The sequence below is a fragment of the Amphibalanus amphitrite genome, unplaced genomic scaffold (assembly GCF_019059575.1).
Source record: "Amphibalanus amphitrite isolate SeventyFive unplaced genomic scaffold, NRLGWU_Aamphi_draft 000736F_arrow, whole genome shotgun sequence".
Classification (NCBI taxonomy): domain Eukaryota; kingdom Metazoa; phylum Arthropoda; class Thecostraca; order Balanomorpha; family Balanidae; genus Amphibalanus; species Amphibalanus amphitrite.
The window spans coordinates 95,018-217,809 of record NW_024882230.1 but is presented as its reverse complement, the minus strand read 5'-3'; the positions used below and the strand labels follow the sequence as shown (position 1 = coordinate 217,809).

Genomic DNA, 122,792 nt, shown 5'->3' with positions numbered 1-122,792 from the left:
TATTACAGTACAAACCTAGTAGGTATTAAAAACGATAAAATATATTTTTATCATTTAACCCTCGCCCATGTAGGGTTGGTGCAACCCCCCCCCCCTGAGGTTTTTCGGAAATAGTGCAAAAACGGCGGCGCGCAGCGCCGCCAAATTTTGGGTACCTTATGGGGCAAGCCTTGCGCATCTTTTGATGAAAAAAATTTGACCGGGTCATGTCAGGTCACGGAGTTATGACGTCACAAAGGGAACAGCCTCCGGCCGGATTTTCACAAGCTGAGTGCCAACGCCCGAGGTTTCCTGCCGGTGGTACGGACATCGGTTGATGGATCGTGATGAAACTTCCCATGCATGTTGGGGCAAGTATTGGCTATCATATGGTATAAGAAACTTGACCGGGTCAGGTCAGGTCACGGAGCTATGACGTCACAAGAGGAACAGCGTCCGGTACTATTTTTGAAAAGCGCCCGAACCACTATTTTGCTAATTCTTGTCACCTCAATGGGAATATGCAGCAATATTAGCTTCTATAGGGAGCAAATGGACATCCCAAATCCAAAAATACAATCAGATTTCAAAAAATTAAATTTTGATTTTTCGAATTTCTGCCGCCGACTGTGACCTTGCCGACTTCCGGCGCTCCAAACGCGCCATTTTTAGAGCTAGGGAAACGAAATACATACCAAACGATAGAGAATTGATCAAGGAACACGATAGTGAAGATTTCAAGTCGATATCTCCCACCGTTTTGCCGCAATCGCCGCGGAAAATTTGAAAAAGTCTATTTTTCCGAAAATTTGACCTTTGACCGGTCAAAAGTAGGTCAAATGTTGACCTAGGACCAAAAAATATACCACCAATCGCGAGATCTCGGCGAGAGCAATCTGTTGGTCTTTTCCGCTAAGCTCTACGACGCTCCGTTTTCAAACGCGAAGGGGGGGGGGTCGCACCAACCCCCCCCTGCATGGGCGAAGGTGGCAGATCGCCGTTTACGGGCGAGGGTTAATAAAAGCAGGAAACTCATGCTTATAAAAATTCCTCGGATCCGACCTCCACCCCTGTTATCTCGAGAACCAATGGTCGTATCGAGCCCCGCGAGGCGGCGTTCGAAAGGTCTCTACGAGACTTTCCCAAATCACCCTTAAGATTTTAAGATTGATGTCAACTTTCGGGTCCAGGCCAGGTCAAAGGTCAAATTCTGGGGTTTTGCATGATGAGGCTTACGGACAGCGGAATCGATGGCACCTGCTCGAAACTCACCAAAAATGACCTCAAAGGCACAGTGAAGATACCATGTGCGTACAAGGGTCATACTAAGCACGGGTCAAGGTCAGGTCAGGTCACGAAAGGTCACGGTTTTCACTTTCTGCTACATGGGCGTGCGACACATGTTTTATGGCTTATTTTTCACGCCAAATCCGTTATCCGAATCCGTTAGCCGAATCCGAATTGACAGGTCTGTATGTACCTTAGAAACCGCTGGGGCAATTAACCTGAGATAATTTTAGTTGGGTAGCTGCATCTTTTCTACCAAGCATCGGATACTTTCAATGCATGCGCGTAGCTCCCAGTGCACATGCAAAATTCAAAATGAAGATGTGTCAAGTTTGTTCCCGCCCATTACATACAATAACTCGGCATTGTTTCACAGGTTGCACAATAGTAGGATCCACTCGGATCATTCACCCTTGTTTGTGGTTTATCGTTAGATCTTAGGAGATCATAGATCCAGGATAGGTAGGTATATATTTCCATGCTCAGGCATCGTTGGTGAATGTACCTATTTAACCCTCGCCGGCACAAGGGGGTTGATGCAACCCCTCAAGTTTTGTGCAGTCTTTTTGTGGTTTCAAGCGTTCAAACATGTGATATGATAATGGTCCCATGCATTAAGCTGGTCGTCAAGGTCACCTGAAGGTCAGGTCAGGCCATTGACCTTTGATGACCACGATTCACTTCTTCGAATTTTACACGTTTCTGGCTAGTTTTTTTAGCTGAATTTGAATTTAGCAACCATTTGAACATTTACGAAGTAGTTTTGGTGCCTTTATAACACATTACGAAGCTGTCAGAGCCGGTTGCCATCCACTACGAATACCGGCAGGACGCCTACTGGTTGACCTGACCTGACCTGACCCGACCTGGTCTAAATGCATGTAGACATCATCTGTGATCAAAACTAACATGATATTCGTGATCAGCACCCCGAAATAAAAAACCATAGCAGCCACACTTAACGACGTTCTAACAGGTCCCGATTTTCCCGACTTTTGGGTTATTGACCTGACCTCAGAGGTCACTATTTGACCTATGACTTTAAAACCGGGTACCGTTGGCTATGTCTCGTGATGACCTACACAGTGCACGATGTTTTTTTTCGCGAGGCTCTAGATCAATCAGGGGCCAAACGCGAGACTGAGAGGGGGTCTTACCCCCCCCGTGCCGTCGAAGGACGCAAAATGGCCTGTGCCGGCGAGGATTAACCTTCCAGGCGGTGGGGGGGGGCATTTTTTGCCCCCCCCCCCCTCTTTAGTTTTTTTCGATATATCTCGAGAACCGCTGCGCCGATCGTCACCAAACTTTCGGTACCCTCCCGGGAGCAGCTAGCGCACATGGTGACCAAAAATTTTTTCCAAAGGCTATGATAGGTTGGCCGCTAATGACGTCAGAGTGACGTCATTTTTGCCGTTTTCGACCCAAAAAAAGGTTTCGCGGGAAGAGCTGTCAGGCCTACAGCTATAGAGATATAGAAAAAAGTTTTGACATAAAAGGTGTAGAATCAAAAGGGCTACAAAACTGCTATTTCGGTTTTTCGAATTTTTTGGATTTTGACCCCCAAAAATCAAAAAATAGATTTTTTGAATATAATAGCCAAAAAATCCAAAAAGTTTTTTGAATTTCGAAAAAAACGGAATATATGTGATAGCCCCTACCGCCTTCTACCTACATACCAAATTTGAGATCGATACCTCTTTTTTGGCCAAGTTTTAGCGAAAAAACTGTTCAAAATTGATGACGTCAAATTTTCAAACTCAATTTTTAGCAATTCTAGACCTCGTAGCGCAAAACAAAGACCACCATTAGACTCCCCGTGACGAGCTGCATCGAATCGATACCCATTTTATGCAAAAATATCAACTTTGAACTTTGAACTTTTTTGACCTGACCTTGACCTGACCTCCAACAGAAAGTGACCTAAACCGTACCTGATGGTTTTATAACCAACACCATTGAGTTGGAAATGAAAAACTGGTCATAAAACATGCATCGCATAACCTTAGTAAAGTTGGGCTCATGTGGTGACCCTTGGTGACCTTTGGTGACCTGACCTGTGACCTGACCTGGTATGACCAGTGACCTCTAATAGCAACATATGTACTAGACAACTGACGCCTTATCGCTGATTTTCGACAAAATGCGTTTTACTCGGTGTTATAGCGCTTTCCCTAGAAGCCCCGTGAACGGTGAAACATTTTATCTTTGACCTGACCTGTGACGTCATCGGTGACCCTGAGGTCAATGAAATTTGGTTTCCTTCAACAAATTTGACAGGGCTATCGAACTCCGTTTGAATTTTCCGGATCCGTCCAGTAGTTTCGGAGATACGGGGGGGGGCAAAAAAGTGCCCCCCCCCCACCACGCGGAAGGTGGCTGGTAGGCCCACCGCCTGCCGGGTTAAAATTGGGTATCATCGGCTTCCTCTCGTCACGGACAACACGCTCGTTTTTTTCAGCTAAGCTTTAGCTCGATCAGAAGCCGAACGGCAGGGGGGTCCAACCGACCCCCCCCCCCCCAGTGGTTGCAGTGGTAAAGACCACTGCAGGCCTACCTACGAAGTATTCGTCATTACATGGAAATAGATACCATTTTGTAGGCTAATTTTTATTTGCCCGAGTTTTGAAATGGCACGTGAGGGAAAATTGAGTTGCATCAATTATATTGCCCGGTCGGTATAAAAAATGTCCGACTGGTGTTTATACCTACCGAAGTATTTATACTGCTGGCTGGCGTTTTCACGACGGGCTATCCGGCCAATGCACCTAATTTGACCAAATCTGCACATAATCTCTTTTACAGCAAATATCTTCATTTTATGAATTCATTTCAGTGTTTTAATCGATGATAGGGGAGAGTGGGGAAAGATGCCCAGGGTTTTGCAATGTCATATATTATTCGAAAATGACAATCGGAAAGCAAAAAACTTGGAGTTTCAACGGAAGCCGACATCATTTTTTCTCCAAAAAATATCACACTTTCGTGCCTGAATTATGATAACTTTTTTGCTATCAAGTATTTTCCTGAAGAAGAGAAAGGGGGCATCTTACCCCAGAGGGTGGAAAAGACGCCCCCTGGCGTTGGGGAAGATGCCCCTGCACTATAAGTGACATAAATGGGCACGTGAACGGTGAATTGCCTGAAGGAATCAGTAGTCCCTTCGAGCCTGCGGTAGACACTAAACGCTATCATAAGCATAGGCGCGGGAGCCGGGGGGGCAGTGGGGGCAGCTTGCCCCCCCAACTCTGGGGCCGTGGGGGCGGTGCCCCCACAGCTTTGAGACGGAATACCACACTTTTTTTTTGCAAATGTTTTCTTTTTTGTTGAAAAAGCCGAGGGGTGAAAAATAAGTGGCATAAAACCGGTGAGAAAACTAGATTTGGGGGTACCCTAGGTTGATCTCTATTATGGTGTGCCCCCCCAGTCGGAAAGGAGTTCCCGCGCCCCTGATCATAAGGGCCCTAAAAAGTCGTCGTGAGGGGCTTCAGAGGTCATCGTTAGGGTCATCATGTCCAGTGCGGCCAAACGAGCCTCCGTGGTGGCGTTCGGAGACCGTCGTGGGGCCCTTTTAGGTCTTCATGATGCTTGAGGGCCCTCAAGCCCATCGTGGGGAACTGGGGACCTCAGATGCTAGCGCGGCCCGTAGAGCCCGTAGAGCAGAATAAGCTAATCTAAAGGTGGTAAATTTGTTTGCAATAGCCTAATACATAATCCTACATGTGCTTGCTAAATTTTGCACGCAAATTGTTACATTTAAGACTTGGACTGGGTATACGATGCAAAATAATCCAAGCATTGGTGCAAGAGGATTTTGGTGCAAGAGGCCTCTGATGGGATGGCTCTTTCGCATGTCTCCTCGTTGATCTCGTGAACAGCTGTGGTGATTGCCAAAAGCCAGCCATACCATGGAGATTTTCAACTTCCTTTATTCCTAAATCTATCAGCTTGCCGATATATTTTGCCACTTGAAGGAGTCTTGGGTCTACTTAAAGTGACGCATCAAATTACGTTGCGTTTCAATAACCAGCTAAGAAGCGAAAAAATCAATGGTATTGGTTTTATGCTATCTATCGAAAAGCATGATGACTGCAAGTGAGTTAAATGACATGGATGAAAATAAAAATTCATGGGCTTTAAGTTCGTGTGCTTGAAAACATTTTTTGTTGAGTTGTTCGGTACCTAGATACATTTAAAAAGTGTCAGATGTATAGGGGTCACTCTGTATCAGCGGCGAATCAGTCGTTAAGCGCCGAAGATAAGCGGAAACACGCTCCCGGGAAATTGTCCCTGAAGCATAGGGCGTAGGCAGATCCAGAAAGGCGGTCTCGGACGTTACGAATGGCGCATGCCACAACAGTTTCTTCAAATAAAGAAATCATCGGATTTCGATTTCTCATGCATTACTGTTCCCTTTAAATCGAGCTTTGTTTAATAACAGTTATTCATTTTCTCTCTTTTGAAATAAACGGCAAATTTTATTTAGTTCGGCGCTGTGGCTGCGGGGAGGGCGATGACATAAGCCTTCAAATGCCCTCATATCCACCCCATGGATTCGCCAGCTATTCGGACACGGCTCAGCCCAATGAAGGATCTAAAAATTTTGACACAATATCTCCAGGAACCAGGGCCCAAATGAATGTTCAGAAAAAGGCACAATACGCGTATTGTGCCTTTTACTGAACAACGTGATATCCGTGGATATCACGTTCCTTGACCGTTTTCCTTTTTACAGAACTGACAAGGGGTTAATCGGTTCCCAAACATTAATAGCTCATCGACGCGTGATAAGATGTGTCTGTCAGTGAGTGGAAAAAGGATCAGTTTTCTCAGGAACTTATATGCAAGTTGCTGTTTCATAATTGTCTTCTCGGATAGGCAAGTGATTATAAAGGAAATGCCCTACTACATTTTACGTGCATACGGATGCGTCGTTTACCATGATAAATAGGAATGCCCTGCAATGGATCGAGCCTGCTGGAAGAGTAGGTAAATTGATTTAGTAAATGAACCCGGTAGTTAAAGGAAAAGGGCCACCTTTAACATGGGGATTGAAACTGAGATAGCCATCTTGTAGCCCGTGTCCGAAAACCTATCTGTCTACCTCCTTACGGCCGATTTCGGCCTCCATTCGTAGTTATCGGCAATTTTAAAAGAAAATACGCCAGGAATGCGTCCTTATCCCAGGAATGCGTTCTTATCCGACAATACAGCCACCCGCGGCGAGGCTTTGGTTTTTTACCAATCAGCTCCAACCAGCTCAGCTTTAACCAATCAGCCTATCTGACACAATCCGACGAGTCTGTCTTCTGAACGCTGATTGGCTTGAGTGTGACGTCATCGCTATGCCATCATACAGTAGGTGCCGTAGAGAGCATCAACATAGTACCAATATGTTAAATAGTTTTAAATACTTTTTCGCGAATTGTGCACTTCTGGCACCAGTTTTAAAAAGAAAATGAAAAATAATAGTGTCAAAATGAAAAACAACGATATCTTCATATTTCACGAAGGTGGCCCTTTTCCTTTAATGCCTATTCTATTTTACACCGTAATCAGACATGATGGATGGGACAAAATACTAAAAAAGTTAACTAGACTTGCGGAAAAGCCGCTGGACTAAAGTCGTTCAGTGGACCATTTACTAAAAATGCATCGATCGGGAAAGGTTCGTGCCGTTTCGGGCAACACCACAACCCAGAACAGGGGGCACTTCTGAACAGCCCGGAAGCAGGCGTCACCTCTTGACAAATTCCAAGCGAGAAAACTGTGCCTGAATCATATAAGACGGATCCCGAAAGGTGGTCTCGGACGTAGAAAAGGGGGCATACCATATATACTCTCCAAATTGAGGAAAATGCTTGCATTTTGACCTGGTATTCACTGATGTGCAGTGCACAGTAGCAAAGCTTTACCTAGTAAAAGTTGTTTGCCAGTCAGGGCTGCGGAGTCGATGGATTTTAGGGCGACTCCGACTCCGACTCCGACTCCGGCTTCAAAAATCGACTCCGACTCCGACTCCAACTCCGACTCCGACTCCGGACTTTTCTATTAACCCGCGGACCGACGGGGGGGGGGGGGCGGATATCCGCCCCCTTAGGTTTTTCGTAGATAGCGGGAAAACCGTGGCGCGTGGCGCCGCGAAATTTGACACGACTATTCTCTCATCCATTTTACACATGGTGTGCAAGTTTGAACCTCCTAACTTTTAAGGTCAGGTCACCAGGTCAATTTGAATGACTCAGCCTCAAGTCACTTTTTTGCAAATTTGACACCGTGCCACAGCTACAGTAGATGTCGGAGGCCTTTGAAAGTCGCAGGATGTTATAAGGTCATAAGTAGCTACAATTTGTGTATCTCGGAATTTTGATATCGATGACCTAAGGTCAGGTCAATTTCTCGACCTCCCCATTAATAAGTCAATGGGGAAAAAGCAACTCCCTGTTTTTACCACTAAGGGTCGGAATGGCCCCATAACCATACATGGCTTCATATACGACCAACCTTCACTACCTTGAGGTCTGTTTTGCTGTTGGGCAGCTGTAAGGTCATGTGACGTCATCAAAGGTCACCAAAGGTTTTTTTTACCAATAACTCCGTACAGGAACAAGATACAGCCGTGCGGATGGTCTCATTGAGTTCAGCTTGTCAAGGCGCATCGAATAATATACATGATGACCTCGAGGTCACGTGACCTGAGGTCAATCTTTGACCTTGACCTTTCGAGGTGAACATATATATCATTCGATGCGGATTGACGAGAGGATCACGATGATGCCCTTAGTTTGTTCCGATCTTGACTAGTTCGAAAGTTATTCGAGAAAAACTCTCCATATCTAGCGCCGCCATTTTGATTTTTTTTACCCCTGTGACGTCATCTTTGACCTGACCTGAAAATGACCTTGGTAAAAATTGTAGACCTTGCCCGTGCGTATCCCATGCCGTTTACCGCTTGTCGCTATCTTGCTTCGTTCTCGAGATCTCAGGGAGGGGGTGGTCATCCACCCCCCCCCCCGTCGGTACGAAGTTGGCGCATGTATTTTAACCCGCGTCGGTGCGCGGGTTAAAATACATATTATTTAAGTTCATAATGGAGATGTTTTTATCTTGCCTGAAACGATCTCTTGTGCTTTCCAAGGCGTTTCGTTGCAAATTTGCATTAAAAATAACATGCAGAATTAAAAAGCAGGCTCTGGGGAATTCACCGTCTTCTGCTTCCTTCGCTGAAATCGTTTGTCCAAAACAGCATGTGACCCCAGGAAGACCGCCGAGACCGGCCGGCCGCGAGGACGCCGGCCGCCCGGGCCCGGCCTGACCGGGCCGCGCCGCCTGACCCTTCCGCCGCCGCGCAGCCTGGGAGGGCCGAGACCGGCCCCCTGTTTTGACGGCGGCGTCTGGAATGTGTATTGTCCACGCCGGCGTCCCCGTCCCAGGTATGCGCGCGGACCGGCCAGGTGCGGCTATTTTTGTGCGCGGCGGCTCCCCCTCCCCTCCGTCCGAGCTCCGCAAGGCCCTATATACCAGGTAGGGTCGTCCGGCGATTCTACCTTTTCGTGACGTCAGCTCGTGACGTCATTTGGAGTCAAGTCTCGAAGCCCCGTTCAATCCCCATGTAAATGAGCGATTTTCGAAGCACTGTAGAATGAAGTCTGCACAAGATATATCAAACCTAAGTATCTTATCTGAAAGAGCAGACAATTTTCTGCAAGTTATCTATTACGTGTTTTTCGCTAAATCTTTTGCTTTTTTCACAAAAGCGTAAAATGTCCCCCATGTCTCCGCAGCCTCCCTGCCGCCGGCCGCCGCGCGGTCGCGGTAGTGTAGTGGTTAGCGTGCCCGCGCAGTATTCCAAAGGTCCCGAGTTCGAATCTATGCGGTGCGGAACTTTAATTGCAATTCCAAGCTGAATATACGCACATCCATAATAAATTATTATTCGTATAGCTAAAATGTCACCAAGCTATCCATATAAATTGACTTCACCCAAAATATCGGCAAGATTCTATTAAAATATAAATTCAAATATGGCGGCTTGGACTGCCGCGTGCGTTAGGCTCCGCCCATAGCTCCGCCCACATGCGTGACGTCATTCGTGTTAGTGGACACGCAGAGAGATAGGGGACGACATGGGCCTGGAGCTCCGTTGCCGCGCTCCGGCGTGGCCGTCCCGGCCGGCCGCAGAGAGAGTACCGAGTTAGCTGTGGCTGTGACACTCCCTCCTATTGGCCAGCGCTTCGCCCGCCTCCGCCCAGCTCCAGCCTTGCGCCAGCCAATGAAAGTGCAGCACTTTGTAGAACTTTTGTCGACTAGGTCCTCCGTCGAATCGCACTTTCTTCGTTGATGCACTTTTGGATTTGTAGCACCTGCGTGCGTGTCGTAAATTTGAACTGTCGCACATATGAATGTCCCTCGTGCAGCCAAGGTGACGTGCAGCGACAAATCAAAACGAAAAGTACGTGGAGCACCAGCGACGTAATGGCATTGTATTTTTTAGCTATTGCTGTTCCTGCTGTCAAAATCATGTCCTGTTTTCCCGTATGTCCCCGGTCTCTCCAAAACTCCATCCTGATTGGGCAATCGCTGCAGGAGCAGCGTAGCTGGAAATGGCGAACAGACCCCTAGTTTGTTTCCCGCCAGGACTAAATATATGACCACTAAATAGTATTTGCTAACCAGCCACGCCCGTTTACGTTTACTGACTTCTGGAGAAAAAGTTTTTTTTCGGGCAATCGATCACTGGTTGATTCAAATGCCGTAAAATCTTAGCTAAAATCACAAGGAAATGTTCCCTGCAACATACCATATCTGCATACACATCATTAACCTACACAGTACATTCATGTGTGTTGGTGTATGATCTGCAGATGTAACAATGGGTTTATATAGCCTTGTAACAGTGTAAGTTTGTAACACATATTTTTACGTTGACCTTACCACACTACTAGATCCAGACTACCTTACACTAGCCTAGGTATAATAGCCTCGAAATTGAAATACTAGTGCATGGAAGGTATCAAAATCGAGACATAAACTTTTTAATGTCTCGGTGTACCCTATATACGGCCTTGGGTGTACCCGTGAGCGTGACACTGGCGTCCAAGACAAGACAATAGAGAGACGGCGTTCCAAGAAAGACGGAGGGATATGCCACAGGCTGGCTATCACCCCGTCCACTAAATAAGCACCAAACAAACGTTGGTGAGAGCAAGATCATGACTTATCTGCCTACCACCCTCTTCGGTTGAGCGGCAGCCGGCAGGGGGGGGGGGGGACTACGCCAACGGAACATTGCTCAGCTGCCACTGTGCCGTATCTACTAACGTAGGTGCACCGCACATTGCGCAATGTCTACGCCATATCATATTATTTCATAGCCTTGCAGTTGCAGTGACCCTTTTCATTCCGAAACATCTTGTTCCTAACCAAACAAACAATATATGCATGCCCCGTAGGTACAATTACGATAGTGTTCACACATAGCCAGTAGGTACCCCAAATGCAGCCCTGGGCCCGCATAGATTTGCAGGCGCCGAGTGCTCCACTGAAGCACGTTTGTCTCGTCTTTCACAATTGTGAAGCTATTATCGCCTCAGCTCGATGCTTTCTTCGTCGTGGTTGATGTAAGATTTTATCTCCACTCTAGCTTCCCGATCTTTGGGCAAAGGGATAGTTTGATAAGAAGACAATAGACATGCACCGCACATGCCGCTGTCTGGGCTGAACATCATTCTCCTGCCCCGAATTCGAATTGCAGCTACCAGCACAAACCTTCAAAAAAAAAAAAAAAAAAACAAAAAAACATGGACCTACCCTAATATCAACTTACATTATTTATGACGGCCGATGAGGGCTATAACGCTCACGACCTACGCCCATATAATAAATAAATCACCTGCGAACTGAGAGCTCTATAAATGATACCCATGATTATCGTTGTGTTGTTTCAAATCCTTCAACACTTAACTGCAAAATATTTATGAAAACGGATTGAAGTGCCCTCTAGACTGCAGCAATACCATTAGGTATGGCAAACATTCGCGCTGTTTATTATGAGAAAATTATGTAAAAATACAAATCAATGCTTCCATGCCGATACATTCGCACACAACAACCGAAACGGCAACAGGGCACTAGGCGTCAGTGCTGAAAACTCCCGAGAACAAGAGAACAATGAGCTATAGTCCTTAGGCCGCCGACCACAGCTCTGCTGCAGGTTTTATTCGCGGCTGACCACTGCTTTTGCCTAGGTGCCGTTTTCACTTTCATTCCTCCTCCAGCGGGTTGTCGGTCGGGTACAGCCGCCCTCCGTACTCGCTCACTCTAATGAGCTCCTGCTGCTGCTCCAGCGGCATATGCATCCGGATCAGCTGGCGCAGCCGCGGCTCCGTGGTGGCCGTCCCGCTGCGCCGCAGCACAGCCAGAATGTCGCTGGTGGTCGGCGCCCGGTCCGGGCCCGTCACCTCGCGCAGCCAGCGCATCACCATGCGCTCGTACTTGGCCATCGCCACGTCCACCTCGTTGAGCGCCTCATGAGTCACGCGCAGGCCCACGGCGTTGCGCTTGAACCAGCGGCGAGTGCCATGCGAACCGAACAGCGAGTTCCGCTTGCGCTGTGGGCCACTGCTCGACCTGTGGCGCCGCTTTGCCGCGGCCTCTTCGCGACGGGACTTTTGATCGCTCTCAAAACTAGGAAACAGTCTTGCAAACGCTTCCTTTGCGCTCAGCTTGCTGCCAGGCGCAGGCCGCCTGGGATCCGGTTTGGTTTTCGGCCGTGACGATGATGAGCCCGCGGCAGCGGCCGCCGGCTGCGCCTGTATCGGGGTCGTGCCGCCAGCGAGCGATGTCCTCAGTGAGCGACTACGAGCGGGTGAGCCGGCCGGGGCGGCACTGCGGTCCGCCGCCGGAGACCGCGATGGTGCTTCAGCCGCGGAAGACGTTTCACCAGCACTCGCTTCTCTTGCAGAGGGCCCCGATGATGCCAGCGCGCCGGTCGGCCGCATCGAGAGCCGGGTGCTCTCGGCGCTGGGGACGAATGGAGTGCCGGCGGCCCGCGAGCCAACCGACATTCGCGAGATCCGGCCGCTGCCGGGCGAACGGAGCTGCGGCGAGCCGCCGGCGGCAGCGGCCGGGTCCAACTGGAACTCGCCGCCGGCGGCAGCGGCCGGCTCCAAGGGGAACTCGCCACCGGCGGCAGCGGCCGGCTCCACTTGAAACTCGCCCGAGGCGTCCGAGTGCTCGTCGGGATCGTCGATTAGACCGCTGGTGAACGGTCGCTTTTCTGGCTGCTTTTCTTCCTCATCAGCAGCCAGCGACAGGCGGCGCGGACTCTTAGCGGCCACGAAAAGCGATCGGGAGTGGGCGCTGAAGCGGGCGCTACCAACCGTGCGCCGCGGCGGCTCAGACATCGGTGTCGATGTTTGCCTCTGCCTGTCACCAGTGAAGAACCTTTCGAACGCCGAGACGGCCTTTTTACGCGCGGAGCCCCCACTCGGCGTGACTTTCGTGGCTTGTGTGACCGGCGCCGAGCGGCGACGCCCGCTGGAGCTCGACGACACAGCAGGTTTTCGCAGCGGCGCCACCGGCGTGGCTAAGGCCGGGCTCTGTTCGTCGCTATGTTCGTCGTTGCTTTGGGCCTTATCTCCGGCTGCTTGAGTATCCTCGGCAGGGGACTCGGCAGACGAAGCGGCCTGGGTCCTAAAGGTCCCGGAAAGTCGGCTGCGACGTCGCAGGACGATCGAGGGTGACCGGTCCGGCCGATCCACGGACGAGGCGGGACCACCACTCCGAGGCACAGAGCCGGGCGAGCGGCTGAGGGAGGTCCTCCGCGGAGTGGCACTTCGCAGCGGTGTATTCGAGGCAGGCGTGCTCTTTGCTGGCGTCCGCTTCGCCGGCGTGCTCGCTGCACTGCCAGTCGTGGCGGTAGGTGGCTGCACTGTCGATGGCGTCTCGTGGAGAGATTCTCCAGTGTCTCTAGTTGGTGACCCAGCGAAGAATCGGAACCGAGACAATCTGCTCCGCCTTCTGGACGACGGGGTTGTTCCGCCACCAGCTCCCGACTGCTCCCCCGCGGCCCCGGGGGAAGGCGTACGGTGAATCGGAGCGCGAGGTGTCAGTGCTAAAGATCTGTTTACACTGGCGCTGGACGCTTCTACATGGCCACTGGAACGCCGCCGTCGGCTTTTGTTGATGCTACTGCTTGTAGGCTCCCTTACAACTGTCGCATCACTCTCAATATCCTCTGTAGCAGGGGGTGGTTCATCCTCTCCATCAATCTCCATACCCGTGGGCAGCTCTGCGTCTCTCCCGCCTGCCGTACCGGCCGCCTGCTCGTCATCTGATCCGACCTCCACGCCAGCGCCTTCATCGTACACTTCTTCTTCCGCACGGTCGGCGGCCGTTTCCCCGGCCGTGCTGCCCTCGTCGCCGACGGATGGCTGGCGATCCGGCTCATCGGCGGCCGGCCCCGGCGACGGAGTGGGTGTCGGCGTCTCTTCCTCCTCCTCCATCGAGGCCGTCATGGTGCCCTCGAACTCCTCCAGGCCGTCGTCCACCAGCCCCAGCAGTGCCTGCATCCCGTCATCGCCGAGCGCGGCCAGCTGGCGCTGCGGTACGCCCACCGACACGCGGCGCTCGCCGGAGCGCAGGTCACGCAGCAGGGCGGCCAGCTCGTCACCAGACAGCGAGCGGCGCTGGTGTGCCAGGAACGAGCGCGCGCGCGTCGTCGGCGAGCCACTCATATTCAGGTCGACAGAGCTGGTGGATGCGTCGAACGCCAGCTCCTGGTCGCGCACGAACTGCTCCATGTCGTTTTTGGCCGGCGAGCGGCGGCGTCCGGCGGCGGCGCGGCGCAACAGCGCGTTGCGCACCACCAGCGTGTCGCGGCGCCGGTCGGGCCGCCGCTGCCGCCGGTCCTCCGACGGCGGACCGCTCGCAGGTGAGGCCGTCGTACCCGCGCGGCGGAGCAGGCTGCTGATCGAGGCATCGGCCACGTCCAGGTCCATGTTGGCATCAGTGGCAATGACCTGCCAAAGCAGCATACAAATAAGCAACATCAATATCACTTAACCCGCGCACCGACGAAGGTCCGCGCCAACTTTGCACCCACGAGGGGGGGGGGGGCGGATACCTGCCCCCATGATATCTCGAGAACGAAGCAAGCTGGCGACAAGCGGCAAACGGCATGGGATACAGGCAGACATGGTCTACAATTTTACTGAGGTCATTTTCAGGTCAGGCCAAAAATGACGTCAGAGGGTAAAAAAAAGTCAAAATGGCGGCGCTAGAAATGAAGTTTTTCTCAGATAACTTTCGAAGTAGCTAAGCTAGAAACTAACTAATGGCACCATCGTGATCCTCTTGTCAATCCACATTGAATCATTCATGTGTTGAACTCGAAAGGTCACGGTCAAAGGCTGGCCTCAAGGTCAGATCATGTATATCATTCAATATGCCTTGATGAGCTGAACACAGTGAGACCATCTGGTGATCTGCGTGGCTGTATCTTGTTCCTATAAGGATTTATCGCAAAAAACCTTTGATGACCCTTTATGACGTTACTGGCCACGTGACCTTACAGCTGCCCAAGAGCAAAAAAGGCCTCAAGGTAGTCAAGGTTGATTGTATATGAAGTTATTCATGGTATATTGGGCCATTCCGATGCGCTTTAGTGGAAAAAACAGTAAGTTGAATTTACCCCATTGACTTATAATGGGGAGGTGAAGAAATTGATCTGACCTTAGCAGTGTGCTAGAAATAGAAATTTCAGATGCGAAACTACACCCAGTCACTATTAATGACTTTCAAGGTGATACAAGCCACAGTTTTCCCACTATTCACAAAAAATTGTCCCTGTCAGTGTGCGGGTTAAAATAGAAGCATCTGAAAATGATTGGGCATGCCATTAGTAGAGCAGACGTCACACGAGGGTTTTCCAACCAAGGAGAGGCGCTATGCCTTGATGTACTTCTTTCTAACAAAACCTAAACAAACCTAACCTAACCTGACCTACAACCTACAAACCTACAGCGCCTCTCCTTGGTTGGAAAACCTTCGTGCGACGTCTGCTCTACTAATGCCAAAGATTGAATTGATCAAAACCAAAACATAATTTTGATGGAAAAATAATATGTTCAGTTTAAGACGCCATTTTATCCATATGCAGTGGTTTACTTATTGAAGTTAGTTTTGCCAGTAATAAATAAATATTGAAAACGTTTGCTATGTCATAAGCAAAATAACTTCAAGACGTATAAATCCGCTGCAACTGGATAAAATGACCTTTTGACTTTTATTGTTACTTAAAGGGACCCTCCCACCTTCAAAAAAGTCAATGAATTGGCATGAAAGTGGTGTCGCTCGGTTCAGAAAGAGCGAAAACCAATATCTACCAAATTTCATCGAAAAATATTCACCGGTTTTCAAGATATTAGACTTTTACTTTTGTTTACTTTTTTGGGATCTCCGCTGTTTCTAGCGACTTTGTTTTAGAAGTGCGGCGTTTGCGGCAGATGTTGCGCGCAAATAGCATATACCACCGCGTGCTACAAAACATTTTAGTCAAACATTTAAAAATCGTTAGATATTTGCGCTGACGTCACACATTCAGAGGGGTATTCCTAAGCATTAACCCCTCTGAATCAAAATGCTGCAATTTTGAAATTCAATATTTCCGATTTAAGGCATTTCTCGATGTTGTGAGTGCCGAAACCGGTAATTGTGAGCCAGGGACCCCATTTTGGCTATCTCAACTCAAATCTAATGTTAAGGTGGGAGGGTCCCTTTAACAATGGCCTAACAATGGACTTTAACTTGTTTACTTTTTAAGACCTCTGCGCCTCCTGTTCGCATGACTTCATTTGGAAGCAATAATTAATTAGGCATTAATTAGGCAGGAAGTGGGGTAGATCTCCTGGTATTAGTATATATTACCTTGCTACTTGTACTGTGGCTAGATAACTCAGGGTATAACTACCTTCAGGACGAAAAACTGTCACACAAAAAAAAAACTTGAGAAAAGCCCATAGAGAAAAGCTATTCAATATATGCCGCGCATTCAAAACCGCAGCTGACGCCAAATCTAACGCATTTCTGACAATCAAGGATAACACACTCAGCTGTCGTCAATTGATGATGTAAAATACCATTATTATAACTTTTATGCTCAAAATAAAACTGAAAATGGAAGTGTTAACAAAATATTATATTTAAAAATAATTTCTACTTATTTTTTATTCATTGTCATTAGTTAACTGCAGTAAAAATTTCTTTTGATGACGATGTCATAAGAAATTTTTGGTTCCTATAAATGCTTATCTTTCGGCCCTGTTCAAGGGACAACACTATTCGACCGCCACCCTTGCAGCCATTCTATAACTCAGGAACTACTGGACCGATCGGAACGAACGAAACACCATTCGAATCAGGAGGTACGATTTTATCAGCCGTTTCGAAGCTCGTGACCTCAGGTGACCTCGGTGACCTCAAGAGGTCAACTCGGCATTGACGCCTATTGCAGCCATTCTATAACTCAGGAACTACTAGGCCGATCGCGACGAAAACACCACCAGTCGAATCAGCGTATGCAATTTCATCAGCCGTTTTGAATATAGTGACCTCAAGTGACCTCGGTGACCTCAAAAGGTCAACTTTACGTTTTCGCCTATTGCAGCCATTCTATAACTCAGGAACTACTGGGCCGATCGTGACGAAAACACCACCAGTCGATTCAGCGTATGCGATTTCATCAGCCGTTTCGAATATGGTGACCTCAGGTGACCTCGGTGACCTTGGGAGGTCACATGACCAATGTGGCCTATTGCAGCCATTCTATAACTCAGGAACTACTGGGCCGATCGTGACGAAAACACCACCAGTCGAATCAGCGTATGCGATTTCATCAGTTGTTTCGAATATGGTGACCTCAGGTGACCTCGGTGACCTCAAAAGGTCAACTTTACGTTTTCGCCTACTGCAGCCATTCTATAACTCAGGAACTACTGGGCCCATCGTGACGAAAACACCACCAGTCGATTCAGCGTATGCGATTTCATCAGCCGTTTTGAATATGGTGACCTCAGGTGACCTCGGTGACCTTGGGAGGTCACATGACCAATGTGGCCTATGGCAGCCATTCTATAACTTAGGAACTACTGGGCTGATCGTGACGAAAACACCACCAGTCGAATCAGCGTATGCGATTTCATCAGCTGTTTTGAATATGGTGACCTCAGGTGACCTCGGTGACCTCAAAAGGTCAGCTTTACGTTTTCGCCCAGTAAACATGCCGACGTCGGCCCGATGTCGGCCGACGTCGGGGTGACGTCGGCAACTCGGCATCGGCATGCCGACGTCGGCCCGACGTCGGTCCAACCTCGGCACGACGTCGGCTGGATGTCGGATATGCCCGCATGTTCCGACGTCCAGCCGAGGTCCAGCCGACGTCGGGCCGACGTCGGACCGAGATCAATTGCTGAGGTCCAGCCGACGTCGGGCCGACGTCGGGGCGACGTCGGACCGACATCGGCCGCTGTTTTGACCGTTAAAATAATATAAAATACATGTTTCATGTTTCATAAAGAGCTTCTGTATCCAAAATATCCTCAGGAAACTCAAATCTTCCTCCACGCCGCAACCCCCTGATCCGGACTGGACGGGAAACTTTATCCCATTTGGGATTGCCCGTAAGCCGAGCTCGCCCGTAGCCGGGTGCGGTGAGTGCTTGGGGGCTGCTCGGCATATCCTTTGGTCAGGCTCAGCCCCGGCAAGTCACCAGGGCCGGGCCCAGTTCATATAGAAAGGCCAGTCGGCAAGTGTCACTTTGCCAAAGTGCCACTTATCAAAGGGACACTTTGGGAAACGTTGGTGCAGGTGTGTAAGAGTGGCTATATGAATCCATTGTGGGGCCGCCCTTTCCAATAAGTGTCACGTAACAGCAATGGGACCAGGGACTCTATATGAACTGGACCCAGGGTGCTCGCAAAGAAGACCAATGTCTCCATCCTATCATCCTTCCGGCTCTGAAATGGTCTTGTCAGACCGAAAGGGCATAACCCAACAAAACAAACCACTTTGGTTAGCTGGCTGCGTGGTGGGTAGTGGTTAGCGCACTAACCTCGCGATCGAATGACACGGGGTTCGAGTCCCATCGCCGGCTGATGCTTTTGGCGTGTTGTCCCAGTAAACATGCCGACGTCGGCGACTGGGGGGCTCGAATCCCGCTGCCGGTTGATATTTTTGGCGCGTTGGCAATAAACATGCCGACGTCGGCCCCGTCGGTCCAACGACAAACGATCTCGTCAACCTCGGCAAACGATCTCGGCCCGACGTCGGCTCGACGTCGGCTGGACTTCGGCTGGACGTCGGAACATGCGGGCATATCCGACGTCCAGCCGATGTCGGGCCGAGGTTGAACCGACGTTGGGCCGACGTCGGGCCGAGCCTCGGCCCGACGTCGGGCCGACGTCGTCATGTTTACTGGGCGCCTATCGCAGCCATTCTATAACTCAGGAACTACTGGGCCGATCGTGACGAAAACACCACCAGCCGATTCAGCGTATGCGATTTCATCAGCCGTTTCGAATATGGTGACCTCAGGTGACCTCGGTGACCTTGGGAGGTCACATGACCAATGTGGCCTATTGCAGCCATTCTATAACTCAGGAACTACTGGGCCGATCGTGACGAACGAAACACCATTCGAATCAGCGTATGCGATTTCATCAGCTGTTTCGAATATGGTGACCTCAGGTGACCTCGGTGACCTTGGGAGGTCACATGACCAATGTGGCCTATTGCAGCCATTCAATAACTCAGGAACTACTGGGCCGATCGTGACGAAAACACCACCAGTCGAATCAGCGTATGCGATTTCATCAGCCGTTTCGAATATGGTGACCTCAGGTGACCTCAGTTCCTGAGTTATAGAATGGCTGCCATAGGCCACAACGGTCATGTGACCTCCCAAGGTCACCCAGGTCACCATATTCGAAACGGCTGATGAAATCGCATACGCTGAATCGACTGGTGGTGTTTTCGTCGCGATCAGCCCAGTAGTTCCTGAGTTATAGAATGGCTGCAATAGGCCCCCAGTAAACATGCCGACGTCGGCCCGACGTCGGCCGACGTCGGGGTGACGTCGGCAACTCGGCATCGGCATGCCGACGTCGGCCAGACGTTGGTCCAACCTCGGCACGACGTCGGCTGGATGTCGGATATGCCCGCATGTACCGACGTCCAGCCGAGGTCCAGCCGACGTCGGGCCGACGTCGGACCGAGATCAATTGCTGAGGTCCAGCCGACGTCGGGCCGACGTCGGGGCGACGTCGGACCGACATCGGCCGCTGTTTTGACCGTTAAAATAATATAAAATACATGTTCCATGTTTCATAAAGAGCTTCTGTATTCAAAATATCCTCAGGAAACTCAAATCTTCCTCCACGCCGCAACCCCCTGATCCGGACTGGACGGGAAACTTTATCCCATTTGGGATTGCCCGTAAGCCGAGCTCGCCCGTAGCCGGGTGCGGTGAGTGCTTGGGGGCTGCTCGGCCTATCCTTTGGTCAGGCTCAGCCCCGGCAACTCACCAGGGCCGGGCCCAGTTCATATAGAAAGGCCAGTCGGCAAGCGTCACTTTGCCAAAGTGCCACTTATCAAAGGGACACTTTGGGAAACGTTGGTGCAGGTGTGTAAGTGTGGCTATATGAATCCATTGTGGGGTCGCCCTTTCCAATGCCTAAGTGTCACGTAACAGCAATGGGACCAGGGACTCTATATGAACTGGACCCAGGGTGCTCGCCAAGAAGATCAATGTCTCCATCCTATCATCCTTCCGGCTCTGAAATGGTCTTGTCAGACCGAAAGGGCATAACCCAACAAAACAAACTAAATTCGTTATCTGGCTGCGTGGTGTAATGGTTAGCGCACTATCCTCGCGTTCAAATGACACGGGGTTCGAATCCCATCGCCGGCTGATGCTTTTGGCGTGTTGTCCCAGTAAACATGCCGACGTCGGCGACTGGGAGGCTCGAATCCCGCCGCCGGTTGATATTTTTGGCGCGTTGTCCCAATAAACATGCCGACGTCGGCCCCGTCGGTCCAGCGACAAACGATCTCGTCACCCTCGGCAAACGACCTCGGCCCGACTTCGGCTCGACGTCGGCTGGACTTCGGCTGGACGTCGGAACATGCGGGCATATCCGACGTCCAGCCAATGTCGGGCCGAGGTTGAGCCGACGTTGGGCCGACGTCGGGCCGAGCCTCGGCCCGACGTCGGGCCGACGTCGGCATGTTTACTGGGCCACATTGGTCATGTGACCTTCCAAGGTCACCGAGGTCACCTGAGGTCACCATATTAAAAACGGCTGATGAAATCGCATACGCTTAATCGACTGGTGGTGTTTTCGTCACGATCGGCCCAGTAGTTCCTGAGTTAGGGTAGCCTGGGGCAAGACGCCCCAGATAATTTATTTTGCTACATAAATTTTGTCCCACATCACCTGAAAGGCCAAATTTGTGCTCAATGCGTTCTTTGGACATTTTACTTTAAATTGCACCCCTCAAATTGATTCACTTATGATCGGACTCCAAGCTAGGAAGTGATTTGTGAAGCAACTGCAAATGGGGCATTTTGCCCCAACCCCAGGGCAAAACGCCCCACGGCCTGGGGCAAGTAGCCCCATACCTTAGATTAAAGATTTAACATGGTAGTTGGCTAAATCTTATGTGAGAGGTCCGTTAGACCTCTGGAGGCACGGCACTGAAGTTAGCACATTCCATCCTGTCAGGTGCTCAGCATATGACACTGTTGTATGAGCAGGTTTTTCACCTACCTCATAAGACCAAATAATAAATTATTGCAATGCAAATGTTAACAAAATACTTCCTTTGCCATCCAGTTGCTGAGAAAAATACACATAAAGGCACAGAAACTTACTGTTCGCCAGCTACCGAACATTAGAAAGTGGGTAGCCCCAACAACACAAGAGGTAAAACGCCCCAGGGGCTTTTTGCCCCGCGACCTACTGGGGCGTTTTACCCCATCACGTAGTTCGGTCAGAGAACAACGCCTTGCACTCCAGTAAGACATAATTTAACACGAACCAACCCGGCATGATAAGCGTTAGACAATAGTTGTTCAAAATACATAAAAGTCGTTAACCTAATGTGGACCATAAAAGAACGCCATGATTCATAATCTGACAACAAAACATAAAAATCACTCAAAAAACACATTTTTGGCTATATCTCCCGAAAGAGTCATCACAATTTCTTTCCAGTCTGCTCATATAATGATCATATAGTGCACGTTTTATAGAAGAGATGATGTTTCCCCAGAACCCTGCCAGTTCCGAGAAACATCGGTGAGGCGTTTTACCTCGGCGGGGCGACTTGCCCCGGTCTACCCTATAGAATGGCTGCCATAGGCCACATTGGTCATGTGACCTCCCAAGGTCACCGAGGTCACCTGAAGTCACCATATTCGAAACGGCTGATAAAATCGCATACACTGAATCGACTGGTGGTGTTTTCGTCACGATCGGCCCAATAGTTCCTGAGTTATAGAATGGCTGCAATAGGCCACATTGGTCATGTGACCTCCCAAGGTCACCGAGGTCACTTGAGGTCACCATATTAAAAACGGCTGATGAAATCGCATACGCTGAATCGACTGGTGGTGTTTTCGTCACGATCGGCCCAGTAGTTCCTGAGTTATAGAATGGCTGCCATAGGCCACATTGGTCATGTGACATCCCAAGGTCACCGAGGTCACCTGAGGTCACCATATTCAAAACGGCTGATGAAATCGCATACGCTGATTCGATTGGTGGTGTTTTCGTCACGATCGGCCCAGTAGTTCCTGAGTTATAGAATGGCTGCAATAGGCCACATTGGTCATGTGACCTCTCAAGGTCACCGAGGTCACCTGAGGTCACCATATTCGAAACGGCTGGTGAAATCGCATACGCTGAATCGACTGGTGGTGTTTTCGTCACGATCGGCCCAGTAGTTCCTGAGTTATAGAATGGCTGCAATAGGCGAAAACGTTAAGTTGACCTTTTGAGGTCACCGAGGTCACCTGAGGTCACCATATTCGAAACGGCTCATGAAATCGCATACGCTGATTCGACTGGTGGTGTTTTCGTCGCGATCGGCCCAGTAGTTCCTGAGTTATAAAATGGCTGCCATAGGCCATAACGGTCATGTGACCTCCCAAGGTCACTGAGGTCACCTGAGGTCACCATATTCGAAACAGCTGATGAAATCGCATACGCTGATTCGACCGGTGGTTTTTTCGTCGCGATCGGCCCAGTAGTTCCTGAGTTATAGAATGGCTGCCATAGGCCACAACGGTCATGTGACCTCCCAAGGTCACTGAGGTCACCTGAGGTCACCATATTCGAAACGGCTGATGAAATCGCATACGCTGAATCGACCGGTGGTGTTTTCGTCACGATCGGCCCAGTAGTTCCTGAGTTATAGAATGGCTGCAATAGGCGAAAACGTTAAGTTGACCTTTTGAGGTCACCGAGGTGCTCTGCGGCCGCCGCGGCTCCCGCGGCCGGGAGGCAGAGCCTAATTTCGGATAGGTTGAACCAAAAAGGTTGAACACCCTCGCGGCTGCGGCCGCTGCAGCCGGCGACGAGAATGGCACAGTTATTTTGGAGGGAGATGCTGATCAAAATTGTGTGTGTGATGGCTATATAATGGCTTTATCACTTCAATTAGTACCTTTTTGAAGCAATTATTCCTTAACCCTATTCCTGGCGGGGGGGCCTCAGGAGCCCCCCCCCCCTGAGGTTTTTTGGTTATTTCTCCCAAACGCGTTGAGCTAGGAAGCTCAAATTTTCTGACTTTTCCTAAAAGGCTTCTACGCAACATGTCTGAAAATTTTGAGTTGATCTGACCTCAGGTCAGGTCACCAGAGGCGGTTTGGTGACCCTACCTCAGAAAAGTTTGCAATCACGCCAGAGCTAGAGTTTTTGACCGATCAATTTCTTCTCTTCAGGCTTTAGTTAGGGTACCAGTATGTGCAATTTGTATATCTCTGAATTTTGATATCGGTGACCTAAGGTCAGGTCAGTTTCGCGACCTCCCCATTATAAGTCAATGGGGGAAAAATCAACTCCCTGTTTTTACCACTAAAACGGGTCGGAATGGCCCCATATACCATACATGACTTCATATACGATCAACCTTCACTACCTTGAGGTCTGTTTTGCTGTTGGGCAGCTGTGAGGTCATGTGACGTCATCAAAGGTCACCAAAGGTTTTTGGCCAATAACTCCGTACAGGAACAAGATACAGACGTGTGGATGGTCTCATTGTGTTCAGCTCGTCAAGACGCATCGAATGATATACATGATGACCTCGAGGTCACGTGACCTGAGGTCAACCTTTGACCTTGACCTTTCGAGGTCAACATATATATCATTCGATGCGGATTGACGAGAGGATCACGATGATGCCCTTAGTTTGTTCCTATCTTGACGAATTCAAAAGTTATTCGAGAAAAACTCTCTCCATATCTAGCGCCGCCATTTTGACTTTTTCGACCCCTGTGACGTCATCTTTGACCTGACCTGAAAATGACCTTAGTAAAAATTGTAGATCTTGACCGTGCGTATCCGATGCCGTTTACCGTTTGTCGCTGCGATGTGTAGTTTTTGAGATCTGAAGGGGGGGCCGAATCGCCCCCCCCCCCCGCCAGTTTCTTGTCCCGGCGGAGCCCGCCAGGAATAGGGTTAAAGGGACCCTCCCACCTTCAAAAAAGTTAATGAATTGGCACGAAAGTGATGTCGCTCTGTTCAGAAAGAGCGAAAACGAATATCTACCAAATTTCATCGAAAAATATTCACCGGTTTTCAAGATATTAGACTTTTACTTTTGTTTACTTTTTGGGATCTCCGCTGTTCCTAGCGACTTTATTTGAAAGTGCGGCATTTGTTGCGCGCAAAGCAGCATATACCGCCGCGTGCTACCAAACGTTTTAGTAAAAGATTTAAAAATCGTTAGATCTCCGCTGACGTCACAAATTCTAAGGGGGCATACCAATGCACTAGCCCCTTAGAATCCGAAAACTGCAAGTTTGAAATTCCATATCTCCGAATTAAAGCATTTGTCGATGTTGTGAGTGCCCAAACCGGTATTTGCAGGCCATGGCCACCAATTTGGCTATCTCAACTCAAAACTAATGTTAAGGTGGGAGTGTCCCTTTAACCCGCGCCCCACTGGGGTCTGTGTATAACACGCCCTACTGGGGGGGGGGCTATTCATAGCCCCCCTCCTAACTCCGAAACTACTGGGCCGATCGTCAAAATTCAAACGGCGTCTGATAGCCCCGGAAAAACTGTCGAGCGAAACCTAATTTCATTGACCTCGAGGTCACCGATGACGTCACAGGTCAGGTCAAAGTAAAAATTATTAGCATTTTGGCTTCTTCACGTTTTGGGCTCTGGTCGCCGTCTTACAAGTCAGATCAGGCTCATTTTTGGTTCACACACTCGTGAACAGATGCTCTAGATACTCTGAGGGTACCAAACTTGTACTTTGATTTTCAGGTCAAGGTCAGGTCATCACAGGTCACGAAAATATTATATCATGCGTCAGTCACGTGACACATGTTTTATGGTCCATTTAGGCCAAACATTTCGAATTTGATGTCGTCTGTGTCATTCGAGGTCATTTTGAGTCAAATTTAGCCTAGGTTAGGTCACTTTCAGGTCAAAAAAGGTCAAATTTTGAAGTTAAAAATTTTCAACAAAAAAGGTGCCTATTGGATGCAGTTGGAGCTCAGGAACACGATGGTGCTATTTATATTGGCGTACGATGTCAAATTCAGGCTGAAAAATTGATTTGAAAAATTAATAATTGTAAAGTTTTTGCAATAATGCGTATAACTTGGCCATTTTTGAAGATATTTAGCTCAAAATTGCTAGAGTTAGTCATAATAATGCGTTCTATCACATATATTCCGGTTTTTTTCGAAAAGTCAAAAAGTTTTTGAAGAAAATGAAAAAATGAAAATTTTGAATTTTGTTATATAAAATTTTCGAAATTTTCAAAATTTTGAAAATCCGAGATAGCAGTTTGATAGCGCAGTCTATTCTGAGTCCTCTCATGCAAAGAAATTGGATCTAGCTTAAACACTGAGCTCTTGGGAGCGATTGCCGTGGTTCAATGTTTTGCGTCGAAATCGGCCGAACATGACATCACTCTGACGTCATTTCCGGCCGACCTATGGTAGGTACGAAGTTCAAATTTTGACACAAGGTGTCAAATTGATGCAGCCGAAGGTACTGAAAGTTTGGCGTCGATACGTCAAGCGGTTTGGAAGTTATTACAGAAAAACGGGAGGGGGGGGGGGCTATAAATAGCCCCCCCCCAGTGGGGCGCGGGTTAAAGAAGAGACGCCAGCCAACATTACTCGGGGGGGGGGGGGACAACATCACTTTTATTTTGAGGACGCCACCCCATTGTAAGGGGCGGCACTGTAACTTTAAGGACGCCGCGGATACTTTAAGGGGCGGCTCCATCATATGGAGGGGCGCTACAGATCGTTAATGGGCGCCTGGGCGGAAATAGGTATGATATTTAGGGACTCCGATACTTCGAAGGGCGCCACCGTTCACCGCGGCAGCCGCAGACACTTGAACAGGGCTGTTTCAGTGTGTGGTAAGTTCTCTATGGGAAGAACGGTAAGAACTAAGAACAAAGTTCGCTACGGTAAGAACAGACCCATACCGTGCGGTAAGCCTTGTGAACGCTTGAAACCACGAAAAGACTGCAAACGCGCGGCTAATGCGAGCCGAGATACGTCGAATCGCGATTCCGGCCAAACATGGTCTCGAAAAGTAGGTCACAGGTCAAAGGTCATTTGGGTCAGGGTCATGAAATTTTCAGGGTAGGTGGAAAATTGATAAACGCGAGGGTACTGAAAGTTTCGTCGCGATCGGCCTTTTTTACGCGAGTTATTCGCGAAAAACCATGGGGGGGGGGGGTCCGTTCGACCCCCCCCCCATACGGGCGAGGGTTAAGTACTGGACCTAATTCACTAAACTATATAATGCCTAATTACACTCGACCGGTGTAAAATCAAAGATATATAATATAAAATACAATGTAGCATTTATCGACATTTTGCGGTATCAATTTAGCTATTTTCCATCTAGGTATCAGGAAAATCAAGGCGATTGTTTCACTTTTCGATCGGAATCTATTTGGCAGTGCTTTCCGCGATAACTTAAAAGGGCCACCTTTAACATGGGGATTGAAACTGAGATAGCCATCTTGTAGCCCGTGTCCGAAAACCTACCTGTCTACCTACCTCCTTACGGCCGATTTCGGCCTCCATTCGTAGTTATCGGCAATTTTAAAAGAAAATACGCCAGGAATGCGTCCTTATCCCAGGAATGCGTTCTTATCCGACAATACAGCCACCCGCGGCGAGGCTTTGGTTTTTTACCAATCAGCTCCAACCAGCTCAGCTTTAACCAATCAGCTTATCTGACACAATCCGACGAGTCTGTCTTCTGAACGCTGATTGGCTTGAGTGTGACGTCATCGCTATGAAATCATACAGTAGGTGCCGTAGAGAATATCAACATAGTACCAATATGTTAAATAGTTTTAAATACTTTTTCGCGAATTGTGCACTTCTGGCACCAGTTTTAAAAAGAAAATGAAAAATAATAATGTCAAAATGAAAAACAACGATATCTTCATATTTCACGAAGGTGACCCTTTTCCTTTAATTTTCGGACCTGCGATAACGATAAAACGATAAGAAAGGTTTGCGATAACGATAAACGATAAACCATAAATTTTAAAAAAAAAAACAGCAATAGCGATGAAACGATAATGATAATTGTTTTTAACTAAACGATACAACGATAGCGATAATTGTTTTTTTTTTTTACAGCGATAACAAAATGGATAAGAAATACAGCTTAACCCGCGCACCGACGGGGGGGGGGGCGGATATATCCGCCCCCCTGAGGTTTTTCGCGGATAGCGGGAAAGCGCCGCGAAATTTGGTACGACTATTCTCTCATCAATTTTACACATGGTGTGCAAGTTTGAACCTCCTAACTTTAAGGTCAGGTCACCAGGTCACTTTGAATGACCCAACCTCAAGTCACTTTTTTGCAACTTTGTCACCGTGCCAGAGCTACAGTAGATGTCGGAGGCCTTTGAAAGTCGCAGGATGTTATTAGGTCATTAGTAGCTACAATTTGTATATCTCGGAATTTTGATGTCGGTGACCTAAGGTCAGGTCAATTTCTCGACCTCCCCATTATAAGTCAATGGGGGAAAAAGCAACTCCCTGTTTTTACCACTAAAACGGGTCGGAATGGCCCCATATACCATACATGACTTCATATACGATCAACCTTCACTACCTTGAGGTCTGGTTTGCTGTTGGGCAGCTGTAAGGTCATGTGACGTCATCAAAGGTCACCAAAGGTTTTTTGCCAATAACTCCGTACAGGAACAAGATACAGCCGCGCGGATGGTCTCATTGTGTTCAGCTCGTCAAGACGCATCGAATGATATACATGATGACCTCGAGGTCACGTGACCTGAGGTCAACCTTTGACCTTGACCTTTCGAGGTCAACATATATATCATTCGATGCGGATTGACGAGAGGATCACGATGATGCCCTTAGTTTGTTCCTATCTTGACTAATTCGAAAGTTATTCGAGAAAAAATCTCTCCATATCTAGCGCCGCCATTTTGACTTTTTCGACCCCTGTGACGTCATCTTTGACCTGACCTGAAAATGACCTTTGTAAAAATTGTAGACCTTGACCGTGCGTATCCGATGCTGTTTACCGCTTGTCGCTATCATGCTTCGTTCTCGAGATCTCAGGGGGGGGGGCGGTCATCCGCCCCCCCCCCCCGTCGGTGCGAAGTTGGCGCAGACCCCCGTCGCACATTGGGCGATCCGGCCGGTGTAGCCTCGCGAAACCTATCGGCATTCATAACATCCATGTTTTTGAAGCTAGAACCACAATATTTAGGTGCAACCTTCTTGAATATCCAATGAGCATATGTTTTAAATAAGGACTATCTCTTATAGGATTTGTGCTCTGTCGCCAGCTTGCAATTTGCCTAATTGCTGCTCGAATAACGCATGAATACCTACTTTTGAGGGTAGGTCGAAAATTATGACGATATGAGCTGGGTAGGACATTGAAATGTTGTGTACCTCCATAGAAAATTGCTTTCAAACCAATGTTTTATTCAAACGATTATGCCCTACCAATTTATACATATCATGAAACAGCGTAAATCTCGCCCGGCAAGGCCCCATTTCATAACGTGACCCAAGCAGCGGGTTTGGTTTTTGGTAAATAACTTCGCAAAAAATGGCCGCAGAACCACGATTTTGACATCGTCGTGTTCGCCTTGCTCAGGCGCGTCGAATGGTATACTTTTGTTTAGGTGAGGCCACCGTAAGGTCAACCTGACCTTGACCTCGTGTCAAGGTCAGGTCAGAGGTCTTCAAATCACGAAGTTGGTCGAAGGAGGTCATATCGCATATCATTCGATTCGGCAGGTCTTCCGGAGTCCATTGGTGACCTTGTCGACTCTCTAGCTCAATTTGATTGGGAGTTATTGACGAAAAACTCGTATGACCCTAGTGACGTCATAAATGACGTCATGCAAGGTCAACAATGCAAAAATGCAGCATCAGATCTTGCAAGGAGTGCATGAAGTAACGATTCCATGTATTTGAGACAATTGAATATCGTTCCTGGCGCCAAAATAACAGTTTTCATTTTTCCCCATTGACTTATAGGTAAGGTCACGTGACCAACCTGACTTTATGTTACATTTAGGAAAAATCTGAGATATACAAGTTGTAAGACCTCTGAAGGACAATAAGTTCTGCAAGTCTCACCTCCCTGTGAAAGTTACTCTGGCACTGAGAGCGTTGTAAGGTTGCGACATCTGAGGATCGTGCAGAGGTTCATTTATGACGTCATAGGTCAGTGACCTGACCTGACTTGAAAGTGCTGTTGGTGTCACAAGATCCAGCGTGCATCAAAGGTCAGGTATGGCAGGTTGTAGCTCTCTATTGCCTGGGTGTTTTGAGCTATCGCGAAAACACCCTTTGGGGCATTTACCACTTATGCTCAAGTGCACCAAGCCACGGCCAACCCTTAGAAGAAAAAAGTGTCTGGATGCCAGGGCTGCAAGTGGCTGCAAATTTTCACTGGCTCCCCTAATAGATAGTGTCTTAGTGCATGCGATACAGCATTATTTTCAGTTCATCCTCGTAAAACTTTTTTTGCTGGGCTTGGTTAATTCAGTGAACGTAATGTTCAGTGGAAGAAAAAAATATAAAAAGTTAACCTAATTATAAGACATTTTGAACTGATTTTGTCTACTTGCTTTCTATGGCGGAATCGTCTAAACACCTAAATTTCACTTTCCATGCAAAATGGATGCTCAACACCTAGCAATTTCATCGTTCCGCAAAATATTCAAAGAGCGTAAAAATCGGCTGTGATTATCCCCCTTATGAAGTGTTACGGAACGCTGTCTTTAACGATACTTTCGTCTACGAAAAAATGTCTCCTGAGCCATGCAAATGCACTAATCGTAATCTTCAATGAATTTTCTGTCGACTAGTATGCGTTGTTTACCAATTTTCGGAAAAAAAAAGTGTCTTTAAGGTTTCGCGAGGCTAGACCGGCCCGATCGCCTACCGTGCGTCGGTGCGCGGGTTAAGTAAGTGTACTTAGTTTATTTGCAGATCTATACACTTAGCAGATGGCAACAGGTTGCGCACACATTACACATACTGTCGCGCGGCATACCTACACTGTCGATCGTCTTCCATTTTTCCATCATCCCGTTTTACATTTTATCGTTTATCGTTCATAATTTTTGTAGCTTGCGATAACTGTGGATGAGCGATAATTTTGAACATTTAGCGATAAATGATAACGATAGCAGATTTACTTAACGGCGATAATTATCGTTTATCGTTTATCGCTCATCCTATCGCATGCCGAAACCACTGCTATTTGGCATCTGCATCAGGGAATGGGAGTTTTGGTGCTTGTTGGGACGTAATCTTGGGTGGGACTATCGGTGCAAACCTATACCGATAGTCTAATAATACGGCTTCACTGACGGATCCAGGAGGGGAAGGTGGGGCAGCTCGACGAGAATTTGCGGTTTTCGACAATAAAATAAAAAAAACAAACAACCATAGGTGGCAGAACGGAGAGGGCACTGGGGCACCGTCCCCCTTTGATTTTGGCATTTTAACATTAGCCCTATGGGCGTTGCATGGAAAGAATGGGACCAAAAGTCTGCAGTGCAGTGCCCCCCCCCCTTCCGCCGCTACTGCAAACAACGATTAAGTGGAAAAGCTTGCTTTAAACTGCACAACAGTCGCAGGGCGTATTTTAAGGGATTTTCACTGGGTCGGCAATCACATTTAGGGGCGGCATTTTGCACTCATAGGGGCGGCACTTGGCATCTGAGGGGGCGGCATACCTACTGATATTTAATGACAAAAAAGACACGTTCGACGGTTCTTTTATAACTCTTTGTAAGTAATTATTTCATATTCAACCTACCTAAGCTCAGCGGTATTACGTCTATTTTTCCGGGATATGGTATTTCTCTTGTCATAATGCGACAAATGAACTATACAGGGTGGCGCCGATAAATGAAGACAATATGTGCTCCACACAAAACATTAATTTTTTGGCAAAAGTCAGTACATTGGATGGAAGCTTTGAACTGGGGTGACTGATGGCGACCTGTCGAACACACTTCACTCGATGAATCCCCCTCCGCGTCGATGACGGCCTCGATGCGCGGCCTGAACCGGGCTCAGGCCTTGGTCAGCATGGTCTTGTCCATCTTGACCATCATCTGCTTGATGGCTGACTTCAGAGAGTCAATATTGTTGTGTGGGTGTTTGTTAGTGTCCCTCTCGACTACGCCCCACACGTTTTAGTCGAGCGGGTTCAGGTCCGGGAAGTTTGGCGGCCAGAACTCGGGCGTGATGTGACTGTGCACGTTGCCGCTCATCCACTCCTGCGTCACCCTGGCCTTGCGGGCGGTTACAGAGTCTTGTTGGAACACATAGGGCCTTCCTCAGCCACTCGGTCGATCTAGGGTTTAACGACGTCACCGTCATCGACGGTGACGTCGACGTCGTGTCATCGTCGACGATGTGCTCGACTTTGGCAATGAAATCGTCGTCTCCGACGGCATCAGATCGTCGGGGATGTTTCTTCCGCTTTGCCACAGACGGGACGTCGCACACAGACTCATCCAAGCTCCGCTTGACTTTATAATCATGGCTTCTGTCGACCTTGAGGAAGTTGGCGACCTCGGGAGCCTCGCTGCCGGCGTGAAGCGCCACAATGACCGCGTGTCTTTTCATCTCTTCCGTTATCATCTTCAGCTGCAACGTTCCCTTTTGCTATGGACAACAATTTACATAAAGCATGGAACATGAATGCAAAAAATTATTGCTCTGCACAAAACAGTTTCCTCGTAACACAGGTTTGAAATTTGTGGTTATTTACCGGCGCCACCCTGTAATTTGACTTTACAAAAATTAATTTAAAAATTTTACCTGAGGTCAAGTTCATGACCTCACCATAAATAAAACATGTTGCATACCAGTCGATCCGTATCGTCAAGCTTAAAACATTCACGGTGTTTTATGGCTCTAGGACAGTGGTCGGCAGGTCGCACGAGTGGTGCCCACTTTATGGGCGCTGGACGGGGCCATTACCCCCACTTGTCATACCCCATTGCAAGCCCCATTGCTTACACAGCAAGGGTCGCTGATATTCGGCCATATCCTTTGACGCCTCTATTTTTCTGCATCTAAATAAAATGCAGCACAATTAACTCTCTTTTTATGGAGAGGGAGAGCGGGTGGAGTAAGGATGAAGTCATACATTTTTTATTCATTAGTTACTCGCGTAATGAACAGCGTATTGTATTTGTAACGATACGTTCATCTCCCCCCCCCCCAAGTTAATGAATGGTATACCTACCTACTCAAATATTTTCGTGACCCCAGTGACATTTTCATTGAGTTTTTGAAATTTGAATGACCTTCACTCGGTAACTTTCTGTCCGGATCGGCCGGCGGACAAAACGCAAGCGAAGACAATGCGGGGAGTCCGGTGCTCTACCAACTGAGCTACGGAACAGGCAAATGCTCACCATAGATACACCGACTGAACGATCCCTTTATAACTTCAGCGATTGATAAGACAAACAGTGTGTAACTGTATATATATAATATGTAAGTCTCGAAATTGTTATGTCTTTGACCAAAGGTAAGGACTATTTTGCGACCCTTCCATTAGGTACCTATAAGGAAATGGGAGAAAATCAGGGCATGCATGACTCTTTTTTATAGGTAGACAAATGTCAAAGTTAACGAATTTAAACATCATAAAACAATTAGAAATGACACACTTAATCGGAAAATTGCCACCCACGACCCCTCGTTATGTCCTTGAGGTCATGTCAGGTCATGGAAGGCCTCCAGCAGTTTTTTCAATAACTTCTGATAGAGACATGCGACATGCCTGAGCGATGAAAACACCTTAGATGATTTCAGTTTGACGATACAAATCGACTGATATGCAACGTGACCTTTACCAGTCAGGTCATGACCTGGACCTGAGCTCAAATTTCCCAAATGACATTTGAATGTCAAATTATAGTTCATTCGACGCATCTCGACGAGAGGAGCATAGTACTGAAAAAACAATGTCATAACTTTCGTGAGTCAATAATTGCTACAGTAAAAAGGTTCTTCATTAAAACAGCTCAGTAGAGGGGCGGAGGGGGGTCCACTGTCCACTCCAACCCTCCCCGGCCCGGCACGGGTTAAACTAGTTGTGCTCTGGAGGTTAAGCCGTTGATGTTAGGCCAAGTCTGAGGACTTTAGGTATAGGAACGTTTAAGAGCAATCGAATGCGCTTTTTTTCGCGGTGCTGTAGTTCTATTCTTCCCCGAGTTATGCGCCAGTTTGTCAATAAATGTTGAAACAGACAACATTTCACCCACATTTCACCTTTGATGACCTCTGCTCACCTGATCTTTGACATTTGACTTGACCTAACCAAAGTACGGTTAACCAACTAACCCAAGTAGTTTTTGACACTCTTTCGAATGCCGCTTACCGCGTGTCGCTACGTGGCCCAGCAGCCAAGTTATAGGGGTCGGGAGGGGTGTTCAAACCTCAGCCCGGCGCCGGTTAAGGGAAAGCACTATCATTTTGGAGGCGCTGCAGATATGCTAAGGGACGACAACATCATTTTGAGGCGCGCCACCAACTTTTTTAGGGCACTTAAACCACTTTGAGGGGCACCACTGACACTGTGAGAAGCGCAATTATCTCTTTGAGCGTTGGGGGTGGCACCATTACATTGAAGGGCGCCATGTGCGCAGTGATGTGGGGCAAAATGACAATGAGGAGCGCCTCCGATACTTAACCCTATTCCTGGCGGGGGGGCCTCAGGAGCCCCCCCCTGAGGTTTTTTGGTTATTTCTCCCAAACGCGTTGAGCTAGGAAGCTCAAATTTTCTGACTTTTCCTAAAAGGCTTCTACGCAACATGTCTGAAAATTTTGAGTTGATCTGACCTCAGGTCAGGTCACCAGAGGCGGTTTGGTGACCCTACCTCAGAAAAGTTTGCAATCACGCCAGAGCTAGAGTTTTTGACCGATCAATTTCTTCTCTTCAGGCTTTAGTTAGGGTACCAGTATGTGCAATTTGTATATCTCTGAATTTTGATATCGGTGACCTAAGGTCAGGTCAGTTTCGCGACCTCCCCATTATAAGTCAATGGGGGAAAAATCAACTCCCTGTTTTTACCACTAAAACGGGTCGGAATGGCCCCATATACCATACATGACTTCATATACGATCAACCTTCACTACCTTGAGGTCTGTTTTGCTGTTGGGCAGCTGTGAGGTCATGTGACGTCATCAAAGGTCACCAAAGGTTTTTGGCCAATAACTCCGTACAGGAACAAGATACAGACGTGTGGATGGTCTCATTGTGTTCAGCTCGTCAAGACGCATCGAATGATATACATGATGACCTCGAGGTCACGTGACCTGAGGTCAACCTTTGACCTTGACCTTTCGAGGTCAACATATATATCATTCGATGCGGATTGACGAGAGGATCACGATGATGCCCTTAGTTTGTTCCTATCTTGACTAATTCAAAAGTTATTCGAGAAAAACTCTCTCCATATCTAGCGCCGCCATTTTGACTTTTTCGACCCCTGTGACGTCATCTTTGACCTGACCTGAAAATGACCTTAGTAAAAATTGTAGATCTTGACCGTGCGTATCCGATGCCGTTTACCGTTTGTCGCTGCGATGTGTAGTTTTTGAGATCTGAAGGGGGGGCCGAATCGGCCCCCCCCGCCAGTTTCTTGTCCCGGCGGAGCCCGCCAGGAATAGGGTTTAACCCGCGCCCTGGTGGGGTCTGTTTATAACGCGACCTGGTGGGGGGGGGGGGGGCTATTTTTTGCCCCCCCCTCGTATCTCCGAAACTACTTGACGGATCCTCAAAATTCAAACGGCGTTCGAAAGGCCTGTCAAATTTGTCGAGGGAAACCAAATTTCATTGACCTCGGGGTCACCGATGACGTCACAGGTCAGGTCAAAGATGACATGTTTCACCGTTCACGGGTCATCTAGGGAATGCGCTATAACACCGAAGAAAACGCATTTTGTCGAGAATCAGCGATAGGGCGTCAGTTGCCTAGTACATATGTTGCTATAAGAGGTCACTGACAATACCAGGTCAGGTCACAGGTCAGGTCACCAAGGGTCAGAGTCCAGAGGTCAGGTCACATGAACCTAACATTAGGTACTTAGGTTGTGCGATGCATGTTTTATGGCCAATTTTTCATTTCCAACTCAATGGTGTTGGTTATAAGACTATCAGGTACGGCTTAGGTCACTTTCTGGTGAAGGTCAGGTCAAGGTCAGGTCAAGAAAGATCAAATTTTAAAGTTGATAGTTTTGCATAAAATGGGTATTGATTCGATGCAGCTCGTCACGGGGAGTCTAATGGTGGTCTTTGTTTTGCGCTACGGGGTCTAGAATTGCTAAAAATTGAGTTTGAAAATTTGACGTCATCAATTTTGAACAGTTTTTTCGCTATAACTTCGCCAAAAAATGAGGTATCAATCTCAAATTTGGTATGTGGATAGAAGGCGGTAAGGACTATCATATATATTCCGGTTTTTGCGAAACTTCAAAAACTTTTTGGATTTTTCGGTTATTATATTCAAAAAATCTATTTTTTGATTTTTGGGGGTCAAAATCCAAAAATTTCAAAAATCCGAGATAGCAGTTTTGTAGCCCTGTCAATTTTACATCTTTTATGTGTTAATCGTTTTTCTGTATTTGCAAAGCTATAGGCCTGACAGCTCTTCCCGCGAAACCCTTTTTTTGGTCGAAAACGGCAGAACATGACGTCACTCTGACGTCATTTCCAGCCAACCTATCATAGCCTTTGGAAAAATTTTTGGTCACGATGTGTAAAATTGATGTCCGAGAGGGTACTGAAAGTTTGGTGGCGATCGGCGCAGCGGTTCTGGAGATATATCGAAAAGTCTGGAGGGGGGGCAAAAAATAGCCCCCCCCCCACCAGGGCGCGGGTTAAGAAGAGACGCCAGCCAACATTACTCGGGGGGGGGGGGCAACATCACTTTTATTTTGAGGACGCCACCCCATTGTAAGGGGCGGCACTGTAATTTTAAGGACCGCCGCGGATACTTTAAGGGGCGGCTCCATCATATGGAGGGGCGCTACAGATCGTTAATGGGCGCCTGGGCGGAAATAGGTATGATATTTAGGGACTCCGATACTTCGAAGGGCGCCACCGTTTGTTTGAGGGTGACATCATCACTTTGAGGGGCACCACCGATACTGTTCGGGGCACCACCGACACTATAAGGGGCGCCACCGACACTGCCAGGAGCACAGTCATCACTTTGACCGGCGCTTCTATGACATTTAAGGGCGCCGTGAGCACATTGGGGGGGGGGGGGGCGGCACCATGACGTTGAGGGGCGTTACGGAAGGTTTGAGGGGCGGCAACATGACATTGAGGAGCGCCTTCGACACTTCGAGGGACACCAGCATTTCTTTGAGAGGCGGCACCTTGACTTTTGAGGAGACACCACCGACACTGTAAGGGGCGGCACCATCACTTTGAGGGGCGCCACGGATGGTTTGAGAAGCGGCACCATTATGTATATGGAGGGACGCTACAGAAAAATAGAGGGCGGCAACATTGTATTGATGAGTTCCTCCAAAACTTTGAAGGGCGCCACTGACACTGTAAGGGGCGGCACCAGCACTTTTAGGGGCGGCAGCATCATTTTGAAGGCCGCCACCGACTCGTTGACAGGAGACACCATCACATTTAGGGGCGTCACTGGCACTTTAAGGGAGGCACCATCACATTGAGGGGCGCCACCGAAACTGAAAGGGGCGGCATCATCTTCTTGAGGGGCGGCATCATCTGCTTGAGGGGCAGCTCCATCACAATGAGGGGCTATGTGGATACCTAGAGGGGCGGCACCATTATATTGGTGGGTTCCTCTGACACTCCGAAGAGCGTCACTGACACTATGAGGGGCGGCACTAACACTTTAAGGGGCGGCAGCATCATTTTTAGGGGCGCCACCGACTCGTTGGCGGGCAGCACCATCACATTCATGGGCGGCATCATCTTCTTGAGGGGCGGCATCGTCTGCTTGAGGGGCGGCTCCATCACAATGAGGGGCTATGTGGATACCTAGAGGGGCGGCACCATTATATTGGTGGGTTCCTCCGACACTTCGAAGGGCGTCACTGACACTATAAGGGGCGGCGCCAACACTTTAAGGGGCGGCAGCATCATTTTGAGGGGCGCCACCGACTCGTTGGCGGGCAGCACCATCACATTCAGAGGCGCCACCGGCACTTAGAGGGCGGCACCATCACATTGAGGGGCGCCACCGATACTGAAAGGGGCGGCATCATCTTCTTGAGGGGCGGTATCATCACATTGCGGGGCTCCACAGATGCTTAGAAGGGCGGCAACATTAGGTACATTGAGTGGGGCTACTAACAGATTTAGGGGCGGCACTGTCACATTGAGTTGCGGGATCATCACTTTCTATAGACGGCTGCTTCACTTTAAGAGGCGGCATTACCATTTCGGAGGGCAGCAGCCTCACTATGAATGACGGCACCTGGCCTGCATGTGCGTGCTGCATCCTAGAGGGGGCGGCAACTGGGTCGGCAAACGTCTGTCACTGGGTCGGCATTCTCCGTGACTGGGTCGGCAATTGCCGACCCAGTTAACATGTTAAAATACGCCCTGCTGAACAGTGCGTAAGAAATCGAAATCCATTGAATTTTTATATTTGGAGAAACATTTATGGGGGCATGTCCCCCACAGCGTCCGAGACCGCCTTTCTGGATCTGCCTCCTTCATATGATATGATATGTTAGCATAGCTATACACCGTGGCCTAGGTATCTAAATGGCAGGGACTTTGCCGGCCCCTTTAGATTTTGTGATAGTGCTAGCAAATGTGTTGCTAGTTATGGCTAAGGCTCTGGCCATGCACGGCCTAGCTAGGTTAAAACGACACTCATATGGGCAGTGTTTTGCGCGGGTAACGAGCGAACGCTGTCTCAAGCCAGACAACTCGCACCACTAAAAGGATTTCTGGGGACTCGGCAGACGAGGCAGGTGGAGAAATAAATCTCAAACCGGACAGTCTGGTCACTGAGGGGATTAGCCGGGCAGTGGCGCGCGCAGACGAGCGTCGGACGCAGCAGTCGGGCGGCGCGCCAGAGCCACATCGCCACCGCGGAGAACCAGAGAGGAGAGCTTTTCGCGCACGCCATCCCCGCAGAGCGCAGGACTTTTGGCTTCATGTTGGGGTAAGTGAAGGATGTACCCATCTTAGGTACGTAACCTCATTGCTACATTTTGCAACATAAACATAACGTCATATCAGAAATGGCAATTAATCGATCTTAACCCGCGCACCGACGGGGGGGGGGCGGATATCCGGCCCCCCTGAGGTTTTTCGCGAATAGCGGGAAAACCGCGGCGCGTAGCGCCGCGAAATTTGGTATGACTATAACCTCATCAATTTTACACATGGTGTGCAAGTTTGAACCTCCTACCTTTTAAGGTCAGGTCACCAGGTCACTTTGAATGAGCCAACCTCAAGTCACTTTTTTGCAACTTTGTCACCGTGCCAGAGCTACAGTAGATGTCGGAGGCCTTTGAAAGTCGCAGGATATTATTAGGTCATTAGTAGCTACAATTTGTATATCTCGGAATTTTGATATCGGTGACCTAAGGTCAGGTCAATTTCGCGACCTCCCCATTATAAGTCAATGGGGGAAAAATCAACTCCCTGTTTTTACCACTAAAACGGGTCGGAATGGCCCCATATACCATACATGACTTCATATACGATCAACCTTCACTACCTTGAGGTCTGTTTTGCTGTTGGGCAGCTGTGAGGTCATGTGACGTCATCAAAGGTCACCAAAGGTTTTTGACCAATAACTCCGTACAGGAACAAGATACAGACGCGTGGATGGTCTCATTGTGTTCAGCTCGTCAAGACGCATCGAATGATATACATGATGACCTTGAGGTCACGTGACCTGAGGTCAACCTTTGACCTTGACCTTTCGAGGTCAACATATATATCATTCGATGCGGATTGACGAGAGGATCACGATGATGCCCTTAGTTTGTTCCTATCTTGACTAATTCGAAAGTTATTCGAGAAAAACTCTCCATATTCAGCGCCGCCATTTTGACTTTTTCGACCCCTGTGACGTCATCTTTGACCTGACCTGAAAATGACCTTAGTAAAAATTGTAGATCTTGGCCGTGCGTATCCGATGCCGTTTACCGCTTGTCGCTATCTTGCTTCGTTCTCGAGATCTCAGGGGGGGGGGGCGGTCATCCGCCCCCCCCCCCCCGTCGGTGCGAAGTTGGCGCAGACCCCCGTCGGTGCGCGGGTTAACCCGCGCCGTAGACAGTGTTTACAATTGCTTCACGTGCAAAGAGAGAAAATTATCAGATGTCGTTTAACCCGGCAGGCGGTGGGCCTCCCGGCCACCTTCCGCGCGGTGGGGGGGGGGGGCATTTTTTTGCCCCCCCCCCGTATCTCCAAAACTACTGGACGGATCCCGAAAGTTCAAACGGCGTTCGATAGCCCTGTCAAATTTGTGGAGGGAAATCAAATTTCATTGACCTCGGGGTCACCGTCGATGACGTCACAGGTCAGGTCAAAGATAAAATGTTTCACCGTTCACGGGGCTTCTAGGGAAAGCGCTATAACACCGAGTAAAACGCATTTTGTCGAAAGTCAGCGATAAAGCGTCAGTTGTCTAGTACATATGTTGCTATTAGAGGTCACTGGTCATACCAGGTCAGGTCACAGGTCAGGTCACCAAAGGTCACCACATGAACCCAGCTTTACTAAGGTTGTGCGATGCATCGTGTCAGACATTGTGATATTTATTCACTTTCGATGATAACAACACAAAAGCAAATATTCTAAATAGCCAGACGTTTCGGCCTCAGGGTGCCTTCGTCAGTGACAATACCGAGATACTAATACATTAATAAATTAATCAATATAATCTTTTACACTTTCAAAATACACATGACCTGGACATTTTTCAACCATTCAACCAATGTCCAGGTCATGTGTATTTTGAAAGCAGAATGGTTGAAAAATGTCCAGGTCATGTGTATTTTGAAAGTGTAAAAGATTATATTGATTAATTTATTAATGTATTAGTATCTCGGTATTGTCACTGACGAAGGCACCCTGAGGCCGAAACGTCTGGCTATTTAGAATATTTGCTTTTGTGTTATCATCGAAAGTGAATAAATATTACGTTGTGCGATGCATGTTTTATGGCCAGTTTTTTATTTCCAACTCAATGGTGTTGGTTATAAGACAATCAGGTACGGTTTAGGTCACTTTCTGGTGGAGGTCAGGTCAAGGTCAGGTCAAAAAAGGTCAAATTTCAAAGTTGATATCTTTGCATAAAATGGGCATTGATTCGATGCAGCTCGTCACGGAGAGTCTAATGATGGTCTTTGTTTTGCGCTACAAGGTCTAGAATTGCTAAAAATTGAGTTTGAAAATTTGACGTCATCAATTTTGAACAGTTTTTTCGCTATAAATTGGCCAAAAAAAGAGGTATCGATGTCAAATTTGGTAGGTATTGAGATAGAAAGTGGTAGGGACTATCACATATATTCCGGTTTTTCGAAATTCAAAAAACTTTTTGGATTTTTCGGCCAATATATTCAAAAAATCTATTTTTTGATTTTTGGGGGTCAAAATCCAAAAAAATCGAAACACCGAAATAGCAGTTTTGTAGCCCTCTTGATTCCACACCTTTTATGTCTGAAGCATTTTTATGTATCTTTAAAGCTGTAGGCCTGACAGCTCTTCCCGCGAAACCTTTTTTGGGGTCGAACATGGCAGAAATGACGTCACTCTGACGTCATTAGCGGCCAACCTATCGTAGCCTTTGGAAAAAATTTTGGTCACCATGTGCGCTAGCTACTCCCGAGAGGGTAATGCAAGTTTGGTGACGATCGGCGCAGCGGTTCTCGAGATATATCGAAAAAACTAAAGGGGGGGGGGGGCAAAAAATGCCCCTCCCCCACCGCCTGGAAAGTTAACTGAATTGTGAAACGTCTAAAAGTTTAACAACCTGTTAAACGTCTAGTCGACATTCCGTCTGGTCTGATTTTTTATTATTATATAAAATGTATTTTCTACCTAGTTAACCCGCGCCCCGTTTGGCTCTGCCGAGCAACGCGCCCTGTTGGGGGGCCATTTTGGCCCCCCCCCCCTAAGATCTCGAGAACCACGCAACCTAGCGACAAGCGGCAAACGGTATTGGATAGCCCTATCAGGGAACTACCTTGTGACCCAATTTTATTGACCTAGGTCAAACCGATGACGTCACAGGTCAGGTCAAAGGTCCAATTTTCACCGTTTACAGGCATTTCAAGAAATGCGTTGTAAAATGGAGTAAAATGCATTTCATTGAAAATCATCGATGGGGAAATGTTCTTCAAACACATATTTTGCTATTTGAGGTCACTGATACCAGGTCAGGTCACAGAGGTCAGGTCACGGGGGGGGGGTCACAATATGAAAGTGTCGTGTGATACATGTTTTATGGTCCATTTTACATGACATACCTATGCAATTATGTGGGTCAGGCAGCCTTTGGGGCCAGCTTAGGTCACGTTTTGGTCAAAGTCAGGTCAAGGTCAGGTCAAGTTAGGTCAAATTTCAAAGTTGATATTTTTGCATAAAATGGGTATCGAATCGATGCAGCTCGTCACGGGGAGTCTAATGATGGTCTTTGTTTTGCGCTACGAGGTCTAGAATTGCTAAAAATTGAGTTTGAAAATTTGACGTCATCAATTTTGAACAGTTTTTTCGCTATAACTTGGCCAAAAAAAGAGGTATCGATCTCAAATTTGGTATGTAGATAGAAGACGGTAAGGACTATCACATATTTTTTGTTTTTTTCGAAATTCAAAAAACTTTTTGGATTTTTCGGCTATTATTTTCAAAAAATCTATTTTTATTTTTTGGATCAAAATTCAAAAAATTCAAAAATCCGAGATAGCAGTTTTGTAGCCCTTTAAACTCTACACCTTCTATGTCTGACACATTTTTCTGCATCTCTAAAGCTGTAGGCCTGACAGCTCTTCTCGCGAAACCTTTTTTGGGTCGAAAATGGCAGAAATGACGACACTCTGACGTCATTAGCGTCCAACCTATCATAGCCTTTGGAGTCACAATGTGCAATAGCTATTCAAGGGAGGGTACTGAAAGTTTGGTGACGATCGGCGCAGCGGTTCTCGAGATATATCGAAAAACTAAAAGGGGGGGGGGGCAAAAAATGTCCCCCCCCCACCACCGCCTGGAAGGTTAAAATATATATTAGGTGCTTCTCCTAGGGCTAACTTTATGTCATTCATTATTGATCACCCTGTAGCAAGGGATTGTCCAATGTTATTGTTGTTCAAAGCATACTGCCTTTGTCCAACCAAATTCCAAATTGAACATTGGACAAATAGGAATTCCGAAGGTTCAAGTTACGATTAGTACCACTAATAGCTAAAGGATGATAGGGCGTAGACGTTGGCCTGTGTGGACCACCGAGGGTGCGTCGCATGAGCGACATAAACCGTCCCGGTCGTGCGGTGGGCTTGAAGACAACCCGCCCTCAGGCGCTCAAACGGTCATCCCCGAGAGCGGGTAGATCAAACCAAGAGGTAGAAGTAAAGCAATCAATTGGAACAAAGGGTGGTGTTCCCCTCACCACTAGGGTTGTCTGGTGAGGGTGACCGCTAACCCAGAAAAGGAAGCGTGAGGAGGGCGTGAGGAGGGATGCTGATGGATTTAATCTGAAGAGGGCAATGCTGGATTGATAGTAGGCCTCTCGCCAGAGGCCACGATGTTCTTACGCGGTACTCCCTTTCATAAATCGGCTCCTGGACCACGCGTCTATGAACGTACGCACAAGAGAAAAAACGACGCCCGAAAAAATAAGCATATCATCAGATTTCACCGAAAGTCAACGGTTTGATTTCCAATGAAATGCCGATGACATCAAAACTAACTTAAAAAAAAAATGTTTCGTTCTGTCACCTATCACTCTTGGATTGAATAGTGGCATTACAATGTCTCATAATCGTGCCGTTATCGTCGAGACGCGTCGACTTCTTAGGCATAGCTTCAATATGTCTGAAAAGTTCAACCGATTTTTTTTCGTAGATGCAAGGTCATGACCGGAGCGGGAAAAGGCAATCACAGGCCGGATTGTGACCGTCTGACCGTCTGATGACGGTCGCAGTAGGTACCTTGCACAAATTTGAAACGTGCTTTTGAATTCTGACAGCAAAACCAAAAGGATAAATTTTACAATTTGATGCATGCCTACAGGTCAGCACATTGCACCTGTCCAACTGAACGATCCACAATACCACAACGTGTAGTTGGACTGTCGCCCTTAGTCGTGCGTCTTACGCCTCACTCTCTAGCAAGGCCTTCTCGGAGTGAAATTCAACCGCACAGCTCTACCCAACTCGCGAAGAATGCAGGGACAAACTTAAATTAGCCTCTCCTTGGCTTGGTCTGTGATAAAAACGAGACTACGCTGCTGGAGAGGCAAGTTTTTCGTTTGCCCCATCTTCTGTGTCCATCATCTACTTATATGAAGCGAAGCACATGGAATTGCGAAGCAGTAAACGAGAAGACCTGAAGTCACCGAAAACGGCTCGCAGGCTCCTAGGTGCACAGATGCCGCAAGACAGGCGTGCTATGATATACCTAGGCTTATAAAAGGTATGTCGCTCGACTTTGCCAACTGATGTCGCCCTGGGCCCCGGCCCTTCTCAACAGTCAACAATTTTCTGAAATCATCAAAATTAGTTGCGTTTATGAATACCGCGTCCATTATTTCGACTGTCTTCGCTCATTTATAGGTGGTGACAATGGTCTGCATGCATTGTGTTTAGGAAAGCCAGTGGATACTTCATCATCATATAGGCGGCGGAACGGGGAGGGCACCGGGGCACCGTGCCCCCTTTGATTTTGGCATTTTAACATTAGCCCATATGGGCGTTGCATGGAAAGAATAGGACCAAAAGTCAGCAGTCCCCCCCCTAATTGAAGGTGTTCCGCCACTACTGTTCATCATTGCTGTAAACATAACGGTATTGTCATACATCAGTTGTATAATACTTGCGATCAGAATCGCTTCGTTCTCGGTTAACCTTTTTTGCCGCAGACGAGGTCGCAGATGACGGCAGGTTGACAAAAACGGACTAATTGCGACAAGAGTTCAAACTAGAAGTTTCAGGGGGCTGGTAGTGTGTGAGCGGTGTTTCAGCGGAGCCGGCCCTATCTCCCTGTGCGGGATGACACCAGTGTCGGAGCCGGTCGTGTCTCGCTCGCCGGAGATGATACCGGCCGGACCGGTCCGACCGCTCCCCGACACGACCGGACCGGACCGGGAGGAGGCGGGCCGGCTCCGGGCTCACCCAGCCGACCGGTTCCAGCCGCAGCACATACCTCGGCCAGCCGCTTTCCCAGCTTACCAAGCTCAGGCGGATCCCGACAACCAACTGTGGTGACGTCAATCATTCGCAGGCTGCTCGCTCATTGGTCCCAATGGCGGATCCTGGGGGGGGGGGGGGCATTTACAGTGCCCGAAATCGATGAGAATCTGTCGTTTCTTCTGGAATAGAAAGAAAACTAAACAACACTAAACAACTTTTATGTAAGTTTGCTTTCGCTAGCCGAGGGCGGGGGTGGTACTCCCTTTTTTCGCGATAGCTCGGAACATCGGAACATGCCGATGGTAAAGAGCTGAAACTTGGCATACATGGCCTTTGATTCAAGCCGGATATTCTGACACTAACCGCATTTTCAGGTCAGGTCAGGTCACTGAGCTATGACGTCATAAAAACCCATTGCACTGTCCTCAAATGTTGAAACTTCGCAACGCCCACAGTGTCAGAGGAGCTTTCACAAAAAAGATGAAACTTACATCACCCAGCATACTTCAGAGGTCTCACAACTTGCATATCTTAGATTTTCTTCAGGTCACCTGAGGTCAAGTCGATCACGTGACCTCACCATTATAAGTCAATGGGGGAAATATGGAAACTGTTATTTTTGTAATTTGAAAGTTGTCCCTTTGTATATGCTGCATTGCTGTCTTATCGCTAGATATGTCTAGGGGATTGTGTCCTTCACTATATTAATCTATGTGTTGTCTAGGGATATTAACTACTGCACTGAAAACAAGATCGATGTATGTGTGTGTTTCCTCTTCTTCTAACACTATCCATTCCACCAGCACACAGACATGAACAAAAAGTAGATATATTGAAATGAGCCAAAAGATGAGGTCGAAACCAAAATGTAAAAAGGAAGCGATCGAGTCATTAAACGAGACAAGGCCGAAAATCAGTCCTGCACGAATAGCCGTTGCATTAGCACAGGCTGATATCGAAGAAGACGGAAGAGTGTCGAAAGAAGACCGAAAATCAATCCCACTCGAGTTGCTATCGCACTCGAGTATGCCGATATTGGAGAGGCCGGAAGAGTGCCGAAAGAACAGCCTGCTGCCGCCAAGCCGAGCCAATCGGCTCCCTGGTCAGCGTCATGATGGCGGGTAGGCTGAAACACAAACAGCGCAGTGAGACCGGACAACGGCGGTCAACGGTCACCAAAAAAAGGGCGAAAGAGATAACCGAATGGGTAGCCGAAAGACAAAACAAACAGTTCAACCATATACCGAATAGTTCGGCAAGTTAAACGGACTTCCTAGAAGACGTCACGTCACCTTGTCCCCACAGCACAGCTCCAAGAGAGCTGGCTGGGGCAGACCGTCCGGTCTGAGTCATTCTTACGTAGGTACTTACTTGTGCATGTTGAGTGGAGTGTTGGAGAGTGGATGTTGTTGAGTGTGGTGTGGACTGTGTGAGTGAGTCGCTGCTGCGTCTGGCGCCCGTTTTATACCTCTCCGACAGTCGTTTGCCCTTGGTGTGTCGTCAACCCATTTTTCACGATCTAACCCTCGCCGAGTGTTTTTGGTGTGGGCGAACGGTGGAGGTCAGCGAGATAGGAGCCGAGCGAGCCGCCGCCGGTTGGGCGGCCTTGGCCTCCGGGCCGACTGACGGGGCGCTTCCCGTCGCTGGAAATAATGAGTGTCGCCGATTAGCCGCTCAGAGCAGATGGAAACGATATTTCTCACATCCCTCCCATTTTTATGGCGAACGAAGAACTGTAACCTTAGGGGGTGAACGGGTATACGTACGTAATAATAGACTTACAGTCTGACTGGGTCAAACCGAGTTTGACTTGTAGACAATGGCAAATGCGGCGTCTTTAACTGTTTTAACTGTTTTGTGCCTTTCGACAAATATGACAATAGTGCAAAATACATAATCACTTAATAGCTTGATAGATAAGATCACACGACTTTAGCTTCAGCTTTAGCATTGCACCGTGGTAGTGCTGCTGGATACAAAATCTTGGAGAAAGGCAATCACTGCACCTTTACATTTATATTATTCTGGGAACCACATCTCCTTGCTACTGACCTGTGGACTGTTTCTGGGATGGGAATTTCGTGGTTTACCGGAAACGATTTACAAAGGAGCATGTCGTCATTCGTGCAATGTAAAGGGTACGCTTGTTAACGATTCCCAATACGGGCTTCGACTTTAAAAACTCACGAGTGATAACGTGATGGGTCCATCCGTCTGCTTTATGGCCGCCACACCTGGAGGAGATAAGTTACAACCGACGGGCAAGTGATCGTTTGCCTCCGTTAGAACAGAAGGATGCGTTTCCGACTTCTGGCAGCACTCAGCATCGAGATGTTGGTCCTAAGGGCTCGGGTGAGGTGTTGAGGCTGAAGTCAATCTGACATGCCGAGAGATTGGTGGTGCTTGTAGACCTTTTGGTATCTCAGATACCTGTGTAGGACGCACTCTGCTGCTGGCTCCAATGACCTGAGGACATTGGGAGGGACCAGACGATGCGAGCATCGCAGCACACGAGCAGTTTGTCCTATTGTCTATGCCGGTTCTATGCCCGCGCATCTTTTGGTCTGCACAGATCCATGTCGCTGGATCTAGTTTCAAGGCAATGCACAAGATTGTTGCTTCACCACAACTTATACCTCGAGCACCAACTGACCCTTATCACGACCTTCATGCATACGCTGAAGCAGATTGTAGCAAACTCGTCTGCTTGACTTTAACAAGTGAGCACATGCCCGTTGGCTGTGATCTTTTGATCTCAAGGGTTGTTCTTACTTTTGTTCGTGACCCGACATCACCGTCGCTGGTCACTCACGAGACGGTGGCGCTCCATGCAGGGTTGGATAAATCCATCAGGACCTCCACTCGGCAGCGCGGTGTCTGTTGCAGACAATACAACGAAAGTCAACCACAGTAACTGGTACACCTTCCATTCAATATGACGTTGACCCTTCGTTCAGCTTTGGGATTGCCAAATGATTCACATGAGTGCTGAACGAGTTCACATAGGATTGCAGGTTCTAACTACATAGGCTTTCGGGTTCATATTTAAATCGTTCCACAGGAAAAGGTGTGGTCAGTTTGCACAGTTGATGCTACTCCAGAATCTTGCTATAAAACATTAACGTAAGTGTTACTCGAAAGTCGAGACAACGAAATCAATCCAATATTTCGTAAATTTTGCATTGTCCCTTACCGTTGCGGTTCTGCTCGGTTTAGCTTTACCGGCAAGACCTTCCCTCGGGACGTCTCGTGCCTCGTACCTGCGCTGAAATCGAAACCTTTCGGCTTCAGTCAGCTCACTTGGTAACTGCTGACGGCCGAATTACTATTTTTCTTTGCCTTGTTATCTCAACTGCAAGACCCACGCAGTAATTCACGATGAAGCAGGACATGAAGCATTTATGTCTATCTTCCTACTCTGGAGATGAGCCACGGGATGGACTCCTGAAGAGTTTTGCACTTGCTATGACTTGCAAAGTGCAGCTAAGCAAGGATTCGAGTCGTACTACCTCCTGCCATGGAATGGAGATAAAACGAGACGAAAACCACTTTCCGTCTTAAACACTATCTTTCCCTCTGCAGTCACCTGAAGTCTACTCACATTTCAACTGTTTGTCGGGTTTGCTGTTTTTGCAACATCTGTGCAACGAAGCACAGCAACCAAGTCACCTTTCTTATCGACGCTGCGGTCATCTTCTGAAACAAGTTAACGTCGATCGGTTTCGCTGCTTCTGCAACACCTGTGCAAACGAAGCAAAGCAACCGAGTCATCTTCCTAAGACACCTGTCTTATCGACACTGTGGTCAATTATCCGACACTGGTCAATTCCTGAAGTACCATTCCTAAAGTAATTATGGTGTTGGTCGGGTTTGCTGCTTCTGCAACACCTGTGCAATAAAACAAGCAGCCAATTAATCATCTAACCATCTAACCTTGAATGTGAATCATACCTTTTCGATCGACTGCTGCGACTACCTTCCAAAGTCATTAAGCTGTAAGTCGGGTTGCTGCTCCAGCAACTCCTGAGCAGTGCCAAACAAGTCAACCGAGTCATCCTATCTCGGATATAAAACAACCCACCTTCCTTATCGATGCTGCGGTCACCTCCTGAAGCAAGTAAATTGTTGGTCGGGTCCGCTGCTGGCCTCATCTCTCCTGTAGTCGCCGGAGTGTTCGACTCTTTATACTCCGGTAGCAGTGTATTTGCGGTGGGGTTTGCCGCCTTACACGCTCAAATGGTTCCGTTTTTCACATGCCAGGAACACCTCCTCAGCATGGATTGTCGCCTGTGCCAGTGACCTGCTGCTCCCGTCACTGCACGCCCAGCCCTTATGCCTAGAGCGTAAGCTGACCGAGAATTCCACCCATACCCGGCCGGTGTATGTTCGGTGGGCATGGACCCCCAGAGGACCACCCTCTGCCATGCTACTCACTCTGGTAGATAGGTGGGGCAGGCCCTATCACCAGTTCTCCTCAGCTCCTACGCGTCCGGGCCGCGACTGCCGTCCTGCTCCCCGCGAGCAGACGGTCCGGTGACGTCCTCCTCCAAGAGACGTCTGTAGGCTGCACGTCCTACCTAGCACTCGCCCTTCTCTCAGGGACGTAGGCAGACGGCACGACCTACTCAATAAACGGAAACCACATTTCTGGCCCAGCACATCACCCGCCAAATAACAAATGCGTTTATCATTCTGTCAAATACTTCCCAACTGGACGGGAGTATCACCAATGTTGACTGGGATTATCTTCACAAATCACAACCCTCAACTGACTGATGAGATGACTGTCTGTTTGAACCGAAGCAAAGTTAAAAGTATATTGCCGTCCAATGTTAACCAAAATAATGACTAATTAATACAAAATTTACCTATCAACTAGGGCAAAGGGTCTAACACAGAGAGAATTACTTCACCTGAATTCGACTTACCGGAAACCTGCCACATGCTCTGAAATATTGAAATTCCTGTGTAAGAACTGAATAGATGTAAACGACGTTGTACTCTCACAAATAAATGACATCTCAAACTGTGAAACATTGAACCGATCTTGTACACTGAACCTTGTCAACAACTCAGCCATAATGCAACTCTACCAGTGACCAACCAGTTAAAAACCCAAAAGAATAACTAATCATGTCAGCGAGGCATCAATCCACTCAGTCACAATGACACTTCGGACTGTGTCAGGGCCATGTAAGGTTATGTCAACGGACCTCTGACAACGAACCTCTGAACTCCGGAACCTTGATCATGGGATACTTCCGCGATCTTGAAAGCTGATCGAATGGTATATCCGGTTTGGCGATCAGATGATCGAACTCGCGTTGTTTTTATCTGTGGATAGTTATTGCCCCGAACCAGCTAGCTGACCACTGCGCTGCAATGCACCTGGTCACTGCAGACATCCTATGGCAACTACCCCAGAGTTCAATGACACCAAGTCGGTGTCATCAGAACGTCCAATGACAACGAAGTCAGAGTTAGCTACCTAATGCCAAGTCAGTAACGTCTGAGCGTAAAAATTCATGAAAAAATAAGAACACAAAGCCGATGTTATCAGATCAAACAGATGGACCAGCTCAATAACACCAAGTCGGCATTATATGAGCGCCTTACGGGCAACTTCTTGATAAAGTTCAATTATACCAAGTAAGTATCATCCGAACACATATTCAAGTCAAAGGAATCGAATGGATGTAATCCATAGAGCATATCTGGACATTCTTTTATACCATGAGTTAAATAGCCATTTGCTGTCATGCCAACGATGCGAACGAATTGATTTGCGAGGTATACGACCGAGTAGCGTATCGCCAGAAGGCAAAGTAAGTAGACCCACAGAAGTAAGCAAGACTAACCTGAATCAATTGAACTTCAAGAGATGGTGACCTCGACGGTGCGTCCGATGTAGGTTGCCCATGCAGCATGCGGACCAACAATTGGCCTGGCGAACCTAGTAGAGTCTGGAACTCGAGCCATTCGCCATCAAATAAAGGTAACTGGAACTGGAAATACACAAATTTGACCAGTCAATTCATGTTTCACGAACACGGTGAAACGGAAAGTTTACGAACCACGAGCAGCAAGCTACACCAACGAAGATCCACGAATCATTCTGGAACAACAAAGAACCTGAAAACTTTACAAGCAAGAACATGCAATGAATCAACGGCATATACAATCAGGGTCCTGTTCGAGCAGAACAGAGTTTGATATCCCGGCTGAGCCCCCAATGTAATTTGAAAGTTGTCCCTTTGTATATGCTGCATTGCTGTCTTATCGCTAGATATGTCTAGGGGATTGTGTCCTTCACTATATTAATCTATGTGTTGTCTAGGGATATTAACTACTGCACTGAAAACAAGATCGATGTATGTGTGTGTTTCCTCTTCTTCTAACACTATCCATTCCACCAGCACACAGACATGAACAAAAAGTAGATATATTGAAATGAGCCAAAAGATGAGGTCGAAACCAAAATGTAAAAAGGAAGCGATCGAGTCATTAAACGAGACAAGGCCGAAAATCAGTCCTGCACGAATAGCCGTTGCATTAGCACAGGCTGATATCGAAGAAGACGGAAGAGTGTCGAAAGAAGACCGAAAATCAATCCCACTCGAGTTGCTATCGCACTCGAGTATGCCGATATTGGAGAGGCCGGAAGAGTGCCGAAAGAACAGCCTGCTGCCGCCAAGCCGAGCCAATCGGCTCCCTGGTCAGCGTCATGATGGCGGGTAGGCTGAAACACAAACAGCGCAGTGAGACCGGACAACGGCGGTCAACGGTCACCAAAAAAAGGGCGAAAGAGATAACCGAATGGGTAGCCGAAAGACAAAACAAACAGTTCAACCATATACCGAATAGTTCGGCAAGTTAAACGGACTTCCTAGAAGACGTCACGTCACCTTGTCCCCACAGCACAGCTCCAAGAGAGCTGGCTGGGGCAGACCGTCCGGTCTGAGTCATTCTTACGTAGGTACTTACTTGTGCATGTTGAGTGGAGTGTTGGAGAGTGGATGTTGTTGAGTGTGGTGTGGACTGTGTGAGTGAGTCGCTGCTGCGTCTGGCGCCCGTTTTATACCTCTCCGACAGTCGTTTGCCCTTGGTGTGTCGTCAACCCATTTTTCACGATCTAACCCTCGCCGAGTGTTTTTGGTGTGGGCGAACGGTGGAGGTCAGCGAGATAGGAGCCGAGCGAGCCGCCGCCGGTTGGGCGGCCTTGGCCTCCGGGCCGACTGACGGGGCGCTTCCCGTCGCTGGAAATAATGAGTGTCGCCGATTAGCCGCTCAGAGCAGATGGAAACGATATTTCTCACATTTTGACATCGGGAATGATCTAAAACAGCACAAGGAATCGCGATTTCATGCACTCCCTTCAAGATCGGATGCTTAACCTTTGCATTATAAACCTTGCCTGACGTCATTTATGACGTCACTAAGTTCATGCGAGTTTTTCGTCAATAAATCCCTATAAAATTGAGCTAGCGAGTCGGGAAAGCCACTAATGGACCACTAAGGCCACACACTTAACGCCTGCCGAATCGAATGACCCGCGATATGACCTCTTTCAACCAGCTTGGTGACCTGAGAGGCTCTGACCTGACCTTGACCGAAGGTCAACACCTTCAGTTGAACTCCCCGAACAAAAAGTATACCATTCGACGCGCCCGGGCTAGACAAACACGATGATGTAAAAATCGCGGGTCTACGATTATTTCTTGCGAAGTTATCTACCAAAAACTGAACCCTTGCTCTACGCCACTTGACTTGTCCTCAGAGGTCACTATAAAAAAGTTCGTTTTTTTCAAAAGGGTTCTAGCTCCAAGTTTATTATTGAAGCTCTCACGTGAGTTTTGGCAGCTTCAGCCAAAAATTTCTTACCGAAAAAAAAAATCGATTTAAAATTATGCACGATTAGTAGGTACCCGGAAATTGTGTCTTAAAAAAATAGCATACCACAATGACGTCACTGGTGGCAGTAGGCAGCCAATGTCCGTGCGTTGGGACAAAGTGTCAACTCACTGTTGCACTTGCGGAGGTTATAATCGAGTAAGCGGTTCCGTCCATGACAGTTATACGTTACATTGCAATACAAGTTCGACAGCATGACGTCACCACTCTTCTCATATCTGGTTCCAAAACGCACGTATGGAAATTTATCGGGAATAATTGACATGTTAAAACCAGTAAAACACCTTTTGGGCGAAGAACGAGCGAGCGAGATAGTGAGCCCTGCACGTGCGGAAGGGCGAGAGGGTACTTCCAACGGGCTTGTGCAAAGCACCCTTCTAACCGGTCGCTAGCGGTGTGCAAAATTTGAACGCGATCGGCCCAGCCGTTCCTGAGATCTGGAAGCGGCATTCTGCACGTGCGCACGTGCAAACGGGGTCCAAACTGACTTTTGCACGGCACCCTACTAACTGGTCCCCAACCGTGTACCAAATTAGAGCGCAATCGGCCCAGCCGTTCTAGAGATCTGGAAGCGCCCCCTGCACGTGCGCACGTGCAGTAGCACCCTAGCCGCAACACACACATTGCCTGGTGGGTGCCTACCTGTATGCCAAATTTCAGCGAAATCGCCCCAGTAATTACCGAGTTATTGAAATGGGAACAAATTTGGCACCTCTTCTTTTTGTATTTTGCACGTGCAGTGGGGGTCACTCGACACTCACATAGATCAAGAGCAGGGATGCGGAGCCGTGGAAATTTCAGACGGCTCCGGCTCCGGAGAAAAAAAACGGCTCCGGCTCCGGCTCCGGCTCCGGGTGAAATGTTATGGCGGCTCCGGCTCCGGCTCCGAGTAAAATGGTCCGGCTCCGGCGGCTCCGGCTCCGGCGGTTCCGGCTCCGACTCAGTACATCCCCTATGCAATCAATTAAATACGGGTGGAAGAAAAATTGGATTGGTTATACGCGCTACTCTTTGCCATGACGGGCTCATGACCGCGTCCCCGCGCAAACGCACCTCGGAGAGAACTGGCAGAACAAAGGACTAGGAAGCGATGGCATTGGAAACGCAGTCGCCGCGAATCGGAGTTCACTGAACCATCGTAAGCTGACACCCGTCTCGGCAGAGACGGTGCTGGGAGTCGCAGTCCACTGCACTGGCTTGAAAACAATGGCCGTCACCTGATGACCGGTCCTCATTAGGGGTACCCATTTTTGGGTCAATTTTTCAAATTTTAGGTGGGGGTGGATTTTCCCATTATTTGGTCTATTCTGATTCCATCTGTGCCAAAAATACCGAAATCAAACCATTTCTAGGGGTCGCGAATTCAAATTGAAAATGCCAATTTTAGCGAAAAATCGGCCAAATTAATACTATTTAATTTTGGAACAAGGTTACCATGCCAACAAGTTGGGGTCAATTTTCCCATTATTTGGTCTATTCTGATTCCATCTGTGCCGAAAATAACGAAGGCAAACGATTTTTGGGGGTCACGAATTCAAAATGAACATGTCAATTTTATCAGAAAATCGACCAAATTACCATTATTTATGTTGGGACAAGGTTACCATGCCAACAGGTCGGGGTCGATTTTATCATTATTTGCTCTGTTCTGGATCTATAGCAGTGACAGAAGTAACGATATTAGATCACTTTTATGGGTCGCAAGCTTGCATTGGAGTTTTAATTTTAGTGGAAAAATGACTTCATTTCAACGACTATAAATATGCAAAGCCAACGTGTTCCAGTGGTATTAATGGCTGTTAGACACCGTGCAACATTGCTTTAGTTGTAGCCTGTAGGTATATTCGACGTGCAGCGGTAAAAGAGAGCACCAAAAATATCATTTTGGTCAATGAACAGCATATGCTCATTTACACTCACTCTGGCTTAGACCGTCATTACCACCTACACAAGACCGCAACTCTTAGAACGAATGGCTATGTAGTCAGGGGGCTAAAATCAGCGATCGAGGCTTTCTCATTGGAACCACCTAATTTTCAATGAGTCGTCTCATTCAGCAAAGGGAATGACCAATCCCCAGGACATGAACATTGACCTATCGATACAATTTGGGTGGAAGGGGCATTAAAAACCGTTACGGTATAACCATATAACTCGCATGCCGTATTTTAACGGAAATATGGCATGAAGTAGATAAAGAAGTTATCAATTGCTTCTGTATATCTATACCGAGATAAAAACAGCACTAAGCTATGCCGGTATGCATGAATGATGACCTTTGCCAATTTGCTAGCCGACCTCCCCGAGTCCCGGAGTTGCAGAGACGGATGAGGGAGGGGCGCAAGCTTTACACCACCGTCGGGTGGTTGCTGTATGAGTTTAGCTTTGTCCCTCCCCCACAAACACCCAAACCCGCACACAGCATGTGCGTTTGAGCATATGGAAAGGAAGCTGGCCAAGAGGCAAGAACATCACAGGACAGTAACACCGAAACTCCATCCTCAACCCATTATGAAAGAAATATGTTTGCAATTTTGCTTATGACGGACAGCACTGGCCTGGCCGAACGCGTGCACGACTGCTCGTGACTCCAATTCTGGGCATGTGTCACTTCTATACCAGCTGATGACTTGAGACGGGTGCAGATAGCTTGTCATGGAACCAGTGCCTGGTGACGGCCGCTGCCAGCAGTATCCTTTCAAGATAACGGACCTTACACTGCACACTGCACTCTATACAGGCTCAGTCCAAACCCTCAGCTGATGTTGAACTGAAGTCGACGAATGCCATCTGTCTCCCTCATCCGTCAACCGTCTCTGCAACTCCGGGACTCGGGGAGGTCGGCTAGCAAATTGGCAAAGGTCATCATTCATGCATACCGGCATAGCTTAGTGCTGTTTTATCTCGGTATAGATATACAGAAGCAAAACGAAGATGAAGACGAAGATGAAGATGTCATTGCCTAAAGCTGGAAATTAGGAAGGTGCCAAAGTCTAGACGGCTCAGCCAACTCCGAGGTAGAACCGTTTACTGACTCCTGGCATTGCCTGGGGGCCGACACAGTGGGTGGGCCATTGACCTTAGGTGGCGGACCTGGTTCTCCTCGTCTTCAGTCTCTGCACGCACACTCCCTCATATGATGCGTCCTGGTACCACCATACGGCCCATGCAGGATGAAAATCTCCTGCTACATTAGTTTCTTCAAACTCAGACGCCAACTAGGTACCTGAGATCACAAGTGATCTGTGCAAGAAGCTGTGAAAGGTCTTTGTCACATATCAACCATGCACGTATCAGCGCATGGCTAGTCGCCTGTGGTCGAATATGAACTCGTAAATGATCTGCAGTTGTATCGGAAACTCTTACACAAGAACGGTGTGTATCTGTCCCCACTGAAGAAATGGAATAGTACATGATTGGTGGGCATGGAAAGAATCGACGCTTTCGAGTTTGTTTTCGGATTAGAAGTTGATATTTTTGGGTAGAACACCCAGATTCATCCTACCCTGTCTCATAGGTGTATTACATCGTAGCCGTGAGCGATCAGGACGGAGTTTCTTGTGGAAGCATACGGTCAAAATGGTTCGATCGTTTTTTAATTACATGATTTGAAATCCATTCGAAGCCATGATCTGTGAGATGTATCCTGAGCTCATTTGCACAAACTTTAATTGTATGGACACAAAGAGCCTGTCATGAACAGAGACGTGGCAACTGAAGGTCACATTTTAATTTGACCTCACAGGTCATCAAAGGTCACCATTACAACTCATGACCTTCAAGAGGCAGAAGATTTCAAAAATGATTACACGCTGACCAGAACGATACCAAGAACAGGGGCAAAACATCCCGGGCCGGGATGTTTTGCTCCTGTTGTTGGTCGCCGGGATTCCCGGCGTTTTCACCAAATGTTACAATATCGACATCGTAATGATCGCTAGTAAAGCATTTAACCGGAACCACGTGATGGAGCACATCGATCTGGATGAGGAAATGAGCGATCAATGACCCCTCTACCCGACTTTCAAAACAAAAACTTTGCCTTTAGTGCGATTTATTATCAGCGTCAAATAGGCATAATTCTAGGTAAATACGCAAATTTCAATCTCAATTCGCGACCCCTAAACCACCTTTGATTTTAATATTTTTGGCATCATTGGAATCACAAGCCGCGAAATAATGGGAAAAACCACCCCCACCCACAAATTTCCAAAATCGGGAAAAATGGGTACCCCTAGTCCTCATGTTCTGGGGATGCAGTAGACGTGGGGGGAGGGGGGGAGGAGCAGACAGGAAGTTGATTGCGTACTGTGGGATACTGGGGATATTTGGCTTTTTTCATTCACTTGATGGCCCATGACGTAAGTACATACCATATGTTTCACTGCCTTGTACTGTCAAACCGAACTAGGTCAATTATTTTTTTCCTCTTCAAAAACTAAAAAGGAGCCGGAGTCGCCCCCTTTTTTGGCGGCTCCGGCTGCGGCTCCGGCTCCGGTCTATATTGTTTCACGGCTCCGGCTCCGGCTCCGGGCAAAATACGCCGGCTCCGGCGGCTCCGGCGCTCCGACTCCGGCTCCGCATCCCTGATCAAGAGTATCCGACCTTTGGTAGAAGGGATGCAGCTACCCTACAAAAATTACCGCGAGACAATCGCCCAAGCGGCTGCTGAGATATGAGCCTCTCAAAATCACTACTTTTGCAAAACAGTCTGAACACCCTTGACTTTTCACGTGGCACGTGCCACGACGGTCACTGAGTTGTATCAAAAATAGACAATTACGGGGTAGAAGGCAGAGGCGGATCCGGCTCAGAGTTTTTTTTTTTCGGGGGGGGGGGGGGGCAAACCATAACAATTTATCGATTCTTTCCATGCCTCGTCGATAGGCGTTATGCTAAAATTATGCCGTTTGGGGGGGGGGGGGCAATTGGCAGTGGCGCGGGAACTTCTTCCAGACTAGGGGGGCTGAACCATCATAGAGATCAACCTAGGGTACCCCCAAATCTAGTTTTCTCATCGGATTTAGGCCACTTATTTTTCAGACCTTGGCCTTTTCAACGAAAAAAAAAAAAGAAAATATTTGCAAAAAAGTGAGATATTCCGTCTCAGCTGAGTGAAGAAACTACCGTTTTGGCAACCTGGAATGAAGGCTTTAAGCTGCCAAATGAGTTGCCGAGTCAGTAAAATAGGTAGATTTTTCACTCACATGCTTTCTTCCTTTGTGACTCACAACCCCTAATTTGGGGAGGACAAGCTGCCCCAACGGTTCCTGGCCTCATGAAAAGTTGTGAGGCACCGCCCCCACGGCCCCAGAGTTGTGAGGGCAAGCTTCCCCCACTGCCCTCTCCCCCGGTTCCCGCGCCTATGTATGAATCTATGAAATTGTGTTGGTAGATTTCCGATTTTGATTCCTCCAGCTGGGGGGGGGGGGGGGGGGGGCTCAAATACATTACGAGCCCCCCCAGCCGAAAAGTTGGAGGGGCTCAGCCCCCCTAGCCCCCCCCGGTTCCCGCGCCACTGGCAATTGGCAAATGCCCATTTTGCACCCCCCCCTGGATCTGCCACTGGTAGAAGGGATGGGGCTACCCAGCAAAAAAGACCGCAGGCCAAACGGTCCAGCGGTTGCTGAGATATAAACCTCTCAAAAGTGTTACAGACCGGGCCGGGCCGGGCCGGGCCGCTCATACTGAGATTTTTCCGTTATATTGAAAAGACTTCGCTTCGCTCGCTGCGCTCGCTCGCTCGTAATAAGCAAGTAATAAGGCGACGTTCGAGTTTCTCAGGCTCAGTTTTTGCTCGTTTTTTTTTTTTGCTCGTTTTGCTTGCTAAAACGCGTGCTTATTCGAAAGACATACTTTGAGCCAGAGTCCTTTTGAAAAAAAAAAACGAACTATAGTTGACCTGAGGCCTAAAATTTGGAGCAAATCACTGTGTCTCGCAACAGCGCATACGGTCGTTTTTTCCGTGATGCTCTATCTCCATTAGGAACGGAGTTGAACCCTACTTGCCGTTTCGAAACGAAAACATTCAAACATCGGATTCGGGATGCTGCCGCCGGTATTAGGTAAACATGACATACCTACTGGATCGGAGAATTGCACCAGCCGGCTGTGATTATGCCCTTGAGGTCATCTCAGCTCATAACACATCCCTTTTTTCAATGAACTTATATACCTACAGTACCTCCAACAGTACAATATTGAGGCAGCATTTTATATACCTACCTTGATAGAAGCATGGATGAAGTATTAGAGGAGGAATACCTAATCCAAGGCGATACCAAATACATGGAGTCATGGACCATGGATGTGGTCGACTACCGAAACATGCTTGAACCAAAATTCTTACAGGTCGAGCGCTGATTCTTACACAGGCTAGAACGCTGAAACTAAGGACAAGATGTGTTATAATGGTTGTTAGTTGGTTTGGGTTAAGCACATGCGTTATAATGGAAAGCAGTAAGCAGGAAGCACGCTTGTTGTTGCTGGATTAGCGCGTTGGATTAGCGGATTCGATAATTAACAAGCATGAAGCACGCTTGTTGTTGGATTGAAGGGCGCATACCCGCGACTCGCGAGCCCCAAACGTCCAACCTTTAGCGCCTCTTTTGGACGAATAATGTTCAAAACCCTCTCAAACTTCGGTTCATAGCTAAACATGACGCACTGAATCGGAAAAATGCACCTGTGGCTGTGACCCCTCTGTGTGCCCCTGATGTCATCTCAGGTCATGAACGGTCACCAACAGTTTTTTGGCTATAACTTTTGATAAAGACATGCTAGCGCGATGAAAACACGTCAGATGTATTCAGCTCGGCGATACGGATCGACTGATGTGCAACATGACCATTTCCGGTCAGGTCATGACCTTGACCTGAGGTCATATTTTCAAAATGACCTTTCAGGTCAACAAATAGTTCATTCGACGCGTCTCGACGAGAGAAACACGATGCTGCCAAAAGTAATGTCGTGGCTCTCCTGAGTCAAAAGTATTTGACCAAAAACCATTTTCGAGAAAACTGCTACCTATTTTTAGTTTTTGCCCTCTGCTGGAGGCTAAACCGTTGACCTGAGGTCAAATCTGAGAACATTACCCAGAAAGGTCTGTAAAAGGGCTATCAAATGCGCTTTTCCGCGGCGCTGTAGCTCTATTGGTTCCGGAGTTAGCCGTTGGCAGTTTCCAAAATTGCTGAAATGGACTACATTTGACCTTTGATGACCTCGGAGTCTGGCGACCTGACCTTTGACCTTACCCAAAAAATGACCGTAGTGTTTCCGTCATTATTTTTGACGCTCTTTCGAATGCCGCTTACCGCGTGTCGCTATGTGGCCCAGAAGCCGAGTTAGACGGGGGGGGGGGAGTGTTCAGACCCCCCCCCCGGCCCGGTGCGGAAGTCGCGGAGCACCGGCCAGGCGCGGGTTAAAATTGAAGCATCCGAAAATGATCGATATTGATCGAAAACATGATTTTGATGAATGAGAGGTTATTTTATCCAGATGCGGTAACGGGCATATATTGGACGACGGTGAAAACAGGGCGCCTGGGGCGATTTGATCAAGGTTCGTGAAATTCACACGTGACGTTTTGCATGTAGAAGGCCCCATGGAGGGGGAGAAGCTCCAAATGTAACTTGGCTAATATGCCCTCCGGCGCCCTGTTTTCACCGGCGTCCCTTCTAAATGCTAAACGTCAAGTGTGTATTTCACGAGCCTTGATCAAATCGCCCCAGCACCCAGGCGCCCTCTGTTTTCACCTTCGTTCCATATATTAAAGCTGACATTTTCGGCTTTCCCCATCCCAAGCTCGATTAGAAACGTTCTCCCTCCCCACCCGATTGCTGATGTCAATTCATATAGGGCCTTGATTAAAGCTGGCTTCCACGGTATATAGAGAACTCTGGCTTCTTCTTGCACCAGGTGGGAGCACTTCTTTTCCACAGTGCTTATCTTTCCAAATTCGTGATTTCCTCGCTGAGGAGTGAAATCGGCTTCATCGTTGTCAAAAATAGCAGAATCGTTGTCATTTTTAGCACGTGTGACAAAAATAGCATGTGCTAAGAATCCAGTCTGCAAAACGTGGCAGGGTTCGACGAGATCTCGTCGGGGCAGACACAGTGGGGCGGGGGCAGATATCGGGGCAGCTTTTGAGAAATCGGGGCAGAGTTCGGCAATTCCGGGGCAGACCGTTTGTAGTCGGGGCGGACCGGGGCGGGGTGCACGCTACCGGTGGAATATAATAAAGAAGCAGAGTATTGTTGAAACGCGCGAGAAAAAGTGAGCTGCGCCACAAACGTCGCTGAAGCGCAGAAATTGTCATTTGTAAATGCTACCATATTCGAGTTTTCCCTTCATCGGGGCTATGAATGTTTTACGCGCCGTGTTTCGTATTAGCAACCAAGGAAAGGCGCTACCCGGAGATACTCCTTTCTAGCCTCATCAAACCAAACCGAACCAGACCAAACCTGACCTAATCGAACACTCGTAAATGTGCTGTATAGCCCTCACGATGATTGCCGTCCGGCCAAATGATATCCACATTTCCACTTAGAAACGAACGCGTGCTAAACCGGCTGCGAACCCGCGACCTACAGATTAAGAGACGAGCATACTCTGCACACTTAAAACTAAGCCAACAACTAGCTGATCATTGCCGAGACGAGGTGTAATATCAGTTTTTCAATGATGGGGCATTGTCCGAGTAGCGCCTCTCTTTGGTTGCAAAAACGAAATGCGCCCCTCGCTGCCGATTGATTCGACGTTGCCATGGCAACATGAGGCAGTTTTGCACCCCAACTGCGTCATCATCACATTTTAACCGGAACACTACACTAGCCGCTCTATATAATATAACCTTGACCAATGATCAGATCCTTTCGTTAAAAAATTGTCGAGTCTCATTACCGCGACCGCGACCGACTTAAATTTGCTCGGGTGGGTGATGTATTGATATGTAGTTTTTATGCTATATATAGTACATTTAGGGCCTAATCTAACCTGCCCCAATTAGATGCCCCACTTGGGGCAGAAATTCGACTGCCCGGGAGGCTAACTGCCCCATTTGGGGCAGGATTCCGGCTGCCCCAAACACCTCGTCGAGCTGGCTGCCACGTTTTGCAGACTGGCTAAGAATGACATCGATTGACCAAACCTCCGTCGAATGGAATGATTCGGACGCGGGACGGGCTCAGCTCAGCCCCGGCCACTCTCTAGGGTGTCTGCTCAGGACCAATGACTCCCCCTAAATCCCCTTCCAGCTCTTTTTTTTTATAAATTTAGCTCGAATGTTTGAATGGACGGATTGACAGAGCCGGAGCCCACACTAAGCAGAGCTTGTTGCGTAGACACCGACCCCTACCGTCCGATCGCGCAATTCCGGGTAACGGGCGAATTTAGATGCCAAAGTTTAACGTGCCCTTCAAAGCCGGACACGGCCTGTCCCACTCAACTGACTTCAACTGGCTGCGGCTGCTCCCACCAACCGCAGACCATCCCCGTCAGGAGTCTCAAATATCGAGCGCCGGAGCGTCTCGAACCCGGGCTCTCACTACCGGGAGTCCGATGCTCTACCAACTGAGCTACGGGACAGACAAGCTCTGATGGTCTACTTGAAACGAAAGGGCCTAACCCAACAAAACAAAAACAGAAACAAAAACAAACGATGCAACACGGCACGCGACCTTCGCCGTTTCAATGTTTGCGGCGGAAACGTATGAGGTGCGGCAGAGTTACAACTTGTTTACAGCAACCAAAACACTGCAAATTTTATGAGACGATAAGGTTTATAAATTTAAAGGGACCATCCCACCTTAACATAAGTTTTGAGTTGAGATAGCCAAGTTTGCGGCCAGGCTCAGAAACCACCATTTATCCTGGTCGCAACCCCCGCAGCTTTATGGTGTTCAAGAAATTTCTTCCCTTTACTTGCAGGGTGGGACCAGCTTAGTCCCTATCTCTTAACCATTAGCGGTTTGTTGATGACGTCAGCAGTCATTTCAACGCCCGCCATTCCTTGAACCCGAGTTTTGCTGACCTTGAGCTCCCTTTTTTATCAACGTGAAATCCGTCGTCGGCGCTGAGAAAGCCTATTGCTTTTCATTTTAATTTGAATATTAGAAGATACCCACCACTGGAACTTGGACTGATATTATACCAAGGCCGAAGATGATCAAGCTGCCTGCTATATCTGGAGCTTGGTGTTCAACTTCAACATGGAATGAAAAACAAAATATCAAAGCAAACTGGATATGGTACTGCAAGTGAAAGTCCAAAGAAATTTGAAGAGCTGACAATTGACATTAATTCTTTTCCTGTAAGGTTTCCATATGGAAATCACACCATGAAGAAATATGTTTGATGTTAACAGTTGAAAGGGGATTGATCTTCCAGTTTTGACGAAAGACGCTGCTGACTGTCTTTGGAAAAGGATGTCGGCATGAGGTGCAATTGTGCTTGTGAAGTGGTTATAACTGGTCTTTTCACAGTATTAAATTAAATGTGCCATTGCAGCCAAGTGTGTTATCATATAAGGTAAAATCAAAACTACAATGTTGGTTTTACGAGCATTGAGAAGGCTGGTAGGTAACACCTGCCTGTGCTCGTAAATCACATGCTGCCAAAGTATTCTAAATTAATTTTATCATACACTTTTGTTGTCCAGAATGGTTGCACTATTGTTTGGTATCATATTATTCCATGTAAATATGGTAGTGTAAAGTCCGACCAACATGTTACCAGATTTGAAGCTGTTACGTTACCTAAGTACCTGTTTTTTACTGGCGTGGTGAATGTCACCTGGATTTTGTTTTGAGGTGCAGACCTTGTAACTCTGACTACATGGGTTTGAAACTATTATCTATTCTGTTTTTACTGGCCTGGTGAATGGCGACTGATGTTCGTGGATGGCACTGAAACAAATTTTGAGTGTCATGTACAGTGTTTTAATACAATGCTGAGGGCTGAAAGTTGTCTTGTTTAGAGTGGTGAACGTTCAGGATATGCCAGCCACCATGGTGGGTCAGAGTTAATGTGTTGCAACTTGCAGTCAGTTCGGCTTCGGCAAGCACATGGATGGGCATACGCATCAAGACCTGCTCTGCCATACTTTCAGCCAATTTTACCTAGGTAAGTCTTTTCTTTTTTTCTGCCAAAAGCTATGACATTGTGAATTTCAGTGCTGTGGCCTGTGTGTAGCTTTCAGGAAAGCAATTCTTAATAAAGCTCTGATAAAGTGCAAAATCAGCAATGCAGCCCTCTATTACATTTTCTACAACATCTTACTTGTTCCTTGCATGGAGAGAAAAATGCAATGTTATGAATTCGTTTATTCACATAATTTGACAAGCATGCAGTTACCTGCTACTATCACTGCACAAAACAGAGCAGAAAACATAAGTTGATCAAACACAAGACACAACAGAAGTTTACAACATAGGGCTGCCGAACCTGCTTCCTCCCACCACAGTTGATGCCATTTCCTAGCCTGGCTTGATGTGAGCACTGAATAGCTGCTCTGTCTAATTACAGCTCACTACCATTCAACTTAAACTACTATCTTTAAAGTAAGAGTGAGAGCGTTCAGTGTTCATAGCAGCTCGACAGACGACAGACAACAAACATCTTGACAAACCAACCAGTATTTGATTTGGCTAATGATTTATGTGCTTGTTGTATCATGGCCAAACTACTTTAACAGCAATAATCCCTGTTTCATCTTGATCTTGCTTTTATTTCCATTTGAACTCAGATCTTGAAACAATCATCTGAAGTGATATCATCTACTGGCTTCTGTTTCTCTTGAAAGAAAGTTTAAACAACAATGATAAACTAAGGCAGGAGATGTGAGTTGTGGCAGTAGATTTTTGATTCAACATATGTCAACCTTATATTGCTTGAGACCTCTGTGACAGACAAACAAATATTTATAGTTTTTTGATAGTTTGGATTCTTGGCTTGATTTAGCAGATCAGCTGTGAACCTTGACTTTGAAATCACATAAATGTCATGGTACCCGAACGAATCCTCGCATGACATTTCTTCGTAGCACAATTTTTCGTCCGCATTTCTTCGTCTACAAATCTTCGTCGGTGCATTTATTTGTCCCTCAATGCTTACTTTTGCATATAGGTATTTGCGTTGAAGAAGAAATGCGAGCCGATTTTCATATACCCTGATGCGAGACAAAGTAATGGGATACGAATAAATGCCCTGACGAAGATTTGCAGACGAAGAATTGCGATACGAAGAAATGCCATAAGAAGATTGTCCTGGAATCCTTTATTGGCCATCATATATTGACCTTGATAAGATAAACGCATCATTCGCGCAATATTTGTCGCACTTTGATACCAAACTATTGCTTCCAAATGCCGACGTAAAGAAAACCTTTACGTGACGTCATAGAAACAGCGGAGTTCCCAAAAAGTAAACAAAAATAAAAGTCTTATATCTCGAAAACGGGTGAACATTTTCCGGTAAAATTTGGTAGATGTTCATTTTCGCTCTTTGTGATTCACGCTACATCACTTTTATGCCAGTTCATTAACTTTTTTGAAGGTGGGAGGGTCCCTTTAAGCCTAATGAAGAGAAAAGATGTTTTTATGCGGCGTAACTTGCCTATTGACCTAAAAACTTTGAAAACAAACCTAATTACCTAAAATCTAATCATTTACAACTTTCAGCCTACTGAAATGCATCCTACCAACCTACAACTGTATATCTATATTTTGCTCTGCTTTAGTGTAGTTTCAAGTCTGATGCATAACTAGCTCACGGCCAGGCCCATGTCGTCCCCTATCTCTCTGCGTGTCCACTAACACGAATGACGTCACGCATGTGGGCGGAGCTATGGGCGGAGCCTAACGCACGCGGCAGTCCAAGCCGCCATATTTGAATTTATATTTTAATAGAATCTTGCCGATATTTTGGGTGAAGTCAATTTATATGGATAGCTTGGTGACAGTTTAGCTATACGAATAATAATTTATTATGGATTTGCGTATATTCAGCTTGGAATTGCAATTAAAGTTCCGCACCGCATAGATTCGAACTCGGGACCTTCGGAATACTGCGCGGGCACGCTAACCACTACACTACCGCGACCGCGCGGCGGCCGGCGGCAGGGAGGCTGCGGAGACATGGGGGGACATTTTACGCTTTTGTGAAAAAAGCAAAAGATTTAGCGAAAAACAGGTAATAGATAACTTGCAGAAAATTGTCTGCTCTTTCAGATAAGATACTTAGGTTTGATATATCTTGTGCAGACTTCATTCTACAGTGCTTCGAAAATCGCTCATTTACATGGAGATTGAACGGGGCTTCGAGACTTGACTCCAAATGACGTCACGAGCTGACGTCACGAAAAGGTAGAATCGCCGGACGACCCTACCTGGTATATAGGGCCTTGCTCACGGCGGTGTCAGTGTTAGAGCACGGTGTTAGTTGCTGTGGATTTTGTTTTTTATCGTTTTTATAGCATATTTATGCAAGCATTTTCACTATTTTCCCATGTTATTGTGAATTTAATTTGTTCACCTTATTCTTACCTTACCTTACCTTACCTTCAAGGTGTTCGGGTTAAAGAAGGCCACTTGGCCTGAGGATCCCGCTCTCATCGAGCTCGTGAGGATGTACATACTGGACTCTTAGGGAAAGGGGATGTCATACATCTTGTTCTTCCAGTGTTTGTCCAGTCACGCCTTGAATTGGTTTACCGACGTCGCTGACACCACGGAGTCTGGGAGAGCGTTCCAGTCGTTGACTTTTCTAGTGCTGAAGGTGTTTCTGCGCCAGTCGGGCACACTGTGGTATTTCCGATCCATTTATGGAAACGTTTCCATTTTTGGAACAATGTTCCAAAAATGGATACGCCGTTTCCAAAAATAGAAACGATCTGTTCCATAAATGGAGACGCTGTGTGCATCGATACCTTTAAAGCAAACTGGGCATTAATTGGTGCAATTTGGCATGCGCAGGATGCCACCAATCGACAGCCAGCATTCTAGTTTATGTTCCTGTTCTCCGACTTTCCGATCAGAAAACCGAAAGTTGACGAACGAGGCGATGCTTATAACATGTTGATGTGATAAAAAAATCACACGTTTTTCTAATCGAAAATAATAACATTTATGAATGTTTTGAACAAAAAATAACGTTTTTAACAGACTACTGAAAGACTGACCCATTGATTGGAACAACCACATCACCGGGAACTTCAGTTTTTCATTCATTTTCACGCTGCGTTTACTGTATGCCTGGCCTATTCAAATACATTAGCCAGAGGGGTGTGGTAATAACTGGTGTAAGCAAATTGACCACGGTCAAAAATGCATTACCAGAATGCACTAAAGCCAACATTTTGGGATGGTCTCGTTCCTAAGTCGGCTAAGAGCTTCGGTCCAGAAAATAAATTTATCGTTGGCATACAGTAAAATACATACCAAACTCGGCCGGTGATAAATTTTCAAGACCTCAGTCCTTACTGATTTTTGAACTCGGCCTTCGGCCTCGTTCAAAAATCCAGTAAGGACCTCGGTCTTGAAAATTTATTTACACCGGCCTCGTTCAGTATTATATATTTCCGGTGTACCAGCGGCCTGGTGGTCGTCAATCTTTGATTAAATCGCATGAAAGTTGTTGCAAAGCCCTATTTGGAGACTTAAGTGGGCATTTTATGATATTTCAAATGTGCTGAATATGATCGTAGGCTCGGATCAACGTAAATCTCCGTGCAAATACGTAAAAAGCAGGATGGAAATAAGGTCTGCACCGTCGTCAGTGGTCACACCAAATACCGTTGTATTCTTACGATGAATTTATTCATTCTAGCTCATGTGTAACATTGATATTAATTTTATATATTGAAATGATATCTACGCTTTATGTTTTGCCCACTTTGGACCACATCTGTCCAGTAGTTTCTGGGAAATCTTAGTTTTAGTTGACTTTTGAATGTGCTCAAGCTGCGGCGCGTAAGGTATTATTATCGAACCCGACGTCCAAGGTAACTGCCGAGAGCCGAGATGCTAAACCAGTCCCAAAACATCAAATTTTTAGTTGCATGTGAATTTTAAAAACACATTTAAGCTAAGTTTGCACACATTTGAAATTCAGCGTTTCTATTTTTGGAACATCGGCGTTTCCATTTTTGGAAACTAAGTCTCCATAAATGGATACGATTCAGGAGCATTTTAAAGACGTCAATTTTTATGCATACGACAGCTTTTCATGCAAGAAGACAAGTGCTTTTGGTGTATCTGAGCTTGTTTTACGCGAAACAGTTGTTATACCTCGAATCCAGCCACCCTTGGCAAGAAAATATGTGCGGAGATGTTAGCGTTTCTATTTATGGAACGAGCGTTTCCATTTTTGGAACAGAAGAGTAGTCAAATTTGGAAACGTTTCCAATAATAGAAACGTCTCCATAAATGAATCGGAGATACCACAGTGCGCCCGACTGGCGCACGAGTTTTCTAGCTTGTGGTTTGTCCAGTTTCCAGCGGTGTCCTCTTGTCCGGTCAGACTCGTTCCGTGTCAGAAACTCCTCCGGTGTCAGCGCCATGCCTCCGTGCAGCAGCTTCTTGATTTTGTCGGGAAAAAAAAACCTACCACACAGTTAAAGGGACCCTCCCACCTTCAAAAAAGTTAATGAATTGGCACGAAAGTGATGTCGCTCGGTTCAGAAAGAGCGAAAACGAATATCTACCAAATTTCATCGAAAAATATTCACCGGTTTTCAAGATATTAGACTTTTACTTTTGTTTACTTTTTGGGATCTCCGCTGTTCCTAGCGACTTTATTTGAAAGTGCGGCATTTGTTGCGCGCAAAGCAGCATATACCACCGCGTGCTACAAAACGTTTTAGTAAAATATTTAAAAATCGTTAGATCTCCGCTGACGTCACAAATTCTAAGGGGGCATACCAATGCACTAGCCCCTTAGAATCCGAAAACTGCAAGTTTGAAATTCCATATCTCCGAATAAAAGCATTTGTCGATGTTGTGAGTGCCCAAACCGGTATTTGCAGGCCATGGCCACCAATTTGGCTATCTCAACTCAAAACTAATGTTAAGGTGGGAGTGTCCCTTTAACAGAGGGCTGTAGGTGCCTAATGTGCAGTTTCAGGCATGGGTATGTTCTGCTTGGCTTTTTCCTTTCTATGTTTTTATTTTTGAATGTCCTGAATCTGAACGTAGGTAATGCTCTTAACTTAAGTGCAGCGAGTCAGTCGGGGTCCGGGGAAGCTCAAGGTTAAGCTACACTTAGCGTGACTGTCCAGGAAATAACGTGGATGATCTGCGGATTCGTGATTGCAAGTCTCCCTTGGTGTCGGTTTCTGCGATTTTACAGAATGTCCATGAAATATTGTATGTTGACGTATTAATAACAACTAATGAATGGTTTTGCAACAAATTCACAATTTGCAACTTTCTATATTATTATTTTATGTACAAAATTAATTGTTTAATAAAACATCACCCAGTAAACATGCCGACATCGGTCCGACCTCGGCACGACGTCGGCTGGATGTCGGGTATGCCCGCATGTACCGACGTCCAGCCGAGGTCCAGCCGACGTCGGACCGAGATCAATTGCTGAGGTCCGGCCGACGTCGGACCCACATTGGCCGCTGTTTTGACCGTTAAAATAATATTAAATGCATGTTTCATGTTTCATAAAGAGCTTCTGTATCCAAAATATCCTCAGGAAACTCAAATCTTCCTCCACGCCGCAATCCCCTGATCCGGACTGGACGGGAAACTTTATCCCATTTGGGATTGCCCGTAAGCCGAGCTCGCCCGTAGCCGGGTGCGGTGAGTGCTTGGGGGCTGCTCGGCCTATCGTTTGAGTTTGGTCAGGCTCAGCCGGCAGCCCCGGCAACTCACCAGGGCCGGGCCCAGTTCATATAGAAAGGTCAGTCGGCAAGTGTCACTTTACTTAAGTGCCACTTATCAAAGGGACACTTTGGGAAACGTTGGTGCAGGTGTGTAAGGGTGGCTATATGAATCCATTTGTGGGCTCGCCCTTTCCAGTAAGCGTCACGTAACAGCAATGGGACTCTATATGAACTGGACCCAGGGTGCTCGCCAAGACAAATGTCTTCCCTTAATTCCTATCATCCTTCCGGCTCTGAAATGGTCTTGCCAGACCGAAAGGGAATAACCCAACAAGACAAACGGGGTACGCCATCTGGCTGCGTGGTGTAGTGGTTAGCGCACAAACCTCGCGTTCAAATGACACGGGGTTCGAGTCCCATCGCCGGTTGATGCTTTTGGCGCGTTGTCCCAGTAAACATGCCGACGTCGGCGACTGGGGGGCTCGAATCCCGCCGCCGGTTGATATTTTTGGCGCGTTGTCCCAATAAACATGCCGACGTCGGCCCCGTCGGTCCAACGACAAACGATCTCGTCAACCTCGGCAGACGACCTCGGCCCGACGTCGGCTCGACGTCGGCTGGACTTCGGCTGGACGTCGGTACATGCGGGCGTACCCGACGTCCAGCCGATGTCGGGCCGAGGTTGAACCGACTTCGGGCCGACGTCGGCATGTTTACTGGGGAATAACACAGAACATTAAAGAAACAATGAATTATCAATTACATCACTTGGATTCATATGGTGCGCCACCAAGTGCACCAGGGCAACAACTGTCTCATTCCACACAATCTCGCAGATTCTGCAAAAAAAAGTTTGTAGCTCTGAACTTTATATCGGTACGGAACATCCTGACCGTCCTGAGTCTGACTATCCGGCATTTCCTGTACTGAACGTCCGGGATTTCCTTGACTGAATCTGCGTGACCCCATTGTAGCCGACCCCTGTGTATTTCCTATCAGCTGAACTTGACCTGCGTACCGAATACGATTTCCCGCAAAACCCGACAAGACGCAGATCACAGACGTAGGATCCCGCATAGTGTATCTTAACCTTATGAGGCGAATTTCCCAAAATTGAGTGATCAATAGACAATAAATGGATTTTGTCTGACTATAAATGGGCATAAATGCAGGCGTCACTATTACTGGTAATAACTGGGGCCATGGGCCCATGCTTGCTAAATGCTATATCGCCTCCACCCATCGGAGAGAGAAAAAAAGGTTCAATTTTCCATTGGAAATGAAGGCTTTGAGTGAATACTTAGCAAAACTCGGCGTTACAACTTTACAAGGCACTTTTGCCCAAGACGGCGACATTGAATAGGAGGACGCCCGTGAGGAGGACGCCAGTGGGTAGAAAGGTGACGTGACGATCAACAAGGGGTACCAATAGGTAGGAGGGCCCCGCCCCGACCAACATTCAACTGGAAGGTGCCAGTAGGTAGGAGGGCACCCAAACAACAGGAGGGTGCCAATGGTCAGGAGCCAGGAGGCCGGTGATCAACAAGAGGGCAACAATAGGTAGGGGGATGGCGATCAACAGTAGGTCGTCAATGGGTTAAAGAGCAGAGATCGACAGGAAGGCGCCAAAAGGTAGGATGGCGGCAATTACTAGGAGGTCGCCAATGGGTAGAAGGGCGACGACCTACAGGAGGGCGCCTTTGGGTAAGAGTTAAAGGGGGCGCCGATTTATAGGAGTGCACCAATAGGTAGAAGCATGCGAATCAAAATGAGGGCGTCAGTGCAGTGGGAAGGAGGGTAGCGATCAACAGTCTTAGATTGGCGACTACCGTTACGATCAGAGTGCTATATTCTACAAAAACAGTTGTAGGGCGCCCGAGGGCGCTCTCCAACCACATTGTCCATGTTAACACATGAGGGATTGGAGGGCGGCTTCGGCGCCCAAGGGGGCGGGGGTCATGGCCCAGTGGCCCCTGCCCCCTGTATTTACCCCTGCTTGTAACCCTGTGCTATATGCTACAAAAATAAAATCTTAGGCTAGCCATTCTGTAAGTATCTGCATTTTTTGTTTCTGCAGATTTTTAGTTTGTGTAACAAAGCTTATCTCATAGACATAGTGGAAGTAAGCATGTTGTGAGTTTACTGTCTGGGTCTGGCTGCTGGCAGCTCAAGAAGAAATCATGTGATAATTTTTGATCGAAATGAATGGGAAGGATTCTGAATGAGCTTGTTTTTTCCTAAAAGTTCTTGTGTTAGTGATAGATATAAAGATATAATTGTGGTGAACCACTCATTTCAGATCTGTGGTTTGCATGATAATGTTCTTACAAGGAAGAAGTGCAAGAAATTTTGCTGGGGCTCTAAAAAGTTGGCAACTTAGTGGACCTCTTGTGGCACGTCTGTTCTCAACGTCTTCGTGCCTTAATGAGTTCAAGCATGAAGAGGCCTCTTTTGTCCACGAGAACTCTAGCTCTTTCACCCAGCCACCATACCAGCTTACCAACACCTACCGTGGAGACCCAACGCTCGTCAAATACCTGCGCCGACTGCTTCCACCTGAGGTACGCCTGGCGATGGCCGGCTGAGCAGTTCATAAAGAATTCAGGCAGCTGTGGACTTGTGACTGTGAGGCAATGATCTCATCCGTTCATCACTACTGTTCATCTATTCATCACTTGACACCTATCTGTGACATAATGTTTTCACAGTAAACTACAGTTAGATGTTTTTGCATGTGTCTCAAAAAGAAAGAAATATTGTATAATCAATTGCTAAAATGTTAAATGCGTTTAAAAAAGTTACTACTATTAAGATGCTTTTTAACTATTTCAGGTATTCAACATTGTGAACCCTGACTTGGAGCGCTTTGGCGGTCGCTGCTCGACTGACATCTACAAACTTGGAGAAGACTGTGAACTCAACCCACCAAAACTCGATGTTTTTAATGCGTGGGGCGAGCGCATCGATAGCCTGGGTATGAATGTGCTTATCAACACTTACCTACACAATACACATACACAATTTAGATAACTGTAAATATGTGGATGCCTGTTTCTCACCTGGACAGGCCACCTGAGGTCATGTCGGTCACATGACCTCACCTCACCATCATAATTTATCAATAATATTGGAACAATCGAAGCTGTTGTTTTTGCACCGGAATTGATTTAGGACTACCTACCTCAAGCACATGGAATCGTGATGTCATTCACTCCTTGCAAATCCTGATATTCGATGCAAAGTCCGATGCCTGTCATATTTTGGTTTCTGAATGCTATTAAGTGGTGCTAACTTGAAAGTGTCGTTTTCTCATCAGTGACCTGTCATGCTTGGAAGAAGATGAAGGATATTTCTGCGGAAGAGCAGCTGATAAATTTGGCCTACCGCCGAAGGTACGCCGAGCACAGTCGCGTCTACCAGATGGCCAAGGTGTATCTGTTCAGTCCCTCGTCAGGTCTCTTCGCCTGCCCGCTAGCCATGACGGACGGAGCGGCCAAGACACTCGAGGTGGGTCCGACCACCGTGTGTTTGCCCAACGAGCAAAATAATATACCGATTGCAGTTTGTATGCCTGTGGTTTTGAGGGGAGGATGTTCCAACGTTCTTTTGTAACGAGTTTTCTAAACATCATTTAAATCTGGTGATACGTTTTTTTTTCTCGTAACCATTGGAGACATCAATTTGTTAGATATTCCCTATGTTGAATATGTATATACCTTAAATAGGATGTTTTTTGCCTCATTTCTCCCATTTGTGACTCCAGTGTTAGCGTGGAATGTGCGTTTTATTATGTAGGCACTTGAACGTTTACAATGTTTTAATCGTGTACTTTGTGATTTGTCAACAACTCAATTACTTAATGCACAGAAACCAACCATTCACCTATCTTCCCTTGACAGGGCCTCCGCTCTCCTGAATTGGCCACGTCTTTCGAACGCCTGAGCTCGGCTAGCCCTGATAAGTTCTGGACGTCCGGTCAGTGGATGACAGAGAAACGAGGTACGTGCTATTTGAATCAATCGAATACAATATTATTCATTGTCATAAACCCGGTTCACGGTTGCGTTTTATGCAGCATCTGGGGCCGGGGAAGCCGACCTGCGTCTTTCCCTTGCCTAGAGCGTCAGCTTAAAATTGCAAGAGGTTCAGACGCTTTTATCCGTATTCGAGGACTGTAGGCGCACTCTAAATCAGGCTAATCGCTATCTTACCAGCAGAGAGATGGTAATGAGGCTAATCACCGGTGATTACATGCAGTTGTGTTGCTGTGAATCTAAGACCGGAGATTTTGATGTCTTTGATTTTTTGGTTGCATCGCTCAGCCGCTTACCTGGCGGCTGGAAGTCTTCTCCAAGCCTGAATACAATATCTGTTAGCTGTTACTTGGTTCCGAACGTGCGAAGCTGGGTCTATGTGAGGTTTTCTTGAGCAGAAAACCCTACCTATATCATTTATTTACTGTCGGAGGTATTCACGCTGTTGTCCTGTCATTGGCGCCCGCTCATTACCAGGTGGCTCGGACGTCGGGGGCGGGACTGAGACTGTAGCCGTCCCCGCCCCGGAAGGCTCCTACCGCCTCTACGGCTACAAGTGGTTCTCGTCCGCCAGTGACTCGGACGTCAGTCTGAGTCTGGCACGCAGTCTCGACGAGCAGGGCCAGCCAATACCGGTGAGATAGATTCTATATTATTGGATTTTATGTCAGAGTTAAATGTCACGTAAGGCATGCCAAGCTAGAGTCGTGACTTGTTTATTGGTTCGGTAAAGCTCTGCACTAAAAAATACACGTGTTTTTTTCATCTTAATCATCATTGTTTTATACTCTTCCGCTTGTCAAGCACCGATGTCTGAATTTTAATGATTTTGCTTGTTCGATCTTTCGGCCTTTAGCTTCCTTCGAAGGCAGGCTGAAGGGCTCCCGCTATTAGGCTATCATTTGCCCCATTGGAATGATGTCTTATGGTCTTCCTGCTTTGAAAAATTAATAACAGTAGACCCTACCACTTGTGTTACTGTCCTCTGAAAATGCTATCGACGTTGCTTCAAGTCGCTGAACTTCATTACGTACATATCTAAATATCTACCTACCAAATGTTTGTTTCAGCATGGATGCTCATTTATAGAAGTGCAATAATTAAAACCGATGGGCATGGTTAAATAATGGTGAAAAAGTCATGGAGCATTATGAAATACATCTGTTTAATATATGAGCGCACATACACTCTTAGTCAGTCGGTATGGTGCGAGTCAGTCTCTTGACATTGCCAAGTCACGGATGGACACTGACTTCGCTCAGTATTCGCTAGCGTTAAGGCGTCATATAATTCAGTCGGATAATTTTAGGACTGCCAACGTTATGACTCTAACAACTATAAATGACTCGGTAACAAAGCACTCAACCATTCACCACGCGTTTCGCTTCCATACCACACATGAGGAAATTATTTACGGCCGGTTTGTTCGAATCTTTAGTGTACCCAAAGAAGGGCAGTCCCAGTTGTTTTGAGCGGCGAACCAGCTCGTGTAATACCATGATCTGCAGACCGCGGCCGCGGAAGGCAGGCTCCGTGTAGCCGAAGCCCGTGGCACCGTACGCGTTCACCAGCGACCACGCGACCGGCTCATCGAGTGGAGTATCTGGGTGCGCTTCGTCACGTTCCTTTAGAAACACTCCTACGGCCAGGCCGGCCCGCTGACCGGCCTCCATCATCGCCGACACGTCCCAGATCAGATCACGGCTGTATCCCCAGCGGTTCTCCACCAGGGCGAGGTGGCGCTGCTCCAGCGAGCGGACCTCCAGACCGGGCCGGTGGACCGGCGGCGGGACGGACAGATGGTCCGGTCGAACGAACAACCGAAACGTTTCGTTCATATCCATGATCCATCGGAGGCTGTAGCTCTCGGCGACCGAGCGGAGAACGTCAGTCAGGCCCTCCGCGATGAACTCGACTCTGACGGGCCGCCGCCAGAGCTCCGCCAGCTCGGGCGCCCGCAGCAGGCTGTCGAGCCGCCGCCGACCGGCCGCGCTCTCCGGGCCGTAGACGTCCAGCACGGCGCGGCCGGGCGTCATCTCCATGGCCGTCACCGTCACCAGGTCGGCGCCCTCGGTGCCGGCAGCGAACAGTCGGAACGGCGCCGGGTTGATGCGCGCGCGCAGCAGGCGGAGCACGGTGCGCGTCTGCAGACTGAGGGCTCCATAGGTAGCCAGCCGGGACACCAGCGAGGGAATGTGCTCGGCAGAGAGCCGCACCACGCCGCCACTCGCCATAGTGCCGACGGGCGAACTGAGAAGGCCAGGCGGCTTTGTATAAACAGAGCGTGCGGTCGGAGGCCTGACGAGGGGCGTGAGTGGTCGAACCGCTATTACCAGGGAAACAATAGAAGATACGTGCTCAACTTTTAACACCTGAACAGAATGTAAATCAGCATACAAACATGCTTCCCAAATGAGCGAATTCATGCATATACAGGTACCGAACGAGCTTGCCAACGCATCAAGAGAGACCGAGGCCGACACCATCTACAGGGTCCGGCAAATGTTTTGAAGTTGATTTTTACCTCTTACATCACATTACACCACATCACATCATATCACAACACAAGCCATCAAAAATGTTTAGTGTTGGGTGTTTTGTCCACTTGCTTGTAAATATTGGTGGGCGCGGTCGCACAGACTAGAAGCGAGATTTGACAGCACAGACATCAGTTTTCCTTTCTCTTATGTCGTTTTTTTTTGTCAATGGAGTAATTGTTACAATGACTTGTTGGAGACCCAGTGCCTAAGTATAGGACGTGTGGCGTGATGCACAGGATATTTTTATGCTAAAGGATCATTGCCGTTGGGCGACCCATTTTTACCAAATCAACGCAGTAGCGGCGGAACACCTTCAATTAAAGGGGGGCACTGCCGACTTTTGGTCCCATTCTTTCCATGCAACGCCCATAGGGCTAATGTTAAGATGCCAAATTCAAAGGGGGGCACGGTGCCCCGGTGCCCTCCCCGTTCCGCCGCCTATGAATCAACGAAACTACATTTTTCTGTTTTGGCTGTCAAAAATTTTCAATCTCGTTTCAACTCTTAAAATTGGTAAAATTATGGTAGTTCCTCATGTAACTCACGCAATGAAATATTCCTTTGATGCTAATGTAAATGGAGATTTAATTTTCTGCTTTGTAGTGATTTTTTTCACGCGCTGACCTACGGCCTAATTTTGCCACGCAAAGGCAAAAACAATTACGTCAGGTCAGAGGTCACTAACTCAGGCCAGAGGTCACCCGAACGTAATCGGTGTTGACTTTGTACGGCAGAATTGTTTATATTTTACGACATTGAAGTAATATAAGCGTTTATTATTATTATGTATTTACTTGTTACCGAATTATGCCTACCTATTATATATATTATTCTTTCGGGCAACCCGCATCAGAAGCGCTTTTTAAAATTGTATGGAACGGGCTGATACACAGTTGGTTCTCTTTGCCAGGGTTCGAGAGGCCTGAGCATGTATTTCCTAGAGACGCGACGTCCCGACGGCAAGCTAAACAATATGCAGGTAGTTCGTCTAAAGAACAAACTCGGTAAGCACCACTGGTGTTAGCTGCGTTTAGCCGGGTCCGAGGCCGCCGGGTCCTTATTTGGCGACTTCAGGTCAGGCTGAGTTTTACCATTCTTGTCAGCTGATGAAACCAATCGCGTAATTACTCTTTTCCCCTTCCCCCCCAGTAAGGAATGCTCAAACACGTGCGACAGGGATGTGTTTGCCTCGCCACTTCAGTTAGCATAATGTAAATTTTTCTTCAGTGCTGCGGATTATGTCATGTAATCCATGAAAGCTCGAATTCCATTTAGTTTCGACCGTTGCTCTGTGTATCGCGTGCTTGAGTGACCTAAACGGAAGTATGCGTGCCGCATCTGGCTCTCGGGCTATAAAAATGTCGCAAGAATGGCGCCAGTGTGCTGAAAGATGTTGGCGAGATTTCCATTCACATTCGCACGCTAAAGTAGTGGCTTTATTACGGCTTGATGGCTGGAAGGGAAATGGAGCGACAACTAGCGATGAGCGGCAATTAAGAACAAAGAATGACCAATATCTCTCGTAAACGTCCCACATAGGCGTAATTTTTATAACTGTAAAAACATCGTGTGACGCATCCTCCCCGGCCGCGACGGAGCTCATGTCTGAGAGAAGTTTGCGAGTGCATACCCTTTATTTCAGTTCACACCGATGGTCTTTTGTTTCTTTCATCGTTTGATTTGATGATTCATTTATGTACTTATCTTCATTACCATTTACCATGCCTTCATTTGTTTAAATAGATAACGTATGTACTGCTCCCTCACTGTAACCTCTAAGGGACTGTTATCAGCTCACGCCTCACGGTCTAACTGCCGCGCTGATCTCGCTGGCCAGGCACCCGTCAGCTACCGACGGCCGAACTGCAGCTGAACGGCACCGTGGCACACCGGGTGGGCGACCAGGGCCGCGGCGTGGCCAGCATCTCGGCCATGCTCACACTGACCAGGGTGCACAACGCCGTCAACAGCGTGGCCAGCATGCGACGGTGAGCCGGGAAGCAGCTGGGACGGAATCAAGTGGGCCCTCGACTTATGTGTTTTTTTTATGGTTCAGGGTATCAATGCGAGCGGTCAAACTACATGAGCTTATTATTTGCATTTAGTCAAGCCTGGTGCTGTCCCGTACCTCGCCTTTCTGTGACGGTAATGACATGTAATGCATGATAAAATAATGTAAATGCAGAGCTCAAGCGACATGACTTTACACGTGTTTGGTGAGCGCGACAAGCCACGGCTGTGCCGGTGGAGATGTGAAATTTCGACACTAAATGCCGTCGTCTCGCCGGAATTTCCGGACCGGGCAGCAGAACCTGAGCGGCAAGTCTTGCTTAGTGTTTATTTGAAGGTGTTCAGAGACTAAAGATAAAAGAGGGACTAAAAGATCAACTTCTTACTGAAGAAATTACAGAGCTGAACAAATTGCATTAGCATGAAAATGCGGCGATAGTGCTACGGACTACGGAGAGCAATAGGCTGATGTTATGGGGTTGCTATGTTTTTCCATTGACAGATGTTATGATTGTTTATTTGTGCCCGTGTAGGATTCTGCAGCTGGCGAGGGACTACAGTCGGCGGCGGGTGGCGTTCGGCCGGCGCCTTTGCGACTGGCCCCTGCACGTGCGCACTCTGGCACACATGGAGGTGGAAACGCGCGGCTGCCTGGCGCTCGTGCTGCATATTGTGAGGTAACTATGCCGAGCATAGATGCTCGGGACTAAAAGGCTAGTTCATGCTGTTACTCGTGGAGGTACGATGAAAACAACGAATATTCAGTGCTTACCTGCAGGTATCGAACCTTCTGGATCGGTGGCTCTTACAGCGTTTGAATTACCGACGCGCGGCCGCCGGACGCACTCCATACTTCATGCCCCTCCCCGGAGAAGTACTATTGCCGGCCGTGATTGCACAGCTATCGGTCGCTTATTGGCCTTCAGTATTAAATCTAGCCCTTTGGAATATGTGCAGCCAGCAGCGCGTCGGATTCAGCCACTGGTCAGATTAGCCACAAGACCCAAAAAGTTCTGGGGCAATATTAACGATTCGCTTATACGTGCCCTGACTGTGCCTGAGTGTGCCATGCATGTTGATGTGTTGACAGACACAATCCCTTTTCCACCTTCCGCTATGCAGTCTGCTGGGTCGCCAGGATGCCGGCGTCGCCGGAGACCGGGACACGCTGCTACTACGGCTGCTGACGCCCATCTGCAAACTGTACACGGCCAAACGGGCCGTCTCCGTCACCTCGGAGGGCCTGGAGAGCTTCGGCGGCCAGGGCTACATCGAGGACACGGGCATCCCGCGCCTTCTGCGCGACGCCCAGGTGTACCCCGTCTGGGAGGGCACCACCAACGTGCTCTCGCTGGACGTGCTCCGCGCGCTGGCCAAGAGCCGCGGCGAGGCGTGGACCGCACTGACCAGTGATGTCACGGAGCGACTCCTGCCGGCCGCCGCTGCCGACGACTCACTGAGGCCGATCACTGAAAAGGTGTGTGTACTGTGTAACACACTGCATGATGTGAGGTCTCGAGGTCCGAGGACTACATTGAGTAGAGCACACGTCATTTGGCGTACCCTTACATGAAACTCGATGACGTTGCTGCTATGGACTTTTTTCACTTTGAAACATACGGGTGAAAAGGCACAGGGCGGTAGCTTGTGAGCTTTATGTGTTTTACCTGATCAATTTCTGTTTACTATGTCATTTCAGGTGAAGAGCATCCTACATGACGTGGGAAACATTTTGAAGAAACAAGATAGCAGTCTCGAGGTTTCAGCGAGAGATTTGTCGTTCACCATAGCCAACACGTACATTTGTAAGTGCCTACCTGTTAGTTCATCCTGTGCAAAGACATATTCGCAAAAAAAAAACTATTTCCATGCACTTAGATACGAGTACATGCTTTCCTTCAAATGAATTCTTACTTCTTACAAATTCAATGCCTCGAAATTGAGCTTAAAGTAGTCCAGCTTTGACTAAGTTTGCTCTCTGCTCCGCTCAGGTGCGCTGCTGTGCCACCACGCCGCCGCGCCGGACGCTGATGACGAGGATAGGACGGTGGCGCTGCGGTGGGCGGACCGCGAGATGGCCCCCCTGCTGACCCGTCGGCGGCCGGACCAAAGCCGAGACGAACTGCGGCTGGTCATGGCGGGGTACGAGGCCGACGACTGAGCCAGACAATCTGCATTTTATAGATGTACTGCATCACGCTTATACCGAATGTTTTATCGTTCGATTGAGGGAGGCAATAAGCCACCGGCTGTTTTTGCTGGGTGACGAATTCTGAATTTATACTAATGTTGATTGTGTAGTCATGGTTAGACGGCTACATCTCTGACCTGGGGGTCAGTGTAAAGCTCGTAATGATTGTGTAAGCTACTATTCAAATGCTATTTTCACAATAAAATGACAAGTATGTGAAACTGGTTAAGTTGTGGTGGAGTACTGAAAGACATATCGCATATCGTGATTTTGGGTAGACTGAAGACATTACGCGCTGTTACGGGATGGGTGCACTAATCTCTACTTCATGCCTCCCATTTTACATCAGACACGGGGATCGGATCTCCTCAGCACGGTTCACACCTCGCGTGAACGTAACATTCCATTGGTTGACACCTAAATTGCAATACTGCTCTTTCTCCGGAATCGCTTGTGTATGCGCGAAAAATAAACGTGCTTGCAGGTCGAATAAATCAAGAGTAAAGAAAGGTGACCATCGGTCATGCGCCAAAATCATGTCGTTATTTCAGAAGGATTCTAAAAGCACAGTTAAGAACATTTAGCTGATATTACGAATATGTGATGCAGACTGATTAAAGCTAGAAGGACCGAAGAAGGAAATAAAAAGTATTCGACAGCTATGGAGGATTATAACGCAATCAACAGTTTCCCTCGGCCGAATCTGCCCGATGGATTCAGGACGCTCCTTTTCTCTCTGTCGAAAGAAGTACTGCGTGAACAGCCCATCAATTTGTACGAGTTTTGCGCGGACTTCTTTGGCCGACGTCTGTTGAACCGTGGCGATAGCTGGGTGTCATTCAAGGAACGCTATGACATCCGTAAGAAAGAGCGAGCGAGTGAGGAGGCAAAACAGAAAACCCTGCCGGACGCCGTCACAGAGAGCACCACAGACCTGCCGCCCGCCGAGGAGTTCACCCCCCAGCAGGAGGAGGCAGTCGTGAAGATCCAGGCGGGAGTGCGGGGCATGCTGGCCCGACGCAGTCTCACGCGGTCCGATGGAAACGCTCAGGCAGAACACGAACGCTGGCTCCATCCGCAGGAGCAGCTGGAGCGCGACCTTCAGACCATTTCGGAGAGCATCAGTTTCGCCCAGCTGGAATCGACTGACGGCGTCTGGGAGGAATGTCAGCGATGGCTGCGCCCAGCCGATCAGCTGCAGCGCGACTATGAGAGAACCGTCTCGGAGCCCGTCGAGTGCGCGCACCGCCGGGACCGCGGCCCGTCGCTGGAGGACGCCACGGCTGCGGCCGCCGCCTCCGCCGCGCTGGAGGAGGCGCGGCGCGCGATGCCGCGAGAGCCGCCACCGCAGAAGGATGAGGACAGCGCCCCGGAGCCGCCCGAGCGTGCCGGCTCGCCCCCGGAGGTGGCCTCCCCAGCTCACAGCGCCGTGAGTCTGGGTAACGCCGAGGTCGCCCACTCGCCAACTCCGGCGGCCCGGGCTCCCTCCATCAGCTCAGTCCGGTCAGCCCGGGCCAGTGAGGTGTCACTGGCGGACCGGGCCGAGCCGGCAGCTCACAGTGCCGGAGAGCGCGCCGCCTCACTGGAAGCTATCAGCACGGAGCGCGTGCCTCCGGCCACCCAGTCTCCGTCACCGCCGCCGCCGCCGACAGACGTCCTGGACGGACAGACGACCAGCAGCCAGGTGGATCTGGCCACTGAGAACCCGGAGCCGGCGGAGGCCGAGCGGGCCGGCTCGCCACCCGAGGTGGGCTCGCCGAAACACAGCGACGTGGAGCTGGCCGAGGGTCGCCAGTCGCCGGGCGCCGCCGCCGGCCGCGCCGGCTCGCCGTCTGAGGCACTCACGCCGCAGCACAGTGATGTGGATGTGGCGGAGGCGGCGCCCCAGGACGGTCCCCAGGGCCCCGAGCGGGCCGGCTCGCCGCCAGAGGCCGGCGCCGACACGGCGGAGCAGTGATGAGTCCCGAGGGTGACGTTCTATTACCACATCGCCGCTCAGTCACCAAAATTAACTGATATTTGACACCAACAAACACTACACAAGTATTCGAGGTATTTTCGCCTTGTAGCCATTACAAATGCAGTATGTTTAGGTGCAATACAAGTCCTCTGTTCCTCCTATATCCTTATATCATTCAGTCTGCCCCTCCCTATGGGACATTTTTCGGTTCCCATGCCGCTGTTACGACAGCAAACATTAGGCACTGGTGTGAATGGATGCCAGTTGTCACGACGGCCCAAAGCGGCAGCCAACAGTGACATTAGCGGCCCCGTGGGGCTGTAGCGGCGCCGGGCGTGGGGTCCATTGAGCAGAAAGGCGCGTTAGAAGCATTGTGCGTTTGTGAGGGGAGGATGGATCTCGGTGCCAGAGCGCCACTCCCGTCCATCAGGCGATAGACGGCACCAGTCATCCATTACATCATATGCATCGATCGCCCTCGTCCTCTGATGCGGCGTGACCTCGGCGAAAAATGGCGTGCTCCGGATATGGCTTTCGCACTCCGAGTAACACACAGCCCAACTCCGACTCGCCACTCAGATTTTTCATTATGCCACGGCTACCGATATACGGCAATTTCCTCAGAGGTCAATTAAATGCACACAGGAAATCATAGAAGTGATTGTTACTGGAAATTCCATACACTCTTTCGATAAATGAGCATCACAATCACAATGTATTGGTTCATTACATGGCATGAGCAACACTATGGTAGTGTGGACACGATGGCATGAAGGACACACGGCCGACACACAGGAGGCAGCGGATAGCCGCTCATTCAGGCATCCATAGTTTGAATGTCCGGTCATATGACGAGGTAGCCACGCAGTGGCCATCGGGCGATATTGCCACGCACATGATCTTGCCGTCGTGTCCCTTCAGAGTGTGCAGGGGCTGCCACGTGTCTGCTGACCAGATCTGAAACACGAGACGTAACCAACATCACCGCTCATAATGCGCGACGAGTGTTGTCGTTGGAGTAACCACGAGCACCAATTAACGCACGATTTATAGAAGGATCTTGATCACTGACAGCATAACCTGAAAACGAAGCGCCGACTGCTGACGGTCGGTAGCGTCGGGCTCACCTTGGCAGTGGCGTCGTACGAGGCGGTGGCCAGGAAGGCGCCGCGGTCGGGCCCGAACGCCACGCTCGACACCAGGTTTGTATGTGCCGGCACAGTGTAGAAACACTCGCGTCTCCGGATGTCCCACACCTTGCACGTGTTGTCACTGCTGCCCGTGGCCACCAGGTAGCTGCCGGCGCGGCCGGAGCTCAGTCAGTCACACAAACGCAACCCTAGATGAGCCAGCAACACTTGAAATCGCTTAAACGGTACCATATGCACGAAATGTGTAGTACGAATACGCAGACAAAATGACTAGCAATAACTAGCAAACATTCCACTGAAACACGGCATTTCCGATAAATAGCGACATGCCTTGTAAAAGAACCGTCAACGTAGCTCCGACAGCTATCTTTGCCTCCATTTTTCCCTTCTCCTCCGATCAGAAAATATTTTAATTAGGCAAGTAGATGTATGTGGTAGGTATGAACATGCCACACGTAAAAGCCCCATGCAGCCCCCACGGTTTAATTTGTGCGATACTCGTCAGATGGACGATATAAACTCACCCGTTTGGACTGAAGGCGATGGACAGCACGCCCTTCAGATGTCCCTCCATGAACATGATACAGGAGCCGGTTCGCAAATCCCAGAGACGAGCGTACGCATCCAGGCCACTGTAAACAAGACGAGTCGTCCAGTCATCCAATAAATACAACACTGACCATTATATAATAGATATTTTCACAAAAAGGACTAGAAAAGAAAACGAATCGTAATAAACTAATATTTTCGTGAGCGCGAATACGAAGTTAACGCCGTAACATAAAGCAAAACATTCGAAAAAAGTATAAATGGCGTGAATCAGGCTTAGAACTAGGAGTCACCCAGATAGCCAAATACACTAAATAACACGACAGGCGGTTCAAAATCGCGTGTTGCAATCCACAAACGATGTTCAGTCTCGAGACAACTACACTCGACAGTCGACAACTGACCCGGTGGCGGCCAGGCTGCCGTCGCTATGGAAGTCGACATCGTAGACGGGGCCGCTGTGGCCCTCCTGGTGCAGCACTTCGGTGAGCTGCTCCAAGTCCCAGAGACGCCACGAGTTGTCGTAGCAGCACGAGGCCAAAAAGCGCCCGGATGGGTGGTACTTGACCGATGAGACCCGGTACGGCGCGTGGCCCTCGATGTCTGCCAACGGCTCCTCGCTGCGGCGATAAAGTACAAACGGTCAGCGGTAAATGACTCAGTTCACCACAAAAAGCAGACAGGCCGCAGTGGCATGGAGAGGGATGTTCATCGCTTTTGGTACCCTGTCTGCATAAGATCACACCCCATTGCATCTACGGGCCGTGGCAGTGCTCACCTATCCAGGCTCCAGAGTTTGACGGTGCCGTCGTGGCCGCACGAGGCCAGGTTCACGTCGGACGGCTGCAGGCTGACGGTGGCCGCCGGGTGCCAGCTCACGGCGCCCACGTTGCACGTGTGGCCGCGCAGGGTGCGCTGCGGCTGGCAGTCGGGCACCGACCACACCTTGCAGAGGCCCGACCAGCTGGCCGTGGCCAGCTGACGGCCGTCCGGCGAGAAGGCACAGTGCGAGACGGGCCGTGTGTCGCCCACCTGGCTGGCGTGCAGGCCCAGCGCGCGCAGCTGCTTCTGCAGCTGCTGGCGCTCGGCGTTCCGTGTCGGCTCTGGCGTCTGCAGCCGCTCCCGGGCGGCCGCCAGGCGGGCCTTGGCGCGCGGCAGGGAGTAGCCTGCGAACAACGCCGGTAGGTATTAGTGAAACAGGGGCAAACACGACAACCAGTAGATCCCATTCAAGCGTTCATATTATGCAGTTACATAGTTGACGCAATCTCCGTTCCTTCTACAGATGCATGCAATGCTCGTTCACAATTTGTAGAGTATGGATCATCGTACGACATTCAGTAATAGCGATTGCAAGCTGTCGCAAAAAAAAAACATGTGGGCAAAATATGATCCAGACTAACCGGCGATCCAGAGTCGCGCCTGGCGCAGCTCGGCGGGCCCCTCGTGGTACCAGGTCTCTGTGCGCGGCTGCTCCTGGGGCGCCGACTCCGTCTCGGCCGACGGCGCCTCCGGGGCTCCCCCGTCCTCATCCCTGGAACCGGACACGGGCGGCTGACGAGACGGGCGCCAGGCCTGTTACACGCATCACGGTAGCGACGTAACGACAACGACGGTAACGACGTAGCCAGTTCGCTTCGTTGGCACATTCACTGATATTGGATGACGATTATATTAGCACGAACGAGCACGAGGCGAATCATATGTCGAGGAAAATATGAGCGATTCGGCATGCAATTACCGAATGCTCTCCGTTTCTGTCATTTTGTGCGCTGAATTTTGAAGTTTGTTAGAGCACTTGTATCCATCCAACAATGGACCAGCAGCAATAACTGACCTGCCACTGATTTTTGTCACCCCGGTTATCCCAAATACCGGAGGCAGTGTCGCGGGTATCGTCGGACTCGGCTCCTACCTGGACAGAAGATCTCGCAGCCGGTTACGTCTGTCGGCCGGGCCCTCTCCGAACAGGCAGATGGGCTGGTCGCGCTGACGCAGGCGCCGCTTTACTTCGGCGTCGTCAGTGGACACGTGGATCTGCCGAGCCCGCTTCCGTCGCTCAAACTCGTCCAGCAGAGCCCGCTTGTCGTCATTGACCTCACGCTTCTCTAGCTCCATGTAGTCTGAAACGTGCACAACATACACTGCGTTACGAATTCACAGCAATCAATTCAGTAGGTACATAGGACGTAATCGATTGCTTTGAAAATAGTTTGATATAGCATACCACATATCATATAATTACTACCAATATAACCATTTTCATAGCATGATCAGCTGAATGATAATCTCTCATCTTCAAAGCAACTGGAGTACTTATCCAAGAAACAGAAGACTGCCTTTTCGAGTACTCCGGAAAAACACTAAAAAAAACCTCAGTCGCGGCCTTGGCGAGCCAGTGCCGTGTCCGACAGAACGTACCCGACGAAGAGACGATGTTGGCGGACGGTTTGGGCGAGCCGACGCCAGTGCCGGCCGCCAGTCGCGCCCGCTCCGTCTCCTCCAGGGAGCCATAATGGACCACCTTCTTGGTGCCGGCCGGCGGCACGACGATGACGTCATCGTCGTCGGACATCACCGTGTCCGACATGATTTAGGCACGTGCCTTTTGACGCGTTCTGCAGCAAAATCAGCACCATGAAACCAAGCATAAGTAGCTAACAGGCAGTCGATTTGTCTAGTATTGTTATAAAAGGGTATTAGATCAACATTTCAGTTCAGTCAGTATATCTTGGTAACCAAGAACAAGAAACACCGGAGAAAATAATCGCGGATCGGCACAAAAGCAAAATGCCTGTGAACATGACCTACAACATGATATAATGACAAATATAAGGCAATCTTAAATGATAAACAGTGCATGCTCAAATAATGGTCATTTTAACATTAAAAATACAAAAATGACTTACCCACTACAAAGAAAAAAGTTCTAACCAGGCCATTGCTTTGATGATGAATTAGGGTTTTTGGGCGCCCAGACTACAGTGGTCATCAGCGCCCATAAGCCTTTGCTTTGACTGAAGTTGGACATACAGGATGTAAAATGGAAAGCTATAAACAAAATAAAACTAATCAACTGTTTATATTTCCAGTTGGCAATATAATCAATGGTAAGGTAGGTATGGATGTTTTAAGTTCAGAATGAGACAGGGACTGAGATGAGTAGGTATTACTAGTGTTATGCAGCCATTGATGTTTTTTTCCTCCAAATAGAAGCTTCATCTATCTGATAATCAAGGGCTGAGGAGTCTAAATTAAGATCTTCCTTAGTTCAAACTAAAATCCTGAATATGATAGCAGCATCACCTATAAGAAAGATTGATCCAGCTGATACAGATCACTGGTCAAAGAATATCATCTATTATTCTATTTCATACATATGTGCTGGCCTATTATGGAGGGAAAGCCATCAAAGCACCCATGAGTCATGACAATTCATGTTTCTAGCATAATTTATGCTGGTCAAATTGAGATTTTAACTAACCATTAACAAACCATATGAATTAACTCAAATACATCATTGCCAGCTTTTTTTCTTTGCACCAGCCAACAGTCAGCATTACTCAAAAGCTGTCTGCATGGAAAAGTTAATTTGTCAGTGGTAGTGTTTGGCATTTGTTTCCCATAAAAAAATATTGTCAGGGCTGATGGTACCTCATGCTTCACCAAATAAAGAGGGTACGTTCTTTTCTTTCAGGTTCATTTTTTTAGCCTAAGGTCAAGCTCCAGTAAACTCCTGCAGAATTGTAAAAACCAGAATTGTAAAAACCAGATCTCGCCTCACTACTAGAGTGTGCCAGCACATGGGGATTTCTGACTGCACTGGCTTAATGGTATTTAGCCCAAAGCCCTCTTCAGTTAAAGACCACTCTGATGAGTGTGGCACCGCCTTCTCAATTAACTTTTTTTTAATCCAAGCAGGATTGTTCAGTGAATCATGGCATCTCTAACTAAAGAAGACATTCCAATTCCAATAACAATGCAACTGCCACATGTGCAGGGAAGAATGACATGTGCTTTAGTCAAAGATAAGCAACTTATAAAAGCGCCTGAGATTCACTGAAATTTAAGACAAACATCACTTGGAAACCTACTTCAATTTCACTTACTTGCATTGCAACTTACTTGGAGCATGCCTGCACATATGTGACACGACTCTGGCATTTGCGGCTCAGGATGAGTGCTACGCCACATTTTTATTCATGCTCTAATGGAAATAAAACTGCTTTCAATAGAAAATTCTAGCCAAACCTAGCAAGGAGCTCAGTGTGACCCAATCTCGCTCGAGTTGAGCTCAATATGAATCAACATAAATTCCTGAGGGATGTTCACGGGCACCGCAAACTGCTCAGTGCAGTGTGTGCAGCAGGCATGATGGGGGTAGGCGGTTCTGATATCATTGCTGCATGCGGTGGAAGTTTTCATTTTCTTGTGGAGTACAAAATTCCTGGCGCATCCCGATACCAGAAAATGGCAACTTTTCCAACCTTCCGAGTGAGTGAGGGCGAGTCCCCTGTGGCCGGTTCCAACCAACCACAGCCGTCGCTGTGTGTGGTATTATATAGCCTTGGTGCGGTGACAGAAGGCTGACATACGGACGCAGTGGGCGCAGCTTACACTTAACAGCCTGTGTACGGTCCAACCGCACACAGTGACAGGGCCCGTGAATGTGAACAGCCCTCTGAATTCACAACTCACACGCCGCTTTGGTTCGCTCCAACGTCTCAGACTCTCAGTCCAAGTCACAATGGTGTCTCAGCAGTCTCAGCTAGGCAAAGTTTATCTTGAGATAACTATAAATGCTACAAAAAAAATATTAGCACATTCGTGCACAACACCTGCTCTCTTCAAACACGCGCAGAGCAGCATGGAGCAGCACAAGGCTATAGAACTCCAGGGCCCTGGCCCTGTTTCACCGGTGATAGCAGCAAGCTGCTATCACGTTTCGCGAGCTGACGTCATGTCGTGACGCCATACTGTTGTCGTAATGGGTAGTTCCGGCGCACGATTGCCGCGACCTTGGCGGCGGCATTAAGTGACGTATGAGCCTAAAAGTAAGAGTTTACGCAGTCATGATAGTATATATATTTTTGATATATATTTTTTCAATATGATGTATTTAAAAGAAGTTGGGTTTAGGAAAAATTTTGACATTAACTTCGAACATTTAGCTGATGACGTAAAACAATATTGCGGCAATCGTGCGCCAGAATTGCCCCTTACGTCAGCAGTATGTCGTCATCACATTACGTCAGCTCGCGCAATTTGATAGTAGCTTGCTGCTATCACCGGTGAAACAGGGCCCTGTACCCAGCAGGAGCAGCAGTACCCAGCAGGACGGTCGTCAAGTTAGATGTAAGTGAATCCTAATCTATAATCTAAGATTCGGAATCAGGTGAGCCCCTGCGATTTGGACCAAACTTGGTCAGTAGATAGTACGTAACGTCCTGATTACGATGCACCCAAAATCTAAGCTCGGCCCGCCATATTTACGAAGTTACGGATGTTTGAATTTCAAGGTCATTCGGGAGAGCCCCTACGATTTCCGTCAAAATTGGTGTACGGACACTCTAGATGCTCCTCATTACGAATATCACAAAATTTAAGCTCGGCCCGCCATATTTACGAAGTTACGGACGTTTGAATTTCAAGGTCATTTGGGTGAGCCCCTGCGATTTCCGTCAAAATTGGTATACGGACATATTACATCCTGCTCATTACAAATATCATAAAAGCTAAGCTCGGCCCGCCATATTTTTCAAGTTACGGAGTCACAAAGTTTTTTTTTCAAGGTCATTCAAGGTCAAGAATTTCAAGGTCATTCGGAGAGCCCCTCCGATTTTCGTCAAAATTTGTATGCGGACACATTACATGCTCCTCATTACGAATATCGTAAAAGCTAAGCTCGGCCCGCACTATTTCAAAAGTTACTGACGTTTGAAACTCACTGAAATTCAAACATCTCTAACTTTTGAAATAGTGCGGGCCGAGCTTAGCTTTTACGATATTCGTAATGAGGAGCATGTAATGTGTCCGCATACAAATTTTGACGAAAATCGGAGGGGCTCTCCGAATGACCTTGAAAGTCCGTAACTTTGTGACTCCGTAACTTCGTAAATATGGCGGGCCGAGCTTAAATTTTGCGATATTCGTAATGAGGAGCGTCTGGAGTGTCCGTACACAAATTTTGACGGAAATCGTAGGGGCTCACCCAAATGACCTTGAAATTCAAACGTCCGTAACTTCGTAAATATGGCGGGCCGAGCTTAAATTTTGTGATATTCGTAATGAGGAGCATCTAGAGTGTCCGTACACCAATTTTGACGGAAATCGTAGGGGCTCTCCCGAATGACCTTGAAATTCAAACATCCGTAACTTCGTAAATATGGCGGGCCGAGCTTAGATTTTGGGTGCATCGTAATCAGGACGTTACGTACTATCTACTGACCAAGTTTGGTCCAAATCGTAGGGGCTCACCTGATTCCGAATCTTAGATTATAGATTAGGATTCACTTACATCTAACTTGACGACCGTCCCAGCAGGTATCGTTGGCATCGATGCATATTTACGTCTGGACAACGAGTTGCGTTGGAGAGGCCGGAAATAGTGGCGATTTCAGGACCGCAAGAATGGACCGTCATTGGAATGATTCTTTTTTAAACCGTGCACTGTTTTCGGCCGGAATTTATTGGTTACTACAAAATATTTTGTAATTACGTTTCCACCAAGAATTAATGCCATCAGGGCTAAATTTTTAATACTATTGCATTTTGTCAAGAAGCATATAGTGCTGTTATATTGCAGTTTTAGCGCGTTTGTTACAAAATATAAAGCGAATAAGCGTCAGTGTAATTCATCAACAGTGCCAGAAGTTAACTTGAGGGAAAGCTATGCCAATTGCTCTTGTCCATCCACTAAAATTTATTAAATATTTTGATTTTGCTTCGTGTATTCCAAAAGGAGAGGGAACTATTTCATTTGTGCCTTCATGTCAGAATTGAAGGTGGATCATTAAATTTTCAACGCAGGTTACAAACAAGCATTTGGTCTTTCTCGTTTATAAGCAGTGGCTAAGAAAAGGTTGGTCAATCCTGAAGTTCAGTCATCGTACCTCAACTTGGCAGCAAGATCCCCCAAGGACAGAGGATATATTGTATACATGTCCTGTAAATCAAAACAAACAAGCATTTGGTCTTTCTCGTATATAAGCAGTGGCTAAGAAAAGGTTGATCAATCCTGAAGTTCAGTCATCATACCTCAACTTGGCAGCAAGATCCCCCAAGGACAGAGGATATATTGTAAACCTGTCCTGTTAATCAAAACATTTTTGTGCCTTCAAAGGCTTAAGTTATCTGTGGTGTGTTCGGAGTTAGGCTACCTATATGGCCGTTTTTGTTGTATGTTTATGTGGAGATTGAATATAACTGTGACCCTGTGCTTGTTTGTATGCTTATGGTCAAACAGGGAACAGCACATTCACATAACATACTCACCTAGCACCTAACTCATAGCTGTACCCTGCAGGATCTGTGCTTGTTCATGTCTCGAGCATTAACAAAGCACTAAAGTAGCTTAGTAGGTAATCATTTCCCACATTTTCTGAGCATCTAACATGACATACAGCAGTGCAGGGCTGCTTCAGAGAAGAAACACTTTAAATGCGCAGACTCAACACCAGCCACCCAATGAGCCAGTTCCTCAGTTGACTGTTTCCCTGGACACAGCTTGGCAATGTGAGCTAACTTTTGGCAAGTTGAAGGTTAGCAGGTAAGATTGAGTTAGGGTGAGTACCTACCTATAACTGGGTGCTACTGCCATGCAGGTCTTGGGTAGGCTGCAAATATGTGTGATGATTGACATTGAGGTTAGGTCAGCTGTCAGGTTAGTCAGGTTCAGGTATGGTATGCTCATTGCTCAGGTCACATTTTTATGGACATTTGGCAAATACAATCTGATCTAAGCTAACCCGACTAAACATACACAACTACTGACTATTGGAACTGAGCACCTACCTACTTGTGCCTACATCTCATACCATGTCAAAGTAGAGTTCCTTGGTGGAAGATTACCCTCAGTACTTTTTATCCCAGCCCTGTGAAGAAAACTAATACTTCTAAGCTCTGAGTCACTGCTGGCCATCCACAGGAAAAACGCTGAGACTGAGAGCTTTGCCATTGTATGTATATTGGACCAATAATGACTATCACGAATGACTATGAACACATAATATAATCACATTGTTGCATGGATTGTCACATTGACAATTTTACTACAATCCTTTTTTCAAGAAATACAGTGATGATGATTAACATCAAAATCAACATAAAGTGGATTTAGTGATCCAAGCTTTCTCCTCCAGTAGCAATGGAATGATCGCATGTTTCATTTGCCAGACACCGAGTACCTGATGCACATTACAATCTGCATAGCATCTTAGCATAGTAAAACTGCCTGCAAGTCCATTCATTCTAGATTTTAACTTGATAGTTAGCACTAATTTATCTTGCTGTTGTAAGTTATCATTCAATATTCATACCAATACATCAATATGCGCTCATCAGTCAACATTTTCTGGCACAGGGGTCGGCAAATGGTGGGGCATGCCCCCTTTGGGGGTAATGGAGCCCTTTCGGTGGGGGTAATGAGGGATTCTGAGAAAGCCTATCTTTTTAGAGTTTGTAGCTCCAATGATGGAGCCATCGTGACTGTTGCATCCCAGGGTTCAAAGATTAGCCCAGGCCAAAGGCACAGCAGTCAGCACACATTGATTAGATACCAATTTTCACGTACCTGCTCGCCTCACCATCTCACCCCTCCGTACAGTCGTACAAAAGCAGCTGCAACTTTTGACCGTCGCCCGTCTGTTGGCGTTTCAACAGCCGCTAACGTAAGGGGGAGGAGTCGATCGGACCCCCGCGGCCTCTCGAACTCTGATATGGAGCTGTGCATAAAAAAGACGAGCGTGCTACCCATGACAATAGGAAGCCGCTGCTGCTCATTTTTAAGGTCCTTGGTCATTCCGTCTCATTCAAGAGGGCAATGACAAGTGTCGAGAAAATCGGGACCCGCTATAACTCCTTAAAGTGAGCGTTTATGTCTCAAGATGATCTCCAGAAAAAGCTCATAAGCCAACGGTCATTATGGGTCCAGAGGCCAGTTTTATCAACAGAAAAATAGCCGCCTGCCGGAATTTTTGCCTAAAAATCGTTTCACATATGGAGCGTAAACGGTATGGAGCGTAAACATATGGAGCGTAAACAGCCCTATCCGCCTACGAGCCCATCGCGTTTACGCTCCGTATGTGAAGCGGTCTTGAGGCAAAAATTACGGCAGGCGGTTATTTTTCTGTTAGTAAAACTGGTCTCAGGTCATGATATTTTCCGGGCTGGTAAAAAAAATATGATGGGCTCGAGGGTACAATTTGGTCGTGATCCAATGCCTTTTACGTGAGCTTTTAACGAAAAACCACCCGCCGCCCCTATACGTACAAGGGTTAAATGGGATATAGCATAGGCGGCGGAACGGGGAGGGCACCGGGGCACCGTGCACCCTTTGATTTTTGCATTTTAACATTAGCCCTATGGGCGTTGCATGGAAAGAATGGGACCAAAAGTCAGCAGTGCCCCCCCCCCCCTCCCCCTTAATTGAAGGTGTTCCGCCGCTACTGGGATATAGGCATTAAATGTTTTGTGGAGGAAGTGTCATGTTTTAAACTTGATGCATTGGAAATGCACAAATACCCAAAGAGTTCCAGGACGGTATATAATTTCAGTAAACTTGGTTGTGTCAGCAATGGGGTCTGGTAGGTGGGGGTAATGGCCCTGCCTGGCGCCCAAAAAGGGGGCACGACCAGTGCTGCCAGATGGGGAAGGCTGTAATCCTCCAGATCAGTTACAGAAATCCTCCAGATTCCTCCAAATCCTATTGATAGATATAGAAAGGCGGTCTTGGACGCTGCGGGGGGCTATACCCCCAAAAAAAGTTTCACCAAATTCTAAAAACTCATCGGATTTTGAATCCTTTCGCACTGCTGTGCAGTTTAAAAGATACTTTTTCTCAAAAAAGTTGTTTAGTTTTCGTTTTATCTTAAAAAAAAACGAAAATTTTCGTCGAGTTCGGGCGCTGCAAGGGTACCGGGGCATTTGCCCCAAATGTCCCCCTTAGATCCGCCAGTAGTATGGTACCCTCGTAGATATAGCTACAGACTGAGACATTCTGCAGTCTCACGGTGATAAAGGACGTGACTATCCTAACGGGTAGGGTGACGCTGAGCAGGAAAATGCCTTTTTAGTCTTGAATGTGTTATATTTTTCCATGAAATTGAATATAATAATCGGGCGACAAATCCTCCAGATTTTCCTCCAGAATCAAAAATCCTCCAAAAGCGAAATTTGTCCGCAAATAGAGTTCAAAATCCTCCAGATTTGCGGAAATCCTCCAAATCTGGCAGCACTGGGCACGACCCCGAATGACCTGCCGACCACTGTTCTGGCATGATCCTGCTCAGCGTGCTCTCAGTATTGCTCCAAGGTCTGCAATACTATAGCTTGTTTTTGGACAATAAGCTCTTTTAATTTTACTTTTTCTTGCTGATATATGAGCCCGATCAACTTGCGTTTATCAACCAAAATTTCATAACTTGTTCAACTTGATATTGATATTGCTCAGCAGTCAAGACCTCTGTCAGCCTCCTGGATACTTCAGATTGTTTTCAGTCAACATGCTTCTTAAATATGATATAAGTCAATCTTAAGGGATTCAAAACATCCAACAAAACGACGTACAAGAGCAAGAAAACCACCAGATAAACTAAAAAATGGCCTTGGAACAGAGCCAAGTGGTGCTCCGTTTGTTTGTTTACAATGATTGTAGTGCTGATGAATTTTTAGGACTCTGAAAGTCGGCTTATAAAAAATGAAACGTTTTTACAAAAGTTGTAAGGCAAGTAATATTTATGTGAAAGAACTAAAATATTCAAAAGCCAAACACTATGAAATACATGAATCGGAACGAAAAAGTAACCCAAAAATCCAGCCTAATCACCGGCTCCTAAAACTGCAACACAATCAGCACTTTTCCCCGCAACTCGTTGTCCAGACGTAAATATGCGGCATCGATATTGACAACTACCAAGGTTGTGCTTATTCTAATGTTTACGTTTGTGAATCTGGCATTGTATATGGATCTAATTTCATGTCCGTGAAGTTAGCGCCAGCAACAGCAACGAATGCAGCGTCGGATTCAGAATCGCTTGAAAAACTCCTATCAGGTCAATTGGGAGACGGGGAGCAAGAATATGACATTTATATGGCCCTAGCTCTTACCCCTTACCCCTTGTCGGCCCTTAAAGGAAGGGGCGCGTCAAAAGAGTGCCTCAAGGGTTCGTCTGATCCGTGATCGCCAAAATAAGGGTCGCAATCGATTCCTCGGGGCAATATCTAGCCGCAGCCTCGGGTTCCAGGTGTGTGCAACTTACCCCTTGCCCCTTAATCGGCCCTTAAAGGAAGGGGCGCGTCAAAAGTGCCTTAAGGGTTCGTCTGATCGCAATCGATTCCTCGGGTCAACATCTAGCCGCAGCCCAGTAAACATGCCGACGTCGGCCCAACGTCGGTTCAACCTCGGCCCGACATCGGCTGGACGTCGGATATGCCCGCATGTTCCGACGTCCAGCCGAAGTCCAGCCGACGTCGAGCCGACGTCGGGCCGAGGTCGTTTGGCGAGGTTGACGAGATAGTTTGTCGTTGGACCGACGCACTATGGTTGGAAACGGCCTCACGGATGGCCGGGGGTCAACGCGAAAAAATGTTTTGCCCATAACTTGTTAATGCGTAGACCGACTGCGATGAAACTTTGCATAGGTATACCAGTGTCTTTCATGCATCATACAGTAACTCAGAAATGGCGAGGTCACGTCACGTCACGCGTGTGTGACGTCATTATTGCAAGTATGTTATAAGTCGCCTATGTCTTTCGTTATGTTATCGATATCGCGAGGCATTTTGAACATGTTTTGAATACTGCTATTACTGAATGGATATTGTTGTTATGCTTTAGGGCGAGAAATATCAACGTAGTGACGCACAGTGTCTTACTGTTGGTCATAAAGGGTAAAAAATTTGGAGAAAGAATATTTATGATTTTTTTTTTAGATTGGGCAAAAAGTAAGAAATAAAATGACGATCAAATGACAAAACATGCGTCAGATTAACCCAGCAGTTGCTGGGGTATTTCCAAGGTATTTCCCCATCCGCCGTTTGCCGGGGGGGGGGGGGGGGCGTTCAACGCCCCAGCCGATAACTCGCGAACAAATAGGCGCAGCGAAACGCACGAGGCGCGGCAAACGAAAGAAGAACGCGACGAGACAATTCACATGAATACTTTAAAGTTGAATTTCGAGGTAACAGATCGGGTCAAGGTCAGGTCAAACACTTGAAATCGGGCTTTCAGTAGCATGGACTTTAGAACCTCGCAATCGGTGCCTCGCGTTTCGCGTTTCGATTATATCGTCATCAGTTGGTCCTAAATAAATTCAGTCATCAGTTGGTCCTAAACAATCTGTCACAACTGTCACAACTGTCACAACCCTTCATATAAGTGCTAAAAGAGTGTCAGATCAATGTAGGGGTCAGTCAAACATAGGCCACTGGCCAGGGTCAAAGTCAGGCCAATCAGGTAAGCACATAACCCCGAAAATTAAAACTGGTACCTCAATTCGCAGCCCATGCATGAAACATGTTTTATGGGTACTTTTGGGCGTAGAAGACATGCATTTTATCACACGAGTACGTGGCTGGTTGAAAAAAGATCAATTTCAGAAATGCATGCATCATGGTCGTGAAGTAGTCACGAGAAATTGCCAACATTCAGTTCAAGATTTTGGAAAATGTAGAACGATGATCAAAAACCATAGATAGCCATTTGATTTGCCATGGTATTGGCAGTGTAATGGCGTTTACAGCATGTCTGTATGTCTGCTCTGTCGGTGGATATCCATATCCATACTCCAGGATATCCATACACGTTTGCACGATATCCATACTCCAGGTGCAGGGGCGAGCAGTTACTTCTTACGAGGGGTGCGGAGTCGAAGTCAGAGTCGGAGTCAGAGTCGGAGTCGGAATCAGAGTCGCCCAGAGTCGTGGCAACGAGCCAGGAGTCGGAGTCGGAGTCGGGGTCGGTCAGGAGCCCGCAGTGGAAGTCGGAGTCGGTCCGAATCGGAACAGCTCCATCACGACTCCGAAACACTGGCAGGGGTCCGGAGTCGGAGACAGAGTCGGCCGGAGTCATGGCAACGAGTCAGGAGTCGGAGTCGTAGTCGGAGTCGGATTTGGCGCCACCACGACTCCGCAACCCTGCTTCTTACCATCATTTATTAGGATAAGCGATTGCAAGACTGACGAGCCGACCTGGTGCTAACGAAGCGACGGGTAGGTACGCCTCGGGAGATGAAGCTTCACGGACGATTTTGCGCACAAGTGCGCAGTCTGCTTTTACGTTCCCCTTACGCAGAATTGAACAGAGATTTATTCTGCCAAAAAGCTCAATGGAGGTCGATGGAGAACTTTTTGTATGTCTAATGAAACATACACGTAATTTTGCAAATATTGCTGTGGTGACACCAGGGTTACTTTTACAGGAAAAGTTGAGAGGGGGAATAAAGTTCGGGGCAAAGGCGGATCCAGGGGCATCTGAAAGGGGGGTGGGCGGCAATACCATTAGGTTTTTCGTTAGGATGGAGCCCGCAGAACCTTACCTACCCCCAAATCCTATTCTTTCCTCGGGTTTCAGCCACTTTATTTTGGAAGGTTGCCAAAAAATAATTTTGCTAAAAAATATACGCACCTACCTTGGCTGCATGGGTGTCGATTTGTATACCTTTGGGGGTGCTGCAGCACCCCCAATGCTCAAATGAGCACCCCCAATGGTTTTCCGGGCACCCCCAAATGTTCCAGTTAGCACCCCCAATGACTTTGTCCCACTCCCACTAACGAACTATGCTTGAGGAAAATAATTGGTTCCGCAGTCTTTCACTACTAAAAATAAAACAATTACGCAATTTACAATACATGAAATAAAGATGTAAAGAAAGGAAATACCTTAAGAAGAAGGGCGAAAAAAGACGTTAAGATGCAAAGACACTGGTGTGGGTCCGTCGTACACGGGTGTCACTCGGACCCTTAGAGCTGCCAAGCCGGCAGGGGGCTCCAGAGACCGGCGACGGGCCCTCAGAGCCAGAGGCCGGCAAAGGGCCATCAGAGGCCGGTGGTTACCTTCAGAAACCCTGTGGGGTCGTCTTTAGAGACAGACGCCGATGGGCCCTCAGAGTCGCCGGTGTAGGGCCTTCAAATGTCACCGGTAGGTGGCCGTCACATGCCTCCGCGCAATGTCTGCCCCTGCGGGCCTCAGGGGCTGCTGCACCGGTGCTAATCGCGGTCATCGGTTTCTGTCACCTTATTACAGAGGTGTCGGGGCTGTTGCCGAGCTGCCGGCAAATACATATACCACTTTTTTCGGAAAGATGTTTATGTAATAAGGTAGCCAAAAACTAGGACGAGCAGAAATAGAATGATTTCCAAGAAGAATGTTCTACCCTTGGGAAATATTAGTGAAAATCCCGGGATTGTCAGTACCATGTAGGGATACCCAACCCTGCCTCGTACGGTTGTGCCCCATGTCAAAGCTGCAATCTTTCACCCGGTGCAGGGGTTGAGCACCCCCAACCATTTTGAAAAATCGACACCCCTGCTTGGCTGTAAGGGGCGGGGGAGGTCCCAACTTGACTGCGCCCTTGCAAATGCCAATCAGTAGTATCAACCTATCAGTGGTATCAATAACTAGTAGGTATGCCCCGGCCAAACATTAAGTAACGCCTTTCTAAAGAGAGAGGTTAATCCGCGCCCTGATTGGAGGTCATTTTGGCCCCCATGTGGGTTTTCTTGAAAAGCGAAAAACGGCGGCGCGCAGCGCCGCCAAATTTTTAGTACCTTACCGGGCATCAATTTGAAACCTTCGCACAAAATTTCAAGTCTTAGGTCACCTTAGGTCAGGAGTAATTGATGTCAAACTGTTCGAGCAAAAATGAGCAAAAAACATGAAATTCTTAAACGCTCACAAAAGCTACAGTTAACGAGCAATTCCAAAGTTCTTTGTGTGGTCGTGTATGTAGAGAAACGACGGCGCTACAAAACTGCAACCTCTTCAACTACAAGGTGGGCAGTGATATCCGAACAAAAACTAATGAAGCACAAAACTTGAATTATTACTATTAGTATTAGTGAGCAGTGAAAGTTCCATTGGGAAAGCCGGCTGTGATGAGGTACATTTTTTTGCACCCTGCTCTGCATGCAAAGCAGATGAACGTGAATGCTGCATAAAGAGAAAAGTCATTTATTACTCAAAGCTTTAATGCCTATGGGACAAAAATAACGTTGTTTTTCCTTCAATGATTCCGGTTTGGAGGATGGTTAAACACGGCCATTGTCATATTGGGACAAAAATTTTAGATGTCTGGCCTTGGCGTCGATGAAAAAGTGAAAATAATCGTGAATAAATGGGTCGTTTCTGAGAAAGAACACAGAATATAAAAGGGGGTCCAAAAGGGGGTCACCTTCTTTTTGCGTCAAAGGAGGGGCCATGGCCCATTGCCCCCCTCCCCCTGTATCCACCCTTGGTTCGGAGAGGTAATCCCGTCCCCCGCCGGTTTCTACGCCGACGCCTGTACCGATATGTCAGTGATTGCGAAAAGACGGAAGAGACAAGACAAGAGACGGTCCCACCGACTATCCGATCGGTATCGGGTCAAATCTGGAGTTCCTGCTGCACTGAACGTAAAATGGTTGGATGGAACCGAAAATTGAAAATTAATAATTATCTTAACGCCAGCAACGTTGATTGATGACGAGAATCTGATTAACGATGGCTATAGAATCTGAATAGCGAATTGATTGAAAATGGGCTCCAAAATAAATTTGAAAGGGGGAAATTCCCCTTTCCCTCCCTAGCCGTTCAGACACGATTTGAAAGGGGGAGCGGAATTTTCGAAGGGGGGAAATTCCCCTCTTCCCCCCCTTTAAAAGTAACCCTGGGTGACACTGCAAACAGAATGCAATGCCGTTCCTGATTTTGAACACGCATGGGAAAAAGAGTCACTCCACTCGATAGCCAACATAACAAGGATTATTTTGATATATAATAATCCAGTTTTACAACGTCATGGATGTACTCCACATGCTATCACCAGCGCGGTTGTTTAAACCTTTGACGGCGCACCAAAAAAGCCACTATCAGAAACTCCCGATTCTACGTACGATAATGGAGACTAAATGCGCAACTAAATAATTTTCTCTGCCCAATTCAAAACATTTCATCAATTTCCAACAGAATGACACCCCAAATATACATATATTCCGAAATTGCCCACGGCCATCCGTGAGGCCATTTCCAACCATAGTGCGACGGGGCCGACGTCGGCATGTTTATTGGGACAACGCGCCAAAAATATCAACCGGCGGCGGGATTCGAGCCCCCCAGTCGCCGACGTCGGCATGTTTACTGGGACAACACGCCAAAAGCATCATCCGGCGATGGGATTCGTACCTCTTGTCATTTGAACGCGAGGTTAGTGCGCTAACCACTACACCACGCAGCCATATAGCGAATTTAGTTTGTTTTGTTGGGTTATGCCCTTTCGGTCTGACAAGACCATTTTAGAGCCGGAAGGATGATAGGATGGAGACATTGGTCTTCTTGGCGAGCACCCTGGGTCCAGTTCATATAGAGTCCCTGGTCCCATTGCTGTTACGTGACACTTATTGGAAAGGGCGACCCCACAATGGATTCATATAGCCACTCTTACACACCTGCACCAACGTTTCCCAAAGTGTCCTTTTGATAAGTGGCTTAGTGGCACTTTGGCAAAGTGACACTTGCCGACTGGCCTTTCTATATGAGGTCAACATACATATGTTTCGATGCGGATCGACGAGAGGATCACGATGGTGCTAACCTTTCTATATGAACTGGGCCCGGCCCTGGTGAGTTGCCGGGGCTGAGCCTGACCAAAGGATAGGCCGAGCAGCCCCCAAGCACTCAACGCACCCGGCTACGGGCGAGCTCGGCTTACGGGCAATCCCAAATGGGATAAAGTTTCCCGTCCAGTCCGGATCAGGGGGTTGCGGCGTGGAGGAAGATTTAAGTTTCCTGAGGATATTTTGAATACAGAAGCTCTTTATGAAATATTAAACATGTATTTTATATTATTTTAACGGTCAAAACAGCGGCCGATGTCGGTCCGACGTCGCCCCGACGTCGGCCCGACGTCGGCTGCACCTCAGCAATTGATCTCGGTCCGATGTCGGCCCGACGTCGGCTGGACCTCGGCTGGACGTCGGTACATGCGGGCATATCCGACATCCAGCCGACGTCGTGCCGAGGTTGGACCGACGTCGGGCCGACGTCGGAATGCCGATGCCGAGTTGCCGACGTCACCCCGACGTCGGCCGACGTCGGGCCGACGTCGGCATGTTTACTGGGAGCCTTGGGTTCCAGATGAGTGCTCAAAAGTTAAGGTCAAAAGTTGACCTTATAGGTCACGTTACCTAAGGTCAACTTTTGACCTTTCGACCTTTCGAGGTCAACATACATATGTTTCGATGCGGATCGACGAGAGGATCACGATGGTGCTAACTAACTGCTAATAGTTTGTTCCTAGCTGGGATACCTTGAAAGTTATTCGAGAAAAACTTCATATATATGTATAGTGCCGCTATTTTGACTTCCTTTTTCCTCCTGTGACGTCATCTTTGACCTGACCTGAAAATGACTTAAGTAAAAATTATAGACCTTATCCGTGTGTACCCTGTACCGTTTACCGCTTGTCTCTATCTTGCTTTATTCTCGAGATCTCGCTGTACCGTTTACCGCTTGTCTCTATCTTGCTTTATTCTCGAGATCTCGCTGTCGCTCCCGCTCGTAATAATGGACAGGTCATAAAAATGACCTGACCTGAGGTCAACGCAGGGCGACAACCACTTTTTTATTATCGCGTATGAATGACAATTGATAAGGCTTTAATCGTCATCAGACAAAATTGCAACTTTCAGTGGGGAGAATATCAAGGTCACTCTTCGAAAAATAGGACAAAAGGTCACGTGATCAAAATTTTCAAAAATTGAAAATCCGAGATAGCCAAAATGTTTGCTGGTTGATTGTAAGTTGAACCATATAAAGTTTTTATCGTAGAAAACCAATAGTTTCTGGGTTATAGGCCGCCAAACATAGGGCTACAGCGCGACCTCCAGGAATTGCCCGAGGCTATATCTCGGAAACCGTTGTTCGAAGAAAAAATCCTTTCCACAGCTGGCTTCCCCGCCCATCACAACCCATCAGACCAATTTTAAGCAAAAAATAAAATATGAGGGTGCAGGGCACTTGTCGATTTGTCGTGGAACACCCCTATGAATCCATTGTGGGGGTCGCCCTTTTCAATAAGTGTCACGTAACAGCAATGAGACCAGCAGGGACTCTATATGAACTGGACCCAGGGTGCTCGCCAAGAAGACCAATGTCTCCATCCTATCATCCTTCCGGCTCTGAAATAGTCTTGTCAGACCGAAAGGGCATAACCCAACAAAACAAACTGAAATTGCTATCTGGCTGCGTGGTGTAGTGGTTAGCGCACTAACCTCGCGTTCAAATGACACGGGGTTCGAATCCCATCGCCGGCTGATGCCTTTGGCGTGTAGTCCCAGTAAACATGCCGACGTCGGCGACTGGGGGGCTCGAATCCCGCCGTCGGTTGATGTTTTTGGCGCGTTGCCCCAATAAATATGCCGACGTCGGCCCCGTCGGTCCAACGACAAACGATCTAGTCAACCTCGGCAAACGACCTCGGCCCGACGTCGGCTCGACGTCGACTGGACTTCGGCTGGACGTCGGAACATGCGGGCATATCCGACGTCCAGCCGATGTCGGGCCGATGTTGAACCGACGTTGGGCCGACGTCGGCATGTTTACTGGGTACCTAATTGATTGTCATCTATTCATTCAATTCATAGGCAATTCAGGGCATCGATCGGCAGCGCCCATTACTGCATGGTACTGCGGATCGTCGATGGGTTTCTTGATGACTCCGACTCTGACTCAGACTTTCAAAAATCAACTCTGACTTTGATTTCAAATGTCGGCTCTGACCGACTCCGACTCCACAACGCTAGCAGGTCTGCGGAGGCAATGGATTTTTGGTGACTCCGACTCCGACTCTGGCTTTCAAAATCGACTCTTACACTGACTCTGGTCAGAACTGTTGACTCCGACCGACTACAACTCCGACTACGGAACCCTGAAAGGTCTGCGGAGGGGAATGGATCGAATTCGGTGACTGACTCAGACTCCAGCTTTTAAAATCTACTCTGACTCCGACTCGACGACTCAGGTCAGAACTGTCAACTCCGACCGACTTCATGACTCCGACTCCGGAGCCCTTCTGGCAGCTATCACGCCAGGGAGCTGCAAATCGTATGTTCCGTGGCGGTTTATGGCATTAAAGTCGATAATGCGGCTGAATCGCACTATGAAACGCCCTTATTGGCTGCAAGAACCACGAAAGTTAGCGCATCACCACTGGAAAACGTGACAATATATCGATTAATCGGCCCTGGATTTGGATAAATAACATGTTGATGATCATATTAGCACACATTTACATTATCATCTATCTCAAGGTTGCCCTTTAGGCGGCTCTAAACTATGGCAATTTCCCTATCTTCAACATGTAAATGCCCTCGGGCGTCCTCGTGGTGACGTAGGCATGGGAGTGCCAGGTTGGTAGGAACTAGACTTCGACGCCCCCTGGCTGAAACAAGTTCGGCTGAGCCAAGGCTGAGCGGGCTGAGCCTGTTTGTCCCAAGATTCTTACGGTTTGTCCAATGTTTGTCAGTGTGTGTGGGTGTGTGTGTGTGTGTGTGTGTGTGAGTTTGTCCAAGCTTTTTTGAACCTGTAGTCAAAATGGGTGGACCGATGGGGACGAAAGTGGGACCGTTCGACTCGTCTCCGGCGAGGTAAACTTGGTGCTTGTCTCGGTTCGCTCGGTGCTTCGTGGCACATGCTATATTCCGCTTCAAAGTTTCGGTGACACGATTTTTTTTTTGTCAAGACTACAAGTCAACCCGAGGTCACGGGCAAAGCCATACTGGCGGGACACATCGGTAACACCTTGAACCAGTTTCCAGGGGGTCATCGTCTGCGAGGGGTGCAGGCTGCACGTGCCGGGGTCGGAGAACCGTTTTGACGTGAGGTTTTGACGTTTTGACGTTGTTTTGTCCGGTGTGTGCCCTCAGTTCCGTTCCTCCAATTCTGGCCCAAGGCAACGCAAGACTCAAGAGCGCTGCCGGCATCTAGCTTAATACGTCTGGATGATCAAGTAGGTAGATGCACTGGCACTTAATCAGCAAGACATCAAGGTCTCGTTTAGCACCATAAACGGTAGTTTTGATTCATTCCTTAACCCGCGACCGCCTGGGGGGGTCGGATCCGACCCCCCCTCCGTTTTTCTTGAATAACTCATGAACCACTTTCGCTATCTACTTGAAACTTGGCATACCTTCTCCCCCATCAATTTGACGTCTCCTGTGCAATTTTTAAGAAAAAAATTCCAAATTTTTTTTAGATATATCGATTTTAGTGATGTAACTACATGGCGTTTTTAGTCAAAAAGTGGTAAATGTTTAAAAAATCGCCAAAAATCAGGGTTTAAAGCAAATTGCAAATTAAGGACATGAAAAGACGCAGCTCAACGAGTTCTTTAAAATGGCTATCTCGGATTTTCCATAAAATGCGTTTTTCACCCCTAAAAATTCAAAAAACTACATTTTTTGGAAAACAGCTAATAAAATCCAAAATTTTGGGAATTTCCAAAAAACCAGAATATATGTTGTAGAGCTCTATTAGAACATTAGATGCCCCAAATTTTAACTTTCTATCTTGATTTTTGACCACCAAATTGTAAAAAATAGCTCCAACATGCATAGGGCATGGTGACGTCATAAACATTTTCGTGAATTAGAGGCACTTCTGAACATCGCATGTGAAAACAAATGGCACCACTAGATTCCTGGGACAAAGCTCGTCTAGAAAAGTGTATTTTTATGTCAAAAATAAAAAGTTGAAAAATGGACTTTTTTTCTTAGCCCTCCTTTAGTTATGTAGGGTATAAACGATTTTTTATGCTTTCAATGCACACTTATCACCAGCACAGTGACTTGGGGTCACATATAACCATTACCATCGGTTTCGGCGTGAAAAATAAGCCATAAAACATGTGTCGCACGCCCATGTAGCAGAAATTGAAAACCGTGACCTTTCGTGACCTGAACTGACCTTGACCCGTACTTAGTATGACCCCCTATACGCACATGGTACCTTCACTAGGCCTTTGAGGTCATTTTTGGTGAGTTTCGAGCAGCAGCTATCGATTCCGCTGTCCGTAAGCCTAATCATGCAAAACCCCTGAATTTGACCTTTGACCTGACCTTGACCCGAAAGTTGACCTCAATCTTAAAATCTTAAGAGTGCTTTGGGAAGGTCTCGTAGAGACCTTTCGAACGCCGCCTCGCGGGGCTCGATACGACCATTGGTTCTCGAGATAACGGGGGGGGGGGGTCGGATCCGACCCCCCCCCAGGCTGTTGTGGGTACGGAAATAGCGCAGGCGGTGCCGGGTTAAGGAGCAGGAGAAAAGTTTTCTTAGGGTGCCCATATTGCCCCACATTCCCCTATGCATTATGTGTTACGATGATAAAAACACATTACACAAGACATTTTCACCTGTTTTTATTATCAATCGCAGGCATGAGCATCACCTTTAATACAAATAAATAGCATTCCAATGTGAGAAGAAAATAGAAATGTGGTGCGGTTATTACTTATCATACAAAATCAGGATAAGAGTGAATTCATCCAGTACACGAGTGTAAAATGCTCGTTTGTTTTCCGTTTTACAGCGCAATGGTAAAGCTGCAACACTTCATTTCCCTACGAACCAAGCTGAAAAGCATGGTTGAGGTCAAGGATGGATTGGTTATGTCATTTGTGTGAAGCGAATTTTTAGATGCTTTCGCTGTATGTTTATTATCAGGGATTAATTTTCTGCACTGACAGTCGTCACTCGACACCCTGTCAATGCCAAATTTTAACACTGCTGGATTTTTTTTCGGTTTCGAGTTCACAGCCCCATGCACCATGCCCATCCCACTCAGAACCTATTTCAGCCTGTTCAAAACGCTCTAAGACAAGGTTCCATAGGTACGTACCTATATAAGCTTTTGCCAAATTGTCAGGGAACTCAGATTTGTTTTTCAATAGAAAAACACAATTCTAAAGAATAGTGTTTTAACTATTGACAACAAGCCTTCGGTTACCTACTTCTATGATACGACGAAACTAACCTAACCATTGTGCATATATGTGATCTGGTTCACGCCATTTACACATTTTTAAATTCAACCCATTATTGCTGCTGCATGAGATGAATAGGAGTACACAGTTGCCTATACGTCCACCGGTGGCTAGCACAGAAATATGCTAAGTAAGAACTGTTTGAGCGACCTCTGCAGTTTGTGTGGCTAATTGTGACAGCAACTGTGAGCAAACAACACTGGCCGATTATTGCCTACTATATAACGCACATTGCACATGCACGAAAAGCGCACCCTACCAACAAATTAATTAGTACCCAACAGTTAACAACTTGACCGTGGTTCAGCCACAGTGACAAAACGATCAGCTAGGAGCGAAATATGTACTCGCGTCGTGACACGACTCAAGCAGAATAGAAAGTATCGAGCCTAGCCTGATCTTGCATGTTAACGCGTCGCTCCAAAAGTCCCACCTTGAGCGACACTTCAGATATGGCCGCTAGCACAGTGTTCAGCTTTTGACCCAGCTCGTCGATTGCCTCGCGGCTTGTGACGGCCTTCTTGCGCCGTCGGCGTCGTCCGCGGCGACTGCGCCCGTCCGCCCCTGCATCCTCCGAGTCCGCGTCACCGTCGCCAGCACCGCGAGCGCCATCGCCATCGGGACTCGGGTCGCTCGGTGCACTGCGACTTGCTTCGGGCGCATCTTCGAACGGATTCTCCGTCTTGGCGCGAACGGCGGCCAAAATCTCGGCCTGCAACACCTGCTCGCGCGTCTCGCGATCCGCGGCGGCGGCACGCTCGCGCAGCAGCAGCAGCATGTTGCGCGGCATCCAGCTGTGCACGGTGAACGCCGTGGGTCGCAGCTCGTCCGACGTCGTGAAGCGATACAATCTCGAGCGACCCTTCTCGTTTGGTCGAAAGGCGGCGCGAACGAGGGGACATTCGCCCGAGAGGCTAGAGCACGCTTTCTCAGTGTCTGTGGAGTCGGCTCTCTCGGGAAGCTTGGTTGCCTTGGGCGAGCCGGGTTCGCCAGACAAGTGGTGATCCACATTCTGTAGGAGCAGCTTCGGAAGAAGGGCCAGCTTCTCCTGCATTCGCCGACACACACGAGTGCGGAAAAGCACATGTGTGATGTTGGAATAGATGACCGACTCGATGTACAGGATTTGGATCACGGTCATCCGAAGTCGTTCCACGCCAGCCGTCTTGAAGAGGCCCTGGATATCGTTGACGGTCAGGCCGATCAGCAGATTGACGGTGATGATGGACATGCTGACCACGAACAGGATGAGTAGGAGGTGCGCAGTACCCGGGTACGATGGGCCTTCATTCCCGGAAAACATCCCATCGTAGTCATACTCGCCCATCATCATGACAAAGGTCTTGATAAGAGACAGGGGGATAGTCTTGAACGCCGGCGTCAGCCCAAACAGCACATGGAAGCTGAGAGCGAAGGCGACCAGCAGCGGCGAGTACACCATCAAGAAACCAATGAGCTTGCGTGCAACACGAACGAACATGTAGATGTAGATTCCGACACTGGGAAACCGACCCACCATGAGGGTCATTTCCAGCCATGTGGCCAGCATGAGCCATGCAACTACGTGGTTTACCCAAGGACGGTACGAGTTATGGCTGACTAGCAGTGCTGTGGTAAGTCCTATGGCCAACAACTCCAGCCAGTTTTCTATGCTGCTTACGTAGAGTCGCCAGCTGTACGCCATCTGGAAAGTTTCCCGCAGCAAGCAAAGGAAGGTGAAGAGGGCTGTGAAGCCAGCCACCACCGTGGTGGTCGGCTTTTCTGGGTCCATAACTCTCAACATCCCGTAAGCAGTCACCAACAATGCGAAGCACACGTAGAACACAAAGTTGAAGTAAAAATAACGCCGAATTTGCAGCCACTTGACGTGCATGAACGTCTCCACAACCGGATGCTTGAGCAGTTCGTTCTGGTTGGCATCCACGATGGCGCGCAGAAGAGCCGTCTCCGGCGCCGGCTTCTTCCTTTCCACGTCCCAGAAGGGCATGTAGTCGAGGTAAACCTCCAATTGTGAGCTGTCAAGCGGCTGGCCGTTGGTGGTCATGTAGCGGTCAAGCACGTCGGGCATGGCGGACGGCATATTTTTCAGCAGCATCAGAGCGGTGGGCTCGTCGGCCTGGGCGCCAGCACCCAATAGCGGCCGGACCGTCTCGCGGTTCTTGGCCACCTGCAGCGGCGTCAGACCTTTCTGGTTGAGTCGTCCAACGGCGTCGGCTGGCAGGCGGTCGAGTGCTGCGCTGACCGTCTGCGGGTTTCCAGAGCTTGCGGCCAGATGAAGCAGAGTGTTGCCGTGATGGTCGACAGCGTCGCAGACGGCCCCCAGCTCTGCCAGCACCAGCAGGGCGGCCGTGTTGCCGACTTCCGCGGCCTGCAGCACCGGCGTCTGTCCCCTGGCGTTGGCTGTCTCGAGCGGGGCTCCCCAGTCGTGTAGCAGCCGCACCAGCTCAATAGTGACGTCTATCGGATGCCGTGCGGCTGCGACCACGTGCAATGCGGTCGTATCAACGGCGTCCTTGATTTCGGGCCGCGCTCCGCGGCGTAACAACAGCTCCATCATAGCGGTGTCACCCAGGGCGGCCACCAAGTGGAGCAAAATAGTAGGTCGCAGCATGGAGGGTAACGTCTGTTGACGCACAGGCACACGTAAGCGCGGCCGAGTGTTGGTCTCGCTGCCGAGGCGGACTCGCTGGCCGGCTGTGACGTGGCGCATGTTTGCGTTGGGGTCGGCGCCGGCGTCGAGCGCGCTGGCGGCCTGCTGCGTATCGCCGGCGAGGCAGGCGGAGAGCAGGCGGCGCTCCTGACTGACGCCGGCCGGCGGCGGGTCGGCGGCCGGGTGCGCCGCTTCTGCCCCATCCTGACTGATGGTCCGGCGCACTATGGCGCTCATCTGGTGCGTCAGGAAATCGCTCGACAGCTGGCCGGGCAGCAGGGATTGTAGGACATCCTCATCCTCTGACGGCGATGAGATGTAGCGCGCCATGTTGGATCTGTAACAGTGTGCAAGTCGCGGATCAGCGCATTGGGCCCGATGTAAATAAAACCGCCATATTGCTGACGTAAGTGGGCAATAGAACCTAGATCGAACACTTCATCCACTACTGCATAAACAGTTCTTAATACCTACCACAGCCGGCTGGAGCTACCAAACAGATTGTGCATCAGCATAGTTACATTTAACTTTTTCAAGCTTATTGTTGACACAAAACACACTCATCATATTAATAGAGACAGGATAGTTATTAAAATTGAACACATGATGATTTTTGGGCTCGTCTCTCAAGCTACATGGTGCTGTCCCGGCCCGGGGGGGGGGGGGAGCTGAGGGATACATACCTCCCCGGTCAGGGAGAGCTGGGGGATACCTCCCCGGTCAGGGAGAGCTGGGGGATACCTCCCCGGCGCTCCAGACGGGCCTCCTGCATAACTATTTACACATACCTAAGAGGTTGCTGCAGCTACATTTAAAGTATTGTATGCATACATAGACCATTTAAAGTATTTTTCGCAAATATTTTAGCTGTGTGCTGTGTGATGTTGAGTGCATGACAATTGGAGGTGACGAACGAATGCCTACCGATAGTTTGTTTATTGTCAATAAGGATGCGGATTTGAGGAGCGAAACATGACTATAAACATGACCTATTATAAACATGAAACATGACCTATTATATCATTAGGTACCTATTTACTCTACCTCAAGTTCTATGTTTGCTTTTCAATAAACTTTTCAAATAAAGTGGCCATAGTGATAGTTGGAGGATGGTATTGTATAAGCAGACGAGATCCTCAGGCGAGACCTGCGGATCCTTTAACCCGCGCCCCGCTGGGCTATTCAGCCATACGCGCCCTGCTGGGGGGGGGGGGGGGGGCAGATTCTGCCCCCCCTGTCTAACTTCCGAACCGATGGTCGTAGAAAGACGGGGAAAACGGCAATCGAAAGCTCTCAACAAGGCGGATCTTAAGAGCCCAAATTTTTTTGCTTAAGTAGGTCAGAGATCAGGTCAAGGTCAGGTCAAGGGTACAAAATGCAAGTTTCTACAGTATCGGCCTTGCACCGTAGTTGCCGAAGAATGGACTGAGACTGATTGCCAGAAACGTGTTCTTAGACTACCAAGGCAATATTCGTTGCATACAATGTCATTCAAGGTCAAGGTCAAGGTAAGGTCAGGTCATGTCAGGTCACCAAAAACAAAATATAGAAAAGGGCATGTGCGACACATGTTTTATGGGTCATTTTACTCATAGAATTCAATAGGCACACTCAATAAGTGATATGGACCACCTCTGGATGAATTTCAGGTCGAGGTCAGGTCAAGGTCAGGTCAAGTGAGGTCAAATTTTGAAGTTGGTTGTTAAGGCCTGAAAAGGTGTCTAGCTGATGCAGTTTTTCACGGCGAATCGAATGGTGCTATTTGTGTTTCCGTATAAGGTCTAGAACTTCCAAAAAAATCATTTTTCAAAATTTTTGTGTGTCGTGACGTCATAAAATTTTGAATAACTTCCACATTTATGAACCGATTCTTCTAAAAATTGGTATGTAGGTGCACATAGACCACTTCTTTGACATATATTCCGGTTTTTTCGATACACTCAAAATTGTGGATTTTCTAAACATTTTCCCAAAAAAGTCATTTTTGTGAAAAAATTGGGCTAAAATCCAAAAATTTCAAAAAACCGATAGCCATTTGCTAAACAAAGTTGAATCACGTATAACCTTTTTTGTTACGTCTTGATTCCTTTAAAAATGAAGATGTTAGCGGCGTTTGAAATTTTGCCATTTTTGAGGCGAAAATGGCGAACATGACGTCACTAAAACGTCAATTTCTCAAACATTTTCCGACGGATTTCGCTCAAATTTTCGGGGAACGTGTCAAATTGATGTATGATAAGGTACTGAAAGTTTGACGTTGCTGGCATAACGTGTTTAGAAGTTATTGGCGAAAAACGGGAGGGGGGGCAGATTCTGCCCCCCAGCGGGGCGCGGGTTTTAAGTTGCAATTTCACAGTGATAAGCATACCTATGTACAGTGATAAGCAGTCTCAAGCGATGTCCGAAACAAAGAATACTACGTGTTCTCTCGACTGAGAGCGCAACAAAAGTAACCTATGGCAGTAACTGTTATATGCTTAGTAAAAAACGATTAAACTAAACCTCTTACCTATGCCTATGTAGCTATTGTGTCATTCTTTACCTAACAAACGCAAGGTGCAAAAGTCAAAAGAAGCAAATTGCAAAGGCATAGGTATATCTGAGTCATAATTCGAAAAAAGCTAGGTAATGGCTACTGGTCTCTGGTTGTTCTTCAAATTTTCAACGAAAAGAGATATTGAATCTGGAAAGTTTATCTGGGGCTGGGCCTTTGCCCCCTTATCCTTACTATTCATCCATCCAACGTTTATTATGATAGGATTTTATATGATTTAATTCCAAGCATGTATTAGGTATTTCCTTGAAGGCGCAGGCAAGCGTATCGACCAAGGAAATGTGCACGTTATTATTGTTATCTCACCGCCGCGCCGGCAGGCTTACGGTGCACTTTGATATCGTAATCTTGACTTCCTCGGCAAATTATCTTTGTTCTGAATGGTGGATAGGCCCGGTGTTATGGAAGCGGGACAATGTCTTTGTTAACCCGCGCGGGGCTGGGGTCCCCAGCCGAACGCGCGGGGCTGGGGGAGGGGGTAAATTTTACCCCCCCCCCTGTTATCTCCCGAACTAATGGTCCGATTTGGAAAATTCAAACGCCAATCGAAAGCTCTCATCACGAACTACTAAAAACATGTACTTAATTTAAAGTTTGAGGTCAAGGTCAGGTCAAGGGTACAAATTGCAAGTTTCTACAGTATCGGCCTTGCACCGTACTTGCCGAAGGATGGAGTCATGGACTGAGACTGATCGCCCAAAACGTGTTCTTAGGCTACCAAGACAATATTCGTTGCATACAATATCATTCAGAGGTCAAGGTCAAGGTCAGGTCAGGTCAGGTCAGGTCACCAAAAAACAAAATACAGAAAAGGGCATGTGCTACACATGTTTTATGGGTCATTTTACTCATAGAATTCAATAGGCACACTCAATAAGTGATATGGACCACCTCTGGATGAATTTCAGGTCGAGGTCAGGTCAAGGTCAGGTCAAGTGAGGTCAAATTTTGAAGTTGGTTGTTAAGGCCTAAAAAGGTGTCTATCTGATGCAGTTTTTCACGGCGAATCGAATAGTGCTATTTTTGTTTCCATACGAGGTCTAGAACTTCCAAAAAAGTCATTTTTCAAAAAAATTGTGTGTCGTGACGTCATAAAATTTTGAATAACTCCCACATTTTTGAACCGATTCTTCTAAAATTTGGTATGTAGGTGCACATAGACCACTTCTCTGACATATGTTCCGGTTTTTCGATAGACTCAAAATTTTGGATTTTATAATGATTTTCCCAAAAAAGTCAGTTTTTTGAAAAAATTTAGGCCAAAATCCAAAATTTTCAAAAAACCGAGATAGCCATTTGATAGACAAAGTAAAATTACGTATAACCTTTTTGTTACGTCTTGATTCCTTTAAAAATGAAGATGTTAGCGGCGTTTGAACTTTTGCCGTTTTTGAGGCGAAAATGGCGAACATGACGTCACTAAAACGTCAATTTCTCAAAAAATTTGCGACGGATTTCGCTCAAATTTTCAGGGAACGTGTCAAATTGATGTAAGAAAAGGTACTGAAAGTTTGGCGGCGCTGCGCGCCGCCGTTTTTGAGATATCGCAAAAATTCGCGAGGGGGGGTAAAATTTACCCCCCCAGCCCCGCGCGGGTTAACGTATTTTGTAGACATTGTGCGAATTAACTTCTTGAACATTAAAATATACCATTTAATAAGCGCTCAATGCTATTTTACTGATCCCTGGATACCTTGGCGATCCTCTAGGGTGGTCGGAGGTTCCTAGAAACCACGTTATGCTCCTCAGTAGGCGTTGGCACGCAAACAGATTCACTCGGGCCACACCCCGCCCCGGCCAACACTGCGCACATTGCCGGCTGTCGGCCGGCTGTGTTGGCGCCGCCGGTCGCCGCCGTACTGTGCGGTGCGGCCGTACTGGCGCCGCGCTGGTGCCCGGGTCCGGCCGGCCTTGGCAAGCGCGGCGCGACGCGTCCGGCGCCTGACCTCTGCGGCGAGAGCGCCTGGTCTCCGCTGATAGCACAGTACGCTCCCTCACCACGACACGTCAGACCAGAACAACACTGACTGTCCTACTCCTACCCACAGATCACACTGCTCTCACCTGCCTCTGTGGGCGCCAGGGCTATCTGTCCACTAGTGGCCAGCGGTCCTTACTATCGCACCCCACACTCCACGCCCGCCGCTGACAGCGGCACTGCCGCCGCCGCCGCCGCTCGGCCCGCGGCCGCCGCGCCGCCGCCTGTGACGTCATGTTACGGCTCCGCGAGCCGTGACGTCAGTTTCAGCCGGGCGGTAAAGATATGGGGCATTTCTGCGAAACAGGGATACTCACGCTGCCGGGGCGGCGATCGATCGAAGTCAAAGGGTGAGGTCACGCTCAGGGCGCGGTCCTGCCCGAGTGTGACGTCAGACGTGCATGACGTTTGATAGTGATATCAACAAAGTTCGTATTCGCATTCACACTGTTCGTATTTGTATGAAATTTATTTGTGTAAAAAATGGTGCTTTTCATTTTTATGCATTATGCCTAACATATTTATGCGTGTATTTCCCGCATCAATCAACAAAGCGTGCCCCTCCCGACACCCCAACAGGCGACCCCGCCCCGACAGGTCGCGGTGGCCGGTCGGTCACAGCGCCGGCGTGTGCCGTTCCGGCGGCGCCACGCACCGCTCCAGCACGCCCACCCTCAACGAGAGCTCCGACAGCGAGACCAGCACCCTGTCCAGTTTCTGCTCCACCCTGCTGGCGCCGTCGCCGTCGCCGGGAGGCCGCTCGACCGCCGCCTGCGGCCGCCGACGGCCCGCTCCCGGCGAGCCGGTGGACAGCTCCTCCAGGCGTGCCGGTATCGGCGGCTCGCCCTGGTCGGCGCGGTCCTCACGCTCCTGCAGCAGCCGCAGCATGTTGTTCACCATCCAACTGTGTACGACAAAACCAGAGGACCGGAGCCGACCCGGACCGTCGGACCAGTACATCCGCAGTTTGTCGGGTGCATTGGGTCGGAATGTTGCACGAGGTGTCCTTAGCTGGGCCTCTGGGACCGGACGCGGCTGCACTCCACACGGTTCACTGCTCCACGAACGAAAACGGTTCCTTTTTGCAGCGGTGCATGCTCTCGATCCCCTAGATAAGTGCTGATCGACAGACGTTGCAAACATTTTGGGCAGAACGGCGAGGTTTCTCAAATATCCTTTGTAGCACCCCCAACAGCATATTTTACGTAAAAGGTCGGAGTATAGAAGTGACTCGATCAGAAGGATTTGGATGACGGTGATCCGCAGTCGTTCCAACCCTGCCGTCATGAACACGCTTTGGATGTCGTTGACGGTCAGACCTATGAGCAGGTTCACAGTGATGATTGGCATGCTAACAATAAACAGAACCATCAGGACGTGCGAAGTTCCCAGGTAAGTCGGGCTGTGATCAATAAATGCACTGTTGTACTCGTACTCTCCCATCATCATCACGAACGTCTTGATCAGTGACAGAGGGATGCTTTTATAGGCGTCCGTCTCCCCGAACACGACATAAAAGCTGAGAGCGAACGCAACCAGCAGTGGCGAGTAGACCAGCAGGAAGCCGATCAGCTTCTGCGCCACGCGGACAAACATGTAGATGTAGATGCCGACCGCGGGGATGCGGCCGATCATGAGTGTGAGCTCCAGCCAGGCGGCAAGCATCAGCCAAGCGGCGACGTGATGCACCCACCACTGCTGGGCGTCCGGCACTGCCAGCAGCGCAGTGCTGAGCACCAGCAGCAGCAGCTCCAGCCAGTTGTCCACGCTGCCAAAGTAGGAGCGCACACCGTGAGCCACCTGGAGCAGTTCTCGAACGCCGGTCAGGGCGGTGAAGACGGCCGTCAGAAGTCCAACCACTTGCGTTATCCTGTCGTTCGGTTGACGTGTGCGAAGCATTCCGTAAGCTGTCACAAGTAATGCGAAACACACGAAGAACGCGAAGTTGAAGTAGAAAAAGGGTCGAATCTGCAGCCACTTGACGTGCATGAATGTTTCGATCAAGGGATGCTTGAGCAGTTCGTTCTGGTCGGCATCCACGATGGCGCGCAGAAGAGCCGTCTCCGGCGCCGGCTTCTTCCTTTCCACGTCCCAGAAGGGCATGTAGTCGAGGTAAACCTCCAGCTGTGAGCTGTCCAGCGGCTGGCCGTTGGTGGTCATGTAGCGGTCAAGCACGTCGGGCATGGCGGACGGCATATTTTTCAGCAGCATCAGGGCGGTGGGCTCGTCGGCCTGGGCGCCAGCACCCAATAGCGGCCGGACCGTCTCGCGGTTCTTGGCCACCTGCAGTGGCGTCAGACCTTTCTGGTTGAGTCGTCCAACGGCGTCGGCTGGCAGGCGGTCGAGCGCCGCACTGACCGTCTGCGGGTTTCCCGAGCTTGCGGCCAGATGAAGCAGCGTGTTGCCGCGATGGTCGACAGCGTCGCAGACGGCCCCCAGCTCTGCCAGCACCAGCAGGGCGGCCGTGTTGCCGACTTCCGCGGCCTGCAGCACCGGCGTCTGTCCCCTGGCGTTGGCTGTCTCGAGCGGCGCCCCCCAGTCGTGCAGCAGCCGCACCAGCCGTGCTGTGGTCTCGGGACTGTGCCAGCCGGCGGCGACACAGTGCAAGGCCGTGTAGCCGGCAGGATCGAGGAGCGCCGGGTGTGCGCCAGCCTGCAGGGCGCCGCGGGCGGCCTCCACGTCACCGGCAGAGCACGCCTCCAAGAGCCGCCGGCCGAGGCCGTCAGCGGCCGGCGCGGTCGGAGGCGGCGCCAGCGTCTCCGCAAGACGGCTCGGTGTCCCACCAGGCGCCGGGGCGAACCCGGGGCTGCTGGAGGTGGCTGACCGGTCCATTGACTCGGCCGATATGGCGTCTGAAACAGAGAATTGAGTTACTACGAGTATATGGCTGATATGGCCTACTATGGACGTCAAACCCCTTGAGACCCCACTTTTTTGCGATAGTTTTTAAATGCGTCAACTCTCGTTGACAATATTCTGGCAATGTGTGTTTCAGAACCTGCCGAAACTTTTATTACTAAGGTATTTTGACGCCAAACGATTATGAAAGGTACTTCTCATTCACTCGTAATGCTAAGGTCAATTCAGGCCCGGGCAGAGGCTTGCGCTCGGCCACACTCGTGCCCCGCCACCAGCGCCATCTGCTCTTAATGTCATCTACCAGCGCCCGCTACCGCTACCAGCTACCGCCCACCATCAAGCCTGAATGGAGCGAGAGACGCGAGTGACCGGTCGCCGGGCAAGGAGCGCCGGAGGGGTAGGGCGGAGCTTAGCGCTGACGTCATTACGTGGCTCCGCCCTATGAGCGCGTAGCCTCTACCCCAACAGCAGATTCGTTCCGTGAAATTTAACATTACGAGTGAATGAGAAGTACCTTTCATAATCGTTTGGCGTCAAAATACCTTAGTAATAAAAGTTTCGGCAGGTTCTGAAACACACATTGCCAGAATATTGTCAACGAGAGTTGACGCATTTAAAAATTATCGCAAAAAAGTGGGGTCTCAGGGGGTTTGACGTCCATAGTAGATGGCCCAGATAACGCCTGGATATGGCTGAGCCATGCAACGCCCATAGGGCGTTGCATGGAAAGAATGGGATCAAAAGTCGGCAGTGCCCCCTCCCCCCTTAATTGAAGGTGTTCCGCCGCCACTGCCTCTATATATGATTCTTCCAACAGTTTTCAGCGTTGCATTTTACGAGTACCTACATACATACTGAAACTTGAAAGCAAAAAAATCAATTTTGCTATGGTTCACTTTCAGTGATCATCAAATCAGTCAATGTGCAAAACGACTTTCGGACAAATTCAAAATCAAGGCCGGAGTTCAAAACAAAAGTTCAAAACAAATTTTGAAATGTAAAATTTTCAGAACATGTCCAAGGCCTAATAACACTATGCAACAGTCATTTTGTTCCTGAGTAACGACCGATTTTTTTGGACTCATTGGGTCCCATTATAACCGAAATGGGCATTTGTTTTGATCTGAAAATGCTTTTCCGGTTTTCAGAGACGATTTTCGATTTTTGGCCCCGAAATTCGGTTTTTGGCCCACTGTGTCCGGTGTAATTGAGTAATCGACTCGTGGTAACTTTCATCGCCCTTCCTATGCCACAAGCTTTCGAATGATATCCGGTTTTGCATATTTGCGTGTTAAAATAACGTCATAAATCTATGTTAAAGTAAGAAAATATTGAAATTTTGTAAAAATTTGACATTTTTTTCGATTTCATTTCAAAATAGAGAAAAAACTAAAGGCCCTATCCAAATTCTGAGCCCAGTTCCTTGAAGAGCATTCAATTTCCGTTCGGAAGGTACTATTTTAGTGCATTTTATCGGTTTACTGTGGCGTCCAGATTGAGTCACTTGAAAAACGGGCCCCCAACAGATCAAGATTCTGAGCGACAGGACTGCTCAAAAGTAAGTTCCTGCATGTGACCCGAGGTCACAAGGGGTCAACAAAATGACCTCAGTTGACCCCTCGTTGATCCTATGGCGTTAACATACGTTATCAGGTTAATGCTATGTGATATGACTTAGGATATGTGTTTAGGTTAACCCTCGCATGTGTGCGGCGTTTGCCAGCTTCTAATGTGTAGGGGGGGGGGGGGGGGGTCGGTTGGACCCCCCCTTGCCGTTTGGCCCCTGATCGAGCTAGAGCTTCGCGGAAAAAACGAGCGTGTTGCCCGTGACGAGAGGAAGCCGATGATACCCAATTTTAAGGTCCTAGGTCATTGGTTGACCTTCCAGGTCAGGTCAATGACCCAAAGTCGGGAAAATCGGGACCTGTTAGAAAGTCGTAAAGTGTGGCTGCTAAGGGGTTTTTCGGGATGCTGATCACGAATATCGTGTTAGTTTTGATCACAGATGATGTCTTGAAGCATTTAGACCAGGTCGGGTCAGGTCAGGTCAGGTCAACCAGTAGGCGTCGTGACGGGTATTCGTAGTACGTGTCAACCGCCTCTGACAGCTTCGTAACATGTTACGAAGTCACCAAAACTACTTCGTAAATGTTCAAATGGTTGCTAAATTCGAATTCAGCTCCAAAAACTAGCCTAGAAACATGTAAAACTCGAAAAAGTGACCCGAGGTCACCCGAGGTCACCAAAGGTCAATGACCTGACCTGACCTTCAGGTGACCTTGACACACACGGGAGTAACATCAAATCACATGTTTGAACGTTTGAAACCACGAAAAGCTTGCAAACACGCGGATAGTGCGAGCCGACATACGCGAAACCGCGATTCCGGTCAAACATGGTCTCGGAAAAGAGGTCACAGGTCAAAGGTCATTTGGGTCAGGGTCATGAAATTTTCAAGGTAGGTGTAAAATTGATCAATGCGAGGGTACTGAAAGTTTCGTCGCGATCGGCCGCTTTTTACGCGAGTTATTCGCGAAAAACCATGGGGGGTCCATCCGACCCCCCTACACATGCGAGGGTTAACTCAATCTGGACGCCACAGGAATCCGATAAAATGCACTAAAAAGGTACCTTCCGAACGGAAATTGAATGCTCTTCAAGGAACTGGGCTCAGAATTTGGATGGGACCTTTAGTTTTTCCTCTATTTTGAAATGAAATCGAAAAAAATGTCAAATTTTTACAAAATTTCAACATTTTCTTACTTTAACATAGATTTATGACGTTATTTTTGCACGCAAATATGCAAAACCAGATATCATTCGAAAGCTTGTGGCATAGGAAAGGCGATGAAAGTTACCGCGAGTCGATTACTCAATTACATCGGACACGGTGGGCCAAAAACCGAATTTCGGGGCCAAAAATCGAAAATCGTCTCTGAAAACCGGAAAAGCATTTTCAGATCAAAACTAATGCCCATTTCGGTTATAATAGGACCCAATGAATAAGAAAAATTCGGTCGCTTTCCAGGAACAGAAAATGTTTCATTTTTTGTTGCATAGTGTAATAAGCCTAAACAAATCATGAGCTTGCGTACCTACTACCTATGCTACCTACATACATATATCAAGCATGAATGAATTTTGGCACTCAGCAGAAGACGGCTTCGCGCCATGTGGTCGAACCTATGCACTGATAAACTGCTGAATATTTGGGCCGACAGGAGCAGGGTCGACTCTTGTGAATTTGTTTGCGTGTACAACATATTACATACCTGTCAGCAGTTGTAGCACCGAGTAGCCGATTATGTTCGAGATTAAAGCCGATCACGTTGCGGAAGAATCACATGGAAGCACCGGCTGGCACTGACGAATGCCGGCCGCGTCGCCGCTCTGTGTGTATGGTCCGTCCACTGTCGCTATGGCCCCGACCTCCCCCACCCCCTCCCCAACGACGGCCACGACGATCAGCCCCTCCCCACCCCTACCCCAAACGCGGTCACCTGGTATCACCAACAACACTATACCCCGGTGCCGGCGCCACGTGTGAGGGGTGGGTCACTGGGGCAAGGCATTGATCTTCCTCCACCTATCAAGGTCTCGGTCAGCGGAGAAGCAGTGACACGGCTCTGTGGACATAACGAGCCATCCTTTCTACAGGGGCGTTCCACGACAAATCGACAAGTGCCCTGCACCCTCATATTTTATTTTTTGCTTAAAATTGGTCTAATGGGTTGTGATGGGCGGGGAAGCCAGCTGTGACAAGGATTTTTTTCTTCGAACAACGGTTTCCGAGATATAGCCTCGGGCAATTCCTGGAGGTCGCGCTGCAGCCCTATGTTTGGCGGCCTATAACTCAAAAACTATTGGTTTTCTACGATAAAAACTTTATATGGTTCAACTCACAATCAGCCAACAAACATTTTGGCCATCTCGGATTTTCAATTTTTGAAAATTTTGATCACGTGACCTTTTGACCTATTTTTCGAAGAGTGACCTTGATATTTTCCCCACTGAAAATTGCAATTTTGTCTGATGACGATTAAAGCCTTATCAATTGTCATTCATATGTGAAAATAAAAAAAGTGGATATCGCCCTGCGTTGACCTCAGGTCAGGTCATTTTTATGACCTGTCCATTATTACGAGCGGGAGCGACAGCGAGATCTCGAGAATAAAGCAAGATAGCGACAAGCGGTAAACGGTGCAGGGTACACACGGATAAGGTCTATAATTTTTACTGAGGTCATTTTCAGGTCAGGTCAAAGATGACGTCTCAGGAGCAAAAAGGAAGTCAAAATTGCGGCACTACATATATATGAAGTTTTTCTCGAATAACTTTCAAGTTATCCCAGCTAGGAACAAACTAATGTCACCATCGTGATCCTCTCGTCGATCCGCATCGAAACATATGTATGTTGACCTCGAAAGGTCGAAAGGTCAAAAGTTGACCTTAGGTCACGTGACCCAGCCAGCAATCCCACTCCGTTCCCAATCGGGATTTTCGGACTCAGCCCGCACCACCCCGATCGGGACCGGAGTGGGACGGGATTGGGAAATGAGACACTTTGTACGGGCTGGAACGGTCCGGATATCCCAACCTACCCCGCACGGCCGGTTGGGAGATCCCGCACGTATCCGGACCGCCTTATGACGTTTTAACAAGCGCTGAACTCTGATCCCGATCGGGATTCCCTAAATCTCCCCGTACAACCGGTTCGGAAATCCCGCACGCATCCGGACCGCCTTATGGCATTTTAACAAGCGATGAACTCCGATCCCGATCGGGATGTCCCAACTCGGCCCGCACGGCCGGTTTGGGAATACCGCAGGCATCTGACATATTAACCGCAGTCTTATAACCGCAGATTGCTGTTATGCAGATGCGACCACTTTGCTTGCGCCACCGCAACCCCCTCGCCTCTTCATTATTCTCCAACTCAACCTTTATAATGCCTGCACGACAAAATGAATTGCATTGGACACTGAAATATATTCACAAATTTACTGGTTGCACACAGGTCAAATTTTCACAAATTCACAGCCTGGCCAGCACATTCGTGGCGTCGGCTATCATCTTAGCGCCGCTGCAAGACGCTGGCACAGCGGACTCACTTCCGGTGTTCACAGTCATTATAGCAGGCCTGCGCCTTGTTCGTGTCGGCTCCTCTGCGGACAGTGTGTCCGTCTGCCGTCACGAGCTTCAGAGAGCCACCGCGAAACTAGACGGCTGGCATCTGGTCGGGCGGTTCACCACTGTGCAAAGAGAGCATCTGAAAATGACCAAGAGGTTATTAATCAAAGTCTGGGACACACTAAAAATCACTAAGAAATAACCCACATCTGACATTTCACATGGTATGCCTGGTAATACAGGTTTCAAACCTACAATGCAACCATTAACGACACTTGACAATGAGACCAAACATCTTCTGTCCATGATAACTGATCAAACATGCGACAGCACGAGTGTAATTCACATGCCGTACAACCGCAACGAACATAACAATTTCTATTACCTATAGCTTTCCCGCTCCCTACATCACGGATGAAGTGTGCACTATACTCACCCTGTTCTCAAAGACGGACTGATTTCCCTGCAACGACAACAGTTGAACCGACCGCTTGCTAGAGCCAGTTCAAAAGCAATATCCTGAGGCAGCAGCTCAAAGGAGGGATCGACACTTGACCAACGCGGCAGCTAGACTGGCCGCTGCGCTCAGAGGACGCGTCTGCCTGCACGCAGCCCATCTGATTGCTTTTCCAGGCCTTCTGGGCCACCGGATATGGTGCCCGAAGCGCCTTCTCAGATCGGTTGGGATAACAACGTAAATCACAAGCCTGTCTAAACATGGGATTCGATTGGGCTATCCGTACCGCGTCCCAACCGATTAAGCATGCGGTCCGGAAATCCCGAGTCGCCCCTACCGCCGGCCATCGAGGTCCGGTATCGATTGGGACAACCCAAGCCTACCCAACCCGGTAGGGACAAGTCGGGACATCCGGAGCCTATCCCGACCGTCCCCAACCGCATCCCGGACGAATTGCTGGCTGGGGACCTAAGGTCAACTTTTGACCTTTCGACCTTTCGAGGTCAACATACATATCTTTCGATTCGGATCGACGAGAGGATCACGATGGTGCTATTAGTTTGTTCCTAGCTGGGATAACTTGAAAGTTATTCGAGAAAAACTTCATATATATGTAGTGCCGCAATTTTGACTTCCTTTTTGCTCCTGTGACGTCATCTTTGACCTGACCTGAAAATGACCTCAGTAAAAATTATAGACCTTATCCGTGTGTACCCTGCACCGTTTACCGCTTGTCGCTATCTTGCTTTATTCTCGAGATCTCGCTGTCGCTCCCACTCGTCACGTGACCTAAGGTCAACTTTTGACCTTTCGACCTTTCGAGGTCAACATACATATGTTTCGATGCGGATCGACGAGAGGATCACGATGGTGCTATTGGTTTGTTCCTAGCTGGGATACCTTGAAAGTTATTCGAGAAAAACTTCATATATATGTAGTGCCGCAATTTTGACTTCCTTTTTGCTCCTGTGACGTCATCTTTGACCTGACCTGAAAATGACCTCAGTAAAAATTATAGACCTTATCCGTTTGTACCCTGCAACGTTTACCGCTTGTCGCTATCTTGCTTTATTCTCGAGATCTCGCTGTCGCTCCCGCTCGTAATAATG

The 122,792-nt window shown here is 48.1% G+C and overlaps 5 protein-coding genes across 12 annotated transcripts; 1 reads left to right on the top strand and 4 right to left on the bottom strand.

Annotated features, from left to right (window-relative positions):
• Nucleotides 1–11,286: 11,286 nt before the first annotated feature.
• Nucleotides 11,287–72,278, bottom strand: LOC122365375 (mucin-12-like). 3 transcript variants are annotated; one of them, XM_043336531.1, is made up of 2 exons: nt 72,228–72,278; nt 11,287–14,285 (listed from the first exon to the last, which is right to left on the bottom strand). In XM_043336531.1, exon 2 carries the CDS (start codon nt 14,262–14,264, stop codon nt 11,526–11,528), a length of 2,739 nt encoding a protein of 912 aa, XP_043192466.1. In that variant the 5' UTR covers nt 14,265–14,285; nt 72,228–72,278; the 3' UTR covers nt 11,287–11,525. The 3 variants fall into 3 exon arrangements, with proteins under 3 accessions (XP_043192466.1, XP_043192468.1, XP_043192467.1); XM_043336533.1 differs by lacking the exon at nt 72,228–72,278 and adding an exon at nt 16,192–16,338; XM_043336532.1 differs by lacking the exon at nt 72,228–72,278 and adding an exon at nt 16,235–16,329.
• Nucleotides 72,279–72,471: 193 nt separating this feature from the next.
• Nucleotides 72,472–80,164, top strand: LOC122365376 (acyl-CoA dehydrogenase family member 11-like). The gene is made up of 9 exons (XM_043336534.1): nt 72,472–72,675; nt 73,068–73,167; nt 73,680–73,837; nt 76,653–76,746; nt 77,580–77,730; nt 78,286–78,429; nt 78,875–79,229; nt 79,452–79,557; nt 79,744–80,164. The coding sequence occupies exons 1-9, from the start codon at nt 72,508–72,510 to the stop codon at nt 79,911–79,913; spliced, it is 1,446 nt and encodes a 481-aa protein (XP_043192469.1). The 5' UTR covers nt 72,472–72,507; the 3' UTR covers nt 79,914–80,164.
• Nucleotides 80,165–82,587: 2,423 nt separating this feature from the next.
• Nucleotides 82,588–94,474, bottom strand: LOC122365383 (U4/U6 small nuclear ribonucleoprotein Prp4-like). Of its 5 annotated transcripts, XM_043336544.1 has the most exons (10): nt 94,389–94,443; nt 86,513–86,654; nt 86,025–86,221; nt 85,519–85,726; nt 85,007–85,137; nt 84,382–84,769; nt 84,008–84,223; nt 83,579–83,686; nt 83,031–83,199; nt 82,588–82,860 (listed from the first exon to the last, which is right to left on the bottom strand). In XM_043336544.1, the coding sequence occupies exons 3-10, from the start codon at nt 86,191–86,193 to the stop codon at nt 82,717–82,719; spliced, it is 1,533 nt and encodes a 510-aa protein (XP_043192479.1). In that variant the 5' UTR covers nt 86,194–86,221; nt 86,513–86,654; nt 94,389–94,443; the 3' UTR covers nt 82,588–82,716. The 5 variants fall into 5 exon arrangements, with proteins under 5 accessions (XP_043192479.1, XP_043192480.1, XP_043192482.1 ...); XM_043336545.1 differs by lacking the exon at nt 86,513–86,654 and having other exon boundaries at nt 94,389–94,474; XM_043336547.1 differs by lacking the exons at nt 86,513–86,654; nt 94,389–94,443 and adding an exon at nt 88,442–88,565.
• A 10,932-nt stretch (nt 94,475–105,406) lies between these two features.
• Nucleotides 105,407–113,465, bottom strand: LOC122365382 (transient receptor potential channel pyrexia-like). 2 transcript variants are annotated; one of them, XM_043336541.1, is made up of 2 exons: nt 113,324–113,465; nt 105,407–109,042 (listed from the first exon to the last, which is right to left on the bottom strand). In XM_043336541.1, exon 2 carries the CDS (start codon nt 109,033–109,035, stop codon nt 106,420–106,422), a length of 2,616 nt encoding a protein of 871 aa, XP_043192476.1. In that variant the 5' UTR covers nt 109,036–109,042; nt 113,324–113,465; the 3' UTR covers nt 105,407–106,419. The 2 variants fall into 2 exon arrangements, with proteins under 2 accessions (XP_043192476.1, XP_043192477.1); XM_043336542.1 differs by having other exon boundaries at nt 112,953–113,327.
• Nucleotides 113,466–113,803: 338 nt separating this feature from the next.
• Nucleotides 113,804–116,069, bottom strand: LOC122365380 (transient receptor potential channel pyrexia-like). Its single transcript, XM_043336538.1, has one exon. The coding sequence runs from the start codon at nt 116,067–116,069 to the stop codon at nt 113,853–113,855; it is 2,217 nt and encodes a 738-aa protein (XP_043192473.1). The 3' UTR covers nt 113,804–113,852.
• Nucleotides 116,070–122,792: the final 6,723 nt, after the last annotated feature.

Excerpts from the sequence above, each read along its gene's own strand:
- LOC122365375 (XM_043336531.1), bottom strand. The coding sequence starts at position 14,264 with ATGGACCTGGACGTGGCCGATGCCTCGATCAGCAGCCTGCTCCGCCGC.
- LOC122365376 (XM_043336534.1), top strand. The coding sequence starts at position 72,508 with ATGAAGGATATTTCTGCGGAAGAGCAGCTGATAAATTTGGCCTACCGC. Across the intron at positions 77,731-78,285 it reads AGCGTGGCCAGCATGCGACG|GATTCTGCAGCTGGCGAGGG; the intron begins GTGAGCCGGGAA and ends GTGCCCGTGTAG. Across the intron at positions 79,558-79,743 it reads CATAGCCAACACGTACATTT|GTGCGCTGCTGTGCCACCAC; the intron begins GTAAGTGCCTAC and ends TGCTCCGCTCAG.
- LOC122365383 (XM_043336545.1), bottom strand. The coding sequence starts at position 86,193 with ATGTCGGACACGGTGATGTCCGACGACGATGACGTCATCGTCGTGCCG. Across the intron at positions 83,687-84,007 it reads GGCAGCCTGGCCGCCACCGG|TGGCCTGGATGCGTACGCTC; the intron begins GTCAGTTGTCGA and ends TCTTGTTTACAG. Across the intron at positions 82,861-83,030 it reads CGTACGACGCCACTGCCAAG|ATCTGGTCAGCAGACACGTG; the intron begins GTGAGCCCGACG and ends CTCGTGTTTCAG.
- LOC122365382 (XM_043336541.1), bottom strand. The coding sequence starts at position 109,035 with ATGGCGCGCTACATCTCATCGCCGTCAGAGGATGAGGATGTCCTACAA.
- LOC122365380 (XM_043336538.1), bottom strand. The coding sequence starts at position 116,069 with ATGGACCGGTCAGCCACCTCCAGCAGCCCCGGGTTCGCCCCGGCGCCT.